Raw genomic sequence first — 120,030 nt, forward strand, 5'->3', positions numbered from 1 at the left:
CTTCTTCCAAAGAGGTGAGAGGTCACTATCAGTCATAGCATCCTTTTGTATTTCCTAATGTTAACTATTTTTGTTTATTTATATGGTCTTTTCTTTTTTCGTCTTGTTTTGTAAAGCACTTTGAGCGTTTTCCTCATAAAATGGTCCACACATCTTAAGAAAATGCACATATAATATGATATTTAACACTGTAGCGCCCCACAATTGGCATCTACATGTTGCTTACTCAACATAAAGTTAATGTACGCCTACTTATTGATGAGTTATGTTCAAAAAAAGAAACTTGTTATGTGCTCAATGTAAAGTTACTTTATGTAACATGTTTATATATATTCAGCAGAAAGAAAATACTTCCTACATGAAACTATTCATAATGAGGTTTGTGGATGATGGTAAGTAATCAGGTCACGAGCTCTGGAAAGAGACATTGATGTTGAATTTTTCAAATGTACTTTTTTGGCGCCTTGAGCTCCACAAGCTGAGCGTCATCTAGTTCAATTATATTCGGTATCTCTATAGCTGTTATCTTCAACACCCAGCACCTAAAACAATCTAGATTGAAAAATAGCACAAAAGGTAAGAGAAAAAAATACGTACTTTTGACGTTTTGGTTAATTATCGTGACATTCAATTGTTTAACCACAAACAAAACTTCTCTGTGACCTTCACCACAATGTGTTATTACTGTCCCAAACTCAAAGGTTACATGTCGGTGTATATAATTGAGTTTTTGTGCTTGTTTGTGAAAATGTGACTTTAAAACAGCAGAGTTTGAGCATTGCAGGAAAGTGAGACCGACAGTAGCTGTGGAGGAAATCCCTACATATCCTGTTAGAATGAGAGGGTTTAAGTCTGAAGTGGATCAAACCTACCGAGAAGAATTAGCAAGCAGCAGTCGCAGAAGCCCCTCAAGACTCAATACAAGCCCGAAATACAAGCCAGTTTAATTTGAATAGATTTCTTGTCCATACAAATGTACCAACAGTACACAAAATCAATTCTTTAGAGTGGAAAAGCGCAATCTACCACTTGCTTCTTGGCCCCCATCCACCAAAATTCATAGAAATCTGTCCACTGTTTTAAGATATCAAGGACATAAACATAACCTTGTTCGTAGAGGTGAATTATGCTTTCCAGGAATAAAGGTGTGAACAGGCGTTGCTTTCTTGGCACTGGCACTGCAGCATGAATGAGTCGGACACGGTAGTTTTTATGTGACGTGTTTGACATGTAAACATTAGGTCTACCTCAGATTGTCGGCCCAGAGGCCAAAAGACAACGTTGACTTTGCACATTTCTGCAAACAATGTATATGTTACTTTTGTACATTTTATTCGTGTCATGCCGCTGTTTTTAAAGTAGTTCTGATTACATGTATTTGAGCTGACATCAGGTGGGATTTTCATTAAGCCTCAAATTGTGCAAATATAAAATACGTCTAATGGTTAAAAAAAAAACCTCCTATTTATCACAAAAAAGTTTTTATGCTTACACGAGGTGGTCTGCATTGGAAACACTTTTTTCTCTTTTATAGGTCACATAATGCTATGGCTATGAGCTTGTAGGTAGGAACTGGCCCCTCATGATGCAGCAGGTACAAGAGCTGTTGTTGTGTCACGTAACTCTTCAAAAGTTGAGCAAAACACCCGGAAGTTTTGAATCCACAATTCCTCTGTGAAATCGTGGACTATCACCTCCCAGGATTCCCTAATTCGTGTCCACTCCCACATATAAGGAAAAACATTGCTTATATTTTGTGCAAACTGAAAAAATCTGCTGATTTGGTTTAAAAGACTTGCAGACAGTTCATGTTTGTCAGCTTGAAATCAAATTGCCATGTTGTCAGGAGTCAAAAGTTGGAGAATAAATTATAATCTGACTGCAGACAGTTTTGAACAACGATATTGAGACGCGCCCGCTCTGTAAGACAGATATAGGGAGACAGACAGAGGAAACCTTCTCAGCCCATTAGATGGTTTACTGCTGTTTATTAGCTCTCTGCTCTGGGTCTAAGCTTATTGAGGGCAGCTCAGTGGTTGGAGAGATTTGCCCTAGTGGAAATTTACCCAGATGAGCTCTTGGAGTGAGTCTGCGCCTGCTGGTTAGAAATCACCCAGGAAACCGTCTGTGTAACAGCAGGCTCATTTCTGAAGCTGATTTCTGTACTGAGAATACAACAGGGACTTACCCGCAAGTAGATTAGTCATTTTTTATGCCGAATTCTCACAGGAATGTCGGCTTTGTTCTACATAATGGAAACACATGCAGATGAACATTTACAGGTTGTAATCGGGTCAAAGCTTGTGCAGATTGTGTCCCATTGCACAGTCAGTTATAACAGAATGCAATTAATGGGTTTGTGGCTTGTTTTGGCGCCTGTCGTTCAAAAGCATGTGGCAAACCAAGGCTTTAAGAATTAGGAACTCACAAATAGTTTCAGATTTTCCATTTCAACATACACCATTAGTACATTTTCATTCATATTTGGTTTAATTGCTCATATCAGTGAATAAGTTCTAAAACAATAACAAGCAAAGGGTCAAAGTTGAAGGTGAATTTGTGGCCGCTGAGGACATAGCCTTTTTTTGTAACATCCTTACAGGGCTGATAATGTTTTACTGCAAACTGCAAGTAAAAATAAAAACTAAATAGTGTTGCAAGGATCTGAGAGGGGAGAGATGCACCGAGACTAACAGTCTGTCAGTGCTGATGACAGTTTATATTTCAACTGTCATGTTTCACGGCAGCGTCAAAATCTCTGCTGACACTGTAAATGTCCAGTCTTACCCAAAGAGACATGCATGCACAGATTTACACCTGTGAATGTGGGTGAAGGACAGACATTCTTCAGTGGGACATTGTCTCTAATTTTAAATCGACTCTGTGTGGATGATTAACAGCTGAGCTGCAGACTCGGACTGTAGTGGTGCAGACAGGGTTCAGACACATTTTTTACCAGTAAATTTCCATGACTTTGAGACAAATTTTAAAGACCATACATTCTCTGAAATGACTGTCATTATTCCTTTAAATTACCATATAATAGTTGTTGTTTTTTATATATATATATATATATATATTCATTCAAAATTTCAGTGAAACATGGCTTCCAAACCTAAAGGCACATTTCTGCAACAAAAAAAATAAAAGAAAGGCCTGGAAATTGCTTTTTGCAAATTCCATGATTTTTCACAAGTTTTCTATGACCATACGAACCCTGTGCAGAGTTGACGTTTTGAATTAAACATGAAAAGCATGCATCTAATGGCATGCTTAATATTTAATGCAAACTTAACCTTCTAGTTCCACTAGGCACCGTTTTCTAATGTTTTATGATGAATAATCTAATACAATCAGAACTTTTTAACCTGTTTTAGACGGATTTTGAGCTCTTTCCCCCATGACGACTTTAACAATCCCAGATGTTTTCATAAACTGAAATTGGGAATTAAGAAAGCATATTACTATTACTATTATTAGTTACTGTCGCACCTACACAGAGAGTCAAGTGGATCCTCTGCAGTGTCACCTCCGTGCATTCGTTCCTCTCCATGTAAGGTGCCAATTGCCCCTGCCAGTCTGCTGGTGGCTCCAGTGTGATTACGAGGCAACACAGTAGCTTCCTGTGAGGCCACCAAGAGGCTCAGATATCAGGCGCTGAACCCCACCCACTGTCCCATTGGCCTCAAGTGCCATTGTGATATCAGACACGTTGAGCCGGGGTGTAAAACTGGACAGCAAGTGGAAAGCGACATTGTCATAATACTGACATCATGGCCCTGTGATTTTTTGCCCCTGTGGTAGTTTAATCCCTCGGTGTCGCTGCTCCACTGGCCGAGAGATGAAAATAGCAGCACTGCGAACGTGTAGAAAGGACGAAGACAGAAGACATGAGAGACATGAGAGGGTCAAAAGTAGCCGTCCATCATCTAAAAATACTCAAACTGAGCTGAAGGACGCCCATTAAAACACGTCGTAAAAGTCTCACAAATGGAAGTATTCAAAAAATTGCCACAACCTTTAAGCAATTGAGTAAAAAAATCGATGCTTATTCATGCAACGATTAATAAAATTATCCATTTTAACCTTTACTGGCCTTCAACAGCATTTAAAACAGAAGAAAATAATCCCTATTGCCAGAATAAATTTTGGCATTGTGCCCCTCTGCAAACCACAGATCTGTAGCGTTTGTGCATCAATGAAACTTTACGTTACTTTATGCTGAAATAATGTTGTAGTTTGGGCAAATAAACCACTTGGTTATGAGTAGGAAAGGATCATGCTTTGGCTTAAAATACACGGTTTTGGCGGCATAGTCGCTGTTAGAAACATTGCTAATGTCTTCCAAAACAACACTGGATTTTGGTTGCACGATTGTTGCTGAAAATGCTGCAAAGTCTCGCGAAAAAACACACAGGTTTGATGGCACAATCATCGCTGGAAATATGATGTCTTGCAAAAATACCTGGTTTTGGTGGCATGATTGCTGCCAGAAATGCCGTCATGCAATGTCTCACAAAAAACGCTCGATTTGGTGGCCATAAGAAGTGGCACCAATGTCTTGACAAAAAACACCCAGTTTTCCAGTTTTGGTGGCACAATTGTGCTCTCCTGCTTTTAGTGGCATAAATAACAATTTACTAAAATCAAGTCATTGCAGGGTCAAACCGGTCTATTCCTCAGTGAGAGTGTTTAATGGTCCGCACCCAAACTCCCTGTTTGTCACTCCCTCCTTCCTCAGGCGTCCAGACGTTCCCACACCCAGAGTTTGTTGATTTTCTTCTCAGTGTTGGCATACCTCTTTGGAGCCAGAGACTGACTTGCTGAGGTCACTCTTGGCTGGTTCCAGCCTCCATCGCCCTCCCTTATTCTCCTCCTCCCTCTATATATTACATCACTTATCTCCTGCGTCTTTACCATGTCCTGTTTTTACATCGTGGCACATTTGTTCTCTCCTGGAGTGCACAGGGGGAAGGCGTCTAATCATGGCTGTATCCTGCAAACCATGCAAATCAGCTGATAATGGTCGGTGTAGGAAATAAACCATCTGATGTGCAGAGAGCAGACGGGCTTTAGAAGCAAGGAAAATGAGGAAGAAAAGGGGTGGAACATTTTTTGCCTGGCTTGCAAATGGCAAAACAAATCATTGGACACCTTATTAGACTTATTATTTTACCCCAGAAACCATTGCTGCAAAGCTTAAATAATGCAGTTGTGCATGCAGATGATTTAAAGTGATTTTGACAAGTTTGTTTAAGAAGATAACATTTTATGCAAATTATTTGCAGTTCATACTTTGAAGTATTTTATTCTGTTTTGCTTGTTGACTGTTTGTCCGTCTATTAACCCTTTGAAACCTATTTCGACATCATTTTTCTGCAGTGCTGCATTTTCTGCAGTGCTGCATTCGTACAAGCTGTTTAGCCCATTGAAATTTGAGCAAATTGGTACGATCTCTTTGAAAACGTGGGGAAAAAAAGGCAGCGAGTACCAATGCAAGAAATTAGTGAAATTAGTGAAATTAGTGAAATTAGTGAAAATTTTTTTCACTAATTTCTTGCAATGTGTGGGAACACATTGCAAGAAATTAGTGAAAAAAAAATTTAAATTTGTTTTTTTAAAAAAAAGGGAGAACATTAAAAAAAAAATAGGACAAATATCCAAAAAACAATTTTCAGAATTGTTATAATTATATATTTAAAATTATATTACATTTCTCAATTTTTAGGCACTTTTTAAAAAATTATTTTCTTGTTTGTTTTTTGTTTGGCTTATTTTTAGGTGTGTTTTTTTCAGGGCGTAATTTTTTTTACTTTTTTTTTGTTATTTTTTGGGCATGTCTTTGGGCAATAAATCAAACCAATTTGCTCAGATTTCAGTATTTATCACTATTCAATATAAATAAATCTACACACATTAAATCACATGTTTTTTAGTCAAAAGCTGAGGTAGCCATGTAAGTCTTTCACAATGTAAGTCGCTATGAAAGAGCCAGTTTGACCAAACATGTAGTTACTTGTCTTTGCAGGGCAGATTTGAGGGTGCTTTCTTTGTGCATGACTTGAATTAACGTCCTGGTCTTAAACCTCTTAACTCCGTGCAGAGCAAATCTACCTCACTCAGTTCTGCAGCATTTTGTTTAGCTCATTTTGTGCAGCCTTTTAGCAGTGATGCACAAGGAAGAGCGTGACACTATGTCTTGTTGGTAATGTCTCGTCTGAGCATAAAATATCACTTTTCAGGGTTATATGATAATACAGTGCCAGTGAAAACAGACAGGCGCTGTCAGCAACTTTAAGCAACTGTTACCTCAGTAGAAATTAAGAACTGACAGAGAAGCTCCAACTTTACATTTTTCAGGCCTTTTTTGTGTGATTGAACAATAAAATGTCTTTTTTATCTGGCTGGATAAAAATCAAGTGCATTTTTTATAGAGCAAATGTAACCCTTTAACACCTGAATCAACATTCGTTTTCTTGTGTTGCATTCAGACTCCTCTCACTAGCATTTAAAACAGAAAAAAACTGATTTCTTTAAAAAATGTGGGGAAATCACAAAGGGCAAATGGGCAAGAAATGTCCTGCAAACTGTACAAAATAAGTGAAATTTGACAAGAAAATCATCTGAAAATGAACTGTGGCTATTATTAGATATTATCAAAAGAGGAGGGAAACATGTCCAGAAAAGTATATTAATAATTATCTAAAAAAATATATTAAAACTCTTTTCAGAAAAAAAATAGATTTGTGAAATATATTTTATTATTGTACTTCAAATATTTTAGTGCTTTCTTCTGGTCATTTTCCTGTATTTTTTTTTCTTTTTTTGTCTATTTATTGGTAATTTTCTTTCTTAACTTTCTGTCTAATATCTTGCCAGTTTTCAAAGGGTTAAAACCAACACCAAGTAGCTTAAAGGTACAATTAAATCATTGGAAAGTTGAGTAAAAAGCGGGAATTCAGCTTTTACTTCAGATTAATGTATTTCTGACATGATGACAGTGTTTTTAATAATCTTGCAGACCTGCTGAATGTGCCTGACTGTCGACTTTGTGGTTTGGCTGAGGTCATTCACAGTGCGGCTGACATAATTATTGGGTGGTGGACACTGCTGTGTTATCATCACTTACGTGTGTCTGAGCTGATATTTGTGCCGCCAGTATGACTGTTGCTTTTAAACGAGGCTGCGGTTGTGAGTGTGCTGAGGAGGATTTAACCAGATGAGAAAAGTGAAAAAGGAGCAAATGTTTGTTTAATTAAAATCTATTTTGCACAGATTGATTTGTACACTGTAAAATGTGTTAAGTTGATTTTACTAAGAATAATCTTTAAAACTGATCGCCTTAAAAGGGGAAAGTAAATATAACTGTTCATGTCAACTTCATGTCTAAATGTTAAGTTGACTTAAAATTATTTTGGGAAGTTGTTGCAACTTAAAAATGACAATTGAATTCACTTCCAATTATGAAACTGAAAGTCTGCGAGTTCTGTTTTGTTAGTGTGTTTGTTAATATACTAATTATTTTCCAACAAGCAGAATACAGATATATCAACTCTTTCTGCGTCAGCTGTTTACGCTCCGGGATGCCATAACAGAGATGTCAACAAATGCACATGGCGGGATGACATCATGGTGGGATGAAGCAGCACAATCCTAAATGTTAGCGTAATCTAAGCGCACTCACGCTCCTTACATAACATGGTTACCGGTGGCATTATTACCTGACGCTGTACTTCAGCGTTTCACATGACTGGTTTCGTCTGGCCACATTCTTAAGTGACACTGCCAGTGCGTGTAGCATGTGCACACACCCTGTGTCTTACAGATGTTCACTAGCATGTCATAACAACGCTGCTGGTTCTGTCCAAATGCGTTCTCATCTGACGCGGTTTAGCTGCGTTCTGGTTAGATGCATAAGGCGGCTTTTGGTGTCACGCGTACGCCGAAAGCACTGACAGAGCAGAGCTATATGACGAGTTCGGAGTGAGAACAGGCTGGATATATAGCACAGTGAACTTACTGAAGTAATTAAATATTAGAAACATTGATTTAATTAAACTTGTTATTTTTTAGTTGCAGCGACTTCACACAATTAACTCGATAACACGATAACTAAATTTAAGTAAACTGTACAATGAGATACACTGTAAAGTTGATTTTACTTTAAAAATCTAGGTAAATATGACTAAGTCTCTAGTTATGTTAACTTTACATCTAATTGTTAAATTCACATAGGCCTACCATTTAGTTTCATTAACTTAATTTCATGAAGTTATTGCAACTTAAAAATGACAAGTTTAATTAAATCCATCTTTCTTAGTTTTTGTAACTCCAGTAAACCAACTTTACTGTGCTACATATCTGTATCTGTATTCCGCTGGTGGCAAACAAGTCAATTATATTAAACTTGTAACAAAACGTTTAGTTTAACTTAGTTTGCTGAAGTTGCTCACACTTAGAAAGAATAACATGATTTCTCTTGTGATTCTTAGTTGCAAAAACTTCACAAATTAAGTAAATACAGCTAAATTCAAAGTGAAATTAACACTAAAGTCAACCTAAATTAAGATGTATAGTTATATTTAACTGTTTTTCAAGGCAATCGGTTTCCAAGTTTTGTTAAAGTGAGATGAAATTGTCAGATTTTAGGGTGTACTATCCTGCTCTGTCAAAATTCTCTTTTTTTCTCTGGTCTGGTCCGCACCGGTCAGTTCTGCTTCGTCACCCTGTTTTTCCTCCTCTGCCTCCTCTTTGTTTTGTCAGTCAAGCCTGAAAAGCAGAAAGGAGGGGCTCAATTTCGGGAAAGGGGTACATTTCTAAATAAAGGCCTCGCCACAGGGTCCGAACGAGTGATGGCAGATACAACAGAAGAATTATGTGCCTGAAAAACTCGCTTTTTGACCTGTTTTCAATCCCTCTTGAGGAACTTCACTTTGTCTTTCAAGCCTCCCTCCCTGCATGCATGCACTTACATCAGTATTTGTCCACCATGCCGTTAGAAAAAAAAAAGCACTTTCTTCGCCTCTCAGGGTTCTTTCAGAGCGGCGACGATTTGCATGAGAAGTGGCTGAGAATGGGCCCCCTTCCCGTTTTCCTCCCTTTGTCCCCGCATTCTTTTATTCCAAATTCTTGTCACTTATGCCCCTTCCTCGCTTTGTGCTGCGCATTATATAAGAGAGCAAAACAACGGCCAATCAGTTAGCTAAGATAGTCATGGTGTTGGACACAGGCCTTATTTTCACAAAATTTCCCCTCTTTGCCCAAAAAGTGTGTGAACACACAAAGTAAAATCTGAATTGATTTTACATAAAACAAATATTAAACAATCTAGGAAACCTATTGCCTTGAAAAATGTAACAAAATATAACTATTAGTCTCAATTTATGTTAAAAAGTTTTGCACAGTACTCAATCACAGTGGTGGAATGTAACTAAGTACATTTACTCAAGTGCTATACTGAAGTACAAATTCGAGATACTTCATGTCAAACTTTTACTCCACTACATGTCAGAGGGAAATATTGTACTTTTTACTTCACCACATTTATCCATATGCTTTAGTTACTTTTACAAAATAAGATTTTTTCCATAAAAAACAGAGTTTTTAAAATAGGATGTATTAAATCAAATTACTCAACTGTTTATACAAGTACAGCTTCAACAATTAGTTGATAAATCAATTAATATTTTCATGAACATTTAAGTTTTTTTCTCCATTTCTTAAAATAGTTTTTAGGTTTTCTGATGTGATTTTTCTGTTTTTATTATTTATCTGTTTTCCCCCCTTTTTTTGAAAAAAAAAAAAGAATTTTTTGTTTTTTGAGGATGTCTGTTTTTTTCTTTTTTTAAATAACTTTTTACTTTTTATTTTTTATAATTTTGAATTTTTGTGTGTTTTTTTAAATACATGGTTTGGACTTGTAGATTTTTAAAAATAATTTGAGTAATACTAGTTTTCTTTCTTTTTTACTTCTTTCCTCCTATTATGTTAAGGTTTTGGCGTGTTTTGTTTGTTTTTAAAGATTTTTCTCCATTGGGTAGTTTTACATTTAAAACTATAAGTATATTTCCCTCATTTGTAACATAAAAACAAAAAAAAGTAAATACAGCTAAATTACAAGTAAACTTAACACTTAGAAAAGCAAAAGTAAACAAATTAAGATTTACACTTATTTTTACTTTCCTTTTTCAAGGCAATCAGTTTCCAAGATTATTTTAATAAAGCTCAACTTGTCAGATTTTTACAGTGCAGGAACTTCAAAATTTGCAAAGAATAAAGCCAAACAGAAAAGCTGTCAGGCAAAACTGTTATTCACCTGGCTGCACACAAACACCATCATTTCTTTTATCTGCGCTGCCGGGGAGGCACAGCTTTAGCTTTGAGCTTTGGGCTGTTTGGTGTCTATATTTACCAGCTCTGCAACAGGCTTTTAACTTAAAAGTTAGGTAACAATTACCACGAAGCAGCTCCGTGGCTACAAAAGATTATGAGCTTAACCTGCACCTATGCTAACAGGCGCTGGCGGTCCAGTTTGTGTTCTGTTTATGCAGCTGCAGTGCTCACAGTGTCCACAGGGGGCGGTCTGACCTTTGACCTCGTCTCAGCGCACACTAATCCTGTTAGATCTGGCTGTCTGGCTGCATGGGCCCAGTGTGAGGTGAGTAATTAACAGAGATCTTAACGGTGATTCTGCAGAAGTTCTTCAACTGGATAATCAGAGTTAGTGAGTGACTCGGTGCACAAGTTTCCAAAAATATCAGTGTGTTCTTGGGAGGAAGAAATATGATGAAAAACAGCAAAGTTTGCAGAAAAACTGGTCAGGAAAATAAGTTTTTAATGTTGATGGTAAAAAAAAAAACCCTGAATTTTTCTGTAGCTATGCACAAATCCACATAATTTTCCTTTTTTAAAAAATTGAATTAATTTGTTGGTTCTTGTTTACTGGGTGTCAAGCTGTTAAAAGCAAAATTAACCAAAACTGACATCCCTAGTCCCCCCCCAATAAATACATGAAAATAGCATAAGACTTTTATTTTGACACCATAAAGACATTTTCACCATAAATTGGTGCATAAAAATCCACCAGAATGCAGGAAATTTAAGAATTTGATGCTCAAATTTTACCGGCCCTATTTTATGTTTGCTGTGTTGTCACATCCACCTAATATACAGCAAAAAATAATATGTTAAGAAACATATAATACTAATTAAAACTGACAATTATTTACAATTAAAGCATAATCCATGTATGTTCCTTGTGGAGTCTTAAGTGTGCAAATGACTTATACATTCAGTAATTAATGAATAATTCAACCAAAAATTAATGTAGAAAATACACAAACCAAGTGCTAGAATAAAATTCATACAATGTGGAGTAAGACTTTGGTATTTTTAAAATAGCCATCGAAGGAATAGCCTCTGTGTTAAACAAAAGACTATCAAAAGAAAACTTTTGCATGATTCGCAGAGAAGCATCCCAGAATATGAATGCTGGGAATCAAATGAAATCCTTCCTGGTCCTTCTGCAGTTCGGATACATCCGGGCGATCTTCTCCACTTTCACAATCCACTGTCATCCTGCAGCGGGACAGAGGTCACATGTTAACTCCATGTTTGGGACAGGAAACGAGCTCTCGGATGACTGACAGAGCTGTTAATATATGTGAGCATCGTGTTAATGAGTAGACGTTTGTTTTTTTAAGTACAAAGATAATGATTTGAGTCTGTAAAGCTTGTGAATCTTGTACGATGCCCCGTCCTTCAAATCAACTTATGTCCGCTAATGGTGTGTATATGAAATGTGTCCATATGCATGTCAGAAAAAAAGCACTTTAAGCAGCTACATGTTTAACCATTTTCTAAATCTGATCTTCAACCTTTGTCATGTTTCTGTTCAAAAGCACACGTGCTAAACTGTAAGCAATCTTTTTTCAGTTTTCTTGCCAAGCTGCTAGTTTACTAGTTGTACCTTTTGTGGAGTCACGTCAGTCCCTAAATTGAGTCATTTTTGTTTTTAGCCCTAACCTTTCAACTATTTTATCTTAATATCAAACTGAGATTTAAATCTCTGACTTCTGATGTGTTTATAGTCAGTCATTACACAGAAATAAAATGCAAATTTTAGGAAACATTGTTATTTGCTGTCTTGCACAGAGTCACATCAGAGGATTCATATCATTTTTTATACTAAGCAAATTTGCATTTCTTATCTGCAGGCCCATATTAGATGCTCTGGGCTTTAAAACTAATTTTGTAGCAGCCAAACAGAAGAATTACAACTGCAGAGTTTGTCATGTGATGCCATGGGGCCCAAAAAGATTGTAAGAGACATCTGTGTATCTGTGGATACATTTCTTTGGAGCACAGCTAAAAAAAAGCTGATCTCAATCCAGATTTCAAAGGGTTAATCCACAAAAAGTGTAAAAATGGCACAGCAAAACTACAGCACTTTTCCCCCTTTCCTGTTTTCCATCGGGGCAGACGTGATAAAAATCAGCACTAAAGCAGCTCTGTAGGAAGCTGCTAAAAGGCCGAGTCATTCAACGAGCAGCTGAGAGCAGCCGGCTTTGTTCCAGCAAACAAACAAGTCAGCGTGCAACATGTCGCTTCACGCTGTCTGACCTAGTTTGATAAAATACTCCTAAATTTTATTGCCTGCCCTTTTTATTGCCACTCCAGATCATCTACAGCAGTGATACTAAACTTACAGCCCAAAAGCCAAATCTGACCCCTGATAGGGTGCCCGGTGGCCCCTCAACCATTTTCTAATTCACAATAAAAATAAAGTGATTCACACTGGAAATTGTTTTTATACTTTTAGTATAACTAAGGTACCAGAGTGCATAAAACAACATCTAATAGAGCTTTATTATTATTTATTATACATATATTATAAATTATTTATTATTTATTATTTTTAAAAAAGTGCCAGTGAAGGATCCTCTGCATGCCCTCACGATGCCCTAGCTAAGTCCCTAATGTCCTAAAATCCTAGAAATGTTCTGAAATCCTAAAAATGTCCTAAATACTTAAAATGTGCTAAAATCTTAGAGACATCCTAAAATCCTAGAAACATCCTCAACTCTTTGAAATCGTCTAAATTATACAAACGTCCTAAAATCCTATAAATGTCCTAGAATTCTAGAAATGTCTGTACATCTTATAAAACATCCTAAAATCCTTAAAATGTCCTAAAATCCTAGAAACTGACCCAAATCCTACAAACATCCTAGACATGTCCTAAAATCCTAGAAATGTCCTGAAGTTCTCGAAAGTTGCTAAAATCTTAGAAATGTCCTAAAATCCTTGAAAGGTGCAAAAATTTTAGAAACATCTTTAAATCCTAGAAATGTTCTAAAATCCTAAAAATGACTTAAATGCTTAAAATGTGCTAAAATCTTAGAGATTTTGTCCTGAAATCTTAGAAATGTCTTAAAATCCTACAAACATCTAAAAATCCTAGACATGTCCTAAAATCCTATAAAATGTCCTGAAGTTCTTGAAAGTTGCTAAAATCTTAGAAATGTCCTAAAATCCTTGAAAGGTGCAAAAATGTTAGAAACATCCTTAAATCCTAGAAATGTTCTAAAATCCTAAAAATGACTTAAATGCTTAAAATGTGCTAAAATCGAAGAAATTTTGTCCTGAAATCTTAGAGATTTTGTCCTGAAATCTTAGAAATTTCTTAATATCCTACAAACATCTAAAAATCCTAGACATGTCCTAAAATGCTAGAAAAGTCCGAGAGACAACATAAAGTCTCTGGAAAAGTCCTAAAATAAAAGAATTGGCAGCACAAGCTGAGTATCCCTGACTGACAGTAAGCAGCCGCCTCATAAACACGCTTCATAACTCAGTGTGTCATTAAAAATGTTTTCATCTTTTCTCTCCTGACTCAGTTTTCTCCGGAGTTTCGGGGTTCGTCCACCTACATCTTTGCTGTCGCGACAGTCCCCGCAGATGCACCCCAAGCAGCCGTTGACCACCTGGATGCCGCAGAGCACCAGCTGGATCCCCCCCATGGCCAGCAGGATGGAGAACAGCACGACGTGCCACATGACGGCGTTGGCGGGCTTCTCGCAGACCGACCACAGAGTCTGGTTTACAAGGTAGCTGCCATTACCACTGTGAGGGAGGAGAGCATGAGCACTGCACGCTTAGTTTTAATGAAAATATGAATAATATGAATAAAGCAGCCTGTGTTTGGGGTGTCAGGAGGAAACCGGGTGATGACTGAGTCGAGGAAAAATGTGTCAGTGAGCAGTGAATGGAAGAAGTGAGGAGCGGAGAGAGAAATCACACGGAAAATAAAATAAGAGGAAGTTCTTGATGTAAATATGTTGTTGGAGAAAAGGGACATTCAGCTGTTTTAAAGTGGGAAACTTGAAAAAATTGTTTAACATTTTGGCATATCAGCGTTTTTATTTTCTCACTGAGCGTTGGATGAAAAGATTGATAGCACTCACATGAAGCTGATTAGCTTAGCTTAGCATTAAAAGTGTAAACAGGAAAACAAATAAGGCAATAAGCAACTTGGTAAGAAATGTTCCTTAAATTGAAAGAAATTAGTATATTTTTCTGTAACTTAAGAGAGAATTTCTAGGTAGGAATTTCTAAGGAAAAAACTATATATAATTATCATTATTGTATATTTTCAATTATTTTTTCAGAATTATTATACTTTTTAAAGCACATTTTTCCAAATATTCTTTGCCTTGTTTTTAAAAAATATATATGTTTTAAGAGTTTCTCATTATTTTGAAAAAAAATCTCATTATTATGAGAAAGTTTCAAAATATTTTAAGAAGGTTTCTCATTATTTTGAGACACAAAGGAAATTAGTCTTTATTTCAAGAAAGTTTCTCATAATTTAAGAAAAAATCTCCTTATTTTAATACACAAAGTCACATTTTGAGGAAGTTACTCTTTATTTCGAGAAAGTTTCTTATTATTTTAAGAAAATGTCTCGCTATTCTCAGAATTTTTCTCTTATTTTCTCATTATTTTGTGAAAGTTTTCAGTATTTTGAGAAAATTTAACACAATTTTTCAGATACTAACTCTTTTTGAGATAGGAAGTCATTTTTTGAGAATTTTTAAAAACACATTCTCATTAATTTTGGGGTAATTTTGTCTGTCATTGCTCATTGTCTTCTTCCCAATGGTTTACTATTGAAAGAAATCAAGCCAATTTGTTCAGGTTTCTAAGGGTAAATGTACTATTTTTTATTGGCCTAATCCATGCAAAAACAAAGTTTAAAGATAGGATTTTGTATTCAAAGATATTCACTTTATTGTGATACGAAAGTCAAGACAGCAGCAAATCTTTCATTTAAGAAGCTGACGTGATTTTTTGGCGTCCTTGCTTCATGAATGTCCATTTATTTTCTTCTGATTGACAGATTGAATCATTTCAGCCCCTTTGGAGATATTCGAATACTACAACTAATGCTGGTTCATGGTGCACTTTATAAAAGCCAGTTAGCAGAAGTTGAAAACAGCAGAACCTCACATAGAAAAATATGAAACTGAAAAGGGAAATTGAGGTTTGCTGCATGGAGGAAGGGAAATCTAAGGTTGACTATTAATATTTCAACATGCATTGTGCAATAAAACCTGGTTCTATCCCTGTAACCTCTGGCGCCCTTTAAACTGACAGCAACAGCCTACACATTAACAACACGCTCATGTTTATTAACAGCAGTCCCAATCACCTGATGGTCCTCTATCAGGTGATTCAGTTTGACCTGCATGCGCTTGTAAAATGCTTCAGTGGTGCCAGTCGTGCTATCCTCGCAGCATTATCACTCTGACTGGGCTTTAATTTATCATATGGTATTTTTATGACCTGTAATAAAGCTAAAAAAAAAATTTTCTTCCCTGCATAAATAAGCAGAGCTGAATCTGAATTCCCAGGCTCACTACACTGAAAATAAGTGCTGGTGCAGCCTGCCATCTACTGGAGAAACATTGTATTCTTTATTTTTATAATTAAGAACTGAAACCTTTCAGTCGCTCTTAAAAAAGATAATGACAGTAAATATAGCTGGGGACAACAGAGATGTGCAGACACACAGAGAATAAGTGAAAAAATGAGGAAGGGCTGCAGAAAAAGCCTGCACTTGTCAGAGCATGAGACTTATTTTACCAACATGCCTTGAAAAGTACATTCAAATGAGTCATAATTGGGGAATCACTTACGTGCCAAAATCCTCAAAGGGGTATTCCCATTCCCCGTTGGCCACCTGACACTTGGGTCCAATAGCCAGACCTGCAGAGGCCACACTGACGCAGTAAATCGCTCCAACAAGGCCAAACGCAGAGGAGAACACCGAGTTCAGCATCTGAGAGAGACACAGAAAAGAGCATTTCTCAAAATCTGGAAATAAGTCATTATTTTAAGAAAGTTTTTTATAATTATTGAAATACCAACTCATTATTTTTTGAGAGTTTCTATGTATTTTGTGACAATAATTTATAATTTTGAGGAATGTTTTCATTACTTAAAATGTTTCTCATTAGAGTCTGATTATTTTATGAAAGTTTCTTATTATGTTGACAAACTTTCTCATTATTTTGACAAACTTTCTCACTATTTTAAGATAAGAAATACTAGATATTAATTATTTTGCAATGAGTAGTCATTATTTCGAGTAAAATCTTTATTTTCAGACAGTTTCTCATTATTCTCAGATGCTAACTCATTTCAAAATAGTAATTTATTATTTTGTGTTAAGAAAGTCTTAATTATAATAAAATTTCAAATAATTTTTGGATTCTTACTCATTATTTTGAGATTCAGTCATTATTTTTTAAGTTCTCATTATTTTAAGACAAAAAATATCATTTTTTGAGAAACTTTATGATTATTTTAAGAAAGTTTTTTTATTGTGAGAGTTTCTCATTATTTTGAGAAGGTTTCCACTTAGATCATCATTTTTATAATCACACTGATAGATATAGGCTTCCATACAATAAAGTAAATGTAATAATGCAATGGTACATTATTAATAAAATAAACATGATTCCATTTTTTTCTTCGGTATTTGATATTTCATCCCCCTTGCCATTGCCCTTCACATCCCTTAACTACCAGTCCGGTCCCCACACTGACATAAATGTACATTTCTCAAATGACTTAACTCACCCGGCAACGGTTGCCGCAGCAACCTTTTCCACAGCAACCCTTGCCCCCGGCCCTGATAGCCGAGCAGCTCGGACACAGCATCTGAAAATTTAAAAATAGCAATTATGTTCTCAATTTCCAAACAAGACATTTAGTTTTATGATGTATTATTTCAGTTATTTTAAATGCAATTGAGAGTTCCTAAAAAGCTCTGAATAGGTGGTACAGGTGTGTGTACTTGTGTACTTTGTATGTGCACACATGCCAACCTACACATTTGCATTTATATGTGTGCGTCTGTGTGTTCTCTCTTATCTTTTAAAGCAAATATTTGTGAATCCTGAATTGAATTTTACTCCCTTGTCCCAGTAGGCAGTGACATCCCAACAGTTTGGAAATAAACCTAACTTCCTGGTCCATGTTTCAAACTGGAGGTAATATCACAACCATAAAGACGTGTCCTTTCCACAAGACTCAAAGGTCTCTGTGATCCATTCATGAGATAAAATATTCATGAATTATTTATTGTCCTTGTAAAACTTTAGAACATCGAGATAGTGCTGGTGGTGGCAACTCGCATAATCAGAATTTCTGTGTGTGTGTGTGTGTGTGTGTGTGTGTGTGTGTGTGTGTGTGTGTGTGTGTGTGCGTGTGCGTGTGTGTGTGTGTGTGTGTGTGTGTGTGCGTGCGCGTGTGTGTGGGTGTTCCCTTGGTGAGGAAGTAGAGGAGATTAGATGATGTTTGTCTTTATTGTAAATGGCATTTAAGTTTTTCTAAAGCTTTTCCTTAAAGTTAACTTAAGTTTAATATTATCATCCAAATGTTACACATAGATATACATACATACATATACACACACACACACACACACACACACACATATACATACATATATATATACACACATACATATATACATATATTTTTCATTCCACATATGGTCAATGATAAAGCTATAATTAAAAACAAATAAATGAATGTAATAATAATAAATCAAATAGAATAACTGTAAATCATTTCAACATATTTATTTCATAATAAAATAAAAAGCTTTGGTCAAATTCTGTTGTACTTCTAAAAAAAACCTCTGATACTCATTTAACCCAAAGTAATAATACTCTGTAAAACAATACGAGATTTTATAGGTTTACACAGAGAAGGGTTATTGGCTGAACCCCCCCCAATAAAACACACAATAAAACATCAAATCAGACTTTGTAAATATACTGATTAAATTGCTTAACTCACAAAGAGGCCTCCTCCGATGAGCCCCCCCATGAGCCAGACCTGGATGGAGATCTGATAATTTTCCAGGCTTTCCCCGTTGGGGAAGAACAGCAGCAGGTTGGCGATCATGCAGATGAACGCTGAAGGTAGCAGAATCAGGCCCACCAGACGGGCACACTTCCCCGTACAGCACATGGTTTTACTTTACTTTTTTTTATGTCTTATTAGCCGCTCCCTCTCACTTTGAGTCTCCTCTCAAAGTCAAAATCAGGAGGTGAATGAGACGCTCACCGCTGTCACACTGAAAGTCAAACACAGCCAGTGACAGTCAGAGCAGGAAGGAGAGAGGGAACAAAGGCCAAGTATCGGTGTGACTGCCTGCAATCATGATTTCAGATCTGTGAATCCCCTCAGGGGTCTCAGACACAAAATAAAATCCTCAGCAGGGGAAACAATGTACTCCTCTGTAGATATTAAAATGCAAACGATAAACCTAAACAAACTGAAGAACACAGAAAGAAGAGGCGAATCTGTGTGTGTTTGTTTATTTAGGGGGCTCGATCACGCCGCTGGACGCCCTTTGATACCTGCTCATGATGATATCGGTCTGTTTGCTCTATTTATGGCCCACAGCAAACACAAAAGAGGGCTCGGCCAACAGTACAGCTGAATAATAGCTTTGTTAGGCAAAGATACAGAATTTAACTAACTGTTACAGTATGAGGTATAAAACAGTTAGCGTGCAGTGAATTTACAGCATCACAGATATAAGTTTATGGAGAAAAATGTTTGTTGATGCAAATTTTATGAGACTCTCTCCCTAGAAAATATGAGACAGGCTTTTTGCACAAGCAGCAATTACAACCTATATTTATTGTTTGGCAGCGACATCTAGTGGCCGTAGAACAAAGCAGGTGCTCAGGTGACATGGTTTAAAGAGCGACAAAATCCACTTAAGTGGATGGGTAAAACAAACACAGGACTTTCATCCAGCAGACCGTTTTTTTTTTTTGTTGCATGTGACTCAAAGGTCAACGTTGGGTGGCCAGCCCATTCTCATTCTGAAGTTATCAAATATAGCGACACCACGATGCCAAAACTGCCTTTTTGTGTCCACATGGTCCTCCGCAGATCGACATTGGTTGAGAATGCTGTCAGACAGAACTGGTCGTGGAGTTATTATACACCGACGGCACCTGCCGTGTCTGCATGATACGCCGATGGATAATAAGTATTTGCGTACACAGAATTAAACGAAATACCGTTTCGCACCAGCTCCTATCAGTGCATTTTAAAAAAATGCAGTAATAAATATTCTAAAGACAACTTTTGCTTTTCTTTTTAGATAAACTTAGAATGAATACTACTAAAAAAAAAAATCATTTTTTAAGTTTATTTCCGCAGGTTTATTTAACAAATGAACACTGTTAGGTTTTGAAAAAGAAAACTGAAAGGCTTTCAAGGCTTTCAAAAAACAGAGTACATGAGAAAAATGTTGCATTATATATTGATAGAGGTAAAAATAATTACACTCTACACATAATAATATAAATATTTTTACTTAAATATTTCACAACACTTATATACCATATGGAAATAGCAATAGTCTAATGTAATAATTTGGGAAAAATATGTGATTACGAATAAATAAAAAATATCTATATAATCTGAAGTAAAATAGAGCAAAGTAGCTCTCATGATCATTTTGTTTTGTAATTGTAGCCTATTTTTTGTTGTTGTTGTTTTTAAATCCACACTTTTTCATCCTCATAAAGGTGTGTAAACTTGACTCACAGAATCAGAAAATCAGAATCAGAATCAGAATTCTGATTTTTCTACTTTTCTCACTAACTATATATTGCATTTATTTTTATTTACGTCCTATTTGTTTTATTTGTTTATTTAGCCCATATTGTACCATTTGTTTTTGCTGGAATTCCATTTATTATTATTATTATTATTATTATTATTATTATTATTATTATTATTATTATTATTATTATGTTTAAGGCTTTTCTTTTATTTTTATTTTTAAATCTTGGATCGTTTTGTTTTTCTACATCCCCTTTTCTCGCGAGAGATTTTGACAAAAGTCGGGTCCCGTCCATAGGTCCCCTCTGATCAGTCCCAAACTGATCGATGACGCTCCCCTCAGCCAGCCAATAACGTGAAGGTAAACAGTGCGCGTGCAGCTGTCATGGACCCCCACAGCTCTCGCTCCTGTCCTGTCGGCAAAACTGGTGGGAGGAATTTAATTGAATTATAAAACATTAACAGAGCTGTCATCCATCCTTTTTTCCAGCTGTGTCAGAGTCCAAAACTGACCAAAAACTAACAGTCTTCTTCTACAATGACAGGCAAGTCTCAGTGTCTCTTCTTTAACCCTCTATGGTACAGCGTTGCCACATGGCAACAACCCCGTTGTAAGCTTTCTACACACAGATAATACATTCCAAGTTATGATGCAATGCATTAAAAAAGAGGTGGGGTTCTAAGTAAACCAATAGCAGTGTTTAAATTTGTCACACGACTTTCTGGAGGCCATTTTGAAACCCTGTTCTGCAGACATCATCGACGGGAGGAGCCTCACCATTTGACGCCTAGAAATTCAACAAAAAAAGTGTTTTTTTGAAGTTTTTCAACGGGAAAAAATATACACTCAACAATAGGTTAGTTAAGTTAATTATCATGTAGTTTCTTGCACTGTAGTCGATCAATAAATAATAGAAAATGTTAAAAATGTGTACTTTGCCATATGACAACACCGTGCCATTATGGATTGCTAGCCTGGCATGTTGATAACATTTTGTATTTAGTTATAGGCCTACTTTGCAATTGCATTGGTGTACACTGATCTTCTATAGTCTATAAACTATAATAATGCACTTTGTGAGTCCTTTCCACATTGCATATGATGATATTTGACACATCTTTCTTCCATTTACAGAATGAATGCAATTTTTTTTTTATGGTACATCGCGGAAAAAGGCTGAACTAGCCCTCCCACTAGATGATAGTGAAGATGACAAAGAATTCAGTGACGAGGAAAATGAGCTGCTGGAAACACAGAGTGAGAGTGATGAAGACAGTGAGACGGATGAAGATTATGAGCCAGAGAATGAGGACAGTGGGGACAGTGAGGACAGAGACAGTGAGGGCAATGGAGAGGGAGGACAGTGAGGATGAAAGTGAAGTGACAGGTATTACCAGTAAGAGAGTGTAAAATGGGTAACATCTTGACCCTAACCCTGTTCAGGCTACTGGGGATTGTTTATACTATAACATGAGTTTTAAAATAAATGTTACATACAATTTTAAACAAAACTCATATTTTCATTACTTTCCATTATGGTACGGTGTTGCCATATGGCAACGAACCCTAAAAACTACTAAAAAAATATTATTTTTTGAAAATGTCTCTTAATTATGTTTACTTGGTCTATTTTAAGACAAAAAAACACCCCAAACATTTTTTTACCAACTGGGATCATAGTGCGTACCATAGAGGGTTAATTGAATTATAAAACATTAACAGAGCTGTCATCCATCCTTTTTTCCAGCTGTGTCAGAGTCCAAAACTGACAAAAAACTAACAGTCTTCTTCTACAATGACAGGCAAGTCTCAGTGTCTCTTCTGTAAATGTCTCCTCTCTACAAAGCTTTTCTATTACACTTGACATGTGATTCTGCTCGTGAGAAATAGTAGCTAACCTCGCTTAGATAAATCATGTTGCTGTGTTTTGGGCGCAGATAGAGTTAAAGAGCTCGTGTCAAAGTGCCTGCAGGCCCGGGACATGGCTTACTGTCCCTACAGCCGCTTCCCTGTCGGTGCCGCCATACTGACAGCAGATGGCGCCATAATTACAGGTAATAACAACACAGGTGATTTCTGTCCTCTTCCAAAGTGCACAAATTAAACTGAAAACCGAAGGTGCGGACAATATGTAGTTCACCTAATCAAGTACAATCTCAAAGAACTTGTTGTTAACTTGAATGCACTTGTTTTTATTCTTGTTTGTCTTTATGCATGTACAGTGTTATATATTGTAACATAATGGACATATTTTGACATACTACTTCATATATTCTATTTTCTTTCCATTCCTTAAGGCAATATATAACCCAAGAGTAACTATAAGGTACCCCAATTTCCCCTTGGGGATCAATAAAGTGGGATATTGATAATTATGATACTTAATACTTTCCACAATTAAATATAATTGCCTACCTTTTACTTTAGAACATGAATTGTGGTTTTTCTAAAAAGGCACTACTTTGTTTTTGGATTCAAATGTTTATTTAAGAAAATGATGCACTCTCGATTAACTATCAACAATACATCATGTTGATATTGTTATTGATGGTGTTATTATTGTTATCATCATTTTTGTGATTTTTGTGATTTTTGTGCTTTTTTTTTCTTGTTTGGCTAACAACTTGGCTAAAAAATAACAGTTTTTTTAAATCTTAAAAGAATTTGAAAATCTGAAAATTATTATTCTTATCTCTTTTTCTCTTTTTTTTTGTACTGCACACCAAATGGCCTTGGCCTTTACTTTTTTACTTTTTCTTTTACTGTAATGCTCTCTCCATGTACACTTCATCATGTTCAATTTTTTAAATGTTCAAAATTTAAGAAAAAACAAAACATAAACAAAAAAAATTTTGCAAAATGTTTGCCACCCCATCTCCGAGTGGTCCCCTACAGTTAATATCCACCACTGCTCAAGTGTAGAAATGAGGGGAGATACAGGGGACACGCCCCCCTCAATATTTAGGAACATATTCACTTAATTTTTGCAACACTTTTAGAAACAGAAGTTATAAAGTGGTCATGAAGCAAAGGCAAAGTATAAAAGTCCCAAAAGTGGCTTTAAAGGTACAATAAATACTTATTTTGCTGTCTGTGAAGGAGTCCAAAGTATTTGTGTGTTTTCAGGCTGTAACGTGGAGAACGCCTCCTACGGTCTGACGGTGTGTGCTGAGCGGACGGCCATCCAGAGAGCCGTGGCGGAGGGACACAGTCAGTTCACCGCCATCGCTGTGACATGGTGAGACTCTCTGATGAAACATTTTATACAGCACATGTTCTGATTCATTTATCATTTTATTTTTATTTTATTTATTCATTTAGGTCAAGACCATATCACGTGTAATGGAGCTTTTTTTGTTTTTAATACAAAAGTAACAGAACAATGGCACAAAGCATGGTACAAATACAACTAATGTTACTTAAACAAAGGAAGGACATTTCAAAAGAGCATCTAGTTTACAGTAAAATTTTGGCTTATTTGTCTGTAATAACAAAATGAACTTAAACATAGATGGGCGGTCTAAATAATGCTTCTCTCTTTTACATAGTGACATCAAAGACAGTTTTGTGGGGCCGTGTGGAGCATGTCGACAGGTTCTCATGGAGGTGAGACATCTTTTATATGACTTTTACAGACAATAAATTACAAATACAATGCAAACTTTTTTGTTTGTCAATTTATTTTTCTCTGCAATTTGCAGCCAAGAAAACATAATTTTAGAAATATGTGAAATATGTCAGTTTGGAACAAGTTCAAATATTTTCTCTGCTCTGGTAGGTTTTTCTCTATTGTTCTGAGAAAAATGTAAACTTGAAATAAATTATAGACAAAATTATTTGATAAGAATTCTATTTTTTTGTTGTGTAAATTAACCAGGAACACTTTCTCTTCCCGTGTTGAATTTCATAATTAAAAAAAACAACAACTTTTTTTTTTTAGCAAACTATGTCATTTTCACTTCATTATCTGACAAAGGCAGCAAATATTTTTGTTCTTGGTTTCAGAGCATATTTAGTCTTTGTAAGGTAAAATATAATAAATAATATTTTGCATTGTTTTTTTCATTTTTTCACTTCACAGAGGTGAAGTGTAAATATTATGTAATAGTTTTTTTTTAACAACTTTTAAACAAAAACAGTTCAAGCGCACAACAGGATACTAGGTTTGGCTCTGTTTTATTAACAAATTACATTATATTAATTGGTGTCTGAGTGGGCCACACAAATGAGTTGGAATAATGATAATGAATATTAATATAAATCTTGGATATGAGACCATTTATACTTGGCATGTTGGGACTTTCTCCTTCAATACTGTCCATATGTTTCTCTCTCTCACCAGTTTGGATCAGACTGGATTGTATACTTGACCAAGCCGGACGGATCTTACAAAGAAACCAGCCTGAGTGAACTGTTGCCTCTGGCCTTTTCTCCAGCTCACCTCGCAAAGAAGTGATGAAGCTTCAGCAGCATCCATAGACATCATATTTAAGTACTTGTGTCCTTTTTTTGCTGCAGTTTCTGTTGTATTGTGATATAGGAACACAACAGTTGAGGAAAATAATAAAACATCTTCACAAAACATGTGTAATAATTTGATTTTATTTTTAATGTTATTGTATTATTTTATTTTATTTTATTTTATTTTATTTTATTTTATTTTATTTTATTTTATTTTATTTTATTTTATTTTATTTTGTTTTGTTTTATTTTGCAAGTTTTCTGGAAATGTATAAATGACGTATCAGCAGTGTCACGTGATAAGGGTGGGCGTGCCTGGAATCTGTTTCCGGAAACATGGAGGCTGTTGTGAGTGATGTTGTAGCTCCAGAAGACCTTTTAGTAAGTTTTCCTCTTATTAAAACCTCTTCACTTTTATAAAACATTCTTAGTAACACGTTACCGATACACAACGATATCCTTACAACACGTGTCAACTCGGTTAATGCTGAAATTTGGTTAAAAAGCGACGTGTCGTTGGATACTCTGACGCGTCACTTAGCAGCTAGCTAATGCTAACGATGATGTTTTTGGTCAAAAATGAAAACGTAATTTCCGCTCAAATATCTGCACGTCTCGTGCTAGAAATTATATTTACTTTTTGTGTACTTAGTGTCACAACAGCTGGCTTTTTTATTCAGAAATAAATTACACAATAAGCGATACATCTGCCAAAATAAACAACAAATGAGCTGATGTAACGTTAACATACGCAGTGAAAGGTTTCCGTTTTGCTGCCTTCCTGTAAACATGTAGTTTTTTTAAAAAAATAATTTCTGCTTTTTTTTACAGAAATTTGAGAAGAAATACAACAATGAGCTTGTGAAGGGAGCCGTCTCCAAAGAAACAAAGTTTGAGTATGCTTGGTGTCTGATCAGGAGTAAATACTCAGAGGACATCAAGAAGGGAATTGTGCTCTTGGAGGGTAAGTTAATGCAATATTTACTTTTATAAAAATTATTTTAAAAGCTATATGTTGCAATACAGACTTAAAGTGGCTTTCTGTGGCTGTTATTAATATTTTAGAGTTTTTAAAAATCTAATATATGGGCTTATACTCATTTATATAGAAAAGAATTGAAATACGTTATTAATCCCGTGAGGGAAATAGTTTTGTTGCAGCAGTAAATAAGGGAGAAGCAACTGAAGTTTGGGACTTTAACTTATTTGGCCTACAATGTAATTTTATAAGCTTTTCCTACATCGGCTTAGCCAGGCTCTGTACATTTGCTCAAAATCAGTATTTCTGTAATCTTGAAGGAATCTTGAAATTTGACTACATAGCCAGCTTATTTATTTGATTCTGCCTCTGTGTTGTAGGGGATTGATATGATGTTTTGCTGTAATTTTCTTTTATTTTGCTTCACATTTTGTTGAGCTGTAATGTTTGTTTGTATGTGAAGAAGTGAACTTGATGGTGGTTGAACGTCATAAAGATGACATTTTTACTAGATTACCGTAAACATATTTTTGGCCCTTACAAACTGTTTTCTTTTAACACATCAACTGGCTTATACAGTGACACTGATATATCTGTGATTTCCTCAAATTATGTGATAATATTGATATTTAAATTCATCAGTCCAGGTCTAGTTACACGTTGCTGTAAAAAATGATGTATTCGTTTTTCTTAGAACTTGTTCAGAAAGCAGCAAAGGACGATTCCCGGGACTTCCTGTTCTACCTTGCAGTGGCCAACTACAGACTCAAGGTTAGTTTCATGCTTAAAGTTGTGAAAACTTTGACATTTAAAAAAAAAAGAAAAAGTGAAAAAAGCATGTGTTTATATTTGTATCTGGAGCTTCACACATTCATGCAGATTTGTGGACTTTCATATGCAAAGAGCTTAGAATACTTTCTGTTTCCTTTCCTGTTCGTCTTCCAGGAATATGAGAAAGCCCTGAAGTACATCCGAACTCTTCTGAGGAACGAACCGGGGAACAAGCAGGCTCATGACCTGGAGAAACTCATCGACAAAGCCCTAAAGAAAGGTACGAACCAGTTTACTCAAGCATTGAACTTAGGTAAAATTTTGAGGTACTTGTACTTTAATTATTTAAATCTTCTGCTATTCTAGTCAGTTATTGTAAATCTTAAATACCTTTGCTGATTGAGATTATTAGTATAAAAAATATAATCAACAAATCAATTATAATATAGATTAAGGTAACAAAAAAGATTCAGATTCAGATTTTTCAGGGGATTTCACAAATTATCCAATATGCAGAGTAAATAGCTCAAATTAAAACTAAAATTAGCTCCACCTTTATCTGCTGCAGCATTTAAGTGATACACACAGTAATGCGACAATAATTATGATCTAACAATGAAATAAATATTTTTCTTCAATGGGCCATTCTACATAATAAGTACTTTTATTTTGGTACTTTAAAGACAAAATATTTAACTTTTCTGCATTAAAATGTCCAAAAACAACTATAATAATGTTGTATGTTTTGAGTTGTGTACTTAGATAATTCCAGATGTTTCAAACAATGTTGAAACACAGAGAAATCTGTCATTTTAACCACCCCAATGTCATTTCGTCACCATTTCCTGTCGGTGACCTCATATCCCCTTTGCACATCAATCGGGGTTTTGGTGGTTCCTCTCAGAAAGGGATATTTCAATCCAGTTGAAGCCACGCTTTTTAGATCTCGGGTTGCTTTTATCTATATGAAGGATTTTAGTCATCAGGTGGCTGGAATCATAAGTTGTCAGAGAAACGAGCTGAGCAAAAATTAGCTGCAGCTCAGAATTTGATCAGGCATTTGTTGTTTTAGTGTGAATCCAAAATCCTGACATTCACGTATTGTTATCTAGACGGCTTGGTCGGCATGGCGATCGTCGGGGGAATCGGCGTTAGCTTGGTCGGTTTGGCAGGACTCATCGGCTTGGCTGTGACAAAGGGAGCTTCTAAATCCTAACGTGGACATGAGTGGACGTGTCTTCATAATGCTGGACTCACACACTGACCCTTCTCCTGAATAAAACATTAAAACATTGTGGCGAGCGCTTGAAAGATGTAACAGTTTGGTTTGAAGTTGTACTGCAACACATTAAAGGATTTGGGTAATGCCGATGGATAACAATATTATAACAGGGTTCAGATTCACCACATATGACATTACTTAGCTGTTAATTCACACACCATAGCATGGCACCTTCTCATTATTTGTGTAAATAAATTAGGATAGTCAAGGTGCAGCTAAAGTTTATATAATTTCTGATTAAGTTTGCACCTCAGCCTAAACTAAGTTCATATTTTGTATAAAGATCTTCAAAGAAGTGCAGTTGTGTTTCTGTAACTGTCTGCTTGTTGTTTTTGACATGAAGAAATGTTAAGGAAAGTGTTGTTAGTGCAGTAGGAAGTGCAGCTTGTGATGCCAAAAGCGACAGTGTGATTTTTGTGCTGGTGAGGTAGCGGTGACTCGGCCATAATGTTGGTTGAAGCCTGTAATTCCAGCTGCTGCTCTGGAGGCAATGAGGAGACGTTTGCAATTATTTTGGAGACGAGGTCTCTTTCCATTTGTTCTAAATACTATACATTAAGGGAAACAATGCACTTATTGGAAATGAATACCTTTAATTAATACCTTTTTGTCATTTAAATGCATTTACCTGTACTACATTTAATGGGTTTTCCATCTTGTTAAATAAAATGATTTTGAACTGAGATTTTTTGTTGCCAAAAAATGATTGTCGAGCTGTTTAACCCTTTGAAACCTTGGAAAATTGGCTCAGTTTCTTTCAAAAATATAGGAGGCAGACAATGAGCAACTTAACAAAAAATTACCTGATAATAAAAAAACAGGGAAAACAAGAAAATGAACCAAAAATAATTCTGCAAAAATAGAATATTAAATATGTAATAAGGAAATAAGGATAATTTTTAATATAGTTCTCTGCACATTTTCCCAAAATTTCCATTTATTTCCCAATAAAAATAATTTTCCAAGTGTAGCATTTTTCTAGTTCTTTGTGGGACATTTGAAAAGTTATATTGCTCCACATATCAGAGGTTTAATAACAACTGCCACACAGAGATGGGTTATTTCTTTTGAGATCTGTTTTGCAAGAGAGAGCAGAGTACAGCGGAAGAAATGTGCGAAAAAAAATAGAGGACATACAGGAAACATACAGTAGTCATACAAATACTGATAACGCCAACAGCATCAGACATGCTATCATCAGAACAGGCTGTTCTTATTCTTCTACATGATAAAAGGTCTGATGGACCCTTGAATTTTATTAGCCCCTGTCTTAAGCAAGTTTGAACAAATTCTGTATTATTTAATTTTTTGTCTTTCCATCTTTCTTTTGTATTGTTGTAGACACTGTCATTTTATATAAAAAATGATAAATTAAAAAGACATACAATAATCAGAAACCAGATGTCTCTAAATTATTCTGATATTATACACACAGTGTCCCTGTTGCTATGGTTACTCATTTTAAGTAAGAGGCTCGTACTGTGTAACCACTGCATTCATTTATAGCTTTATATGTAAAAAGTAAAGTTAAAAAAATAAGTGTCTAAGAGAAGGAGGAGTTGAATGCATACGAAACAGTATCATCTGCATAAAAAAGTACATAATGAGCATATCTTGTGTTTCTGACTGTTGTACCAGGAAACTAATTTTCCATTGACGCCAACCTGCACCAGATCAATCAGAAATAAAAGACAACTCGCAGCCAATCAGAACTGAGGATTCACCCAGACTACAGTATAATTCTAGCACTATATTTTGCAAGTATTTTATATGTAAAAAGTAAAGTTGAGAAAAAGTCAAGTGTCTTAAGAGAAGGAGGATATAAATGCCTACAAAACAGTATCATCTGCATAAAACAGATCATCACGAGTATATCTCGTGTTGACACCAGGAAACTGTAATTTTCCATTGATGTCAGCCTGCACCGGATCAATTTATTAACGTCACTTTCAGAACTATGTTGTGTTTATGGATCAAAGTACAATTAGGTTCTTATCACTGTCATTTATTGACTCTTATAAATCTACAAGAAGGTTTTGGTGGACACTTTAAGAGACGATCACTATCTGAGCATTTAAGTCTTTAACGCTAAAATCGGGCTGTACACGTTATCACAAAAAAAAAAAAAACGTGCCTGGCCTCGTTCTGTCATCGCCGATCATCCTCACATCTTGACCCCGAGATGGATTCATGTCTGTGGCACCGTTTTACGACAGGAAGGCTTATGGAGGCTATCAGTTGTGGGGAGTGTTATCAGCCTCGTGGGGTGTTACTCATTAACTCACCTGACAGCACCGAAACTCCCCAGGGACAGATCAGTGAAAACAATAACCTTCTTTGGTGTGAAACGGGTGATTGAGTGTGTAAACGAACAGAAAAAGGATGGGTAGAGGTCTCCAAAAAATTAATATCCAAACAGAGGAGCATACAATAATGAGTTGTCCTCGTGCAGTTTTAACACTTTGTAGGAGGGCCGTTATACGCACATCATGTAGGTGCAAGGCTGTGAAAAACCAGCATAAACGAGGACACGAGGCGTTACCTTTTTTCTCATGTACGCAGTTTTAACACTTTAACATCAATGATTCATCAAAGCTGGTGTAATTCAGATCAGCTCCAGTGAGTTTTACGTACATGGGCCAATGTTCATTGAGTATCCGCCGGTTTAAGCACATATGACAGATATTAATGTGTAAGGGAAGAAAGGGAATACATCTGGGAACATGGTGTTTGGTTAAATTACACCCACGATGCATGTCATCACACGGTAATTTGAAGTTACTGTGTAATCCAGCAGAACAGCAGTTTATTGTCTGTCACCTTATATTACTGCAGACAGTGGCCATAAGAGACAGCGCACTGAGGTTTTCGTCACAATTTTTTGTGCAGTTAATGTGTAATATTCGTTCTCAGCTTTGATTATTTCCTTCCATCTTTTTACTGTATTATTTATAGACTTGGATTGTATTTACAGAGCAGACTGACTGACACCATGGCCTTATGGGTGGCAATGTCAGTCTCTTGGTCGGTTATCAGTTAGTCGGTCTATCACTTTGGTTGACATTTAAGGATTTCTGCAACTAGTGGATGGATTGGCACAAAATCTCGTACAGCCATTCATGCTGATTCATGATGAATCCAAATGTCTTTGGTGACCCCCCTGATTGGTATTGTGCATTTCTGCGAACCACAAATATGTTACATTTGCATGTTTCAGAGATATCTATGTTTCTGAGGTGTCATCATGAGGTGGAAGGGATGTTGGATGGCATGACACCAAAGCCTGCTAAGCTGCAGACCTCTGTTTGAGACTAAGCAAACAACAAAAATGTTTTCGTTTTGTTAGCAAGACATTTCTGTTTTTCCAGCAGCTTTTTAGTCTCCATATAAGGGTGTTTTTAGCTGCCAGTCGCTCTCTGTCCAGCGGCTCTATGGCCTTCAAACCTGAGTGGTTTTTAGTGATGTGTGGCCTTTTGTCCAGCTGGCTTTTAGCTCACAAACATGGGTGTATTTTAGTAACCTGAGGCTCTTTGTCCAGCAGCTTTTCAGCACCAAAAGCCTTTCTTCCAAAAAGCAAATGTATTCTACCTGCACAACCAGAGACATTGTCCTTGCAGTTTTGTTAAGTAAGAAAAACATGCTGAAACCTTTGAACACTTTCAAATCATAGCTTTTGATAATCATGACCTAAGAAACAACAGTTTAAGTTAAAGTTTGGAGAAAAACCACCCATGTGTACTATTTACTAAGAGTTCAACAGTCATAAACTCAGCTAATCTGCTCCATCAGGACTGTGTGGGTGTGCACTGATCAGATTGGACTGACAGTTGCCTTACAGCATGAGCAACGAACTATCATCATATTTTTATTCAAATAATGCATCAGTCTCATTGGTGCAATGTCATATTTGACATCACATTTTTTTAAGATTAAGCTCCACCCCAGAAGAACTAAGAAAAGAAAAAATCAAACACAGAAATCTCTGATGTGTGCAGAGAACCTAAAGTCCCGAAAGGTGACTTTTTGTGTTTGTGCAAAAGATAGTTATCTCGTGGGAACATGTTATTATCTTCTATCCTCTTATCTTATCTATAAAAAAGTATCATCTTTTGGGACTTTATGGACTCTGTATGTATGAAACAATCAAAAGTGTTTGAATTTTGGTAGAAATGTGTTTGTTAACCCTGCTTCCACAAGCTGTTTAATACTTTGAAAGCTAAACAAATTGGTTTGATTTATTTAAAAAAAAAAAAAAGAAGGAAAAGGCAATAAGCAACTTTGCAAATAAAGTCCCATAAAATTGAAAGAAATTAGTAAAAGGTGCCAAGAAAATGCCATGAACATTAGTTTTTAAAAAGGTGGGAATAAAGTATAGAAAACTATATCATGTATTTATTTATTTTAATTATATTACAAAAAATGTATACATTTTTTATTTAATTTTCAGTTGTGTTTCTTTTTTCTTTCTAGTTTTTGTTTTTACTTTTCTGTTTCTGTATATTTTTAGGTAATTTTCTTACAACTGTTTAAATAGCTTTATGCTAATTTGCTCATTGCCTTCTCTCGTGTTTTTGAAAGAAATCATATCAATTTCGTTCAGAAAGTTAAGCCTTTTTGTGAAAATTTGTTTCTAGGGCGCTGAAGCATCTTTTCACTTTTTCACAATCATTTCCAATGAGACAATCACTAAATGTAGAAAAGCATCCACTATATAATATGGTCATAAAATGAAATGCCTTATGTATGGGGTTAATTTGTGTGTGTGAGTAACTTAAAACATTGATTTAAAATGTCAGATTGTGGGTTTCATGTCAAATGTTTCCCCAAAGAAAACTGCTGAGCACACACAGTCCACGCCGTGCATTTCATAGGATATAATTCTGTACCTATAAAATAATAAAATCAACCTACGTAAACCAAGTTTTAATTGGCCTGAACCTTAAGAAATGTTCTAAGTGAAGCAAGAACTGCTCCCATCTCTTAAAACAGCAACTTCAATTAAAATGTTTTACAGCAGTTGTTCATATTCCTTTTGTAAATAAGCCAGCACACACAGACGTTTTTTTATTTTAATTGCATTTATCTCTCCTGTGCAGCCTCACCTGCGCTGCCATGTGAGTTATTCCTGAAAAGCACATGAATAAATGATGGGCATTTTTCCAGGTATCACTTAAAAAGACATCACATAAACTTTTGTTTTCACAGACGAAGCTGCTGTGGCTTTTGTATCTAATAACATAAACTCATCAGCAACCGACACTGCGGACAAGTGAGCTGTAAAAGTAGGTTTTGCAAACAGCTCGGCCATAAAATGAGACATTTATGGCGGGGCAGAACTGAGTTTCCAGAGGAACTCAGGTGGAGTGCACGAAACAGGCGAGTGATGTAGACTTAACCGGATTTGAATTTTTGCTTTTGTTTAAATGAAAACTGAGATTTCTGCCATCCTGCAGGAACAAGAATTATCTCAAATACTCTCAAAGTGTCTACAGTGTTAGTAAATGTGTTATTCCTCAAAATGATTCATTCACAAGATGTACTTTGGGGTTAAACAAAGCACAACAAAAAATGGTTAATCAATGTAAAAAAAGGGACAAAAATAGGATACGTGATTCAAACGCTTCCTGTGTTTTCACAGACTCTCTGACGTGTCACAGCAGGAGAAAGAATCTTTTTTAGCTGCTTTGCTTTCAAGGTCCTAAAGCGCTCTAAAATGTTGAGAATCTTTAAAATATAAAAATATAAGAAAATATTCACATTGACAGAGATTTTTTAAAAAGTGTATGTAAGTCATAAAATTTATAGTTTGAATTTGAAATAGTTTTGCACCCCAAAGCTGCCCATGTATACATCAAGCTACTGTGATGGGCAATTACAAATTTGTTAACCCTTGTGAGGACTTTGATTAAACTTTACAACCATTTGTGTTTCACCGCGATTCATTTACAAACTTTCTTGTGCAAACATGAACCTCCTACTTCCTTCTAGAAAACTGAACATCTAGGGTCGTCTTTTTTTTTTTCTTGGCGCTCTATTTCTGGAGCCTCATTTTTGACCTTTAGACAAACACTGGTTTATAAATCTCCCCACCTCTGCACACTTGAGGGCTCCGCCTGAAATGCAGCTTAAGATTTATCTTAATATTATCAGTGGGGTGAGCTCAGTGTGCCCTCGATTTGGCAATGCTGAGCCAGCCGCTATCAGGAGGATTATTAATGAAGACACACAAACACAGAAACTACGAGGTGAACTGGGTCACTTTAGACCTTTGGCTTTTGATTTAGCTTTGACTTTGCACTATAAAAGGAGAGTTCACCCCAAATCAAAAATGCATGTTTTTACTCTTACCTGTGGTGCTAGTTATCAGTTTAGTTTGTTTGCATCTTCAGCAAGCTGACCGTGCAACATTGATGAATAACTGAATGGGCCTACCAAAAATTAACAAGTAGGACCAGGAAGAGACTAAAAATGGCCACAAATACACACAAAAACAACACGATTAGATATAAAGGAACTATGAGGAGACACAAAACCGCTAAAAAGTAACACAAAATAACTACAAATAGACATCAAATAACCACAAGGAGACACAAAATAATTTCAAAATGTGCAAAACAACCACAGGGAAACACAAAATATTTGCAAAATGTGCACAACTACTGACAGAACAACCACGAAAAGAGACAAAATAATTACAAAATGTAAAAATCAACCACAAAAAGACACAAAACAATTACAAAGAGATGCAAAATAATTACAAAATGTGCAAAACCACTGCTAAGATATAAAATAATGACAAAGATAACGAAAAAACACACAAAGGGACTCAAAACAACTAAAGTAGACACAAAATTAACTCAGTAAGATACAAAATTACTTTGTGTTTCACTCCATTGTAGCAGAAATAGTGGGGCCCTTTGGACATCTTTGCCCAGGGGCCCATTGTCTCTTGATCCGCCCATGCCCAAGCATCGCTGAGCTAGCTAAAGTTAACAGCTCAGCCGAGGGGAACACCACTAATGTTACATCTCCTGCTGTCATGAGCCTCTGATCCATGAGTAGATACACACTTCCTTCTGTACGGTGGTACGTTTGGCAGATGTAGTTTGGTAGAGAGAAAATAGTTCCTACACCAAAATAATCCAGACTGATAAGTAGCGCTGCAGATGTATCTGCATTTTTTTATTTTGAGTTGAACTGCACCTTTGAGCCAGACCAATTACAAGTTGATACCTTTCCAAAATGTTACAAAACCTCGGGTGTGACGCTGAGTGATTGTAACCTTGCGTCTCACGGCCTTGAGATTTCTAAACCAAAACAATAAAACGAGGTGCAGATGTGTAAGTACAGTATGTACTGTAGTTCCAGTATGAAATCTGGACATTTTTCAGGGCAAGAGCCAACAGAAAAAAATACTTAAAACTTTTTGTAAATCGCCAATAATGTGCGATTGTTCATCAAAAAGAAAAAATGGGGCGGAGTATGTCTAATAAACATGCACAGTGCAATGTCATTAAGAGCAACTGATGACCATTGGACCCTGAGAGTGAGCCGATAAACACCTGTTCAGTTTCAGGGGTGTAAAATGGTGTGTGTGTGTGTGTGTGTGTGTGTGTGTGTGTGTGTGTGTGTGTGTGTGTGTGTGTGTGTGTGTGTGTGTGTGTGTGTGTGTGTGTGTGTGTGAGGGGCGGGAGGAGGAGAAAGCAACTTATATAAATCATTATACATATCTCTTGAGCCAGACACATCTCACAGGGACAGACGAGACACACCACAGATACACTCTCACACACTTACTGACTCCGTGAGCCAATTCTGATTTCTGCAAGTTTTACCAATTTCATAAACTGAGATCTGGATTTGTTTGACCGCTGGGCCGAGGACGGGTCATGGATCCAATTGTGGAAGTAGTGGCTCTGTTGCTGGGGTTCATCGGTTGGGTGATGGTGGGAATCGCCCTGCCGAACCGTTACTGGAGGACCTCCACGGTCGACGGGAACGTCATCACCACCTCCACCATCTATGAGAACTTGTGGATGTCGTGTGCGACCGATTCAACCGGGGTGCATAACTGCAGGGAGTTCCCCTCGCTGCTCAATTTGAGTGGTATGTTGACAAAAAACATCTATTTGCAGTAATTTATGTTTGATATGTCTTTATTTTTGGTTATCAGAACATCAATCATAGACAATTTTAACATAAAAATATTGTTATATTAGGTTGCTTTTTAAAGAATTTTTTTAATTTTAAAAGATTTTATGGGTTCTTGGACACCCTGAACTTTTGTGCTGAACTTTAAAGGCATTGGTGTGGTGGATATAGGGGGATATATTGGCAGAAATTGAATTTAATATAACAAGGGTGTTATCTTAAGTGTATAATCACCTGAAAATAAGAATTGCCATGTTTGTACCGAAGCGTGGAAAAGGCAAACCAAACACTGGCTCCACATTGTATCGGCAACAGTATTCAGCAGCCACTTTGCATTGAGCCAAACAACATTGTAAAAACACTGATTTTTACTGTAAAACTGCTTTTTTCAGTGTTTTTACCAGTTTAAATTACTGTGTCTGTTTGTTTCTCTGGATAATTTGGCTCCTGAATAATCTCCTTAATGTCTGGATTTTAAGTTATCAGAGAAAAAAAGGTGAGCGCACTTTAGCATGTGGTGGACAAGCCACCCATCTCCTACATGCCAAACAGCATAAGAGAAACATACATTTTCAACTTTCAACTGTTTTATTCAGTGCTTTTACCGGTTTATATTATTCAGATCATTCGTTTTAGAGAGGAAGAGACCTCTGTGGATAATTCGGCTTTGTAGAAACCTCCTAAATAATGACCACTGAAGTTTCAGCTCATTGCAATGTGCAGTCCCCACCACTAGAAGTCACTAATCCCCCCAAAATCATACACACTGTACCTTTAAATGTTTATAACAAGACATGTTTACATGAAGTCAGCATTTGCTTATTTCCTCACTGTATCCAGGTTACATCCAGGCATCTCGTGCCTTAATGATCACATCGATAGTGTTGGGCACCTTTGGACTGGTGGCGGCCCTGATAGGAATACAGTGCTCAAAGGCTGTGGAGGAAAACCCCGTCCTAAAAGGGAGGATCGCCGGCACTGCGGGAATCCTTTTCCTACTTCAAGGTAACAAATATAAGAAAAAGTTTTTAAAAAGTGTATTTCTGGAGTTTAGACTGGTTAGATTGAGTCCAGTGGTAGAGGAAGTACTCAAATCTTGTACTTAAAGATAAAATAGTAATACCACAGTGTAGAAGTACTCTGTTACAAGTTTAAGTCCTGCAATCAAATGTATCATAAAATAAGTAATTCATAAAATAAGTATCAAATAAAAGGCAAAGTCCTCATAAAAGATATTTCAGATTGATACATTATTAATTATATTAACAGGTTATATTAGTTTATGAATTTATGTTTTTATCACTTTAATGTTGCTGCTGGTAAAGGTGGAGCTCATTTTAATCACTTTATACTGCTGCTGGGTTACTTGTGAATTCCCTCCGAGAATCAATAAAGTTTTATGGCTTCACTTGTACAGCGCCTTTCTAGTCTTCTGAAGCGCTTGTAAACGAAATGTCACTTTCACCTCATTCACACACACACACACACACGCACGCACGCACGCACGCACGCACGCACGCACGCACGCACACACACACACACACACACACACACACACACACACACACACTGGCCGAGGTTTCCAGGCAAGGTGCCACTTGTTACTCAGTATTAATGCTCACACGGCATTTTTGGGTTTACCCGTGGATTGAACCGTCAATCTTCCAAATAGTGAAGGACCTGCTCCTTAACGAGGAATGATAACAACCAATCAACTAATTAATTGGTCGTTAAGAATTCAATTGATGATGTGAAATTTAATCGGTCAGACGATAGTCTATGCAATGTTGTCATAGTACATGTTGCTGTGAGCTTTGATTGACGAAAGAACACATTTAGTATTGTTTGAAATAAGCAATGTTTTTTTTTTTAAATTTTTTTAATAGAGATAAATCAATAGTTAATTTTACCAATAATCCATTAAAGAAAGTGCTTAACATTTGCAACTCTAATCTTCACCAATAATAATCCGTCAATATTTGTGTATTGATAGTATTTTAATCTAAATTTGAAAAATAATATAAGCTGTTCAATGAAGTCTATTTGGTTCATAGTAAATAAAAGAACAATATTTGCCTTTCAGATGATGTAGCAATTAAAGGGAGCCTATGAAGGGGGTTTGAAAGATTGAACTTTAGATTTTTTTTAAATAGCTAGGCTCCTCTCACCTCTATAAATTGTAAAATGGTTTAATCCGCCCTTACAGAATCAGAAAAAAGGAAGAAACAAATTAACCAACAAGCGACGCAAACAGACTTAAAAATAAAAATCTAAAGGTGCATTTAAGAGACTTGGATCAAGAGAGGAAGGATAGGGGCCCACACAAACTGCTTATGCAAAGGGCCCTGAATTTGGGCCCCCGTGCAGTAAAAGATTGAAGTCACATAAAATGAAAATACTAAGGAAAAAGTACAATAACCTTTCAGTCATACTTGTGTAAAGGTATTTTCACCATTTCCTAATACGGCACTAATAAATAGAGGAACTAATAATCTTTTTTTCACATTTAAATGGTCATGAATTTCCTTCTTCTTTCCTGCACAACTTCAGACTTCTGTGTAGCAATCTGGAAAATTCCCTTCTGCTTTCTCAACTATGTTTTTTTTTTTTATTATTTTACAGGTCTGTGTACAATGGTCTCAGTGTCCTGGTACGCCTTCAACATCACTCAGGATTTCTTTGACCCCTTCAACATGGGAACAAAGTAAGACAGCGGTGGTGGTGGAGAGTGATGAACATGAAGCTCACATCATGGGCTGACTGACGCTCTGCTTTGGTCGCAGGTACGAAATTGGCGAAGGACTTTACATTGGCTGGTGCTCCGCGGTGCTCGCCATCGTTGGAGGCGTCTGTCTCACCTGCTCCTGCAACATGGGCACACAGGAAAAATAGTGAGTAGTTGTTGACGTAAATACAATATGAACTAATTTACTGATGAATTTAATCAACTGCTGTGCATTTCCTTACTACCTTTTTTATTGCTCCGTAGTTCCTCCATACACTATATGTAAAAGTGTGAAAGCCACTTTTACATGTGAGCTTGTGAAATTAAAAAGTCGTTTATCTGAGGCTAAAAATATGTATTTATCAAATAATTAAGAAAGGGTATAAATGCATCAATATATCTAAAAACTGCAGTATAGAATAATTAATAGCAAAGTTTGACTTCAACAATCAAGATGCAGTTTTAAAAAGGAAATGAACGGCAGTGTGCATATATAAATTTAGAAATAAATGTACCAATTCAGTTCAGACAAAGAAAATTAAATTAGCTTAGCTTTCTCGTATTTTTTAGATAGTTATTCCTCTTAGAAGAACATTATACATATAAGCAAAGGTGAAAATGAAAAACGTTGGGTTGTTTTGAAGTAACAATAGCCGAGTTTGTCGCCCCCCAGTGGTCGGACAGATTTTTAGCTTACAGCCTTCTTATCATTTTATTGTGTAATAGTATTAATCTAATGTATAATATATTAATTTTTATCTTTTTAACTTTAACTGTTTTATCTGTTATATTACCTTTCACTTGTGGTTTTATTGCTTTTATTGTTTCAGATGTTGTTTTTGGTTTGTTTTTTTTATTTGTGCTTTGTATTTTATCCTAGCTCTACCCTAGCTTCTTCTTGCTTGTGTTCAATAGGACTGTAAAGCTTTACGTTGTGGTATCGTTGTTTATTATTATTATTATTATTATTATTATTATGGGCTTTTTCACTGAAGATATATTGACATGTCACAGTAGAAAAAGCACAAGTGTAAATTATATAAATTATGGCTGGATTCCATTTAGCTGCTTCACATTATTATGTCACATTATTATGACATATTGGGATCTCCAACCTCAGTGTCTAATGTTTTTATTTATGTTTCTTGTTTTGCAGCCCAACAGCTTATCAAGCCAGGGGAACTGTATATTCTGGACCTGCACCGACCAGGAGCGTGGCTGCTAGCACTTATGGCCGAAACGCTTACGTTTGAGCCGAATATCAAAAAAGGAACTTTTTGGAAGTTTTTATTGATACAACACATCCTGGTGTTCAGTTTTTACACTTAAGATGGAGCTTTTTGTCTGTGTGGAAAAACTAAAGGTCCATCTTGACGTTATAGCACCACTAACTGTATATAATCACTATATCAAGTGTGTATTCTTAAAAACGGACAGCACTGCATGTGTAAAAGTTGTAAAAAAGCTAAGCTTCATATCAACGCACAAATGTACTGTATGTATGCAATGATTCTATTTATGCTTAGCAAAAATACATTTACACAGAGTCTTTTACTTTGAAAGGAATCCAATCATATGATGATTTGCATCACCATTCAAAGGGGAAGGTCAAAACTGTGATAATCCAGATATTTGTGTGTTGTTTGTACATTTTTGTTGATAGTGTCTGTGAAAGAGGACGAGTTATCTGTACGTTGATGTTTTTCGTTTCTTTTTTTACGATAGCGCAAAATAAAGTGTGTCATGCTAATGTTATTGAAAATAATTTATTTTTGTGTGTGGTTTTTTTCATGTAAAAAATGGCATCATGACAAAAAAAATGTCATTTAATGGGTTAAAATTCAGAAAATCAGTGAATATTTGATATCTATGATAAGGACTGATTTTTGTTTTAAAAATTAACTCGATGAAAGTGGGGGCATTTCTAGGATTTTAGGACATTTTTAGGATTTGAGGACTTTTCTAGGATTTTAGGACATTTTTAGGATTTTAGGATCTCCTCAGGATTTGAGGATGTTTTTATGATTATAGGACTTTCTGAATTTTGGCATGTTTCCAGGATTTCAGGACATTTTCAGAATTTTAGGACTTTTCTAGGATTTTATGACCTTTCTGGGGTTTTAGGACTTTTCAAGGATCTGAGGACGTTTCTATGATTTCAGGACATTTTTAGGATTTTAGGACATTTCTATGATTTTAGTACGTTTCTATGATTTCAGGACATTTTTAGGATTTTGGGACATTTCTATGACTTTAATACGTTTCTATGATTTCAGAACATTTTTAGGATTTTAGGACATTTCTATTATTTTAGTACATTTCTATGATTTCAGAACATTTTTAGAATTTTAGTACATTTCCATAATTTGAGGATGTTTAAGGGTAACTATGAGCTACAGTAATATATCTGGAGGAGTGATTGGCAGTAATAGGCCTCCATAGAGGAGCCACACCTAATATGTTTACTTTCTGATTCTTGTTCATCTTAATGCAGAGTTAATTTGCTTAAACTGACAGGGTGCCTGTGTGGTCCATGCAGGGAGTGGGAGTGCCTTCAGTGTTAAAATAGTCCCTCCAATGGCTGCAGCCCACGTTTCCAGACCAACACGGATGTGCGGCGCGTGGACCAACCACGAATATGTGGGGCAGAAAGGGAGGAGACGACGATACCGGAGACAGACAGGTTTCATGTACAAAGTGCACCAACTCTCAGCTGTTCAACTTATCTATCATCATGTTACGCGGAGGTGTTTTAAGTTCAAGTAAAAAGTCCTCGTGAAGGTAGAAGAAACGGTGTTTAATGCGCAGCGTTTTAAGGGAGGGGAACCTTTCATCCTGCCGCATTTCCACACGGACTGCTGTCACACCGGGACCGTAAATACACCGTCGTCGCTTTTCCTGCGGTGCAGCAGAGATGATTTAAGAAAGATTGTCACCTGTTTCAATGACACAACGAGGTGTTTTCGGCACAGGTGAAAGCAGAGCCGTTAAGTTCGCTGGTCCCGGTGTCAAAGTGTGACTGTGTCCGGAGATGGAGTCGTGTCGGCGGACAGGACTCAGCGGGGTCCTGTGCTCCCTGTCTCTGCTGTGTGTCATCCTGGACATCCAGCTGGACGGTAAGACAGGCTTTACCTTCATTAATAAGTTATTTAAAACTCAAATACAGACGTTTGTGTGCTTTTTAAACTTCTGTGAAGCAGTTAAAGTTTCCTCAGATCTGCCCCGGGATGTTAGCTCACCGGTCACGGTGTTCCCGCCCCTCCGGACCAAAATAACAACCGGCCGCTTCATTATTTCTCTAATAATAACGATGTTTTGGCTTTAAAGCAAAGATACTCGATATGCTTCGCTTGGGGACACTCTTGTAAAATGACAGGGGGCCAGGGGACAGTCCACAGAAGCCCCATACACGTTTCTAGGATTTTAGGACATTTATAGGATTTAAAAACCTCTCTCCAATTTTAGCATGTTTCTACGATTTTAGGACTGTTATAGGAATTTTAGGACCTCTCTCCAATTTTAGCACGTTTTTACGATTTTAGGACATTTATATGATTTTAAGACGTCTCTCAATTTTTGCATGTTTCTAGGATTTTAGGACATTTATTGGATCTAAAGACCTCTCTCCAATTTTAGCACGTTTTTACGATTTTAGGACATTTATATGATTTTAAGACGTCTCTCAATTTTTGCATGTTTCTAGGATTTTAGGACATTTATATGATTTAGGATCTCTCCAATTTTAGCACGTTTTTAGGATTTTAGAACATTTATAGGATTTAAAGACCTCTCTCCAATTTTAGCACATTTTTAGGATTATAGGACATTTATATGATTTTAAGACGTCTCTCCAATTTTAGCATGTTTCTTGATTTCAGGACCTTTCTAGGATTTTGCATGTTTTTAGGATATTTGGGGTGATTTTAGGACATTTCTAGGATTGTGGGACTTTTAGGATCTTAGGATGTGTCTAGGATTTTAGGACTTTTCTTGGATTTTAGCTTGCTTGGATATTAGGACCTTATAAGGACTGTAGGACGTTTCTTAGATTTTAGGACATTTCTACAATTTTTCGATGTTTCTTGGATTTGGATCTTAGATTTTAAGACCTTTCTAGGGATTTAGGATGTATCCAGATTTGTAGGACAGTTTTAGGACTCTAGGCTGATTTTAGGACATTTCTAGAGCCCTTCTTGAGTTGAAGGAAGCCTTGGGTTTTCATTGATGTCATGCATACAGGAGTGCAGAGTTTGATGCTTTTTACATGATCTAGTTGGTGCAGATCGTTTATTTTGGAGGAAACTTTACATGATGCAAGTCTCTCCAAAGTGCTGACATGCATAAATACATACAAACATCTTAAGATACATTATGAACACATTTATCAGCCTAAACTTAAAGTACAACACATGTTTATAATATTTGGAGTCAGTTTGACGAGTTGTCATTTCCTCGTGATGATTAATGGATACTTGAATCAAAATAGACTTGGCTTTGAATTTCTATTTCACTCATTTGAAATCTAATGAGCAGCATTTGGTTAAGTCTGCACCTCTGATTTCACCCTAATAAACTAGGAATATAAATGATAAACAGGTGTAAACATTCATTTGTCCTTTGACTTACTGACTGACAAAATTCAGCCATACCTCTGTGTGCGGTTATAATGTTGTCGCCATCTCTATTTGTCAGCGATATATTTCTAGCGAGGCTCAAGCGCCGTCTTATGTTACAGGTGTCTTAGGGGCGACTCATGTCGAGATCGAGCACCACTTGGAGATGGGCCGCAAACTTTTGGCTGCAGGTCAGCTGGCCGAGGCCTTGTCCCACTACCACTCTGCTGTGGGTAAGTTTACACACACACACACACAGACACAGACACACATTTATACTCCAACCACTGGCCGACATTTTCAGCCTGTCTCTGCTCCAGTAATGTCCGTAATCATCTGTACTTCGGTACAGGCAGAAAGGTTTGTTTTGTACAATAAGAGTGATGTTTGGCACCAAACATTTTCACAGAGGGCGACTCTAAGAACTACTTGACCTACTACAAGCGAGCCGCCGTGTTCCTGGCGATGGGAAAATCCAAATCTGCCCTGCCAGACCTGACTAGAGCCATCCAGCTCAAGCCCGACTTCCTGGCTGTAAGTTCACCTGATTACGACCACAAAAACAGTCAGTCTTAAAAAAAGAGTGGATTGTGTTTTGAGTGGATTCATGTTTCAAATTACCGGGAATATTTAGCATTGAAATTCTCCATGGAAGTGTACTGGAGTGAATAAGAATAAAATGTAAATAAAGGAGTTATTTGCTCAGGCTTTTATTTATCAGGTGCAGATAGAAACAAACATTTTACGAGATTTGAAGAGACAAAATAGTAAACCTGTCTAATAGAAATGGAAAAATGAACAGTTTAGTTAAGCTGAACTTTAATGAAATGTTTTGACTCATTTAACATGAAAAAATAATAAATAAATATATATTACCTGTTCTGCCAAACTCCTTTCAGGCCTCCATATCCCTCCATGAACCTTTACCCTGCCAGACTCTGGTTTTATGTATTTTTCCCCAAATAATAATGATAATAATATTTTATTATTATTATTATCATTATTAATTTTATTTATTATTGTTTTTTTAAAAAAATATTTTGACAAAATTTTCAAGTTTACCTTCCCTTGAAAGATATTCAGAAAATTACCAGAAATGTACCAACCTGAGGCATACTTCTAATCAAAACATGCCTAATGGCCAACACTGTGTCCAAATCGCACACCCAACATGTGTACTTTTGTTCAACATACTTTTGTTCACGTAAACGATTTCATTGAGATTTACTGACCTTTTGCAACCCTAGCCCTCGTTACATGTGCGTCTCATATTTTTTTCCGTCTCTTGAGTCTCTTTCTGTTGTGTGTTTTCAGGCCAGGTTGCAGAGAGGGAACATCCTGTTAAAGCAGGGCAATACACAGGAGGCCAGGGAGGACTTTGAAGCCGTGGTGAGTTTAAATTCTAAATCTCAGCTTCTGTATTTGCAGCTTTTTACCTGAAACTGACGTTTGACAAATAAACGCATCTGCTGTTTCAGCTGCAGCGCTCCCCAGACCACGAAGAAGCTCAGGACCAGCTGATGAAAGCGAATGAGCTGGAGGAGCTGCAGGAGGACGCTCATGCTGCGTACCACCAAGGAGACTACGGCGCCACCATCAGCGTGCTGGAGAGAGTCATTGAGGTGAGCGTCGGCTGTGAAAAAACTCTCTTTCAATAATTTGCACACGTCTGACTCTTTATAAAAAGCTTCCATCTTTTTTCAGATCTCTCCGTGGGATCCGGAGTCGCGGGAGCTTCGTGCAGAATGCTACATCCGGATGGGGGATCCACAGAAAGCCATCCAGGATCTGACGCCGACCACGAGGCTACGCAACGACAACCGCGCCGCCTTCCTGAAGCTCAGCTTGCTGCACTACAGCCTCGGAGATCACCACGAGTCGCTCAAGTGAGCTCTGTCGCTGGAATAAACAAACTACGCCGATTTAGTCATGCAAATGTGGCAGATTTCCATCTCGAGAGCTTGTGTTTGACGTCTCACCTGTCTGTTTGTTTGCAGTCACATCCGAGAGTGTCTGAAGCTGGATCAGGACGATAAAGAGTGTTTCAGCCACTACAAACAGGTGAAGAAGCTCAGCAAGCAGCTGGACGCTGCAGAGGAGCTCATTCAGCAGGAGAGGTCAGTACTCCGAAATCATGATCCTCTGAAGGTATCTAACGCCTAAAGTCTGACACGCTTTCACATCTAAAGACAATCTGAGCTTCTAGTCACACGCTGTAAGATTTTGCAGAGACTGGGGATCCACAGAGTCAATATTTTCAAGACTAGATTCCTTTAGAGATCATTTCCAAACCTGCTGCAGGTGGAAATTTACAAGAATGAAAAACTGGTAAACATTGAACAAACAGAAGCAGCTTTTGGCAACAGCTGCCCTCATGTGTGTGCATGAGGGCAGCCGAAAAGAAAAAGATAAGACGCCGCAGAATGTGGACGTAACCAGCGACAAACCAGCTTTTCCTGCTTTTCCACATTTCATTTGCAAAAAGACTTTAAACAGACTTAAATTTAAACAGCTGCTCACATGTTCAGATAATGTGAGTTACAGCTGGATACAGTCCTGCTGGAAATTATTACACCAAACTCCCTTTAAGAAATATGACGTTTTAACAATTCCTCACATTTCCACAAAAACACGTAACTCTAGAAGCTTAAGATAAAAGGCGTCACATGTCAACAGTATTTTTGTCTGTTTGGCATAAATATAATCTATTAAAAAATAAAAAAGTATTTACAAACAAACTTTACATTTGCATTTTGTCGCCTCATTTCATCATCAGCCAACTCGCAGCTTTAATTTAGTAGTCGGTTTCTGGGGGAATGAGAGGCAAGCTGTTTCAAAAATTAAGATTTCTCATTAAAATAAGAGTAAGTTTATAGATCAGAAACACACTTTTCTCCTCTTTTTCCACAGAACGAGAGAACCGAAACTAAATTTTACTGTCTGCCCGGTTTGCTGCTTCTTGTTTGGTGCTGCAGAGAGCGCAGCTGTTGATTGTTGGCAATGTTCACTTCATTGGAATTCACCACTTGCATGAGCCAAAACTCGAAACTTTGATATTGTTAAACATGTTTGATTTTGTCGGAGCGTCAAGTTGAGAAAAAGACAGTCTTAAGACAAACACCAAATGATCTGGATCACTGGAGCGTGCCACAGCTCTAAAACTCATGCTTTTATTCTGAAATTGGAAATTTATCTGCAACTGTGAAATCAATTGAAAAGTTGTGAAAATATGCATTGTGTCTGAGACAGATAAAGTCAGCCTCAAAAAAAAAAAATCAGTTTGGATAAATTGATATATCAACACATACAGTTAAATTTTAGATATAAAGATCAAATTCATGAGCTGCATGTTGCTTGTGACTCCTGTTCGTTTAATATCTTGATACTCAAAAAAGAAAAACCAGAAAAAGTGTCAAACACTTGCATCCTAACTACCAAATAAACTAAATATCCTCTTTAAACACAACCAGGTACGAGGAAGCCATCGATAAATACGAATCAGTGATGAAGACGGAGCCTAATGTCCCACATTACACCAACCTGGCCAAAGAGAGGATCTGCTTCTGCCTTGTCAAGGTAAGAGATAAGTAATTAAAACTCCAGAGTTGGATCTCTAAATGATGTATTAAATGCAAAAAACATTTTTAAAAATGTGAACATTTTCTCTGTGATAAATGGTACGTGATGTTTATTACTCACTGAGATTTTTAAAGTTAATGGGAGATTAGATTTTCTTTTTGACGTCGCTCAGAGTCGACACACTGTCTCTCTGTCGTGCCAATTGTAGATAAACTTGGCTCAGGAGGCCATAGACGTGTGTTCAGAGGCTCACCAGAGAGACCCCCGCAACGCCAACGTCCTCCGAGACCGAGCCGAGGCTTACATCCTCAACCAGGAGTACGAGAAAGGTAAAAGTCTCCCTGCAGTCCTCAGTGACATTAACTGGCCTAAACTGTCCGCCTCTGTCAGAGTCATCAGCTCTGTTTGTAAAACACTGATTTAACAGGAAGAAGCAGTCTGTGATTTTAGAAACACACACTTGTATAAAGAAAAATCTTGCTTTCGCAGACACATTTTTAAAAAAATGTATTGGGTCTACTTTAGAAAATTCTCCATAGTTTAAAATCTTAAAGCTATTATAAATCATCAGACTAAACACAGATTCAGAGGGTTAATTAAGACTTGAATAATTCAACCCTCAAAATAAAAATGCATTTATCGTTGAGATACGGTTATAAGACACTTGTGATAAAGATACGTAACGCAGGTGGGATATTTTGCAGGTTGACAATAAACATTATTTCCGAAAGTAACATCAGTGCACTGAAATGTTAATCTTAAATTTGATGATTTCTAAGTTACTGAAAGCATCTTTTTCTGAATTTTGTTCTCTTAAAAATTCTCCCGTCGTTCATATTGGACACATATAAGCTGATACTGATATATATCTGTGATTGGTCGATTAAATCAGCTGATCGTTCATCAATAGGGCTCTATTATTTACCTTAATGCTGTTGTTATCATAGATTTTTATATTTGCACTTTACCGCTTGTTTTTAGGTTTTTCCACACATTCAGACAATAAATATGTTTCTTTAAAAATGTCTTTTAATGTCTTTTTTGCTGCAGCTGTGGAGGACTATCTGGAGGCGAAAGAGTTCGACGGCGAAGGCGACCGCATCGATCTGAAGGAAGGGCTGGAGCGAGCGCAGAAACTGCTCAAAATCTCTCGTAAGAGGGATTACTACAAGATCCTCGGAGTCGGCAGGTAACCGGGCCAACCAGTTTTATCACGCGGCGTTTCATCCGGATCACTTCAGATAACTCCTAACACACTTTATTTTTCCACAGGAATGCAAACAAGCAGGAGATCATCAAGGCGTACAGGAAGCTGGCGCAGCAGTGGCACCCCGACAACTTCCAGTCGGAGGCCGAGAAGAAAGAAGCGGAGAAGAAGTTCATCGACATCGCGTCCGCCAAAGAGGTCCTCACGGACCCGGGTAAGGAGCTCATCTTCACTTATTGCACAGTTTATCTTTTTTATTGCTCTTTTTAATCTTTTAGGCTTTTTGTTTGTTCTCTGTACAAACTGTACACGTCTTATTATTACTGTTGTTATTTTGCTTTATTCCTTTGTATATGTATATTTTTGCATTATTTTGCCCTTTTTAACGAATATTTCATTCAGTCGCTGCTCTCTTATTTGCTGCTGCAACAAAACAGTTTCTCTCACGGGATTAATAAAGTATTTCTATTCTATTGTCTTTATAGGAATTTAGGAAACATGTGTTCAGAGTGACTAAATATGTGCCACGGCTCAGAAAAGTGTATATTATGCATGGATGGATTATTATTCTTATTATCGTTTTATTTATTTATCAGTCAGAATGACCTTTAAGTTTTTCCTGGAAGTATGTGCAAAATATTTATAAAATAACGGTGAGATTCTTCGTCCGGTTGCATCTTTTTAGTATCGTAAATGAGCAAATGTTCACAGTATGATGATCATTAAATAGCAAAATTATTGTATTTTTTGAAGGACCGTTGGTCCGTCTGGCGTCCAGTCTCGTAGATACCAGTTTTTGGCTGCTTTAGCTTTAACGTCACATTTTCACGCTTCAAATAGCCATTTTAAAGGAGTAGTTACAAATATGTGGAAATGTGCTCATTAGTTTTCGTTGTCATTGTCGTGCTAGAAATGCGGCAGAAGTTTGACGCCGGCGAGGATCCCCTGGACCCTGAAAACCAGCAAGGTGGCGGCGGCGGAGGAGGGCAGGGCTGGCCGTATCACTTTAACCCGTTTGAGTCCGGCGGCAGTTTCCACTTCAAGTTCCACCACAACTAGAAGACGACTTCACGAACACGAGGTGGGCTTTTGGGGACTTTTGATCTATGACAGATTTTTTTGGAGAAGTCTTCCTCAGAGCGTCAGCTTGGACACGGTTTTGTCGGTTACTTGAACCTTTTGATTTTTAAAGCAGCGGGGATTTGAGCTGTACAGTTTAAAGAAACTCAGACTTCTAGCCACTAAAACTGAGGATTTAATCGTGGCTGCTGGTGAATGAACTCGTCGTCGGGTTGAAGAAAATGAAGTCTTGTGTCCGCGCTTGAATGGAAAGGTGGTGGTTGAACGCAGTCGATGCGGGCGTCTGCTCTTATTAGTCGTTTCTTTCTTTGTGCCATTCTTTGAAGCTTTTGTCAAAGGACCTTTTTTTTAAATGCAGTAGCTTCTCGGACAGGAGGACCGTCAGCGTGTTGCTTTCTGCTCGCAGTTTTCTGTTTACTGATCTCTATATTTTTGACCATGTCAAACCTTCTCTAGAGATTTTGATACATCACGACGTCCGCACGCATTTTGTTGAGCTCTTACATTAACGGTAAGTAGGTGAGACTTCAGCACTATTAAAGGAAACTTTTGGGTGTTAAAGTTTTGAAATCCTATGGATCTGAAATCAGTGCCACTCCGTGTTTGTTTAAATTTTGTTGTAAAGAGTAACTTCAGTATTTTTCAACCTGGACCCCATGTTTTTGTGTCTAAATAACTAATGGAGATGACATTTTTTGAAATTGATCCAGTTTTGAGCAAAAGTGCTGCGATGTAATCACTCTGGGCATATTTTCATCGTCCACTAAAAGTGCTTGTTTTTGCCACTGACAGGCTCCGATTATTATTATTATTATGAGTGTCTGACAACATTATGGAAGGATCCCTACAGAGTTAGACTTTTTATTTAAAAGAGTGAGATCCTTTTTTGAAACCGAAACCGCCACAAAAGTGTTGTCGCCAAACCCACCAGACTCCATTTAAATAAACAGTGATTTTAGCGCGTAGAGACAGCATATTTCCACATCTTATTTTGTAAATTAAGGGTTTACTTCAACCAAACTAGAATTGGTAATCATTGGAACAGTGAAAATACAAACCGAGACATTGTTTGTATGTTTTATTTTGTTTGTGTCGACTTTGAATGAAGTGTTTTTTACTTGATAAAATTACTGTTTATTTGTATGGAGTCTGGTGGGTTTGGCAAATGCAATTTCAGGGCTGTTTTTGGTTAAACAAAAAGCATCTTAAGGGTTCTCATGGTCATGGAAAACCCAAAAGGTAAAGGAATTTCACAATCACATTTTCCAGGCCTGGTAACGTCATGGAATTATTAAAAATCATTGAAAGTTTGGGAAAAGTCATTGAGTTTTGTTGTGTGTAATGAAAATGTTTCATTTATCTTCCATGGATAGCCCACTATGTCCGGTAACATTACCGCAAATTTATTTCCTGTAGTTAGCGTAACATAGCTACTGGTTAGATGTAACGTAACATGGCTGTAATTTGGGTCGATGTTTTGTTTATCATTTCCTCATATTCTCGGTTTGTAACATAATTTCTAGCTGAAATTAATTTTGAATCTGATATATTTGAAAAACACCAGTTAACTCTAAACTCTTTATTTGAAAAAAAGTCTGTTTCTGTAGGATCCTTTTTATAATGTTTTCAGACACTTACAATAACAATCTGAGCCTGTCAGTGACAAAAATGTGCTTAAAGTGGACGTAAATTGACGCAACATAATTGCCCCAAGTTGTTACATTGCAGCCTCTCACTCAATACTGGACCAATTAAAAAAAGTTGTTCCTGTTCGTCACAAAAACATTAAAAAGAGGGTCCAGACTGAAAAAAAACATACTTGACCTTTAAATTATAATTCATTTTCAACAGTTATGTAATTGGAAAAACGTGTGAATTCTGTATTTGGGTGAAAATATTGTATCTTCAACAGACTTTTAATGAAATATCATGTTCAACTGGGAGAAAAAAAATTCAATATTGTGGACAAAAGTGCAGTAATTCTCACCTGAGTCCAAGGTTGTAGTACTTCTCTTCCTTTTTGCTCATTTCAAAGCGAGTCTTTGAAAACTTGCACTTTTACCCTTTTTGTCTGAAAAACCACTCCACATCCTCTCCACTCCTGAAATGTCACTGCGGGCTTTATAAAAGCCGTTCAAAGACTCTTTACAAAACCAAGTGTGTCTTCTATGGTTATCTGAAAGCATCATTTAGGGAAAAAAAGGTCTAACAAAAAGAGCTGCGGCTGGCGTGTTGCAGTAGTTACAGGTCTGCGACGTATTGTATGTAATTCATAAACAGTGTATTTGTATAATAAGCCGTGAAGTCGCAGATAAAATCCTGATGTAACTTTGTAAATGAGGCTCCAGTTTTACAGCCAGGAAAAACACAAATCTGTTTAAAATGAACAAACTGAGACGACTTTATCTTAAAGATTTGACTTTTTCAGTACAAAGTAAGTTATTTTGTCACTGATAGTTTACAGATAAGGTGACTTTGATTTCTGTCTTCTGCTCGACTGTGTGAACCAAATGTGATCGGCTCTTTGTATTTAAATCGACTGAGTGGGACATTTTTTTCTGGGTTTTTTCTTTTTCGGGTTTTCTGCTGTTTGTGGCATCGATTTTACTGTTGCCAGACTGAATCAGCTGACATGCCCAAGCATATTAAAATATTGAAACAACATGATTTTGTCCTAATTTCATGAATGCAAGAGTCCGCTGCAGCTACAGGCGTTTGTTTGAGATGTTTGTCTTTAGATATTTGACCTCGAGTTTGACCATTTAAAGACATTTTTCCTAATTTTCTCTAACAGTAAAGGGTAATTTTGGCATTTTTCAATCTGGACACTATTTGCACGTTAGTCTAACTGACTAATGTGAACAACATTTTTAAAAAATCTGGTTCAGTATTGAGCATTTGGGGCATGTTCACACCGTCTATTTATGTCCTTTAAAAGTGCTTGTTTTTGCCACTGACAGGCTCACATTTTTATTCTAAGTGTCTAAAATTGCCATTGCCAATTCCACCAGACTCCATTTAAATTATTAGTAATTTTAGCGTGAATAGAGCCGGCATATTTTCACTTTAAACAGGGTGAAATCGAGGTTTATTTAAACCAAAGCAGACTCTGTGACTGTTGGAACAGAGGAAAGATGAATTAATGGTTTTTTGTGTTTTATTTTGTTTCTGTTGACTTTGCACAAAGTGTTTTTTAATGATGATAAAATTACTGTTTATTTAAATGGAGTCTGGTAGGTTTGGCCATTGCGGTTTTGGGGCTGTTTCTGGTTAAACAAAAAAGGATCTCGCTCTGTCTCTGTGGGGATCCTCGGATACTTAAAAATAACAATCTGAGCCCGTCGGTGACAAAAACAAGCACTTTCAGGGGACGTAAAGTGACGACACAAACATGCTGAGTGTTTACATTGCAGCCTGTTATAGGTTGAAAAATACCAGAATTACCCTTTAAGAGGACTCCACTGATTTAGCATTGCACTCCTGTGACATTATCAGACTCACTTTGGAGAGTTAACACAAAAAAGGATCAAAATTGATGCAGTCTTTTTTAATTCCACACATTCTTGGTTTTAAATCCTGCACATACATTTACCACATTGCTGGTGATGTTACGTCATTTTAACTCCAGACTCTCAAATGTTTTTCTTTTTTAAATTTGTAGTCTTCTGCCCCAGCTGAGTCAATTAATAAAACTTGGCTGCAGCTCCCTCTAGAGGCTCAAAAGGGTTCATACAACCTTTTTCAAATACACAGTTGTGTCCTTCGAGGTTTGTAAACAGACTTTAATGTGTAAAATCAGTGTAGTTCTCCCCGATACATCAGCTTTCTATCCATTTTTGTAAATGACAAACACACACGGTCTCAAATACACAAGCAAAGACGTTCACTGTACACAGCACTGAAACACATTTCCACACACACATCCAGCTGTTTGCCCAAACTGTCTCACACACACACACACACACACACACACACGGTGCACTCAGTTTACACACATGCTGTATGATACAGCCGCCGCTGCAAACGGACACATCTTCAAGCGTAGAGGGAATGGCTAAATCCAGAGTACGGACACAGGAGTTCTGCATCTGAGGTGAAAGTGTCCTCGAGTGAAGATGTCCACTGTCCTGTGAGCTCGGCCGGCTCTCTGAGAGACAGTCACACCGAGTGTTGTCCAAACATCAATGGTTCGCTCCAAATCCTTCTTCCAAACTGTCCGCCTCCACCTCGATGGATACGACGTGGTGACCGGGGATCATGGCCAGGCCCAAAACTCTGGGCTCGCCCTGGGAGAATGTGTCTGAGGACAAAAAAAGACAATTGTACAAACAAACTGAGTTTACAGTGTGTTTTTTAAAGGTTCATCATAAAAGATGTTGCTTGTTGTGCATCCACCTTCGCACTTTCAGATCGCTCATTTTTTTTCAAAGACACTATTATGGGAAATAATTCTTAAAGATGCAAATGTTCCATGATTTATGCCATTTAACTTTAGTAATTATTCCCACTTGTATGTGTAATGACATTATGTTAAAACCAGTGAAAAGGACACTTTATTATTTAAAATTTTCAGTTTTAGATATTTAAATGGCATAACACAGAAATTAAAAGTGCAACAAATGACTGTAAAGCATATTGATGTTTAAGAGTATTTAAGACCTTTGACACCTGAGCGAACCGGTTTAATTTCTTTTTAAAACAGGAAAAAAGGCAGTGAGTAACTAAAAAGAAAGAAAAGGTGAAAAGAAAAATAACCTTAAAAAAGAAGAAAATTACTTAAATTACTTAAATTAACAACAGCACCAAAAAAAGGAGAGAAAAAAATGTCTTGAAAATAAATTATTCTAATTATATATTTATTCAAGAATTTATTTGAGCTTTTTCAGGTCATTGTGTGTTTTATTATTATTATTATTATTATTATTATTATTATTATTTACTTATTTATCTATTTTTAAAAAACTTTTCTGTGTTCTAATTTTCTGGATTTTTTCCTGTAACTTTTACCAAACTGCATGCTATTTTTTCAGGTCACTTCTTATACAGTTGCTCTATGCCTTTTCCTTTGTTCTTGCAAGGTTTCAAAGAGTTTAATTGGCAATCCTAAATCTTAAACTCTGTCTAAATTCACTTATGTTTTATAGCAATAAATGGTGTTTCTTATCTATGTGGATATTAAGCTTTGAAACTGGTTTCTAACAAAGCCTCCTGCTAGAAAATAGACCTTTAATTTCATCCCATCAGAGATGAAACAGCTTGTAAATTATCTGTAAAAATACCATGTTCCACAGACATAAGGATGCAAAGCTTCAGTTTTATTTTGCACGGTGAGACAGGTGAGTCACTGTCTCCTGTCCTCATCTACCTGTGGATTTGAGGAACTCCTGAGCTGACCCCAGGATGACGTTACAGTCTCGGTCCGTGCAGAGAAAAAGCCCCACCAGAGTCCGCCCGTCTGTCATCCGGATCCTCATGTTCTTGTTCAGGAGCCCCTCTAGTTTCTGCCGAGCCTGAGAGGACGAGGACACCTCAGACTGCTCCTAAAAGTGGACAGACACTAAAGGTAAGACACTGAACTGACACTGAATTTCATAGTGTTCAGCATGTGACACGTTTAAGTTCGTTATTATTAGTATTAAATACATTCAGGAAACTGTTTGGTGATTGTACAAATAAAAACACACGTTTAGATGCTAAATTAAGTAGCGTCGCGTACAAATATTTGTTATTTATAGCAAAACAAAGTGTAAACAGTTAGCTAGTTCGTTAGCCGCCTGCTAACGTTAGCTCCAATTGAAGCCTTGATTATACCTGAATATATTTTAAATTAACACTTTTCTCTCCGCTACAAGTTGTCACATAGTGTTAGCAGTAATGTAAAATACTGAAACATAAAAGAGAGATACACGAACATGTGTCGAAGGGCCATTTTCTTCAATCATTGTTGCCATAATAACCTCTTCTTCTTCTCCTGCATTTACGGAGCACTTTGTTTGACGGACCGGCGAAACCGGAAACGCGTTTTTCTTCTTAAAGGGAACGAAACCGTCAAAATATCACACGAAATTTTAATTAAAATAGTTAAATTTGGCGTTAAAATGTAACATTAAGTCAACACAACTTCGGTGGCTCATTACATTTGAAAGAGGAGGCACCAGACAGCGGAGAGGAACCAATAAATGTAAGAATTTTTAGCTAAAATTGCCATTTTCACAGTTGACATTTAGCATCAATTAGCCTTTTTTTTTTTTTTTTTGCATTTTTGGCATTTTTCAGTCAATGCTGTTTGGCGGCAACATTTCTGGTCCCCATGAATTACTTACTCCTGTTTTCTTTAGGTTGTGTCGAATATTTATAATTGAATTTGAGATTAAGGTCTTTTTTATCACATAAACACAGAGTGACACTGAAAATAACTATTTTATGTGTAAAAGTAAAACAAGTAAAATACTTTTTTTTAATCTCTTTTGCTATCACTATAACATCACAACTCGATAAGTAGTAAAAGAGAAAAAAAATCATAAAAGTAAAAAAAAACAAAAAATAAATAAAATAAAACTTTACAGATCACGCTGAGAAGGAAACACTATACATATATTAAACAGGACAGAGTTTTGATTTTTAATCTTGATGAATGGCTGAAAAGTTATTGAAATATTCACCTTTTTTTAATATTTACTGAGGTTTTTTCTTTTCTTTTTCTGAGTTATATTTGCGAGATTTTACCATGTCCCCAGCAAAATAGTTGACGTCCATAAGAACAATTAGCCATTACAATAAAAAATACTTAAAAATGTTCCACAATGTTAGGTTTGTAGAGCAATATAAGGCAAAGATTTTATTTTAGTGCTTGAAATTGACAAATATGTTCTTCTGAAAGTTGTTTGAACTAAACGTAGTGATTTTAAATCAGTGCCTCCGTTTACAAAAAGTAAAAAAATAAATATGGTTTTTTTAATTTCTCCTATTGCCATTTTAATGCAGGAACTGTGTTGAGCACAGACTGTGAATTATTCCTGGACAAGACAAGTTAAGACAAAACAAGACATAATAAGTGATTGCAGAGCAGACTACTTTAAACCAGGGGCTGATATAGATCTTAAAAGATGTATTATTTTACAATAATTAAATATATAGCATTAACTGGACAAAATGAGGACATATTTACAGCTTTTCTCGTCATTCGCCAATTTTGACATTTTGTTCCCTCAGGTCCCGACCCACGTTGATCCACGGATTGAAGTGCTGGAGGACGGGTTAATGGTACAATGACATCTTGACATCACAGTGCTACAGCTGAAGTGAGTAGCAAATGCTGGACTGCATCCTTTTTCTTGTTTTTTTGACTCTCACAGAGCAGCAAAATTGTCTTTTTTAGCATTAGGTCAGTTGATTAAAGTCTTTTTGAATTGTGGCTCCTTAACATGAAGCAAAGGTATATGTCTGCTCTTAAAGACCAGCTCAACTCAAGTGATTTAAGGTTTAATTTATTCAGTAACAGACAGGGAAAAAAGAAATTAGGAGCAAAAATATGAGTCAAATGTGTCATTTCTAGCTGCGACTGTGCCACCAAAACCAGGTGTTTTTTGTATGAAATTGTTGGCATTTATACTGGTAACTGTGCCACCAAAGCTGGGTGCCACCAAAGAATTTTGCAGCATCTCCGTTCTGTTTGTTTAACCGAAACTGGGTGTTTTCATGTGTGACATTAGAAGTATTTCCAGCGGCAATTGTGACCCTTTTTAAAAAAATTTTTGTGAGACAACAGCAGCGTATCTAGCCACAATTTAAGGACCAAAAGCAGGGTTTTTTTAGCAAGACATTGATGCCGTTTCTAACAGCAAGTTAGGCACCAAAAGCAGGTGGTTTTTAGTGAGAAATTGGCAGGATTTTAAGCTGCAGTTATGGTGTTAATACTGGATGTTTTTAAGCAAGACATTGGTGGCATTTCTAGCTGCAACTGTGCCACCAAAACTGGGTATTTTTTTTAGCATTTTTGTTTCAAACTGGCCGTATTTCTAGCAGCTATTGTGCCACTTTAGGCAGGTGTTTTGTAATGAGACATTGGTGGCATTTCTAACGGTGGTTGTGCCTCCAAAGTTGAGTGTTTTTTAGCCAGACGGCAGCATTTCCAGCTGTAATTGTGCCAAAAAAACCTGGATGACTTTATTAGACATTGGCTCCATATCTAGCTGCGATTGTGCCACCAAAACAGGGTGTTTTATAGTGAGACAATAGCTGCATTTCTAGCTGCAGTCGTGTCACACTGAGCATGTGTTTTTAGGAGAGACATTGGTTGCATTTCCAGCGGCAAATGTGCCACCAAAACATCATCTTTTCCTAACCATAACCAAGTGGTTTTTATGTGTAATCATAACAGGTTAACCACAGTGTTGCTGAGACATGAAAAAACAAAGTTTTTAACATTTAGTTCTATAAAAATGTACAAATATACATATCCATGATTTTTAAAAGTGCCAGCATTCATTCTGGTAATTCTGTTGCTGCACTACATGTCCACTATCTCTCTGTTTGTGTCACGACCACCTCTTTGCACTTCAGCCTCTGGACTGTAGGCAGTCAAAAAAAGATCTGTGGAGGTTTTTTTGCAGAGATTTTGATTGAGACCTTGCTAGAGCCAGAATAAAAGATTCAAAAGCAAATTAAACTGCTGAAATTTGAAGTCTCAGAGGTCAGAAAAAGCCTTAATTGGAAGCCAATAACCGGCTCACGCAAGACTGAACACAAAAAGAACATGTCATACTTTGACTTAAAACACTTTGCTGGGATTTGAAAAGCTAACTTTCTCTCCATATCTGCCGCTGCACGAGCATTATTTAAGCATTATCTGCTCTCAGGGTCGCCTCGGTTCAGACAGCTCAGCTCTGAAAAGGAGCGCAGGAACCTTCCTCTGTGTGTCACACTGCATAAAATCTGGGTTAGCTACAGCGCAACACCCAGGGGAGGCGCCTTTCCCTCTCATCCTCGACATGTCTCCCTGCCAAACGGACACACGGGGTGTCGGAGGGGAGAGGAGAGGGGGGCCACAGCACAGTAGTGCAGTGTGTCAGGGCCTGCGGCATATCCTGGCTCGTTACATGGTGAGACACATGCACAGTCATGGCCACAAATACCTCAAACGCACACACATGGATGCTGTGGGTGAGAGTATACAAAGCACACACACTCACATATGCACATAAACACACAGCCAGCCAGTCAATCTGGAAACAGCAGACACCTCAGTGGCCAGAGGCTCCGCGGGGGGGCTTCCAGACGCACTCTCCTTGCACAGATGCACACACACGTCTCCTCCTCTTTCCCCCCTGTGTGTCTTGCATCGCGCCGTGCCTCTCTTGGCAGATGTAGCCGTTGGATCAGACACTTACAAATTCCTCTCTTGTCGTTTGTGGGCGCGGGGAAGCCGAGCCGGAGCGGTGGAGGCACCTGTTGCAGCAGAGGGAGCAGGAGGTGTAATTGAAATGCTTGTTTACATGGTATGCAGTTATGGGTGTAAAAAGCCAAAGCTGATGGAGAAACAGACAGAATGCAAAGAGGATAAAAATATAAAGAAATAAAAATGTTGCAACTCTTTGCTGTTATTTTTTTTGATGGAAAAGGCAGAAAACGATCCAAAGTGATCACAGGAATAAAAAAGTGATTAAATTCACTCAAAACATGAGCACAAAGTTGCTATTTGTCAGATTGCTACAGATTTGTCCATAATGCAGCTGTGGGTTATTTTATAGGTTGAATTATTTTAGTTTCAGGATACAATACGATTTTATGAAAGCATAGACTGTATAAAATAATAAATGTTGGACACTGTGACGTGTCACATTGGTTTGTGAACTCCCGGTTTGAAGCCTCGAGTTTAGCATTTTAGCTGTCACAATCTTTGATTTTTGGAGATTTTTGGAATTAGCTGAGGTGGAGCATCACAGACTATCTGTCACTCAAAGCAGCCAAGCCCCTCAATGATACTTAGGCGTTATGTAATATTTCATACCTTCATACCTTCCTGAAATTTCAGCAGGGTACGGAGACAGTATGAGCGTGCTGCGCTAACACGGAGGCTGGGCTCTGGTGGTGCGTGCTGTGCACTACATACTATGAGTTTAATTATTAATTAATTTAATTTATTACATTACTTAAAAAACATACCTTTAAGATTTCTAAATACCCTGGTATACCAGGGTGCATTATGACATATTTTACATTCTTTTCATTCTTCATTTTTTGATTATTTTGGCTGTGTTTATGCACATGGCGTGAATTTTGGCAAGAGTGTGTGTTTTTGTTTAGTCTTGGAATTTCCAGCTCAGCTCCTACAATAAGTCTAAGTTACACTTTGTAAACAAAATAGTTACATTCAGATTAAGTGCAAAAAAATGTGTGATTGAAACCCATTCAAACTGCAGCCACACAGCCATCAGAGCATAAAAACATGCATTGTATTATTTCTGGGTGTCATTCTGGGCTTTTGCTTTGAAATTTGTAATTCTTATTATTTTCCACTTGATTTTGTCATTTTTTAACATATTTGGCATATGGAGAAAGTACATGCTATTTCCACTAGGTGCACTGTCACAGTCAGTGTTGCTGTAAATCATTGATATATCCCAGGCTGTGATAATATTTTTGGAAAAAAATTACTTAGCATGTAGTGTATTGAAAATCTTTCACTTTTTATGTTTTTTTTTTCATCTAAAAACACAGTGGCATCATGACACAAACCTGGCATTTAAAGGGTTAAAATTTTGAAAATTAATGAATATTTAATTTTTCTGATTAGAAATGCTTTTGGTTAAAAAAAACAAGTAAATGAAAGTAGAGAATAATATTAATGTATAATTTTTTTCAAGCTTGATTTTTAAAGCACAGATTGATGTGATTGTGTCTAATATTAAAGCGGGCCCTAAGGGTTAAAATTCAATAGAATTTGGTGGTTGAAGGTCAAAGGTCAAGTTCAGTGTGACCTCATGAAACATGTTGTACTTTTCACACAGATACATATTATCGTGCATCCGTATCTGAAGTGAGCGTATCTGTTTTCATAGCTAAAGGAGGTATAAATGAGCTGTAAAGTTCGGATGAATTGATTTCTGAGTATTGACAGAAAGCTTCGTCCGTGTCGGTATTTAACGTTTTGCATAAATGAGCCTTTACTGCTAATAAATTGACCTTTTCTGCATATTAAGGAAATAGATTCATTATTGTGAAATGTTGCTCTGTTCCCTTTTTTTAATAGTAAATGCATTAGATTAGTTAAATGCAATGAAATCAAGGCCATGTGAAGTGTTAAACACATGTTTTCAAACACTGCCTTTTAGTCTAAGAAGTTCATCGGGAGGCAGACGTTTCAATACAGATAATCTTTCATATTTTATCAATAGTGCCGCCGGCAGTTTCTCTCTTCTGACTATGATTTGGCTGTGAGGTTTTAAATATGAAAACACGGAAATCAGTTCGCATTTCAGCACTTCCAGTTCCCTCATGTGTAAGTCAGTGGGTTTTTTAATTGTTTTTTTGGTTAGAATTTAATAGAATTTTTGACGAGGGAACAAGAGTGAAGCAAATTTCCACGTCAGCCTCCAAAAAAATGTCATGTCTGGGACACTTTGTAGATTAACTGCAACAAATTAAGTTGAATTTATTTAAATCAAGGCCACACAAACCGTTAAAACACATATTTTTAACACATAGGTTTTTTTTATTAGAAGCTCATCAGGATGCAGATAATTTTTCCACGTTTGATCACCATCGGTTTCTCCTGTCTGACCCCGATTTGGGCTGTGAGCTTTTGAATGTGAAAACCTGTATTTCAGCACCTCCAGTTCCCTCGTCTCAAAATCACCTTTTTTTTAAACGGCTTTTTTGATGAGGGAACCAGGGTGCACTTTATAGACGTTTGCTGCTTTGACAGAACAAATTCAGTTATGATGCAAAAGGTTGCACATTTATATTTATATCCCTTTTTTTGAAGAATAACTGCAACAAATTAAGTTGAATATCAAGGCCACATAAATTGTTTAACACATGGGTTTCTTTATTTTTTATAAGACGCTCATCTTGATGCAGATCATTTTTCATATTGTAGTCATTGCGGTACTGTCAGTTCTGACCCCAATTTGGTTGCGAGCTTTTGAATGTGAAAGGCAAATCAAAATTCCTTTTGTCAAAACAAAAGTGCCCCTGAGCAGCCGCTGAGGGCTGGCTGGGGTTGAGGGATTCCCATGGCCTTACTGCCATCCAGCCCGCTGCTGCTGCTGCTGCTGCTGCTCGGCACATTTTACACCAAGAGTTCACAAAATCTCCTGTGTTGGTTTTAAACCTCTGCAGCGAGGCTGGATTACTGGCTGAGAGCTGTTTAATATGGTGGTTTATAAAGGGGGGGCTGCAGTTTGCATATTGTGAATTGTTTTCATCCCCACCACAAGTAGTTAATTTTTAAGCAATACAATCTGATGTAAGTCTGGGCATGGCTGCGGCAGATTTTCCCAACCCCCCTCTCTCTCAATCCCTCCCCAGCACTCACACTCACACACACACACACACACACACACACACACTGCTCCAAAATATTTTTTTATACAACGGTGGGGGCTCCGGAGAATATAAGGTGGCCATATTTGATAGATTTGTGTCGGGCTCTGCAATGCAGAAAGAGAGTTGCGTGATCTTGCAAGAAGTGACAGTGACACCACGCGAGTGTGTCGGATTCGTGACTGATCCGGACTTGGAGGGGGAAAAGAGAGGAAAGGAGGGAGGGGGGGCAAGACAGAAAAGAAACAAACAAGTAACAATGTAACTTACATGCAGTCACACACCCCTTTCTCTTGTAACAATGTGTACGTTTTTAAGGAGGGAGGGGGCGCGCGGAGGGAGAAAGAGAGACGGAGAGAGAAAGGAGGAGGGGGGTGCGTTCTGAAATAATATAGTCAGCCATTTTTTATGTAAGGGGATTTTTTCTTATTGGGGGGGTTGTTAAAAAATAAATATAAGAGGGCGGCCATCTTTGTTGCTCTGCCTAGTGTAAAATATTTCAAAACGCCCCCCACTTTTTTCTGTGCCGATTTGAATATTAAATAAATATCACACATTCGGGGCAAGAATACGCTTTTTTGAATACAAGGACGGACCCAATGACAGGAATATAATGTCCTCTCCTCTCCGGTCCTGTGAGGAAGACGAGGGCATGGTGGTTAATTCCGAGGGAGGAGATTTTGATGAAGAAGACGACGACGACGGAGACCTAGACGAGAACGCAAGCGACATAAACTCGCCGGCGGCGCCTCGGGAAACTGCAACACCAGCCGCGCCAGGTACAGTAAAAAAGGAAAAAACTGGCGGACAAGTCGGGAGCGCGCACACGAAATAAAAACACACTTAACTTAAGCGGTTAAATTTTTTGGAGAGACGGTGTGTTAGGAAGCAGCCGGAGCCCGCAGTTTGCGCCCCGTGTGTCGGTGCTTCTCCAGCTCCAGCACGGTACAGTACACACCAGCGAGTGCGCGCAAATGCAAACTTAATAGTTCTTAAAAAAACATCTTTCACCACCTTTACCCTTTAAAAGCATACGCACCATCTAGTTATTGCACCTATGTGTTCTTATAGGTGCCATATTTGCACCTATAAGAGAGAGAAAAAACACAAGAGCGCGCTTTAAAACTCCAGTTTGCAACAAAATGCCAAAAAAGAAAAAAAAAATCTGCACAATCTCTCCACTTCCTCTACACCTCCAGCACATCCCAACAAAGTTTCTTCTCCAGCATCAAAAGTTGCAGCTCCCTTAAATCCAAATTTGACAGCTCCTAAAATGCATGATTTAAAAATAATCATGGTATAATAAGGTCGCCCCGGAGGGTTAAAGAAAAAGCTCAAAGCAGGGACTGGAAATCATGGAATCCCCTAGCCGGAGGCGATATATATTTGATCTCAAGAGGAGAGGATGCGTTGTGTTGTGCAGACATGAAAGCACGTTGCCCAGACAGAAACTTGCCCCCCTACCCCATTGTCGCTATGACAGGTCAAAATAGGACACTGCTGCTGCTGCATGCTGCTCACTTCACAGGGCACAGAGGTGGGACTGTTTAGCTCCCTCTATATGTGCACTAATTAGCTACACAACATGTTTCTCAAATGCATTTTTATTAAACACCATAGTTTGTTGCTCCCGTGTTGCAAAAAGAGATGATTGAGTGACATTCTGGAAGTTTCTGTGACAGTGAGGCTGCACGCAGTGAAAGTAAAGGGTGCAGAAAGTAACCTGCAACTATCAAAAATAGCCTTAAGGTTGCAGTTTATTCATTAAAAAAATACATTAAGTAGTTGCTTATTTTATGATGCAATGCACATTTAGCAGAGAAAGTTAGAAGTGCAGATGTCACAGGGGAGAAATGTGAGTTAATACAACAAAAACGTGTCATTTCCTGTGTGAATATTACAGAATTGCATTGCTTTGTCTTTTGAAGCTAATTAGCTCCGCCGCCATGCCGGCTCCAGACAGATAAATTGAGCTTCCCGTCGAGGACCTTAACCCCCTCGCGACCTCCAGCCGCGGCCACAGCGGTGGTCGGGGTCCCCGTGCAGGGATTACAGCGCGGGAGAGAAGTCGTTCCAGTTCACCGCTCCGCACCGTCCCGCTGGCGGCCTCTGAATCACCGGGCCCTGCGTGCGTGCTGCCGCCGCCCCCGGCGCGACTTCGCCGGCTGCGCGCTGCTCGTATACGCGGGAAGGGTTGGTTGGGGTGGGAGTGAGGAGGAGGTGGTGGAGGAGGAGGAGGGGGCTGCTGTTGCTGCTGCTGCTGGTGGAGAGAGCGCTCACCAACAAAGGCAGGCAGACAATAAAATCCGACAGAATGTAGTCTGTATCAAACAGGCTGGTTGCACAGGCCCACACCGCAGCCCATATTTTGGTTATGCTTTAATGCTTTGATGCATTTTGTCTTTTGAAGCTGCTGCTGCTGTCGCTCTGTCTTTTTCTGCTCCAAGCCAGGTCAGGTTGCAGGTTCAATTGCTTTCCTTGTGGTTGTGATATTGCACAGGCACCGTGGGGAATAACTGGCCTGATATTTTCAAATCATTTCCAGTAAAAGCAGAGATACAGTCATGTATTTTAGATGCTCTGTGGCTGAGAGTCTTCTATTATATAATAGGGGGAAGGGGTGGGTTAAAGTAGTTTTATTTCTGCTATTTTAATCGAGTTTAAAAAATATAACCGTGTTTTACACATCAGACCTCACAGATGCTTTTCAGCTTTGTTTACAAAACTGCTTGTCATATTTTTTCTATCATTAATAAAGTAACCCCAGGTAGCCAAAATGACCTGGCCCAGCATCGGCACAAACTCGGCACACGAGAAGAAATAACTTGGGCCGCGTCCGGATGCGCAACTCGGCTAAGACTCAGGATGAATGATGCCCTAGAGTAGGGCCAAATAAGTTGAATAACAAGCCAGAATTGGGCCAGTTTACATGGCCCGACTTGACTGCTGACACTGCCGTCACTGTGACATTATCAAAAATGACCTGCCGCAGGATTGGCCCAAACTCGGCACGCCATTTTTGGTTGCCAGACTTGGCTGAGTCTCTGGATCAAGGAGACCTCAGAATAGGGCCAAGTAAACTAGTCTGACTTGGCAGCCGCCGTCACCGGGCTGTTGTCAAAGTTAACATGGCCCAGCTTTGGCCTAAACTTAGGCCAAAATATATTGAGTTGCATCTGGTTGCCCGACTCTGCTGAGACTTGGGATTATCGACGTCCCAGAATCAGGCAAAATAAACTGACCCAAACTCGGCTGTGGACACTGCCATCACTGGGTTGTTATTGGAAATGAGCAGCTTTGGGCCAAACTCTTCACACCAGGAGAAGAACATATTGTTGTGTGACTTGGCTGAGATTTGGGATCGGATGTTTAAAAAATAATCTGGCCCAGTTTTGGCCCAAACTCGGCGCACTGTAAGAACTAAGTTAAGCAGCGTCTAGTTGCCTGTCGCGGCTCATACTCGGGATTAACTGTCGGGCAAAATAAAATAAACTGGCCCAATTCCAGCCGCTGGCACTGCCATCACTGGGAATTATCCCCATGTGATGGAACCACCAACACCAGCTGTCACATGTACTTACAGCCTCTGACGAACTCCATCTAATTTACCATGTGTCACAATTTAGACAGGGTCAGAGGTCGCAGAGGCCACCGTGGCTATCATGCAGCTTTTGTTGTGTGTAATTATGTTCAGCTGGGATTAGCTCGGTGTTGGGAAGATTATTGCTCATCTGATTCTAATAGCCGTCTCGCTTTCTTTTCTCGTCTAGACGAAGAGCCAGAGGTATCAGACAGAGAGATCCCGTGCAGGAAGAAAGGGCGTCCGAAAAAGAAGAGGGAGGCAAAGAAGAAAGACAAAGAGGGGAAACCGGTCAAAGCAAAAAAACGGAAGAAGATTGTAAGTTTATCATGCCTTTTTTTTTACTTTGCTGGTTATGTTGCAACATAGTAATTGCTTTTTAATATCATTTTCTCTTCAGGACAGCGATGTAGAGAGAGACTCAGACAGAGAACGAGATTACGGCGAGAACTCAGACAGTGTAGCCAGCGACTATGGATCTGGAGAGAAAAAGAAAAAGAAGAAACATAAAGAAAGGAAGGAGAAGAAAACCAAGAAGAAGAAAAAACTCGATGGGGACCGAGACAGCAGTCAGGAGGAAACAACAAAGGTAGAAAACAACACACATTAAAATAATCTTTGACAAGTGTGTTATCTTTGTGTCCTGATGGGTAATGGCTTTTCAGCAGCCAATAGAGCAGAAGACGTCGGCCCAGCTGGCGAAGGAGTGGGGTCTGGAGGATGTTGATCATACCTTCACAGAGGAGGACTACAGGGAGCTCACCAACTACAAAGCCTTCAGCCAGTTCATGAGGTGCAGTATTTTGTTTTCACGTGGTGTTGACGTGGACAGCTGGCTGTAGCTGTTGGTAAAATACAATAAAAACATATATGTGTGTGTGTGTGTGTGTGTGTGTGTGTGTGTGTGTGTGTGTGTGTGTGTGTGTGTGTGTGTGTGTGTGTCCGGTTGGCGGATGTAGTGCAGTGTTCAGTGGAAAAAATAGACAAGGTCTGTGGATTATTTTGAGTAACCGGGTCATGATTTCTGGAAAGAGACATTGCTGTTGAGTTTTTCAAATTAATTTTTTGGCACTTTGAGCACCACAAGCCGAGTGCCGTTTAGTCTAATATGTAGGGGAGAAAGCAAACATTTCCACGGCCGATATCTCAAACACTCGACAACACACACCAAAGCAATCTAGAATGATAAGTAGCACTGTAGGAAAGAGGAAAAATATTTTGATTTTGGGGTGATCTGTCCCTTTAAAAGAAGGATTTTAGGAGTAAAAGGGAAGTTTTGCTGCTAGGAGTCTGTGATCGCTTATGGTCTTGCAGAACTATAACATCTGCTCTATTCATAATGACACAGAGAAACTAGTGCTCTGCAGAATCCGAAAAAGCTTCTGTGCATTGGTTGCAAGGTTAATGTCACTGCCAGCACCCACTTTAGGGTGTGTGCTCATTTATGGTTCCACTTCTCAGTTTTGAAAGCATGTATTTCTGCAGTATAAACATATGCACATGTGTTGTTGTAGTACACAAAATTATGGGTCACCTTTTGTATAAAGTTTCCCGCCTGTCACACGGACCGACCTCCAGCAGCAGAAGCTGTCCGTGGTGAAACTACCAGCAGCATATTAACACAGATACAGGTGGCGTGGGTTGAAAACAACTTGCCTCTGTCTCCCTCTGGCAGCTGTGTCTTTATCCTCCTCGCTCGTCGTGCTGTCGGAGTGTCAGCGGCAGCCTGAGCCTCGGCCTCCGTGGCTGACTCATACCTGCTCTCACTCTGATAACACGAATCCATAATGTCCACCACTTGTGCATGTCGGGGAATTTTTTTGTCTGACTGACACGCAGAATGCACACCATTTCTGTGACTAACATATAATTGACATTTCACTGATGCTCACCTCTCGCTCTCAGGCCGATGATAGCCAAGAAGAATCCTAAGATCCCCATGTCTAAGATGATGACCATCCTGGGGGCCAAGTGGAGGGAGTTCAGCTCCAACAACCCCTTCAAGGGCAACGCCGCTGCTGTCGCGGCGGCCGCTGCAGCTGCCGCGATCGCTGTCGCTGAGCAGGTCTCCGCAGCGAACGCCTCGCCTGAGCCTCCGCCGCAGCCACCACCAATCAGGAAGGCCAAGACGAAAGAGGGCAAAGGTCAGTGCTTGCTTTTTCTGTATCCATGTGGCTTTTGTGTTGGTTTGTCATCCAGCAGAAAAACTGAATCACTTGTTATTGGTAGAAGTGCATTAGTAGATTGTGGTCGGGACACCCCTAGACTGGAGAAGCAGGCAGAAATACCGCCACAGGGGGCGAAGCAGTGTACTGCTGTGGACAGGGGCAGCTACAAAACATATTTTAGACACCTAAATAAGACATATTAGTTCAAGTGTCTGCTATATTTAGAATATTTTCCCTGCTTTAACTTGCTCTCAGACAGCGATTTTCAACAGGGAACTTAAGCTGTGATATTGTTCTCTTTATAGCCAGACTCCATTCAGAAAAACAATAATTTGGTCAACCACTTTGGTCTACCACTGCCGTGACTGGTTAGTTTGTTGGTGTTATTTTGTGACTGTGGGGTTTAAAAGAGTCAGCTTGGATTCACCAAAGTCACACAGTAAGACAAATAAAGTAACTGATCAAGGCAGTAGTAGACCAGCAGCTCCTGTGTTCAGCAACCTAAAATTATTGTTTTTGTCAATGGAGTCTGGTCTGGAAGAAAGCTTAGGTAGCAGCTACAGACTCCTGCGGGAAAGGGCTGTCTGACTGCAAACTAAAACAGTGAAAATATACTAAATATAGCATCCTCTTAAAGTGATACTGATTTTTTTTTCAGTGGGCCTGATAAATAAATTTACTAACAACGATGATGTTTCTGTTTTGTCGGTTTTAAGTTATTTTGTGAGGAAGCAAAAACTAACCTGGTCCAAACATCTCAAGTCAACGTCATCATGGCGTAGACTAACAGCATTTAGTGGTAAGATACAGAAAACAAGCCCAACGTCTGCAAAATGTTGTAATTGTAACTTCCAAAAAACATGAAATTCTTATGCGGTTAGACATTGAAAATAGTGTCTTCACGATTTTCATTCCAACCAAAATTTAACACCTGTTCTGCCTGATCTTCCTGACGTCATATGGACGTCTGGTGTTAGCTGGGTTATTTAGCCTCTGTGAGTGTGCTGAAGGTAACACACTGACTCTGGATCCCGCCTCAAAAAAAATCCAAACTATCCCTTTAAAGAGCTGTTTTCATGGAAACAACACACAAAAAAACATGCATTTTTAGACAGAAAATTTAAAAGGAATCTGCCTCTTATTTCCTTCATTTTGGATTTCACATTTTGGGTTTTGGTTATTTGCCACATATTACTGCAGAATACGCGATTGCCCTTTATCCAGTTTGTGTCCAGGCATTTGGAGCAGAAAGCATAAAAAAGTCCTGAGAATGTGTGATAAAGACATAGCAGTAGCAGTCCAGTAATTGCCGTATATATAAAGGTGTAGCAGTGACAGAGTCAGAGCAGGCGACTCTACCCGAGAGTACGACTCAAAGTGGTGAGTCAGGGCTTTACAAGTGATAATGAACCTCGGGAAAACTGTGTCAACCATATGAAGACACTGAGCAAAGGTATGCATAAATAACAGATAACCAGAGTCCAACACAGCTAAAAAAAAACAGGCAGCAACAAGTTGCTTTTTTGCATCAAAAGAAAAACATTTTTTTCCCATAATAATACTTTGTTTCCAAAATAAAAGCCCAGGTTTATCCTCAATATGAGAAAACAAACTGACCTTTTGTACTCTTTGTCACTCACTGATTTGTCATTCGTCTGTCTTATTATCGTCCCTGTTACAGGCCCCGGCTATAAGAAGCGCAGTAAAAGTCCTCGAGTCCCGGACAAGAAAAAGGCTCTGGCAAAGGCAAAAAAGATGGCGCCCATTCGTATCAAACTATCGCCTATAGGTGCAAAGAGGAAGAAGAGTTGCTCAGTGAGTACAAAACTTCAGCGTCTCTCCTCTCCTTCTTTTTCCCGTTTCTGTTACCTGTTTATTGTGTTTTTCTTTTCCTTGACTCCGTCTTTGCTCCCCGTCAGAGCGACGACATGGACGAGGACGAGTCGGAGCAGGAGGACTCCAGCGTTCACAGCTCCTCCGTTCGCTCCGACAGCTCCGGCCGCGTCAAGAAGAACAAGCGCGGACGGCCTGCCAAAAAGAAGAAGAAGAGTGCAAGTATGAGCACAAATTGTCTGTTATATGAACAACATATAATTATAAATAGCATGTCCACATCTATGTTAAAGCGATGGCTGGGATCTTTGTGAAGTGGGTTTTTATGAGGTATCACCTCAGTAGTAGGTGTCGATCGGCACGCCACCAGTTTGGAGAAGCAGGCAGAAATACTAACAGATAATAGCAGCAAAATGTATTTTAGCCACTTTTTTAGAAATTAATATTTAGAGTCATAAAAATACAGTTTATCACTTTGTTTATGCACTTTGTTTAAATGCCTTTACTCATTAAATATATTCAATATTTTTAAATTTAATATAAATATAATATTTCTATAATATATATAATAATATATATATATAATATAAATATTAAATATTTAATCAAAATGGAAACTTTCAATATCATATACAGCAAGTTCCCAGCATTTTTTTTAAATAAAGTCAAGTGAAAATTTAAATAGAAAATTAGTAAATAAAAGTATCTCACTGAGGTTTTATGGAGGTTTTATGTTAGGAAAATAAAAGTTCCTCCCATTCTGACATTTTTTTGCATATTTTCATTGATTAATTTTATCGGCACTGTGTTGTCACTGAACAGATAATCAGCAACATGCCAAATATCAGCCCCCGATAATCTGTCGGCCCCCTAATCCAAACTGTCCCTTAAAGACTCAACTGCTACATTTAATTATGTTTTTAGCCTGAATTATTTTAAAAAATGAAGAAATCATTTTCCGCCGTTTCAGACGTGTCTCTGCGTTTGTCTCACACTTTACAGTTCCAGGTGAAGAGGAAGGAGACGGCTACGAGACGGATCATCAGGACTACTGCGAGGTTTGTCAGCAGGGCGGAGAGATCATCCTGTGTGACACGTGTCCCCGAGCGTATCACCTCGTCTGCCTGGAGCCCGAGCTGGACAAGGCCCCCGAGGGCAAGTGGAGCTGCCCGCACTGCGTGAGTTCAACAAGAACATGCCTGTTTCTACTTTCTATTTTTGATTTTTTTTTTTTTGCTCAGCATCCTTATTCACATATTTATCTTCAAGTGACGCATGTACTTAGCAAAGCTGAGCGAAAAGAAAAACAGTTTAAAGTGGTTTGTTTTTACTTGCTCTGAGCAGCGGATGAATGGAGGCTTTGTAGCTGCATCACAAATCTCAGCGGAGAGCCGGCTGCATTCAGACAAACACAATCCTGTCCAGACAAAGACTGATACCTGAAGTGGTGCTGTGGGGGTAGATCTATTCAGTAATGTCACAAATAAAACCCAGTGCTCATTTTTTTTGGTTACCATGACACAGTGAACAGTCTTTATTCCGAAACAGGTAAAATTAGTCAGCTCAGTGAATCAAAGTGAGTTTAATGTGGAGTACCAAGGTGTTTGGTTGACAAAAAGCTTTTATTTTTGCATTTTACTGGATAGTTTTGACAGTGAAGACGCAGTGAAATAAACTGTAGTCGAGATCCTTGTGAAAGTGGTTGTTTTGTACGTAACCGCACAAATAATTTCCATGGCTGGAGGCATTATTTTTTTTCGGGTTGTCCGTCTGTCCATCTCATTTTTGTAAATTCTCAAGATATCTCAAGAACACCTTGAAGTAACTCCTTTAAATGTGGCACAAACATCCATGTGAACTCAACTGTGAATTAATTCAACTTTGGTGATCATAGGTCAAAGGTCAAGGTCACAGTCACGTTGTCTGTCTCATTGTTGTGAACGAAATATCTCAAGCACACCTCGAGGAAGTTTCCTCAAATTTGGCCCACACATCCCTGTGGACTCAAGAATGAACTGATTTGAATTTGGTGGTCATAGGTGAAAGGTCAGGGTCACTGTGACCTTCTCTGTCTCATTCTCGTGAATACAATATGTTGTTTTTATTTAAATTTTGCAAAAACATCCATTTAGATGGGATTTAAAAGTGGCACAAACATCCATGTGGACTCAACCGTGAACTAATTAAATTTTTGTGGTCATAGGTCAAAGGTCAAGCATCAATTTGGATGGGATGTCAGTTTCGGTTAATTTTGCTTTTGACAGCCTGACACCCAATAACAATAGATGCCGTTTCTGGAACTTTAGCACGTTGTGTAGAAAGATCTTTCAGCATATTACAGATGTTTTTACCCTCACTTAAAATGAGCAATTACAGCATTACAGCACTGCGTCACCGTGACTCTTTCTTGTGGCAAGTTTTTTTTGCAGCACAATCGTGTAAATTTGGTGTCTTGGGGTTTTTTTTGGAAAAACATAACAAAAAAAGTATGAAAATCTGAGTTCTCCTCCTTGTCCTTGCTTTTTTTCACTCATTGAAAATTCAAAAGATACCATAGCTATCACGTGGATCCACCCTGAATGTAAATTTTGCCTCCCAAAAAAGGTTTTCTCAAAGTTTAATTCAGCTGAGATGTCGATCAATTAATGAAATCTTTCGTTTGCCAGGAAAAAGAGGGAATTCAGTGGGAAGCAAAGGACGAGGATTTTGAGGACTTTGAGGAGGACAGCGAGGACAGAGTGATCTCAGAGGTCAGAGTGGGCGTCCCCACGGGGGCGGACGAGGAGGATGATGACCACATGGAGTTTTGTCGGGTGTGTAAAGACGGAGGCGAGCTGCTGTGCTGCGACACCTGCACCTCCTCTTACCACATCCACTGTCTGAACCCGCCGCTGCCGGAGATCCCCAACGGAGAGTGGCTGTGTCCGCGCTGCACGGTGAGCTGCTTCTCCTTTACTTACCTGCTGTTTGTACCTGATTCAGGACTCTGTGTCCTCCCTCCATCCACTTTAATTTATTATTTACAGGCTTACTAATGTAGGATTTTTATTGATAAATGATGCACTGTATACAGTCTGTATTTAGAGCATTGGATAAAGGACATCAAGTGTCATTTTTCTAAGTTTATGGTGGAGCTTTTGTACTCGGATTTTCCCTTTAGGACTTTCGCGTTGATGTTTTTACTGTGTTGCTTTATTTTGATTTGGAGTAAAATGTGTTTCATCCGTCGTATAAATCTGTATGATAGATATAACTTTTTTCAGTGAGTGCCTTCACATCTTCAGTAACAGGGTTACAGACAGCTTTTGCATTTATTTTCTATTATTAAATTTGTATATAATCAGGCAGTCTCATTCAAGACAGACTTACGATAACCACACGATAAACAAGGAATTAAAAGAGACAGTTACAAGAATCACAACAAGCATCAATAATAATTTAATTTAATTATTTAACCAGAAATCACCAAATCTACCAGACTACACTTAAATAAACAGTAGTTTTATCATCATAAAACTCGCATAAACTGAGCCTATCAGTGGCAAACACAAGCGCTTTTAGTGGACAGAAATTGACAAATGTGCAGTTACATTGCCGCCTGTTGTTCCACTCCAGGCTCCAGCGCTCTAGCTTAATACAATTTCAAAAATTGTTATTTCTATTAATCACCTCGGCACAAAAACATGGGAAAATATTTTCCAGTTTGGAAAAGAAAATACACCATTAAATGGCGAGAATATAAAAAACTGTGGAATAAGATTTTCCTCAGTTAGATTTGTCCAAGAAAAAGTCCATTTCTTGGCCATGTGTACATGTAACCAGGTTTCTAATCAGCTTTTTACGTGTGTGTATGTGCATGACAAAAACTTCAGAGACGAGAAGTGTTGCTCTGACAGAAGTCCTGCAGGTTGAAAAAAAAAGTTGTTACAGCAGGACTGAAACTACACAGCCTGTCCTCGCACTGTGCCGCCAGTCTGAATACTCCCACACACACACACACACACACACACACACACACACACACACGCACTTAAACAATCAAAAGGCAGCCTCTTGTATCAATAACACACTTAAAATAAGTAGCTGTTGTTAAGAAAATAGCCCTGATGCTGACTTTGTTGTATGATTTCCTGTGTGCCTGCGCTGATTCTCAGCAGTGTTGTTACTCATGCTCCTCGATGTTGTCTGTTGTTGAGAAACCTGACGGCACTTTGGGGAGTTTCATTGTGAGTGCAAATAACTATAATTGTGATTTGTTCCTCCTGAGGGCTGGCACCACAGCTGAGCGCTCCATTTAAAGTCTATTTTATTACATTAGGAAAAGGACAACAAATGAAGCCAAAATAGTCTTAGGCAGGGGTGGGAATCATCAGACACCCCCCCCAAAAAAATATAATGTTATCACAATATTTAGGTCAAGATAGATTTTAAATGTTCTGCAGTAGGCTGAGTATTGCTACAGCTTAACGTTGATAAACTGCGATTTATCACCTTTTTTCATATGTTTTTATGTGCAAATAAATGTAAACTAAAAATGAAAATGCAGCACCTGCACACACTTCCAAACACTAATCCTAACTTTGGAAATTGTTGACATAATATATATGTGTTAAAAGAAAAAGTGAGAAAGGGGTAGATATGACTTCTACCTACACCTTTTCGGACACTGTACTTTTGTTTTGTTTGTTTATATAATGTTTTAATTTAATTTAATTTGTTTTTTGGGATCAAAACAAAGTCATTCATAACTTGCATTCCTCCTCTAGTGTCCGCCAATCAAAGGACGTGTCCAGAAGATCCTCCACTGGCGATGGGGTGACCCTCCGCCTCCCATCCCTGTTCCCCCGGCTCCTGACGCCCCTCCGGACGCCCCGCCGCCGCCGCCCATGAAGGGCCGAGCAGAGAGGGAGTTCTTCGTCAAACTGACCGGGCAGTCGTACTGGCACTGTACCTGGATCACTGAGCTGCAGGTGAGAGAGGAAACATTAAAGTGGTGGTCAAAACGATGTGAGAAGGATTCAAAATTTAATCCTAATTATCGTCTTTATCTCCTCCCAGCTGGAGATCTTCCACTCGGTGATGTACAGAAACTACCAGAGGAAGACGGACATGGACGAGCCTCCCAGCCTGGATTACGGGTCAGGCGGAGAGGACGAGAACACGGTGGGAAAGAGCGAGAAGAGGAGGGCCAAGGACCCCCAGTGCGCCATACTGGAAGACAAGTACTACAAATACGGCATCAAGCCTGAGTGGATGATGATCCACCGCATCATCAACCACAGGTGAGCTTAGTGTGCGAGCGCGAGCACGCAGATCTTCTGAAACGTTATTTCATTACTTTATTTAAGTTTTTTCAAAAACTAACATCAAGTAGTTCTTAATTACTTCAAAGCTCAATTATTACTTCAAGCAGAGTGTACTGTAACTGATTTATTATGAATTCCAGGCATATGTGACATATTTGTATTTATAAATTTACATTAATATGCCAGTCACAGTTTGCAGGGTATTTTTTTGGCCTGCTGTGGAGGATTAAACAGTCTCATAAGTATTCACTGACAAATGCCAAGTTACATAACTCATAAAACACAAAGCACTAGTGACAGGTTTGGTTTGGTCTTCTTCTGTTAAGTTTAAAAGTGGTTAGTATCCATAAGTGTTGCATTAGCACCATCTGCTGGAAAGCACCTTTTCTCTCCTACATGTGAATTTTGTGTGAAAAAGTCTCAACATGATCCACACAAATCAGTTGATATTCACTGACAAAATTTCCATTGAAAAATATTTCATTTTTATTTTTATTTTTTTACAAGTTATAATATGTGTAAAATTAGAGGCTTTAAATTACAAATGGTGAGGCATATTTTCAACTCAGTTTACATAAACAGTAAAAAATGTAATTAAAAAATTAAATTCACTCAGTCTTCACCAATTAAGGGAACCAAAAAATTCGTATTTTTCTTAAAAATTAATCCAAGTTGTGGATATTATTTTAACAGGATAAAAAGAAAGGTGCTCTAAGAGAAGCGTCGTAACTCCCTCCCTCTGTCTCCGTCTTTCAGTGCAGTCCAATTACACAACTTGACATGTGTTTGCGGATACTTTTGAGGTCGTTTTGACCACACACTGCTGAAATGCTAACATTTGTTAAAACACGTAATAAAGCACTCGCTGTGTTTTGTGTGTGTGTGTCCTCCTGACAGTGTGGATAAGAAAGGGATGTACCACTACCTGGTCAAATGGAGAGACCTGACCTATGATCAGTGCACCTGGGAGAGAGACGACATGGACATCCCTGAATTTGCAATTTACAAGGGCAACTACTGGAGACACAGGTAAGAAAAAAAAACGTAAACAGGCAAGAGGCTGTGTGTCACAAACTGCATTTAAAAAAAACAAGTGAGACACATATTCCTGATGTGATGTCCACATGTCCAAAAAATACACCTAAAACCTGAATAATATCGGCATATTCCTCGTCCTTATCTGAAAATGCTGTATTCAGAATAAGGCCTAATTTTGGATATGCTGTTTACATGACCAATATCAAGTTCAGAATAATGTAATTTATTTATATTTTTTTTTATTAATTAATTAATGTATTTTAAAATGTATTTATTTGTTGTTTTTTTTTGTAAATGATTTTTTGGGCTTTATTTGATTTTACAGAAATAGACAGATGACTCTCTACCCTATGGCACAAGAAATTAAAGAAAGTAGTAGTAATAATAATAATAATAATAATAATAATAATAATAATAATCATCATCATCTCAATAATAATCACAATAATAACTTAATATTAACATTAAAAAACATCATGTCTTTATTTCAACCAGGACCATGCATAAAAAACATTTATTTTAAAAAGAGAATATTGTCATATTCTGATAAAAGTGTAATATCAGTGTGCACATGAACATAATCACTGATAACTTGTTATTCAACAGAGATGCAATAATGAAGGATGACCTGGACAAACCCAGGAAGATTAGGAGTAAGACCCAGGAGGGTGAGGAGGAGGAGGAGGAGGATCCCGCCTCGCCCGTCACTGACGTGAGTTAACTTTAATTTCATTTTGTCGTGTCTTTCTAGCTGCTTCCTGTCTGTTTTTTTCACCACATCTCAGCCCCAGAGAATGTTTATTTTGTGGGTTTTTGTATTCAAAATGTATGTACTCTTACACATACTATTTGTCTCACCTGTTCCAAACATCATCCCTTTATGTGGAAACTAATGTGTTGAATAAATTTTAGACATTTTTTTGTGTAGTGGAATGATTTTGTAGAACAAAGCCAATACAATAATCTTGAACTGATTAAAGACAATATTAAAGGGAACTGATTATTCTCATTTTAAAGTTCAGATTTTTTATTTTGGGTTTCCGTCTGGAGCAGATGTAAAAACATCTGTCACCAGCTGACGTCAGTTTATCTCAAACAAAAGTAAAAGACAGAGTTCAGAACAGTCTGACGCCTGAGATTTTTACTTACAGTTATTACTTTTACATACATTTACCTCGTTATTTAAAACTTTACCACATTTATTATAAACATCCGACATTATAGACAAAAACAGGGAAAAGTTTACTGGGCCTCTTTAATGAAAATAACTTCACTGATATAAAACTGTGATATTGCTACTATTAATACTTCTCATTCTGGTGTAAATATAACTAACTGTGTCCCAATTATGTTTCTGTACTTTGTTCTCGTATTCCAGCCTACGATAAAATACGAGGAGCAGCCCGACTTTGTCACATCGACCGGCGGGACGCTGCACCTGTACCAGCTGGAGGGTCTGAACTGGCTCCGGTTTTCCTGGGCTCAGGGCACGGACACCATCCTGGCAGACGAGATGGGCCTCGGCAAGACCATCCAGACCATCGTCTTCCTCTACTCGCTCTTCAAAGAGGTTATAACTTAACCCTTTAACAGCCGTTGTAACCACATGGTTAACTTTTTTTTTTTTGCAGTCAAATTGCCTTTCTAAAAAATTGGCAAAACCCAATTTCATTTTACGAAGATACATTTTAGTATTTTAGTTATTCTGTAATTTCTATTTGGTTCTATTTTTCCTGCAATATATTTGAAACAGATTTTGTTACTAGATTCATTATTATTTGTATGTATTTTTATTTCTATATTTTTCATATTTATTTTGTTTATTTTATAAAGTTACTTTTATTTTCAGATTTTTATTATACAACACTGACAATTTGTATTTTTTTTTTATAGATTTGTTTTTTTGCTAGATTTATTTATTTTTTACTAGATTTATTTTTATTTGTATTTTTTAATTTGTATGAATTTACTTTAATTTTCAGATTTCTTTTATATTACATTGACTTTTGCATTTTTATAACGCATTACATGAGGTTTTTTTTTTTCTTAATAATTTGATGCATGATGTGATGATCTGGTAACATATTCTATGGTCTGTAATGTTGTGGAATTTTTTAATAATAATACTGGAGCCTCTTGGTCCTCTTATAGTCTCGTTTCACGGACAGACTGTATGACTTGTTCCTTCTCTTCCGGCCCTCAGGGCCACACTAAGGGGCCGTTCCTGGTCAGCGCTCCGCTCTCCACCATCATCAACTGGGAGAGGGAGTTTGAGATGTGGGCGCCCGACTTCTACGTGGTGACGTACACGGGAGACAAGGACAGCCGAGCCATCATCAGAGAGAACGAGTTCTCCTTCGACGACACGGCCGTAAAAGGAGGGAAGAAGGCCTTCAAACTCAGGGTGAGGACGGCGAGAGCAAAAATCTCAAAATAAATTTGAGGATGATGGGAGGTGAAAAAAACTGTGTGCTATCAAGGGTTAGGAGATAATTCAATACTATAATTTAATTCTTTATTTTCAGTGGAATCGTGTAGTAATTATATGATTTAATCATGTTATTGATTTTAGAAATTATCATTATTGGAAAAATATAAATCAAAACTCATGTTGTTTATTAGTCGGGTTAGTGACAAATTTGATCTGAACCGTAATCTTAAAAGTTGCTTGAATCAGATAATATTCATTTTGTGATACATTGATTTTAACTCGATGACTCAGCTCTAATGTTTTTCATCACATGGAGAATTAACATGATTTTTTTTCCCCTTTTAAGTGCAATTTAAACCAGTTTAAACCTGATACCTTTAACAATAACCATTATATAAGAAGAAACAAACAATGAAACAATCTTAACGTAATATAACATCCTGTCCTTCCTTGTTTTCCTGCAGAGAGAAGCTCCTATCAAATTCCACGTGCTGCTGACCTCCTACGAGTTGGTGACCATCGACCAGACGGCGCTCAAATCCATCGACTGGGCCTGTCTGGTGGTGGACGAGGCTCACCGTCTCAAGAATAATCAGTCCAAGGTACTGTGGCTATATTCTGTCTGTGTGTGTCGATGTAAATGTAGTAATTCCCCATTTCTCGTCGAGGATGAGGATAAACTTTTCCACGCAAAAAATATCTGTGCTTTCACGAGTTTTGTGGTCTAAATTCACTTTTATCTCTGCTTAAAACCCATTTATATAAAAATTATTCTATTAACCTATATTATAAATGTTTTTGATTATTTTAATTATTATATGTGTAGCTTATTTTGCTCAGTGTTGTACGTTTAAATATTTTACATTTTTTTAGCATAGTTTGTCTGCCATTTTTATTTAAATAAATTACTGTATAACTTTATTTCATAAAAGTGCTAAATATATTATTGTTTTGGTTATTATTATATTTATTTATTTTACTGTATTATTATTTTATCACTATTATTACCATAATTTTTAATATAAAATATTTGATAAAGAGCCCTTAAATTTGTTTTTTAAAAATTGTGATCAAGTTATGTAATGAGCGAGACAATTTGAAACAGTAGTAAATCTCCCCCTGCAGATGTATGTAGAATCACATTGATCATGATGGACACAATGACTTAAAATAAATTAATTAAAGCCACATTAATATGAAAAGTATGTTTTAGTTCTATGTTTCTATGTTGTTTTTTTGTCAGAAGCTGTCCTGTCTCTTCAGGAATATAATAAGGAATATAATAATATTGTTAAACATGTATAAAATAACTGCAGATGTACGATAACGTGTTCTTGTCTTTGCAGTTTTTCAGGCGTCTGAACGACTATAAGATCGACCACAAGCTGCTGCTGACGGGAACGCCTCTACAGAACAACCTGGAGGAGCTGTTTCACCTGCTCAACTTCCTCACACCCAACCGCTTCAAGTACGACCCCTCACACACACACACACACACACACACACACACACACACACACACACACACACACACACACACACACACACACACACACACACACACACACACACAAGGACACCAAAAATAGCAAATACGCATTTTTCTATACAAAACTACATATAATTCTTCCCCTTTTCATCGATGGAGTCAGACACTGTGTGCTAGTTCGACCCTCAGTATTAGCGCTCCGTCACCCTGTCCGTCTCTCTGTGCAGTAACCTTGAAGGCTTCCTGGAAGAGTTTGCCGACATCTCCAAGGAAGACCAGATCAAGAAGCTCCACGACCTGCTGGGGCCTCACATGCTGCGCAGGCTGAAGGCCGACGTCTTCAAGAACATGCCCGCCAAGACCGAGCTGATTGTCCGAGTGGAGCTGAGCCCCATGCAGAAGTACGACACACACGGAGACATCGACGTTTTTGTATAACTGATGCACATCTCCCTACAGCTCCATCAGCGACCACTTAACTTTCATTTTCTTCCACAAGACACTGTGAAGCTTAGTGGGGTTTTTTTTGTTTCTCAGTAAGAATTGTTTTGGTTTTAGAGGTCAAAACATCAGGAAATCTATGTTATAACAGGGCTAAATTATAATTATTATTATTATTTATGGTTACGTTTAACCATTTTTTCAACACCACTTCAGTATCTTTATTTAATTGTAACGACTTTATGTTAAAATGGTCACTGAAATAATGTTGTAATGGTCACAACCTAAACATTTAAAAGAATTGTTTTCCAACTAAATTTAGCCAGGTTTTCCTGACACCTAAAAATAACTTAAACTTAGAACTGACATCGATGTTTTTAATTGGAAAGAGTGTATTTCCACTTTTTGCATGCATTTTTATTGCAAGTTTGATCTTAAATTCCTTTTAAAGTGCTATTAAAAAGTTATTAAATTTATCTTATATCCGTGGACACCCTGTATTTCCAACTGAGTAATGTGGATTACATTGATTTACAGTAGTCTTGATACTTATATTTTGCACAAAAAAGTAGCAACATTAAATACTGAAACAGAAAATGAGAGAATTCCTCAGCAGCTCTTCAGGATATTTTCACTAAGAATTTAACAATGGAGGGTGGAGAAGTGAAAAAATGGAAGTTTATCTTAGTCTTTGCTTACGGTTATCATGCTCTCATTTGTCGTTCTGTTTTTAAACACAGAAAATACTACAAGCTGATTCTGACCAAGAACTTTGAGGCTCTGAACTCGAAAGGCGGAGGAAACCAGGTCTCTCTGCTCAACATCATGATGGACCTAAAGAAGTGCTGCAACCACCCCTACCTCTTCCCCGTCGCCTCCATGGTGAGAGCAAACACACACACTCTTATCCTTGACAATATCCCTCTAAAATCAAATATAATGCATTGATAAAAATGTAATTGTGTTCAATATTTGCTTGTATTTCACTTATTTTCATCCTATTTGAGTTGAATTACTCCCGAATTGCAGAACAGTGACACCTTGTGGTGATGTTTGGTAGTGCTTTTTGTGTCATATTTGTGCTTTCAAGATGTGACATATGGTTAAAATTACAGTTGAGATGCTGACAGTCATTTGTCCTCGTGACTTTGTGTGTTTGTGTGTGCTCAGGAAGCCCAAAAAACCCCCAACGGTGCTTACGAGGGGTCGGCCCTCACCAAGGCCTCCGGCAAACTGATGCTGTTGCAGAAGATGCTGAGGAAACTGAAAGAGCAGGGGCACCGAGTACTGGTCTTCTCACAGGTACACACTCGCTTGAAGTCTCACATAAATATACAGTATGCATAAAAAAAAGGAAAGTACACACACACACACACACACACACACCAGATGGACACCTCCCTTCACAGATGTCAAATTGCTCCCACGATGCCTCCAGAAGGCTCAGCAGCAGACTGATTCCAGCTGTGCTTGGATGTTCGTGTACAGATGAAAACACACACGTAGGTCTGGACCAAATTCCAATTTTACATCCGATGCTTCTTTTGGGGTTTTCTAAAGATTTTTCGCATGTCTGTCATCATATTTTGTGACGTCATCCACCTAAAAAAACGATTTTAAAATCCTTAAAAAAGAAGAAATAAAGCATATCGTAAACAAACAAAGCAAAAGTACAGTGTCTGAAATGGCGTTGGTAGAAGTCAAACTTATACATCCTTACCCCATCTCATTTTTAAACATATATATATTATGTTAGCAAATTCCCAAATTTATTTACAACTAGTGTACGCTCACACTACCATCCCCAGGTTACATACCAACAAATTAAATAAGTAAATAACTGTCCCAGCTTTATTTACAATCCAAATATTTACAATACAACTATCCCCCAGTGTTACAAAATAAAATATAAACACCCCAAACTGAACCTTTTCTCATCCATATACCTGCCAAAACTATCTATATCAACAATATAAAACACAAAAACATCTAAAAAATAAAGTTACCACAAGGAAGGACTAAAAAATATGTTAATATGTGCAAAAGGGAAATGAAAAAAACAAGATATTTAAAAAAAATAGTATTCAGAAGCCCTGAGAGGCGAGGTGATTTTTTGTGGCTTTACCAGCTTTAATTTTATCTCCTACATAAGAGATATTATCTCTCCCACATTCGGGATATTATCTCGCATGTAAGTGTACTTTCAGGGTGTTTTTTCCTTTGTAAGATATGTTATCTTCTAGATATTTCTGCTACAAAGGAGATAAACTTTGAGGATTAATTAGGCTGTTTTGAGAGTGAGAAAGCTGTGCAGAATGAAGCGCTAAGTGCACAATAAAGAGGGCATTAAAAGTTCAGCCAAATGCAGCATAAACAAAAGGTTTTACCTTCGTTTGCGTTTAATGAACTACAAATTTCTACTGTAAAACATAATGGATCTGTGCAGTGATGACAGCAGGATTCTGTTTCATACACAGAAAAACCGCCTGCAACTTCTACGTTACCATGCACACACATGCAATTTAACTAGCGAGCGACCAAGATAAAAAGAGACTGTTTTTTTGCAACATTTATCACCTTAAAATTCTGATTAGGCATCATTAGCATTTCAAATACCGGGTGAGTTTACATACATCATTGCAGCACATACTTATAGTAGAGGAGAGATAACATCTCCTTTGTAGGAGATAAATTTAGGGTTTGACCAACATTCCCAGCAAAAAAAACCCAAAGAAATAATTATCTTGCCTCTTAGAGCTTCTGTAAATTTACTATAATGGTGCTGTAGCTGAAACAGATTTCTTGTTATGTGGTTATAAATGTAGTTTATGTTGCTGTTAAAGTGCTGCTACACGGCTCTGTTACTGACTCTGCAGGTGCGTGCCTCCCTTTGTGTTTTGAAAAAGCTGTTTACTTGAAAATCTAAACTCCAACAAATATGGATTGAAACAGAGTATTTAGTTTGATAAATCATGTTGTGAATTTTGGAAATAATAACATCTATCTTTTTTGAAGTTTTGACCTTTGGACAACTATCTGAAGTCTTTGAAAAATTGGATTGGATTGTACGAGTATGAAACAATCCCACGCAGCCACCGCCACAATCCAACTCTGCAAAAGTATAATTTAGTTTATTAGTGTATCCTAATATTTACCAGGTTTAAAATGTATCAACAGACATGCCAAGAAAAAAAAAGTAGCGCAGCATTCAAATGTTAATTGAAAATTTGAATCTCTGCGTTTTGAATGAAGCTTTGAACTACAGCCCTGCACACATGAGCAGCTCTCTGTCTCTCTCTGGTTTACAGATGACTAAAATGCTGGATTTACTAGAAGATTTCTTGGACCATGAAGGTTACAAGTATGAACGAATCGATGGCGGCATCACAGGAGCGCTGAGACAAGAGGCCATCGACCGCTTCAATGGTGAGATACTCGAAGATATCGCTCTTTTACGTCATGCAAGACCTTGACCAGCCGGATTTATATCGTCATCACCAGTCTGTAGCACAAACTGTTATTTGCAAAAAGATGCCAATAAAATATGCAGTGTGAATAATAGCCTGTGCTTAGGAAAATATTGGTAATATTGATGCAGTCCGAAAACATTACTGGACTTTTAAGTTTCAGTCAAAAGATTGATATGACAAGAGGCAAGGTGTATGCTCAAAATCATCAATGACAGTGATCAAACAAAAAATCAGCAACACCTACAGTAAGACCCGAAACATATATTTTCAAAAATCTAAGTATTTGCACAGAGGTGATAAAAATCACAAAAATACACACAACATAAACTACTACCGACCAAAAATGATCATCAAAGTAGAAGATAGTATATTTATTATTATCCAGTTTAAAAAAACAAAGTTTAAAAAACAAAATTACACTTGCCCTTGATCCTGCTTCATCTTTTAAGTATCAAATATTTAATTTCCTGCATTCTGGTGTTTTTTTTTATTCACAACTTTGTGTCTTTTCCACATTAATTTGTGGTGTAAATGTTTTTATTTTGTCAAAATAAAAGTCCTCTCTCTGTCTCTCTGCTGGCAGCTCCTGGCGCTTGTCAGTTCTGTTTCTTGCTCTCCACCAGAGCGGGAGGTTTGGGCATCAACTTGGCCACAGCGGACACCGTCGTCATCTTCGACTCGGACTGGAACCCTCACAACGACATACAGGTACTGTCAGCTCGCAGCTGCAGACGAATGAAGCCGTTCAGTACGACAGAAACGTCATGTTTCGAATTTCCCGCTCTCTGCGCAGGCGTTCAGTCGAGCGCACCGAATCGGGCAGGCCAACAAGGTGATGATCTACCGCTTCGTGACGCGAGCCAGCGTGGAGGAGCGCATCACTCAGGTGGCCAAGAGGAAGATGATGCTGACCCACCTGGTGGTCCGACCGGGACTCGGATCCAAGGCTGGCTCCATGACCAAACAGGAACTGGACGACATCCTCAAGTTTGGGACAGAAGAGCTCTTCAAGGATGAAGTAGAACGTGAGCTTATAGAATATTTTGTCAAGAGAAATTTGGGTTTTCAGTAAAAAAAACCCCAAAACTTTAATATTTGGGGCAGTGGAGGAGAGCAGGCAAGTTTCTTTCGCTGAATTAAATTATTTTTTCAACCCTTAGGGACTGTTTGGTGCATTTTGCCTGCTTTTCTTTTTTTTCTTCCTTTTTTTATAATTTTGGCTGGGTTCATGCATATGGCAGAAATTTTGGTAAGATTGTGTATTTTTGTTTAATCTTGGAATTTCCAGCTCAGCACCTACAGTAAGTCTAAAATACACTGTGGAAACTAAATTGTTACATTTATACTGTTAAGTGCAAAAAATGTGCCATTGAATCTCATTCAAACTGTAATTTTTGATCCCACAGCCATCAAAGCATAAAAACATGCATTGTATTATTTCTGGGTGTCCAGACTTTTGCCTTGAAATTTATATTTTTTACTATTTTCCACCAGATGGAGAGATGGAGAAAATGCATGTTATTTCCACCAGATGCACTGTCACAATCAATGTTGCTGCAAATCACTGACACATCCCAGCCTGTGATGATAATAAATTTAAGAAAATCTACTTTGAATGCAGTATATTGAAAGTAATTCTTTTTTCTTTCATCTAAATGACAGAAACATTGAATTTAAAAGGTTAAAATTCTGAATATTTATGAATATTTGATATTTATGATTCGGCCTGATGAAAAAAAAGAGCATTTTGTGTGCAGAGTGGTATGAACGTGTGTATTTCATACTGCACAAAAAATAACAATGTATAAAATTCAAATTTATCTGGAAACACTTTTTAACTCTGAACTTTAACCGGCAGGAATGAAGAATAGTTCTGGGGACAAAGTTGAGGACGAGGGTAGCGTGATCCACTACGACAACGTTGCCATCGAGAGGCTGCTGGACCGAAGCCAAGACGCCACCGACGACTCGGACGTCCAGAACATGAACGAGTACCTGAGCTCCTTTAAGGTGGCCCAGTACATGGTCCGAGAGGAGGATAAGGTGAGAGGCAGGAGGTGGATACGATAATAGATGTTTTAGCTCTGAAAGTTTAAACATGAATGAATCAAAGTTGCACTTTAAAGGTACATATGTTTTTAGTAATATGACTCAAACGCTCATTTCAGAGACATTAGATCTTTGCACAGAAGTTTGCAAATATTTTAATCTATTTGAGAAAAATGTTAACTGGCTCATGCGTCTGCAATGATCCAGATCGAGGAGATCGAGCGGGAGATCATCAAACAGGAGGAGAACGTGGATCCGGATTATTGGGAGAAACTGTTGCGGCATCACTACGAGCAGCAACAAGAGGACCTGGCGAGCAAACTGGGCAAAGGCAAGAGGAACCGCAAGCCTGTCAACTACAACGACGCTGCACAGGAAGACCAAGGTAGGGACCGGGGTTTGGACCCGGTGCTGAGTAAACTCCTGTAAGCTGTTTTATATCAAACTGTGGACTTGAAAACAAATCCTCTGTCACATGATCGTAAGAATGATTGCTGAAAGTAAGACTATGTTTGTTATTTCGTGTTCAGATTTATTTCCTTATTCAAATCTTCTGATCTTAGTCAAATTAGCAGGATTTCAGATGATTTGTCTCCTGTTTGAGTCACTGCTTGCACAGTGGACGTGAATGGGCCTGGCCTATTGACAGACCACCATGTGCTGTTTCAGAGTGGCATGCTGACATTTCAGATAACCAGTCCGAGTATTCAGTGGGCTCCGAGGAGGAGGATGAAGACTTTGACGATCGGCCAGAAGGTAAGGAGTAAAACAGAGACATCAAAAACCGAGCTGCGCCGCTCACGAACAATGTAAGCTGCCTGTTGGAACACACACACACACACAGGTCTGTGTTGAATTACAGGTCGAAATTGATTTAGTTGTAACAGTTGTCTGGCAGAGCTGGACACGTTAGATTGCCAAAAATGCAAACCGCCATCCGCCTCCTCCCCCCCGAACCTTCAGCAGAGGAGAGTGCTTGAAGCATTTCAGAAGTTTTCAACTCAACACTAACTGTAAATTTCAAGAAGTCTGCAGAATCCTCCCTTCCTTTACATTTGTATTCCTCTTAGGGATTTTTTGTTATTTATGAGGCAGGAGGGGGTGGTGAACAACAAGGGAGACATGTCAAATAATATTTTAAACATTGAGACGTGTTTTTATGCCTCTGTGTCGGAGCCATCATGTTTTCGGGTTGTCTATCCATCTATCCCATTCTCGTGAATGTGATATCTCAAGAATGCCTCAAGGTTATTTCTTCAAATTTGGCACAAACGTCAGTTTGGACTCAATGATGAACTGATTTGATTCTGGTCATTGGTCAAGGGTAGGGTCAAGGACACCGTGACATTGTCGGGCTCATTCTTGTGAATGCCGTCTTTAAAGATGACCTTAAAGGAAATTTTCCAAATTCAGCACGAATGTTCAAAAGTAAAACTTGACTGGTGTGCTGCCCCAGATCCTGCTGGCGGGTTGTTTTTCTTTAAAAAAAAACACCATTATTACAACATTTATCATAGACAGAAATTAAAAACATAGAGACTTTGTCAGATTTTTACATTTCTGATGGTCCTTAAACACATAATGCTGACTTCCATCTTAAAAATCATCTTATTCTAAAGTGCCATTAAAATGTTATAGTGAAGTATGTGGTCAAAAATATAACGAAAACATCATAGTATAACATGTTGCCCAAAAAATATCGCCAATTGTAGCAAAATGAGTAGCGAAAATGATATAAAAACAAGACTTTAATCAACTATGAATTTCGTTATAAACCTTACATTTTAACTTTTAAACATCGAAGGGTTTAGAGTTTTTTAAAATCGAATAACTTCCACCATGCCAAATAACTGACACTGTATTACACTGTATACTGTGTTATCCACATATTGGGGAAATTCAGGAGTTCTTTTACCTTAAAGCAGAGGACGAGATCAGTCACCAGATAACAGGGATGGTAAATTAATGTTATTGCCATGTTATGCCATTGTTATTGATAATAAAGCGTTGCCAAGGGGTATGCTACATGTCACACTAGAGGCTGTTGTGTTAAAACGTCACACCTCTTTTGATTCCATGATGCCGGCATGCTGTCTATAATCACACATTGGAGCAGCTGTTGTTTCTGTGTAAAAATGCAAAGGACGCATAAAGAAGGGACTTAGTAGCAGCCCTGTAGCGAGATCTCTGTGTAAAAAGGGCTAAAAAGAAAACTAAGCCACACCCCCTCCTCTAACACATAAAGTACAGTCCCTTACTGTCCTTTTCCGTGTCCTGTTACCTGCAGGCCGAAGGCAGTCGCGTCGCCAGCTGAGGAACGAGAAGGATAAACCTCTGCCTCCTCTTCTGGCCAGAGTGGGAGGCAACCTTGAGGTCTGTACAACTTTCTGGAACCAGTTCTGCTTTCATTTATTTTGTTATTTTATTGTGAAGTTACTGGAATCAGTCAGCTCTGTTTTAAATTCAACTTTGATATTTTTCTAACAATCTAACAATGTTAAATGGCAGCGGGGCTATTACATCTCCAACAACTCTGTACTTTCCAAGCTCATTTATCATAATGATAATGGTGGATGTGATTATAATGGCCTGCATTGTTCAAGCAAGTTTATTTTAGCGTTATTAAGGAGTCAAAACCAGCTCAAAGAAGACCTTGGAAAGATTTAGACATACATGGATGTCTTCAGGAGAATTAAGGTTTCTCATTCTGACATTTTCATTTAAAGTCGTCCAGAATAATAACAGATTTTAGCAGACGGACACTTTTTCCGCTGTCCAGATGGTGCCAGCTTCACTCAGGGAAAATGTGCTATAAAATATATAATTTCTTTAGGTGCTGGGCTTCAACACACGCCAGCGAAAGGCTTTCCTCAACGCAGTGATGCGCTGGGGGATGCCGTCTCAGGACGCCTTCTCCTCTCAGTGGCTGGTCCGAGACCTCAGGGGCAAGACTGAGAAAGAGTTCAAGTAAGGAAAAATTGCTTTCACTGAAACTGAAACTGAAAACATTTTTCCTTTAACCACGTTTCTCCTCTTCGTCTTTTCCAGAGCGTATGTGTCTCTCTTTATGCGTCACCTGTGCGAGCCGGTGGCAGACGGGGCAGAGACGTTTGCAGACGGCGTGCCGAGGGAGGGCCTGTGTCGCCAGCCAGTCCTCACACGCATCGGCGTCATGTCTCTCGTCAAGAAGAAGGTCAGACTCTATGCTTTTCGCCTTTCTCAGTTTAGACAAATGTGGTGAATAAAGCACGCTATGACACTTAAATCCTGAAAAAGACAGTTCCCCCCGATTTTTTTTGCAATATTTTATTTTATTTTTCAAAACATACAAGCAACACAGTCACAAACTGACAGTACAAAAACACCAATTTACTTTACAATTTATCCAAAAATAAATATATAAAAATATATATAAAATATATTTTAAAAAATTAAAAAAATATATAAAATATATATTTAAATATATATATATATATTTATAAAAAAAAACACAATAAAAAATATTTGTACGTAGTGAATCACATAAAAACGTAGCTAATAAAATTAAGTACAACAGTACAATTAAAGGAAAACAAGATGAGAGACGGGATAGTATTAACCATAATGACATGGTTTATTATAACACTAGTGTGATGAAAACAAGGAGATCATGCAGGCGGTTATTCAATCATATGGGACGGGAGATTCTCCGTGTAGTTGATTAAAGGTTGCCGTAATTTATAGGAAAAAATGTATCTTGTTCCTTGTGAGTGAGTTATCTTCTCTACAGGAATAAAACTGTTCACTCCTGAGAGCCACAGGCCAGCAGGCAGTGGGAGATCTGACTTCCATCTCAATCACTCCAAAATTGATAACACATATTTTTCCTCTTACCTGTAGTGCTGTTTATCAGTCTAGATTGTTTCGGTGTGAGTTGCCAAGTGTTGTAGATATCGGCTGTAGAGATGTCTGCCTTTTCTCCAATATAAGAACTAGATGAGACTCAGCTTGTGCTTAGCACCAAAAAAAATTATTTAAAAAACTTAACAGCGATGTCTTTTTCCAGAAATCATGACCCGGTACTTAAGATAATCCACAGACCTTGTTGTGAGCAGTTTTATGCAGAAACTATTTTCTTTGTACTAAACTACACCCACCAACCAAATCACCTCACAGGTTTTGTTTTATTTTATTTTATTTTATTTTATTTTTTTGAGGGAGTGGGGGTATTTTGTTTGTTTTGCTTTGTTTTATTTTTGTAAATTATTTTATTTATTTCTTTTTTTTCTAAATTGACTACTCAAAATGAAATACACACTCAAGATAGTTAAATATATACTTGAATATACTTAAATTCTCCATGTGCCATTTGTCTACATGTATTGTGTTAGTGTTGCTATACTTTTAGGATCTTACGGTAATTTTGAATGGTTTTGAAGTTTGAAATTGTAGTTACATGATGAAATTTATATTTGTAAACTTTGCATGTCATTTAATGTCTCTGCCCCTATTTACAAGCTCTGAGTAGCTTATCAGGGTGTCCCATTTCACACACGTCTGATTTTACATGAAATCATGTTTGCGTCTGTATTTTAATCGACTCTGTGAATAAACTGAACTGAAGCGTGCATCCGCTGCGAGCTCAACTAGCAGCTCTGAGTTAGCTCACGTTTCAGCTCAGCCGGAGGGACGACATTAATGTTTACATCTCATGCTGTTTCAAGCACTAACCTCTCATCCATGAGTAAAGGCAGCAGGAAAACCTGGAGATCCAGGCACAGGGAAGTTTACCGCACCTCATTTACACATACTACCCACAATATTATGCCACAAAGCTGGTTGAAAATCGGCCGTAACGTAATAAATAACCATAAAATGTAAGTGGGGGGTTCCAGTTTAGGAGAACCAGCCTGCTTGCTAATAACATAAAAGCTGTAAAAGCTGCAATCTTGTAATTAGCTCCTCTGAGAGAACTGTTCTCCCCCAAGACACGAAATACGGCAATCAGGGATCTGGTTTTATCACCTGCCCAAAAACATCTCATAGAGTTTGGAAAGTAGATTTCCAGTAGTTATTTGTTTTAAGGCAAAGCCAGAGCATGTGTGCCAGGGTAGCAGGGGGCTGCCTACAGCAATAATCCAGGATTATAACTTTAACTATTTGAAATTTGAGCTAATTGCCTTGACTTCTTTCAAAAACATGGGAAGAAGATAATTAGCAACAAATGAGGAAATCAGCAAAAAATAGCAAGAAATTAGTAAAAAGTGCAAGAAAATTAGCTGAAAATTACTTACAAAAAAGGGAAGAAAAGAGAGTAACAAAAAACAAGGAAATGATAATATTATTATATTAAATTATAATAATTCTCTAAATTAATTTTAAATATTTAATTATGATCATTATGAATTAAATTTCCACCTAGCCTTTTTTCTTTTTTCCCTCCAGACATTTTTCTCTGTTTTTTTAAAAACTGTTTTTTATTGAGCATCAAGACGATATGTTGATCACATTCAACAGAACAACAGAGCTCATTCAACATTTCCAGATGCAAGTCAAATGTCTTAAGAGGAAAAAGTATTATTTCAAAAGAATAGCACAAAGGAAGACACAAGAAAGAGGAAAAAAATAGAGATAGAGAAAAAAGAAATAAGGGGGGAAAAAGCACTTACATTTTTCTATATAGTCAGGTACAGAATTACAGGTATCCATCTATACACAAAAACAACTGTGCAGTCGTTTTTTCTATATTTTTTATTATTATTATTTATTTTTATTTTTTCATTTATTTATTTATTTTTTTCTTTATTTCTCAGCCTCCTTATTCATTGTTCACAGCAGATGGTTGATTCTGCAACTGCAATCAGTTATAATTTTCCCAGCTAATAATAATAGCGTCATTAGGATTTCTAATCCTTATCCTAAAAAGGTTTTTCCCTAGCTTTTTTAAAAATAGTTTTCTAATTGACTAATTTGTGGAGCATTTCTTACATTTTTATTTCTATTTTTCCCATGTTTTCAAAAGAAATCGCACCAATTAGCTGAGAGTTTAAGAGTTCAAACACTTACGAAAGGCATCTGAAAATAGCAAGTAAAGGGAGGTTTCAAAGGGTTAACAGGGCACCTCTGTGTCAGCAGGTCCATGTGAAGTAATTCAACAAACTACACAGGTGATATAATCTTCAGGTCGTAAATAAAATGTCAAAGCCCTTTATCATGTGAAGAAATCGACCGTGACATCTGGAAAGATGTTCTGATTATTCTACCACCTCAATCCAGTTTTTCAGTCCAGCTTGTTGGAACCTGCAGACATCCTGATGTGCTTTCTGCCAGCGGGAATGTGTGATATACTGCCAGGCGAGTGGGGCATGTGGGTGGTGAGTTTAAATAAGGTGGTTTTGGGTAAAGCGAGCGTGTGCCAGGCTTTTTTATTTTGCTGAGTGTTGTGTATCCAGATCCAGGAGTTTGAGCACATCAATGGCCGGTGGAGTCTTCCAGAGCTCAAGCCCGAGGTCGTCATTGACAAATCCTCCTCCAGGGCCTCCTCCCCAGCCGTCAAGACCGCCACGCCCACCCCGGAGGCCAGCTATAACAACACACCTTGCACCTCGAAGCCAGGTAACCACATTTACCAGAGCCAGCAGGGGGCACTGTGAGTAAAGGGCAAGCTGCAGTAACATGTGCGTGTGTGTGTGTGTGTGTGTGTGTGCAGCAACCCCTGCTCCTTCAGACAAGCTGGAAAAGAACGGGAAGGAGGGAGAGAAGGAGGAGGAGAAGGAGGAGGGCACCGAGGCTCCACCTGACAAAGAGAAAGTGAAGGAGAAAGAAAAGGATGAAGGCAAAGAGATGGACAGCAACCAGACTGCCGAACCTGAAGAGGTGGGACAATTATCAATCAATAAATTAAATAAAGTAAAACAAAAATAAAGAAAAAAAATGAATAATAACAATAATACCAAAAAAAAGAACAATAAACTTTATTTTTAAAGCACTTTTCGAACGAAAGTGCTTTACAAGGTTGATGCCAGATGTAAAACGATGCAGGATTTAAGCAAAATAAATCAGGAAATTTCAAGAAAAACGAAGAAACAGCAACCCCAACAGTAACATTAATATAATCAATGAAGAAGATAAGCAAAGTTGGCAGCTAACTATCCTCGAAACACGACAACAGTCTGTCTTCTTCTCCTGCCAATTCATTCTTTACATTTTCATATAGATTTTTGTTTTTTGTGTCTCTGCAAACTTTTGTCCATTTTATGAAATCTTACATTTATCAGTAAGAGAAGCAGATGGAGTTACATCATATGTAAGATGTGCAGGATTCTTTGAAAAAGAGCTTTAAATATTCCTTTAAGTGACATTTCTTTGCATTTTACCACTAATTTTACAACTACTGTACATCACATTTTCCCATTGCACTGCATCCCTTCTTTTTGGTCAGTTCTTTATTTCTGGTAAAGAAGTTTATTATTATGACTTTTTAAAAAATATGTTAAATTATTTTTTTTTTAACAGTGAAAAAATATTAATATTATTATAACTTTATTTATATAGCACCTTTAAAAACAGAGTTTACAGGCGATACAACAACAAAAGGCCAAAAAGTCCCCTTGAACACAAGCGAGTTGAAACAAGAGGACAGATAATGCAAAATTCAGGATGCAAAATGTCAAAATTAAATAATTCAAACAAATAGACCAAAACAATAAAAAAAAAAAAATAATAATATTATATTATAATAATATATACTATAATAATAATACTGCTTTTATTATATAATAATAATAATAAAAGCAATAAAACCACAAATAAAAGAAAGTAAAATACTACCATTCTTACAAGTATAATTCTTGTGCAATGCAGATGTAGCACAATTTACAGGGTAGTGTCATTCTTTATTCCTTGAATTTTTTTGTTTTTTTTCTTACTGAAAAGGAAATATATAAAGCACCCATGTCCACATCAGCTCACTTACTTACACTGAAACATATGAACACTTAAGCGTTGACACATGCATCTGTCCATCCAAAGCTCTGGTAGTGAACTCGTGTGGTTGCAGTTTATATTACAAATTATACATCTGGACAGACGCAGTTTCGTTTGGCCTGCTGCTCACATTTTTTATATATTTAAGAACTTTTTACATTTTGGGAGAGATACAGTGTACACATCAGAGCTTTGAAAAATACATCACGGAGAGACTTGGAGAAAAAATAGTTGAGCAGCAGTTAGTGAGGTTTTCTAGAATAAAAAAAACATAACGGGGTCATTTTTCCAATACTTTTACATAATCTGGCAGTAATGGTCCGACATATTTCACCCACTTGTTCCAGAATACAGTGAACATGTGTTTCTGAAGATGAAGAGAAACGCTAATCTTTGTTTTCTTTCTTCCAGTCATACGTTGGTTTCTGCTCACTTTCATACAGCTTGAAATTTAAATTTATATTGTTATTGCGTCAAATAATCCAAGCTTTCATATGAAAGTGAAAAATCGACACCGATTTTGCACGATATCCTTTTGCCAGTATGGCCTTGAAGTTCACTCTAGGTGGTATTAAATTGGTCTTTAAAAAGTCTTAAATGTAACTTTGAGAACCTTTTGGGCGCCCTGACTGCATTACTCTCTGCAGAAAACCGCTCGATTTTGTCAAATCCACCATGTAAATAGCAATATGGAAATAGGATTTGGAAATGACACTTTGACTGGTTGAATTCATGTTAAACTGAAAACACACCTCTAATTAATAAAGGGACTGAACGCAGCCCCTTCGCCTCACTCTGCACCCCGATTATGCACCATTCAACTCTAAAGTGGAGTTAGACATACCCCAAATGTACCAGTGCCATGCACATTAGCATGCACTATATATCACTTAATTAGGGCCCAATAAATTCCTAAATAATAATTAAAATCTGTTTTTTTTAGTCCTTTGAAGATTTTACATCACAACAGACTAACTCAGCGAGTGATTGCATATATATTTACTTTTCCACAGCTTCCCTCTTCGACAAAAGACACCTCACAAAGCGCGTCCCCGAGTCAAAAGGCCGGAGGCAAAGAGGACAGCGAGCTAAAAGAGGAGGAGAAGAAGGACACAACCGATGCTCCAAGTGCAGCAACAGAGGAGAAAAAAGTCCAAGAGGACAGTAAAGAAGAGACGAAACAAGAGGGCGAGGTCAAAGAGGAGAAATCAGGTAAAAACACAGAAACTCTGGTTTGATTATTTACAGATTATTTACAGATTTATTATTAACAGATATTGTCCTTGCTGATGTTTTTTTCCTGCAAAAGGCGAAAAGGGAGAAAAGACGGTGGAGGAAAAGGAAAAAGACAAAGAAAAGCAGGAAGAGACACAAACAGCAGCTGAAACGGCGGACGCAAAGGAGAAGAGCGAGGTGTCTGACGTGAAGAAAGGTACGCTTCACGCTCTGAGACAACTTACCGTAAAAACACCAGCACTTTTTTTTTCTAAATTCTGTTTTTCGCAATAACAGAGGAGGTCAAAGGTGAAAAGGATGCTGGGAAAGAAGTAAGAGCTGTGAAGGAGGATGCACCAAAGGGTAACGGGAGGCCTCCCATTGAGCGACCTCGCTTCATGTTCAACATCGCAGACGGCGGCTTCACGGGTCAGTACTCATTTTAGGATTCTACGTAGGAGACCCAGAGAACTTTAACTTTATTGTCTCTTTGAATGCTTAAACTGTGTTTACTTATACTTTTGAGTGTTTATGTGGTCAGCTAGTTATCAACAGAAATTTAGACATAATTGACTTTTCAGTAAAGTTTTTCCTGTCACGTTATCTACCAGTGAGAAACTGGTAACCATGTATATGATAATGGCCTCTTGCTGGTGTGAAAGGCGTTTTGTTTTCAGGTCTGATGCTTGTTTTGAGGAGTGCTCAGGAGGTCAAATTCAGTTCTGCAAAGACATCTGTAAGATTTAAAAACCTTTAACCGGACGCCTGAAGAAGAAGAAGGTGTTTTCAGACCAGTTTTAAGAACATAGTTCCCAAAATTCCCCTTTTTTTCCCTCCATATTTCCAAATCAAGATTTTTGCTTTTAACGTAATCTTTATTTATTTTTTTAAACTGTGTGAACAAACACAAACAGCAGCTCGTAACAAAACAAAGAAAAAAGGAGGAAAACGAACAAATGGACTTACAGTGAAGTCAATGCTTTGTTGAGCGTATGTGCAGCAACGTAAATACAACATGATTTGAAAGCGTCAAGTGAATTTTAATCATAAAGCCCATTATCACTAATCACAGTTTGCCTCAGAGGACTTTAACCCCCCCCCAAAAAATAACAGGAAAAAAGTGTCATTGATTAACTAACCAACTGCTGGCTCAGCATCACTTAATCGTACCTAACGGTGCTGTAAATGGAGGGATAAAAGGTTAAAATCCCCTGCAGGTATGTAATTCGTTAACCTATGTATCCTCCAATCATTAGATAAACAAAGAGCTGTTTAAATTGTTTAAAACGTAAATGTCATGTAGCCTCGACAGGTTTTCCTGAGATCAAATCCATCAGAATCCCTGAAAGATGAGGAGCGAAAGGTGAAGAGGTGAAAATAACTTATTAACTCGTCCAAACAAGTGACTGAGCAGTCCAAACAACATAAAACACCCCGCTAAACCAAAAACAACATTCCCCTCGCTCTCCGCAGCTTCGGCACAAAAGCCAAAATGATCCTCACCTTGATCACAAACCCAGAAAAGCTCTCCGTGCGCCGTGGAAACACCTGCAGCCCGCTTTCAGCTCGCTGAGCTCTTTGGTCGCAGCCTCATTTTAAAGCTTTGTGTCGGCTTCACCCCGCAGAGCTGCACACTCTCTGGCAGAACGAGGAGCGGGCTGCCATCTCCTCGGGGAAGATGAACGAGATCTGGCACCGCCGACACGACTTCTGGCTGCTGGCGGGAATCGTGATGTATCCTTGACGGCAGTTGCCCGAGCGATGACCCCGGCGTGTTTATTTTTCTATAAGCCGGCAGAAGCCCGGCATCATAAGTCAACAAGCCAGCCAGAGCTCAGTAAACGCCAAAGTGCGTCTGCTGGAAGACGATGCAGCGGGTCAGTTGGTTCATGTTGTTGCCTCTATTATGATAATTACGGCCGAGCGGCGGTCACATTAAACTGTTTTCATTAGAGATAATCAGGAGGCCGAGTGAAATTAAAGAGGAGAAATGATTTGTTTCAGAAGCAGCATGAGAGTTTTGTGCTAAAATAACTTCAAAAAAGATGAAAAATGAATCACTGAAAAAAAAATCAATGTTCTGCTCCACACTTTGGGTTCAACATTTGCTTTTTTTCTAAGGGTCAGACTGATGCAACTCTCAGACAGAAAGCAGCCCACCCAAGATAAAAACTTTGATTTTCTGCCAGAACCCGATTGGGCCCGATCCAACACGCTGGGTTCACATTCCTGCGGGCGTGAATGGGGTCGGGTTTGCTCGAATTTCTCTCTCTATATTTTTTTTTCTTTCTTTTTTTTCATTTATTTATTTTTTTAATAGTCTGTGTAATGTTATGAATAATGAATGAACTGTTGCCATCAACCCATCCCAATTCCCACTCTCATGGAGCGCTCCAGGGATGATGTTTTTCTCTGTCGCCCTGGTTCCCTTGTCTTTTTTCCATTGGATTTTGGATTATCATAATAATAATATAACAATAATTATGTTTATTATTTTTAGAATTTACCAAAACCAAAGTTGCAAAGTGCTTCCAAAAAGCAAAAATGCAACACAGAAAAAAAATAAGCTCTGTGCCATGATACTTATGATCTGTGTTATGGTGCTTACACATCATAAGATAATCTTCACAAATAAAATGTTATGATTTTCAAATTAAATTGCCAGAAGTTAAAGGTTCACGTTAAACTAACCACAAAACAGTCGCGACTGACTACCGTCGCCACGACAACGAGACTGTATTTATATATATATATTTATATGTAGATAATAATGACCCACACAGTGCTGCTTCACATTGTCTGTTACCCAAAGTGTTACATGACCCTTGACCCCTGCGCCAGTCACGGCTACGCCCGGTGGCAGGACATCCAGAATGACCCTCAGTTCGCCATCGTCAACGAGCCTTTCAAATCGCAGGCGAATAAAGGCAACTTCCTGGAGATGAAGAACAAGTTCCTCGCTCGACGCTTCAAGGTAAAAGCTCTTAAACATTAAAAACAAGAAATTAAAATACTAAATTGGCAAAAGATCACGACTTTGACCGGCAGTTCAAAGCCAGGATGTGACACATTTTGGTGCCAACCAAGCAGCCTATTTTAGTCACATTTCGCAGTGTCTCGGATCACCTGACTCGTTTGATGGTCGGATGACAGATGCCCCTAGACCCACATATCGGCTGGATGGTATTGCTGACCGCTGCATTTCTGGAACAGCTCTCATCCTGTTTTTGAGCGGCTCACATGTTTCAGATCCGGCCTTCAACATCCTCATTTACTGTATCTCTGTCTCTTTACATTTCTCCTTATCTCACTTGCTAAATTCGTAAAGTTTTGAGTTTTTTATATTTGTAAGTCTACCCATGACAACACAAAATTATAGTACGTAATAATAAAAAATCCCCTTAGTACATTTTTTTCTTGAAATTAGTGTTGTAACACGTTAACCTTCATGTGCATGGGTTTTTATTTTTGTTTTTTAATTGTTTTTATCTTAACATCTATCTTTCATGTGCATTTTTGCCTCAGATCGCTTGTTTAATTCCACCTTAACTTTTGTCTGGCCTTAGCTCAGCATTATTGTTCAGCTTTTACAGTTATGTTGTTATATTTAGCTTTGCCTTGCTTGTCAAAGCACTTTGTAACTCTCTTTTTAACGGTGATATATATTCAAAGTTATTATTATAAAGTTATTGTTACCTTTATACTTACAATTCTTGATTTGTCAAAAAATCTGTCGTAAATTTGGTTTAAAATAATATTAAAAGGGTATTAAAAAGCATTGATTTTTTGTGTCTGAAACTTGTAGACACCTTGTTTATGTTTGGAAAAGACTTTCCAAACTTTTGCAATGAAATTCCTGTAAAACAAAAAAGACAAATGAACGATTGTGGCTCATTTCTACTTAAAAAAAGAGAATAGTTTTGACATCCCCTTTCTGCCGCAGCTGTTGGAGCAGGCGCTGGTGATAGAGGAGCAGTTGCGGCGGGCGGCCTACCTGAACATGACCCAGGACCCGAGCCACCCGGCGATGGCGCTCAATGCTCGCTTCTCAGAGGTGGAGTGCCTCGCCGAGTCCCACCAGCACCTCAGCAAGGAGTCGCTGGCGGGCAACAAGCCAGCCAACGCTGTCCTGCACAAAGGTCAGAGAAGATACCAGTAATTTGAGTCAAAAAAATCACTTTTTATCTCAGTTAATAAAACAACAAACAAAAGCCGAGACAGGCATATTTAGACAAACTAACAGAGATTGTCAGATAATTTCAGGCGCACAATAAAAGAGAGATACACATCAACACATGTTATGCAATCTATCTTCCTTCCTGTAGAGGCCATATCGCTGCCGCCTGAAGCTGACTTTAATAAAGCCGAGCAGATAAGCTTACACGCTGTTAAGTGATAGCTCCCAAACATTTCCTCACTGGCAAGTCTGTCCATGTTTATATTGTCCCGTCGAGAGGATAACGCGCTCAGTACACTACTGTTCTGTCTTGTGTTTCTGCACGAAACGCCGCTGGACTTAATGAACACGCATAAACATATTTATCGTGTTGCAAAACGATACTGCCGGGGCTCTAATCAGTGATGAACTCCATGCAGGACGTGATGACAGAGTGACGAGATAATAAAGGATGGGAACAGAAATCGCTTGTAAAAATAGAGGCAGAAATATGCTTTTTTTGGAAATAAAAGGCTCCCAAACTTCGTTAAAGTTCCTTTGTGAAGGATTTCAGGGGATATATTACCAGAAATGGAATATGATATAACAAGTATGTTTTCTTTAGTCTGTAATCACCTGAAAATAAGAATCATCAAATTTTTGTTAGCTAAGAATGAGCCGTTTATTTCTTCATAGAGAGCAGGTTCACGTCTGAGGTCGCCGTGTTGCACCATCATGTTTTAACAGCAGCCCAGAGAAGACAAACCAAACACTGGCTCTACATGGGCTGTTGGCATTTTCACATTTTTTTGCATCGTCTACTGTAATCAGAAGCCCCCTCTGTGAAGAACGGCGTCAGAATAACAGAAATTTTAATTTATTTATTTAAAAACATTTTTCTTTTCTATTTTTTGCTAATTTTCAGGTAATTTTCTTATAACTTTTTACCTAATTTCCTACTAATTCTGGGTAATTTGTTGATAATTTCCTGTTGCCTTTTTCGTGTGTTTACAAAGAATTTAAGCCAATTTTCTCAGGTTTCAAAGGGTCAAAATATCTTAATAAAGCAGTAAATGATTAATAAAATGTGCACCAAAAAACAGGAAGTTTGAGCTAAAATGTGAAATTATGAAAAACAAAGAGGAGAGTGAGAGAAAATTATTAGAAAATATTTTTTTAAAGCTGAAAATATCCAGGAAACTAACCAACTATAAATATATATTTAAGATAAATTACATTAACATTTATCTTTTTTCTCAGATAGTTACCTTGTTTTTATCTCTTTTTTGAAACCATTTTTCTTTTCTACTTTTTTTGATTTTCAGGTAATTTTCGTGTAACTTTTTACCTCATTTCCTGTTCATTTGGGGTGATTTGTTGGTAATTGGCTCATTGCCTTCCTCACATGTTTTACAAAGAAAACAATCCAATTTTCTCAGGTTATAAAGCAATAAATTATTTTAATTAAGTTGCAGATTATTAGTAAAAGGTGCAAAAGAGGCAGAAAGTTTAAAAAAAAATAAAATAAAAATGAGAGAGAGAAAATTATAAGAAACTTTTTTAAACTGATAATGTCCAGGAAAATAATCAGCTGTAAATATATATTTAAAATAAATTACATTTAAATTTACTACTTTTTTTAAAAAGGTAATTCCCTTTTTTTCCCCATTTTTGCTCTTTTTCAGGTGATTTTCTTGTAACGTTGTTGTTGTTGGCTTATTACCTTCCTCCTGTGTTTTACAAAAAAAATTAAGCCAATTTGCTCAGGTTTAAGGGGTTAAAGTATCGTGATTAAGTAGCAGATGGTGCAAAAGAAGCATATAGATAAATTTAAAATGTGAAATTATGCATCAGAAGTGCGGTCTTAGGTCTGTCCTCTGCGTGGTTGTTGATGTTTGTTGTTGTCGTTGCAGTGTTGAACCAGCTGGAGGAGCTGCTGAGTGACATGAAGGCTGACGTGACCCGGTTACCGGCCACGCTGGCCAGAGTCCCGCCCATCGCCGCCCGCCTGCAGATGTCCGAGAGGAGCATCCTCAGCCGACTGGCCAGCAAGGGCACTGAGACGCACACACCCCCGGTCAGCATTTAAAACACACACACACACACACACATTATTCACACACACTCAGATTCACAAGTCGAAACCTGCTCGAGCTGCCTGCATTCAGTGGAAAAATAATACATGGATGACGGCCAATGACAGACACAGAGCCCATTATCTTGTCACCCACCTGTGGATTTTCACTCCACAACTGTTCAGTCAGCAGATTTCTTTCTGTCAGCTTACGTAACTTCAAAGCAGTTTATCTTATCTGATTGTTATAGCCTTTATTTTTATAAATCACATCCTGAATGCACCAAAAAAAAAGCTTATTCTTCTTCCTGTGTGCAGCCCATTCCTCCAGGACCCTACGCAATCCCTCACAACTACGGAGCGCCCTTCACCCCCGCCCCCCCGAGCGCCCTACTCATGGGAGGAGCCAACTACAGTCAGATGCCGCCCGGATCCTTCATATCAGGTCGGTGTTTGAAGCTCCGTTATTACTTTCACTGATGGCTTAATTTAGGAGTTGGATTTATCTTTGTAAAGACGTGGAGAGGAGTGCTGCAGAGGAGTTAAAGGGGTGGTTTGGATTTTTTCAAGACGCGTTGCATGATTTTCTCATCCATAGTTCGTTTATTACCTAGAAAAACGTTTCGGTCAGTTTGGAGAAGCAGAAAGGAGCATCAGCATGGACAATCTGTGTTCAAAGCCAGACTTTGTTAACAGAAAAACAATAATTTTACCTCTCTGAACACAGGAGCTGCTGATCGACCGCTGCCTCGATCAGTTAGACTGTTTGTACTTTTTTGCAAAATTGGTGTTTTAACCGGTTAGTTCAGAATAACCGAAGTCACGTCACATAAGACAATGATATCCCATAACCCTGCACAGACTTAAGCCCGGTGTACACTGTGAGATTTTGGGCTCTCCCAGATGAGAGAAACATGGTGATATCTTTGGTCGTGGCTCTGAAACGGTGATGCTACAACGCACAGTGAGTAAGGTTTAAGGACAGCTGAAATTTGGGATGACCATCTCACTGTGTGTCTGCTGCTATGACCTACGTCAGCTTAACAACCAATAGAAATGCAGCATGAAATGACGCTCTGATCAGCGTGACGTTCCACATTCTCCTCCTCCTCTTTTCAGACTTTTTTGACGCTCATATAAATGTCGCTAAAGCGAGGGCTCGATTTGTTTGTTTATATATTTCTCTCACCGCTATAGCAGCGTAGATGGATGACGCACGCTAACGAAATTTTTTTCTTGTGTATTGACGTAGGGCGTACAGTCTTCAGACATTAAATTTGATGTCGTACCCAAGTTTTTTAAGATCAGTGTTGCAGAGTGTAGCTGCACTAAACTTATAAGATTAAAAATTCTCACAGAAGCTTTAGGATAAGCTCCTAAAACCGTAACTATCGCTTTAAGATCTCAAAGTTTGCAAAAATATGAAATGTGACGTAATTAAAGCTCAATTTCTTTCAGATTGTGACCGAGAAATCTGGAGTTTTCCATTTTATACAAAGGTGAAGCCTTTTGTGTTTTAATATTTCGGTCAACGTGCGGCAAAAATGTTTTTATGTTACTCTGAAACTGCTTAGGGGTTCAGTAAAGAGTCATTTCAGTCTTCACCTGCCTGTGCAGGTGCTCTGTGTGTGAATCTGTGGGTGTGAGAGCGAGAGAGAGGTGGATGTGTTCCAGGCAGTAATAACCAAACATCAGAAGGTATTATGGCACCCATAATTATAGTATTCAAGGTAATTTACACAAGAATACCGGTTTGTTTGATGTGTTTGACACTTGGCAAGCTGGCAGTTTAAGCCAGATTTATGCTCCCTTGCGGAGGCGAAGGATTCGTGTGTGCAGCCTTTCTTCTACCTGGTGATAAAAAGGAATTATGGGAAGATTTGGGCAGGAAGTGGCTTCGTTAGCTCAAGCAGAAAATACACATTTGTCAAAGCAAACATGTTTAAAGAGGCACTCGTGAAGTTGTGTTTACTCATTATGACGAGTGCTGCTCAGCCTGTGAAAACTGCTGTGTAATGTCTTCTGTGGCTATGATGATGTCATTGTGATGTCATAGGATTAGCTCTGCCCGGGCTTGGAGACGACTAGTTTACACCAGAAAGCCTGCGCCATAAACTGAGGTCACGGAGTTTAAACGATGCAGGCGAGGAGGTTCCAACAAAAGACTGCACTATTCGAAATGTATGATCCAGTGTTTCTGCTGCTTAAAGGGATCGTGTGACAGTAGATGTCAGTCAGCTCGCCCCAATTTTGGAGGAGGAGGGCGAAGCAATGTCCTGCTGTGGACAGGAGCTGCAGCAAAATGTGTTTTAGCCACCTAAAAAAAATCAATATCAGTTTAACCCTTTTAAATTGGATTGGCGTCAGTTTTCTTGTGCTGCATTCAGACGCCTTTCACAAGGTATCTGACCCTTTGAAACCTGAACAAATTGGTTTGATTTCTTCTTTTAAAAAATGGGAAAAAAGGCAACTTGGCAAGAAGTGTACTACAAATTACAAAGAATCAGTAAAAGTTGATTATTAGATAATCATCCAAAAAAGTTTTGAAAAATGTTTCCAATAAATATTTATTATTAATGATATTATTTTATATTTTGGATTATGCTGTTTTGTTTTTTTTCTTTGTTTTTAAAGTAAAATAAATACATTTCTTCAGCACCTTTTTAGGTCATTTTCTGGCTATTTTCAGGCAAATTTCTTTTTTTACTTTTTTTTTTTTTTTTGCAAACTTGTGGGCCATGTCTTGTTAGTTTGCTCACTGCATTCTCCCCATGTTTTTGAAAGATTTCTCTCTGCCCAAAAATTAGGAAGACATTTTTCAAAAATTAACAAAAAAATTAGGTATAAATAAACGTGTAGTAAAAACAAAAACAAACAAGGAAATAACCTGGAAAACTTTGAAAAGTGCTTAAAAATAATTAAAAATAAAAAGAAATATTTAATTATGATAAGTATAAAAAATCTCTTTTTGGATATTTTCCCTAGCTTTTAAAAAATAATAATTTTCAAAAAATCTGGACAAAAACTAGGGACAAACACCAACTAGGAACAAGACAGGAATATTTTGGCCGTTGCTGCTTCGATTTTGACCACTCTTTTAAAATGCATCTCTGCAGGTCTCAAAACTGTGTATGTAGTGCTCCTGTGACGTTGCTGTGTGATAGAAAATGAGATAGTTACCTCAATTTTGTGCATGTTTTTTTGTGTGTGTGTAACTGTCAACAATCTCCAGCAGCATCAGAAATCAGCACGAGAAAACACAAGCGGCCCGAGCTCGCTAATCACAGCTCTTGTGGTCTCTGCAGCCTCAGTGGAGTTAAAGTTTTGGGAGCAGAGCTACAGAGCCTCCACGACACCCTGACAGAGAGGCACAAATCCATCCTCAGAGATCTGGACTTGATTACTTGGCAACTTGCACTGATGATGGGCAAAAGCGGTCCAAAATGTTGCTTCTATTTAAAGATATCATCTGAGGAATTTCATCTTTATATGGTTATGTTGTAGTGGAAAAACATTCAGTCGGGAGAATCAAAATTACTGACTCTGGGAATAAAGCATTTCAGGAAAAATTTCTATGCACGGTAGTTTTGTGATGGAGTACAGTGTGATTTAACTCTTCAGCATAATCCTTAAATATGTGCAGCAAAGAGCTACCTGATGGCTTCTAAAGGAGCTCTGTTTTAAGCACTTTTGAGTCGACACTTTATCTCCCCGAGCAGCTTAAGTTGTGAAACCTACAAAAATCCAGAAAGGAGTCTCATATTGGAAAAACACATCTGTGGCAGAGTTTTCTGATGTGGCTGCCAGATAGACACCTGAAATAGACATTACCAAAATCAAACAGGAACGTGCTGCACGGCTATATTAAGGCATTTTCATCTCCTAACATGTCCAGCCTCGAAACCTCAATACTCAGCAGTAAAGGCACATTGTGCAACAATAAGTCTGGAGTGCTATCAAACCTGTCGGAGGAGTGTTTTCTTTCTCGAGCATGTTTATTTTCTCTTGTGAAGTTCCTTTTTGTGGCTCTTACGGAGTTAAAAGCTGCAGAATTTAAATCATGAAAAGAGAAGTTTTGGCCTCTCGTCCGGCTCTCCTCGCCTGCAGTCTGTCAGAGCACACTGTGAATTTATTTTCTCATAATTAGTTTGGTAACTGCATATGCTCACCAGACGCACTCCGCGCTCTGCATGTGCGTTCGTGTTCAGGGGGGATGTTTAGATAGCGGCGGAGATAACTGGTAAAACCTGATATTCCCCGATAGCTTTGCCCTAAAAAAAACCCACAACACCCAGCTCTCTCCTGCCGCTCACTCGGCGTATCTTGATTTATGTAATTGTAGACTGAGACATCTGTCAAAGGCATTGCATTTTGGAGAGCCAGGGCTCTATCTCTGAAAATGTCATTACGCTGTGTGCCAAGAAAACATTCGGACTTTGTACCAAGGTATTTTGAGAGGGACAGAAACCGCAGAAGGAGTTTGGTTGTGTAAACGTCGTGTTGTGACTTGTGAAGCGGCGGAGGGCTGGGCCCCGGGCGCTGGCTGTTCAGAAATAGTCGCGCGTGAGTTTGTGTTGCTCCGTGGGTTTTTTGAGCTTGCGGGGGCCCTCGTGGCGAGGAGCAGAGCGCAGGGCCGAGCCGAGTCTGAACATCCTGAACTCTGGCAGCAAACGAGGCCACATTTATGGTCTTGATTGGGGTTACGCTGGTTCCTGACCTTCTTAGACTCCAGCCAGCGAGAGAAAGAGTGAGCAGGAGTTAAAACAACAAAAATCTCTGATTGTGCGACCTCCTCCGTTAATAGCACTCTCCTGAGAGACGCTCCTTCACTTGAGTACACAAAACACATCCAGAAATATGCGTGTCTACTACTTAAGCTGCACTCTGTGAACTACGAAATGTAGCGATACTCCAGCGCTCCAGTGACGGATTGCTTTGCAGCATTTGCACAATACTTTGCATTTTTGGGAGACCTGTTTCAGCCATCATGAGGAAGCTGCACATCTGCAATAAAAGACAAAACTTCATCTTAGAAATTAGGGCCCTTCAAGCGGAGCTCACTGGCCTCATGTCTGCAAGCACCCGCGCTGCTGAAGTGTCCTTGAGCAGCGACACTGACTCCCCCGCCAGCTGCAGTAGCTGACCTCTGACCTCCCCGCAGAGGAGGCAGGCAAACTAAATTCCCTACGGGGACCAGTAAAGTGTCACATTATCCTGCCACCCCCCCCTTCTCCGAGTCTCCACTACAGTCTGCCGCTTGTCTGCCCCCACAGAAGCCGCCGCCGCTGCTGGGGCCACCGGGGGAGCCGCGTGGGGAGCCGCCGGAGGGCCAAACGCTGCTTGCCAGAAGACCAAGGAGCACGATGTGGTGCAGCGGCAGCGGGTGGTGGACCTCTGGAAGGACGGCAAGTCCGAGGGGGCCATCGGGCAGGAGCTGAGGATGCCCAAGTCGACGGTGCACAGCATCATCGTCAAGTACCGGCTCAGCAACACGGTGGAGAACCTGCCGCGAAACGGGCGACCAAAGAAACCCTGAAGGGGGGCGAGGAGACTCACAAAGAATGTAACAAAAATGGAGACTGAAAAAGACACAGAAAGGAAAAGTCCAAAAAGGACAGAGCACTTTGACACAGCTGGAATGTGAGGAATATAAAGGGAGAATGAAGCTCACTGGATCGAAATACTGGAGGCAAAAAAAGGGAGAGGACATGAAAAGTGAAAAGACGTGGCGGCACTTGAAAGAAAACAAGCAATCAGCTGCAGAGAGAGAGAGGGAGAGAGGTCCAAAAGTAAGAAGGGGAGAGGTGAAAAGCTGGCGCTGAGATCAAGCGCTAATGATGCGTGTGTGGGGAGGGGGACTGAGGGGATGAGATGACCTGTCTGGAACAAACAAATCCTCGAGTAAAAGAGAAAAGGCGCTACTGAAATAAAGCCCAAAAATCTGACTTTGAGGGGGAAAGATGTCTGGACCGAATGGAAAAAAAGACGGTATGTTAATGCAATCACAGGTTCGCAGGAATTCAGATATGAAGGCCGAAAAGGAGAAAAATGCAACAAAGGAGGACTTTTTTTTCCTGAAAAAACTCCTCAGACGGATTTCTGCTTTTTCTGTTTCTCCCTGTGCGCCCAAAAAGATTTCCCCCCGGATCAATTCTTCATCCGCCTGCTGACTGAACAAGCCTGTCCCCTCGCTCTGACCCTGCACTCCCTCATTCCTCCACTCCTCCGTCTCTCTTTCTCAGTCTCACACACACATTTATATACTGTATATCTATACACTGTGGACCTCACACACAACCTGAAAACCTGCAAATGTATCTGCTCGGTGCAGGCAGATGAAACCCGAAATAGAAAGGGATAAACTCAGATTATCTTGCAAAAAAAAAAAAAGGAAAGAAAAAGAAGGAAAAAGGAGTTTTTTTAAGTATAAAACATTTCTTCCCATGGACTCTTTTGCCCCAGCATTCCTGAGTCCAGCCAAGCATAAAAGCAACAACCATAGATATAAAAAAACTTTGCCTTTGTCCAAAAGTCAGTAGCAACTGACCAAATTGAGATGCGTACTGTATTACATATTTACTATTGCACCTTTATTGCGGGGGGTCACTTAAAGGGGAATATCACTCCACTGAACTCACATTTCCTGTTTTTAAGCCTCATCACAGCAAAAAAAATCTGTATTTACGAGCAGCTCTTCCCCAAAGCTAAAGACTGTAATCTGTCACCGAAAGAAAGAGGAGAGACTTCGCTTTGAAGCCCGGGGAGACGTTTTCGCCCTCAAGCTTCTTTATTGTGACAGCGTGATGGATTCCACGCTGGAAAATGTCCCCCGATCCCCGAGAAAATAAAACACTCTGGACTGTGTCATCGGTTTTCCAGCTCGGTGTGTGTGCAGTTGAGCTGTACATCAGTGTGACATCCCGGACTTAAAGAGCAGGGCAAACTCCTCCGCCTCGGTTCTGCGAGGAAGAGAGGCGAACAATCAGTTTCACAGTCTGAACTTTTCTAGGATGTATGGGTATTTTTAAGCTAAAATTGAGTGGTATTTCCCTTTAAGCTGGAAGGGTGTAAAGACCAGAGGAGTGTGGCGGTGGTGCGGCCTGCAGTGAGTGAAGGTGTGAAGGTTGAGGAATGCTTTATATGTGTGAATGTGTTTATTTTTTACATGTTTATATGCACAGTAGCACTGCAGTTTTCATCAACACTAAGTATTGTTCAATATTGGTGCCAGTATACTTGAGTTTCTTTATTAATTCCAATATATTTTTTTAGATACCTTACTTTGAGGAGTATAAGACTGTTTGTTTTTTTTTTGCTTTTCAGAAAAATAAGCTAAACTTCTCAGATATTTGAGTTTGTCTTAATACAAAGCTACAATGCAGAAAATTTACCAAAATAGTATTGAAATTGTATCTCGATTCAAATACTTCCGTTTAGACAGTACACTGTGTAATAAGTTATGTATTGCTTGAGTTTTGACAGGGTAGTGTTGAGTCAAATCGGACACAGCTTTTGTCCACTTTTCAGAAATGACGATCACGTTTTACCACTTCTTCTTTTGTTTTTTTTTTATGTGAACCTGCAAACAGACAGAGCATTACCGCCAACATTTGACCGTGATTGTCGCCCTCCAAAATATCTGCTGGCTTGTTTGGGGTTTTTTTCCGAAGCAACAGCAGCAGCTTCCTTGGACATTTCACAAGTTTAGTGGTCCCCTTCCCTTCGACTAGGCAGCCAAGATGCTGAATATTAAGGTTGAGAAGTGTCCGGCGTTCCACGCCAACTTTTCGACTGTTACAACACCATCCAGGTGCTCATGGTGCTCTGCATTTTGTCATACCTGTCGGTGTGAACGCATTTGTGCATTCAAAAAAACAAGTAAAAGTATGGATGAACGCATATTGCGACAGAGCAAGTGTAAAATTAGCGAAGTTTTAACTCAAAGCCGCACTTATCATATTTTTTTATGTTAACAGTTGATCAAATTATTAGATGTAATGTCAAAAAAGTCCCTCATCATGGCTCACCCACCAAAAATGATCACCCAACTCCACTTTTTTACTCAGCTTTACATTTTAGCATCTTTCAGCTCACTGTTTTGGTTTTATTGCCTGTAACTTTACTGATCTGGTTCAGTCTCACCACTCGCTCTCAGCATCGTGTCCAGATGTTTTCAATGTAGCAAGTGCCATGCCATTGTTCCAACAGCTCGTAATTCTGAAGTTTAAAAGTCCGAAACATGTACCACTGGACCGACAGGCCATTTGTCTGACAGCCTGGTGTCCCGTAAACAAACGTTAATTCCTCCAAAGGGCTGTTTAACCGAAGCACATGACTAATTATTATGCAGGATGACGTCAGCAGACTTCCCACTATAAAGGCGTGACTCGCCCCACTATAACTCTGATTGGCTTACTGTAACCCTAACCAGTCTCACTCCTCATGCCTAAACCAATCAGAGGCAGGGTCTGATGATGTCATCCTGCATAATAATTAGCAGACAGACCGGATACGATCCCTGGTTCCTCCAGTCAACATGTCGACGTATCCTTGGGGAAGATACTGAACCTCAGATGGCACCAGATGCTGTGAGTGGGTGAGAATGGTACCTGAGTAGCAGGTGGCACCTTGTACGGCAGCCTCGGCCACCAGTGTGTGAATGTGTGTGTGAATGGGTGAATGTGACATGCAGTGTGAAAGTGCTTTGAGTGGTCTGAAGACTAGAAAAGTGCTATACAAATGCCGTCCATTTACTATTTCAGACCACTGGGCTTTTGGTCCATTTGTACATTTTCAAACAAATTTTCAACAAATTTAGCAGCAAGCTGATGAACGTAGTAGAGCATTTAGCAGCTAAAGAGTCAGATAATTCCCTCTGGAGTTGGTGGAGACCAAAACAGAGTTAAAATGAGTAAATAACACTCTGAAATGAATGATAATGTTGCTCCTCGATAGCTGGATGTGTGAATAGATAGCACACATTATCCTTATCAACTTTATAAGATGATGATATCTCAATGTTTTGTTGCTCTTAAGTGCTCAAAAAATCACTTAATACAGGTTTAAATTGGGAAATATCTGATCACAGAGTAAGTAGGACAAAGAATTAAAGCAACTTTTGATACTTAGAGATAATCCAGCCTCGAAAGAAAACATAACACATGTGCACGCACAATGAAGAGCACAGACATGCATACAAATGAGGCTTTTTACAGGGAAAACTGTGATTGATGATTTGACCTCCGAACTCTTGCAACACATAGATTTTTTAAAAGTCTTTTCAAGTCTCAGTTGGACGCAGTCTTGATTCTAAAATCAAACTTGTGCTTTTTGAGTTCCTCAACAGTTGACAGTTCAGAGGCAGGAGGTTGTTCCTGATGAAAGCTTTTGGCTCAGATGCACTCACGCAAAGCTTTTCAGCAAGCAGAAACACTGCGTTTCCTGCCAAGATGGCAGCGCTCTCTTCTATCAGATAGTAGGCAGGACCTACAGGGGAGAGATGTGATGGCCAGGAATGTTTTTTATTGCCTTTCTGGACTTTCGATGCTCCATCCAGCGCAGTCCAAGAGATTAATGCGTAGGAGATGAAAAAAAATGGTTAAAGTTTTAGGAATTCTTAGATATATATGTCCAGATGTGCACTGTTGGATTTATCGTTTTAACTGTAACCACAATTATCACTGCCAGCCTAATTTGGGACAAGAAAAGGTCCATTAGTCTAACACTGTCTGCTGCTACTGTGAAGCTGCAGACAGGCCGCAGAGAGGAGTCAGACGTGAAGTATTGCAGAGTGAATTTGGCGTTGCAGAGGGAATTCATTATCTGGTGTAATACAAGTGTCTCATTGAATTCCTTCTCCTGCTTTATCTTCACAGCTTCTTTACCTTATATGCCTTTTTTCCAAGTCCAAGTCAGACTGGATTTTTGTGAGGCAGGTAATAAGACTGTGTTTTATGTTAAACATTTGCACTCAGCACTAACTTTGGGGACAAATATGCTGTGTCTACAATAAAAGTTGTGCCGTGTTCAGCTATTGAGGTGTTTCTAACGTGAAGCAGCAGAATTAGGAAATTTTAGGTTATAGTTAAAAGTGAACATTAAACACTGACACTTGTATTTTGTCAAAAGCTAATTTAGATTAGCAGCACTAACCCCCACCACGACCTTGCGGCAAGTGCACTACTTTATTTCAGCTTTTCAGACTAATAAATACACAATAGAAACCCACAAAATGTTAAGAAAAGTAATATTCTCACATCTATTTTCCTTATTTAAAAGATAATGCAGCTGTTCACCTTTTGATTTCAACTTTCACTAAGTGACGGAAGACTGACAAGGCTTCAAACTCAACAGAAACAAAATAAAACTATCCCAAACCATCTTGGTTTATCTTGCTGGTAATCTAGTTAGTAAGTCCACTGTTCCAACAATCACCAGCTCTGGTGTGGTTGAAATAAATCCTTAATTCACCTTGTTATGTGTAAAAAAAACAACATGCCATTATTCCCCACGGTTTCTGTCTGCCTGCTGGCCGCCGGCTGTTAACAGTCTTGTAACTTCTCTCTCCACCACTACATGTCATTTTTTACATACTTTCTTTGAGGATTATATCTATAAAATAAGTTTTTAATAATGACCAAAATATCTTCTTGTTTTTTGGGGGTTTTTTGTAAATAAATGCACAACAAACACCTATGTTAATTTTGATATTCTTGGGAAAAAAATCGCTCACCCAGTATTTGGATTTAGACTGAAGTGCTAAAGCTGAACAATGAAAAAAAGCACATCCGCACATTCAAATCCGTGCAAAAATCATGTTTACTATGCAAGCTTTCGCTTTGAGCCCTTCTTCAAGTTCATTGAAGAAGGTTTTAGACCGAAAACAGTCTTTAAAGGTAATACAACTATACATCTTTTGAATTAAACTTTCTCTCTGACCTTCTTCAATGACCTTGAAAAAGGTCTCAGATCAAAATCTTGCATAGTAAACACGATTTCTGCACAGATTTGAATGTACAGCTGTGCTTTTTTCACTGTTGATAATTTCAATAATAACACTTTTTGACCAATCATAAGCTGTTTCGCACTGAGTGGGACTTTTTGTCACTTTAAAAAAATATCCTTGTCGGCTCCCTCTAGTGGACAAAATATGTAACAGCATCTTTGGCATTTCATAACTGTATTTTCTTGCTATTTGATTGTCCATGGAGACATGTTGGGCAGGTTTTTTGTTTGTCCTCTCTTCTTTAGAACACTAATGTCTTTTTTCCATCTCGTCATTTTCACATTTCTGTCTCTTCTGCTCCGGCATCTTTGTTTTGCTCTGCACCCATAATTCCTCTTGCTCTTTCACCCAGTCTTTACCTCGATTTGTTTTGCTTCTTATCAGATTTTGTCTGCCACACACACACACGCACACACACACACACACACACACACGCACACACACACACACAGACGCACACACACACTGACTCTCTTCTTTCTCTGTCTCCCCTCTGTTGGCCTCCACTGGCGAAATGCCACAACTTTTCCCATAAGTGGTCCCCCCTTTGGTTCTACACACACACACATATAGTTACAGCTCCCCCAAAACGTCTTCAGCTCAATACACTCTTTATCGCATCTTTGATCTGCACGGGGGTGTTATGACAGTTTATCTTTCCCCGTGGCGCGAGTGAGAGAAGTGCGCTGTTAGTCTATTCCTGGCTTTGTTTTGAAAGGAGCGCTAAACTCGCCGTTCCACTCCCCGAGCAGATTCATGATAGCGCTCAAATGTGGGAAGCTCAGATCCCTGAGCCGGCCAGCTGTGCAGTCGTGTAGAAAGAAGTTAATTTTCATGCATGTGTGCGTTTGAGTGTCTGTGACCTCATGTGCCTGAGTGTGTGTGTGTGCGTGTGTGTGTGTGTACTCATTGCAGGCCTCACTCTCTGCAGGTTAACAGTTATGCATTCTGGGGTTTTATCATTATCGTAAACATGATACTGTATATGTAATATCAAATATTGATGTACTGTATTATGCAAGTTTGCTCATTAAAGAAGATTATCAAAGTATTGTCATAAAAGCCTGGCTGCATTTTGTTTGCTTATTGAGTAATTTATTATAAAACAGTGGGTGTATTTTCTTAAATAAGCAAGACTGAGATGATTTTATATATTTATTTTTTAGGCACTTCAAGGCCAAATTTCCCACAAGTTTTTCTTATGTTTACATCCAAAAGAGGATGTTACTTCTTTTTGTTCCACTTATCAGCTTCACTGCAAAAGATTTTAATTTGCTGAAGAGAAAAGTTTGCTTTAATAAAATCAGTTGCCAGTGGAAAATTGACAATACACGAGGCCAGTGGTTTTCAGTTTTTATTGTTTTTTCCTCCCCAAAAAAGGAATTATAAAGAGTTTATTTTCTCCTATATTCCTTCCAGTTAGAGACAAAATTCAAACCGAGAAAAAAAGTTTGTGTTTGTGCTACAGATGGTACTTTTTTTCTATTATAATTTTTAGTCACCAATTTTCTTAATATTCAGGGTAAACAGACAAATCCCTAGTTTGGAAGAAAAAAAGAAATATGAAAGAAAGACTTGTAACTTTTGACTTGTAATGGTCATTATTATTATTAATTGGAAATATTTACTTAAAAAAAGAAAATGTGCCTTTGCCTTCATCTTGATGGTCTTATATTACATTTTTTAACATCCACAAATGTCCAGAAGTTGAACCTATTGGACATTCCCAATTCTCCAAGGGGGGTCCTCTGCGTATTGAATTTACTGAATCCATAGATGTCTTTGTACATCCATAGATGTCCAAAAGACGTCCCATACGTCTCATAAACATACAGAACAAAGTCTGCGGTAATGGTCTCTCCAAAGGTGCATGTCATTTTTTGCAGAAGTCTTCACCAGATGTTAAACCCTGTGCTTTTCTTACTTTAAGAAAGTCGTCAGTGTCCAAAAGATGCTTTAAACGCCGTCTAAAATTGTGTATTTGCATTTGTGCGTCCCTTTGTGAGTGCGAAGAGAAAACATGGAGAACAAAGACTCGTTACATGTTGAACTGACTGAACTCTTTATTTCTCCCCGCAGTGCTGAACGGGCCTCCCATGTCTGTAAAGAAGGAGCGGGAAGCAGAGCTGCTAGTCAACCGGCGGGAGCAGCGCAGCGGAGAGGTCATCTGTATCGACGACTAGACTACACACAAACACACGCTTAAACACACACACACACTGAAACCCATCTGCTGCAACTGTATCTCCAATTTCTCTCCAACAAAATGAACCACACATCCAGTATTAAAACAAATTGACTGACTCTAGGGTGTACTTACTAGTGATTGTAGTTGCTTCATTCTGACTGGTACTCCCCGAAAAACTACAATCGCACACACATGCAGTACATAAACACATGCACATGTGCACTTACTGTCCACGGACACACACACACACCTACAGCACACACAGTCCATATTGTCTCATAACTTCTTGTGACCTTTTCTTGTCTGCCTCAAACCATTATACTCCTCATAAGCGGGCCTCCTCACACAGGCCTCCTCCTCCTCCTCCTCTCGGGATGCTTCTAACCTCATCTACACACACTTACACACTCACGCACGCACGCACGCACACACACACACACACACACACACACACAACGCACCTCAATCCTAGAAACCTTTAGATCTCAATAGACCATGTAACCTTCCTCCTCCTCCTCCTCCTCCCCCTCGACAGGAAGCTGCATGTGAAACGAAAATAATTTCTACCGCCGCACTCCATCCCCTGAAGCATGCTCTAATCACAATAATGCTGTCTCGTGGAAAGGAAAAAAAATGGTGTCAAGCTGTGCCTACAGTTGTTTTAATACTGTTTTTAATTCTCCCGGGAGAGGCTGAATCTCTGGTTTCTCAGTCCGAGCAGCTCCAAGCACAGCTCCATCTTTTTTCTGTTTTTATTTTTTATTTTATTTTATTTTTTTTTTTAAAGGTACATGTTTGGATGAAAAACGCGCAGCAATGATATGATATGATGATTCAATTCAGGACTTGTTCGACCACATTAAAGGGAGAGTTTGGATTTTTTTGAAGTGGGGTTGTATGGGGTGCTTTTCCATTCTTAGTGTGTTGCAAACAGTAGATGTCCGTCGGCGCGCCTCCAATTTGAAGAAGCAGGCCGGAGTATCGACGTGGTAGCTAAGCAATGTACTGCTGTGGATGGGGGCCAGCAGCAAAACATATTTTAGCCACCTAAAAAAAAAATCACACTTAAAGAATTATATCTGTTTAAGTGTAGGCTATATTTATGATGTTTTCACTGCCTTATCTTTCCTTCAGATAGTGATTTCCACAGGGAAACCGAAACCGTTCATATCGCTCTCTTCTAAACCAAACTCCATTGACAAAAATAGTCATTTTAAATTTGCTGAACACAGGAGCTGCTGCCTTAATTAGTTAGTTTGTTTGTGATATAGCGGGACTTCGGCGTTTAAAAGGGTCAGTTCAGATTCACCAAAGTCGCACAATAACAAAAGAATACTAACTGATAGAAGCAACGGTAGACCAGCAGCTCCCATGTTCAGCCAGCTAAAATTACTGAATTTGTCAATGGAAACTGGTAGTCTAAAAAAAAGCCCTACCCCCCAAAAAATTGATATCAGTTTAAGTGTATGCAATGTTCATATTTTCACCACTTTACCTTTCCGTCAGACAGCTGGCTCTTATGGGCAAGCCCTCAACGACTTCAGTTACCCATCTATGCTCTCGTCAAAGCCACCAGACTCCATTGACAAAATCAGTAATTTTAGCTAGCTGAACGTGGGAGCTGCTGGTCTACAGCAGCCTCTATTATTTAGTTAGTTTGTGTTATTGTCTGATTTCAGGGAATCCGATGGAAACTTTTTACACGCCAAAATCACAAAATAACACAAACAAACGAACCACTCGAAGCAGAAGTAGATCAGCAGCTCCTGTGATCAGCAATGTTAAATCACTGTTTTTCTCAGTAGAGTTTGGTTTTGAAGAGAGCGCTAAAATGACTTCATTTTCCATTGAATCACTGTCTGGTGGGTAAGGTAAAGTCGTAAAAATATTTTAAATATAGCATACACTTAAACTGATTTTAATTTTTTTAGGTGGAGCTTTTTTTTATTTGGAAAAATGTTGTTTTTTTTTGTTGGTCCCCATCAACAGCAATAGATTGCGTAGCTTCCAGGTCAGACTCCAGCCTGTTTCACCAAACTGGTGGCGTGCTGAACGACATCTACAGTATACAATACACTATATCTATGGATTATTAATCCATTCAACCCAAATTTCAAAAGATCTGAACTATCTCTTTAAATATTTGCCGCCCTGCTTCCCCAGTTCTAGTTTATGTAAAGAGCTTCAAGGTATTTTGGGAGTTTGTTCCAGAAAAGGCGAAATCTACGATGCTATTTTTCAGAAGCCTCCTATGAATGTTTATAACCTTTTCATAAGCAAGTCAGTGTTATTAAAACCTTATCTCAACACTCCTCTCGACGCCCTTCCCCCTCTCTCAGTCAATCCCATTTTTCTTTTCTCCAAGTTTCTATTTCTTTCTACAAAAATCCTGTGATATACTTTGCATATTTAAACAGCTCATTCGTGTTCTCTTGTGTTTTTACTCTCGCGATTATGAGTATTTGTCGTCGTCGATGTTGTTCTCGCCGTCGCTATTCGAGAAAGAGCTTCTACCAAAAGAGACATTTTTTTGTAACAAGAAACGTTTGTCCTATGATTGCAAAGAGAACGCAAAACGAAGAAGTTGAGCTAACTTCAGAGGTAGATACTATATTACAAGAAAAACTCATTTTTCTTGCTTACGTTTTAGATTTGGGGCTTGCAAATGACATATACATATATAGAAAATAGGCCATATGTAACCCTAAATGCTTCTATGAGCAGAAATAATGTATACTCTCTAACCCCAGTAAAAGTACACGGTTATTATCTGGAAAATCGAAGGCTGGAAATCCATTTTATATACCGCATCATTAAAAAACGCCTTAATAAACATAGCTGAACAAATGTAAAGTCATCAAACTGAATTAAGAACCTGATGTCAACCTGTAAATCCTAGTCAGTCTGCTTTATGTTAAAAATAATAATAAAAAAATGCTAATGTAGGAGTTAATTTATCTCATAAATCCCGGACATTTTACACCGATGATCCCAGGAAACAGTCCATTTTACAAATTATGTTTCACACAAAGGTTTTTGCAACCCCGGAACTAAAATGTTAAAAGCACTTAGTTCTTTTTTTTCTTTCCACTTTTACTTTGTTCTCTCTCCAGATTTTGTGTTAATTTCTGGGTATCTTGTGTCACTGTGTATGTAGTGGTGCCGATCAAATGATGAGTGGCAGTGAAACATGTCAATGATGACGCATCTCCTTTTTTTCTTTCTTTATTTTTATTTTTTTGTTTGTAATAAAACTGAATGAAATGATAAAAAGTCCCCTGTTGATTTTTTTTTAAAAAATGTTTTGAAATAAATATTAATATTAAAACATTAAAATAATAGTAAAATGCTGAATATTTCACTGGAGAATGTGTATGTTTACTTTTGATTCTTAAAGTACATTTTGCTTTTATTACTTTTAATTTATAGATGCTTATAGATGCAGGATTTTTGTTGAATGTTGTTACTAAGATATTTTTACTGAAGTAAAAAATCTGAATACTAGTGGGTGGGTGACATTAGAGGCCCCCCGATACAATATAATCAGGATATGTAGGTCACTATTCAATATTATTACTATTTAAAATGTTTTGCAACATGTTGCATATGGCAGCAACATTAAATGCAATTTATTTTGAATAATTTTAAATAATGGAAAAACTTTGTCAGCATCTGTTTTTGCCTAATAAGATACGTTTTCAGTCTCTTTCACTTAATTTAAATCATTTTCACTGCACTAAAATGTATCTAGTGGACTGAAAGGCGATGGCTTTTTATTATTCTCATAAAGTAAGCAAAGTTAAATTTGTATTTGCAACATTCATACCATCATAGACTGTATAATAAAAATATTAATAATAATTATTGTTATTATCTTACAGCCTGGATAATAATAATATTTTTCATATTATTATCAGTGTTATTATTATGCAATGCAATTATATACAGTTCATGGTATAATACAAAATTGTCACGCAAAATATCGCGATACTACGCCTCCACTACCGGCCTCAACTGTGGTAAGTGCTAATCAAACGCTAGCATGCTAACATGCTAAACTACATGGTAAACATCATACCTGCTACATATTAGCATGTTAACATTAGCATTTAGCTCATAGCCTGTTGTTTTTTCGCCTAGCAAAAGTCACTGACAAAAAAAGTCAATTTTAGTAAAACTTAATTTATTGGGATGCTACATTACACAGAGGTATATTTTTTTGCACATGTTATGATCAGTATGATCATTAGTATTTTTCGGCATGGGTAAAAAATAAATAAATAAAATTTAAAACAAAAATCGCTCCGCCCTGCGGGTGCGTCAAAGTGGCCCAATCAAACACACCTGAGATGCTGCGTGCTACATGCTAATATAATGCGGCCACGGTTGATTTTCGGTAACTCTGCGTTTGTTTCGGTACTTTTTTACCTTCAGCGAGGAGTTAGAGGACTTTCTACTGTGTGTGCAGTGGGACAGAGACGCTAAGTGGACTGGTTATACTGGGACAGAGAAGCTAAGTGGACTGGTTATACTGGGACAGAGAAGCTAAGTGAACTGGTTATGTTTTCTTGGACCAGATTAAAGAGGACTTCGCTGTGTACCAGACGTCCAGAGGTAAGAACAGCAACACGTAAATGTAAGCTAACTGTCTTTACAGACCAAAGAAACTGTAAAATTATATTAATTTTGATATTTTACAGTTTCCTTGGTTCAAAGATGTCAACAACCGGTATGTTGCCTGGTAACGTAGTTTTGTTGTAATGTGTGCATGTGCAGGTTGTGTTTAACTCTAAGGGACTGTTACGCGCTTTTCAATCTTCATTTTTTGGTAATTTTGGCTGTGTTCATACATATTCATGCATACATACATTTCGGCAAAATTGTGTGTTTTTGTTTATCTTAGAATTTCCAGCTCAGCTCCTATAATAAGTTTAAAATATACTGTGTGAACAAAATTGTTACAGTGAGAAAAATGCGCCATTGAAACCCATTCAAACTGCAATTTTTGATCCCATAGCCACAAAAGCATAAAAATACGCACTGTATGATCCTGGGGTTTTGCCTTAGAATTTGTCATTTTTAATATTTTACAACATTTTTACCTTATTGGGCATAAAGGGAAACAGAAAATAAAGAAAATACAGACTATACAGACAGGCTGTGATTTAAAAAAAAAAAAAAAGAAAAAAATTACTTTGCATGTAGTGTATTGAAAACAATTAATTTTTGGTATTTAGGTTTTTTTTTCATCTAAAAACATAGTGGCATCATGACAACAACCTGGCATTCAAAGGGTTAAAATTCTGAAAGTTATTGAATACTTCATATTTATGCCTAGGACTGATGTTGAATTAAAAAAAAAAACTCAATTAAGGTAGAAAATAATATTAAGGTATAATATTTTTAAAAGCTTGATTTTGAAAAGGGTTAAGGGTTATTATTAATATGTTATAATATTCTTGTTACAGACAAAAACATCAACAACCACTGCGTTACTAGGTAACGTTGTACTGTAGCAGTGTGTGCTATGCCTTATGCAGGTTGTGTGTTTGCTGTAGTATTTGTGTGCCGCAGCTGTTGTTGAGTTCATATTGTATATATCTATATGTATATATTGTATATATCATATTCATATATCTCTGAATTTCATGAATTTGAATATGCTGTTGTGGCGGCTGGTTGAAAACTACGTCAGTGTGAGAGTTAAGGAGTTGCATACTGTTAAACTTTGATTTCATATTTTAATGTTTGGCTTATATTAGGGGAGACTGGGGACAGTTGCAACAAGTCATATTCCTCCAATCAGAGAAATGCCAGAGTGATGACACTCAAACCTCTTTTCCATCAAAATTAGCGTGTGCATGCAGGTTTTTTAAGCATTGGTAAACTCGCTAAAAATAACCTATAGACTGCTTTCCCATTGCTAGTGCAGCAAAGCTGTGTACACGTCTCTGCAGCAGTTGAGTCTACCTTTTTGTATGTGTGTGTCTGTGATTCAGTGTCTCTCTCAAATGTGGTGCAGACTAATTTGGATTGATGTTTGAATGCTGCTTAGATGGAGACA

General features: G+C 38.2%; 7 protein-coding genes across 13 annotated transcripts; 5 read left to right on the forward strand and 2 right to left on the reverse strand.

Annotated features, from left to right (window-relative positions):
• Nucleotides 1-11,016: 11,016 nt before the first annotated feature.
• Nucleotides 11,017-18,805, reverse strand: tm4sf5 (transmembrane 4 L six family member 5). The gene is made up of 5 exons (XM_042512603.2): nucleotides 18,373-18,805; nucleotides 17,146-17,226; nucleotides 16,200-16,342; nucleotides 13,932-14,124; nucleotides 11,017-11,577 (listed from the first exon to the last, which is right to left on the reverse strand). Exons 1-5 carry the CDS (start codon nucleotides 18,544-18,546, stop codon nucleotides 11,560-11,562), a joined length of 609 nt encoding a protein of 202 aa, XP_042368537.2. The 5' UTR covers nucleotides 18,547-18,805; the 3' UTR covers nucleotides 11,017-11,559.
• A 2,073-nt stretch (nucleotides 18,806-20,878) lies between these two features.
• LOC121962297 (zgc:103586) lies at nucleotides 20,879-24,746 on the forward strand. The gene is made up of 5 exons (XM_088073327.1): nucleotides 20,879-21,020; nucleotides 22,102-22,218; nucleotides 23,291-23,402; nucleotides 23,713-23,770; nucleotides 24,507-24,746. Exons 2-5 carry the CDS (start codon nucleotides 22,146-22,148, stop codon nucleotides 24,618-24,620), a joined length of 357 nt encoding a protein of 118 aa, XP_087929453.1. The 5' UTR covers nucleotides 20,879-21,020; nucleotides 22,102-22,145; the 3' UTR covers nucleotides 24,621-24,746.
• A 129-nt stretch (nucleotides 24,747-24,875) lies between these two features.
• Nucleotides 24,876-28,340, forward strand: fis1 (fission, mitochondrial 1). The gene is made up of 5 exons (XM_042512532.2): nucleotides 24,876-25,006; nucleotides 25,457-25,589; nucleotides 26,299-26,375; nucleotides 26,550-26,655; nucleotides 27,488-28,340. Exons 1-5 carry the CDS (start codon nucleotides 24,962-24,964, stop codon nucleotides 27,589-27,591), a joined length of 465 nt encoding a protein of 154 aa, XP_042368466.1. The 5' UTR covers nucleotides 24,876-24,961; the 3' UTR covers nucleotides 27,592-28,340.
• Nucleotides 28,341-35,385: 7,045 nt separating this feature from the next.
• cldn15a (claudin 15a) lies at nucleotides 35,386-40,298 on the forward strand. The gene is made up of 5 exons (XM_088073328.1): nucleotides 35,386-35,763; nucleotides 36,649-36,813; nucleotides 38,431-38,512; nucleotides 38,592-38,699; nucleotides 39,690-40,298. The coding sequence occupies exons 1-5, from the start codon at nucleotides 35,547-35,549 to the stop codon at nucleotides 39,784-39,786; spliced, it is 669 nt and encodes a 222-aa protein (XP_087929454.1). The 5' UTR covers nucleotides 35,386-35,546; the 3' UTR covers nucleotides 39,787-40,298.
• Nucleotides 40,299-41,181: 883 nt separating this feature from the next.
• On the forward strand, nucleotides 41,182-51,676 carry dnajc3b (DnaJ (Hsp40) homolog, subfamily C, member 3b). The gene is made up of 12 exons (XM_088073693.1): nucleotides 41,182-41,649; nucleotides 43,269-43,379; nucleotides 43,556-43,680; nucleotides 44,461-44,535; nucleotides 44,625-44,768; nucleotides 44,851-45,032; nucleotides 45,144-45,263; nucleotides 46,617-46,722; nucleotides 46,934-47,054; nucleotides 47,776-47,914; nucleotides 47,998-48,146; nucleotides 48,843-51,676. Exons 1-12 carry the CDS (start codon nucleotides 41,565-41,567, stop codon nucleotides 48,989-48,991), a joined length of 1,506 nt encoding a protein of 501 aa, XP_087929819.1. The 5' UTR covers nucleotides 41,182-41,564; the 3' UTR covers nucleotides 48,992-51,676.
• An 868-nt stretch (nucleotides 51,677-52,544) lies between these two features.
• naa38 (N-alpha-acetyltransferase 38, NatC auxiliary subunit) lies at nucleotides 52,545-55,067 on the reverse strand. Its single transcript, XM_042512545.2, has 3 exons — nucleotides 54,925-55,067; nucleotides 54,378-54,552; nucleotides 52,545-53,312 (listed from the first exon to the last, which is right to left on the reverse strand). The coding sequence occupies exons 1-3, from the start codon at nucleotides 54,961-54,963 to the stop codon at nucleotides 53,194-53,196; spliced, it is 333 nt and encodes a 110-aa protein (XP_042368479.1). The 5' UTR covers nucleotides 54,964-55,067; the 3' UTR covers nucleotides 52,545-53,193.
• A 6,503-nt stretch (nucleotides 55,068-61,570) lies between these two features.
• chd3 (chromodomain helicase DNA binding protein 3) lies at nucleotides 61,571-117,239 on the forward strand. Of its 7 annotated transcripts, none has more exons than XM_088073959.1 (40): nucleotides 61,571-62,337; nucleotides 65,329-65,456; nucleotides 65,539-65,727; nucleotides 65,807-65,931; nucleotides 67,044-67,282; nucleotides 68,988-69,121; nucleotides 69,226-69,361; nucleotides 70,142-70,317; nucleotides 71,806-72,075; nucleotides 73,906-74,109; nucleotides 74,198-74,421; nucleotides 75,343-75,474; nucleotides 76,090-76,195; nucleotides 76,862-77,053; nucleotides 77,687-77,887; nucleotides 78,379-78,516; nucleotides 79,261-79,382; nucleotides 79,631-79,804; nucleotides 80,585-80,726; nucleotides 81,015-81,146; nucleotides 83,153-83,270; nucleotides 83,898-84,022; nucleotides 84,108-84,339; nucleotides 85,173-85,357; nucleotides 85,571-85,748; nucleotides 86,054-86,119; nucleotides 87,651-87,736; nucleotides 88,197-88,330; nucleotides 88,412-88,556; nucleotides 91,795-91,957; nucleotides 92,052-92,218; nucleotides 94,342-94,540; nucleotides 94,638-94,760; nucleotides 94,841-94,972; nucleotides 96,169-96,277; nucleotides 97,385-97,517; nucleotides 98,487-98,682; nucleotides 100,613-100,776; nucleotides 101,092-101,218; nucleotides 104,009-105,972. In XM_088073959.1, the coding sequence occupies exons 1-40, from the start codon at nucleotides 62,172-62,174 to the stop codon at nucleotides 104,275-104,277; spliced, it is 6,381 nt and encodes a 2,126-aa protein (XP_087930085.1). In that variant the 5' UTR covers nucleotides 61,571-62,171; the 3' UTR covers nucleotides 104,278-105,972. The 7 variants fall into 7 exon arrangements, with proteins under 7 accessions (XP_087930085.1, XP_087930084.1, XP_087930081.1 ...); XM_088073958.1 differs by lacking the exon at nucleotides 104,009-105,972 and adding an exon at nucleotides 106,047-112,840 and having other exon boundaries at nucleotides 61,572-62,337; nucleotides 86,033-86,119; XM_088073955.1 differs by having other exon boundaries at nucleotides 61,572-62,337; nucleotides 86,033-86,119; nucleotides 104,009-105,971.
• The last annotated feature ends 2,791 nt before the right edge of the window (nucleotides 117,240-120,030 follow it).

The sequence above is a fragment of the Plectropomus leopardus genome, chromosome 23, assembly GCF_026936395.1.
Source record: "Plectropomus leopardus strain MGB_pleo_1.0 chromosome 23, ASM2693639v1, whole genome shotgun sequence".
Classification (NCBI taxonomy): Eukaryota; Metazoa; Chordata; class Actinopteri; order Perciformes; family Serranidae; genus Plectropomus; species Plectropomus leopardus.

Excerpts from the sequence above, each read along its gene's own strand:
- cldn15a (XM_088073328.1), top strand. The coding sequence starts at position 35,547 with ATGGATCCAATTGTGGAAGTAGTGGCTCTGTTGCTGGGGTTCATCGGT. Across the intron at positions 35,764-36,648 it reads CTCGCTGCTCAATTTGAGTG|GTTACATCCAGGCATCTCGT; the intron begins GTATGTTGACAA and ends CACTGTATCCAG. Across the intron at positions 36,814-38,430 it reads AATCCTTTTCCTACTTCAAG|GTCTGTGTACAATGGTCTCA; the intron begins GTAACAAATATA and ends ATTATTTTACAG.
- tm4sf5 (XM_042512603.2), bottom strand. The coding sequence starts at position 18,546 with ATGTGCTGTACGGGGAAGTGTGCCCGTCTGGTGGGCCTGATTCTGCTA. Across the intron at positions 17,227-18,372 it reads TCATCGGAGGAGGCCTCTTT|ATGCTGTGTCCGAGCTGCTC; the intron begins GTGAGTTAAGCA and ends TTAAATTTTCAG. Across the intron at positions 14,125-16,199 it reads CCCTTTGAGGATTTTGGCAC|TGGTAATGGCAGCTACCTTG; the intron begins GTAAGTGATTCC and ends CCTCCCTCACAG.
- dnajc3b (XM_088073693.1), top strand. The coding sequence starts at position 41,565 with ATGGAGTCGTGTCGGCGGACAGGACTCAGCGGGGTCCTGTGCTCCCTG. Across the intron at positions 44,536-44,624 it reads GGGAGGACTTTGAAGCCGTG|CTGCAGCGCTCCCCAGACCA; the intron begins GTGAGTTTAAAT and ends CTGCTGTTTCAG. Across the intron at positions 44,769-44,850 it reads TGCTGGAGAGAGTCATTGAG|ATCTCTCCGTGGGATCCGGA; the intron begins GTGAGCGTCGGC and ends ATCTTTTTTCAG.
- fis1 (XM_042512532.2), top strand. The coding sequence starts at position 24,962 with ATGGAGGCTGTTGTGAGTGATGTTGTAGCTCCAGAAGACCTTTTA. Across the intron at positions 25,007-25,456 it reads TAGCTCCAGAAGACCTTTTA|AAATTTGAGAAGAAATACAA; the intron begins GTAAGTTTTCCT and ends TTTTTTTTACAG. Across the intron at positions 25,590-26,298 it reads GGGAATTGTGCTCTTGGAGG|AACTTGTTCAGAAAGCAGCA; the intron begins GTAAGTTAATGC and ends CGTTTTTCTTAG.
- chd3 (XM_088073954.1), top strand. The coding sequence starts at position 62,172 with ATGTCCTCTCCTCTCCGGTCCTGTGAGGAAGACGAGGGCATGGTGGTT. Across the intron at positions 75,475-76,089 it reads GGCAACTACTGGAGACACAG|AGATGCAATAATGAAGGATG; the intron begins GTAAGAAAAAAA and ends GTTATTCAACAG. Across the intron at positions 81,147-83,152 it reads GAGTACTGGTCTTCTCACAG|ATGACTAAAATGCTGGATTT; the intron begins GTACACACTCGC and ends TCTGGTTTACAG.
- LOC121962297 (XM_088073327.1), top strand. The coding sequence starts at position 22,146 with ATGGCTTACTGTCCCTACAGCCGCTTCCCTGTCGGTGCCGCCATACTG. Across the intron at positions 23,403-23,712 it reads ACCGCCATCGCTGTGACATG|TGACATCAAAGACAGTTTTG; the intron begins GTGAGACTCTCT and ends TCTTTTACATAG. Across the intron at positions 23,771-24,506 it reads GTCGACAGGTTCTCATGGAG|TTTGGATCAGACTGGATTGT; the intron begins GTGAGACATCTT and ends CTCTCTCACCAG.
- naa38 (XM_042512545.2), bottom strand. The coding sequence starts at position 54,963 with ATGGCAACAATGATTGAAGAAAATGGCCCTTCGACACAT. Across the intron at positions 54,553-54,924 it reads AAAATGGCCCTTCGACACAT|GAGCAGTCTGAGGTGTCCTC; the intron begins GTTCGTGTATCT and ends GTCCACTTTTAG. Across the intron at positions 53,313-54,377 it reads GGAGTTCCTCAAATCCACAG|ACACATTCTCCCAGGGCGAG; the intron begins GTAGATGAGGAC and ends TTTTGTCCTCAG.